Source organism: Aphis gossypii, chromosome 1, assembly GCF_020184175.1.
Source record: "Aphis gossypii isolate Hap1 chromosome 1, ASM2018417v2, whole genome shotgun sequence".
Taxonomy (NCBI): domain Eukaryota; kingdom Metazoa; phylum Arthropoda; class Insecta; order Hemiptera; family Aphididae; genus Aphis; species Aphis gossypii.
Window position 1 is genome coordinate 51,591,463 of NC_065530.1, and position 139,395 is coordinate 51,730,857.

General features: G+C 27.2%; 15 protein-coding genes and 1 non-coding gene across 33 annotated transcripts; 8 read left to right on the plus strand and 8 right to left on the minus strand.

Annotated features, from left to right (window-relative positions):
• Positions 1-1,615: 1,615 nt before the first annotated feature.
• Trnan-guu (transfer RNA asparagine (anticodon GUU)) lies at positions 1,616-1,688 on the plus strand. Its single transcript has one exon. It is a non-coding gene; the product is annotated as a tRNA-Asn (tRNA).
• A 625-nt stretch (positions 1,689-2,313) lies between these two features.
• LOC114131704 (heat shock protein 68-like) lies at positions 2,314-4,654 on the minus strand. Its single transcript, XM_027997003.2, has one exon. It carries the CDS (start codon positions 4,415-4,417, stop codon positions 2,498-2,500), a length of 1,920 nt encoding a protein of 639 aa, XP_027852804.1. The 5' UTR covers positions 4,418-4,654; the 3' UTR covers positions 2,314-2,497.
• Positions 4,655-7,308: 2,654 nt separating this feature from the next.
• Positions 7,309-10,695, minus strand: LOC114131714 (tRNA-dihydrouridine(20a/20b) synthase [NAD(P)+]-like). 3 transcript variants are annotated; one of them, XM_050206426.1, is made up of 7 exons: positions 10,459-10,695; positions 10,248-10,372; positions 9,999-10,120; positions 9,849-9,924; positions 9,611-9,790; positions 7,905-8,113; positions 7,309-7,809 (listed from the first exon to the last, which is right to left on the minus strand). In XM_050206426.1, the coding sequence occupies exons 2-7, from the start codon at positions 10,331-10,333 to the stop codon at positions 7,430-7,432; spliced, it is 1,053 nt and encodes a 350-aa protein (XP_050062383.1). In that variant the 5' UTR covers positions 10,334-10,372; positions 10,459-10,695; the 3' UTR covers positions 7,309-7,429. The 3 variants fall into 3 exon arrangements, with proteins under 3 accessions (XP_050062383.1, XP_027852810.1, XP_027852817.1); XM_027997009.2 differs by having other exon boundaries at positions 7,905-8,109; positions 9,607-9,790; positions 10,248-10,509; XM_027997016.2 differs by having other exon boundaries at positions 10,248-10,501.
• Positions 10,696-14,578: 3,883 nt separating this feature from the next.
• On the plus strand, positions 14,579-20,185 carry LOC126555911 (uncharacterized). Its single transcript, XM_050210943.1, has 11 exons — positions 14,579-14,711; positions 14,815-14,898; positions 14,957-15,019; positions 15,093-15,141; positions 15,230-15,392; positions 15,468-15,557; positions 15,665-15,867; positions 15,943-15,991; positions 16,088-16,227; positions 19,320-19,555; positions 20,097-20,185. The coding sequence occupies exons 1-11, from the start codon at positions 14,625-14,627 to the stop codon at positions 20,172-20,174; spliced, it is 1,242 nt and encodes a 413-aa protein (XP_050066900.1). The 5' UTR covers positions 14,579-14,624; the 3' UTR covers positions 20,175-20,185.
• A 303-nt stretch (positions 20,186-20,488) lies between these two features.
• On the plus strand, positions 20,489-38,428 carry LOC114131922 (uncharacterized). Of its 2 annotated transcripts, XM_050197276.1 has the most exons (12): positions 20,489-20,605; positions 22,011-22,211; positions 24,207-24,374; positions 26,450-26,694; positions 26,761-26,851; positions 26,948-27,067; positions 27,158-27,403; positions 35,812-36,056; positions 36,122-36,212; positions 36,322-36,438; positions 36,519-37,763; positions 37,868-38,428. In XM_050197276.1, the coding sequence occupies exons 1-12, from the start codon at positions 20,545-20,547 to the stop codon at positions 38,080-38,082; spliced, it is 3,045 nt and encodes a 1,014-aa protein (XP_050053233.1). In that variant the 5' UTR covers positions 20,489-20,544; the 3' UTR covers positions 38,083-38,428. The 2 variants fall into 2 exon arrangements, with proteins under 2 accessions (XP_050053233.1, XP_027853067.2); XM_027997266.2 differs by lacking the exons at positions 20,489-20,605; positions 22,011-22,211; positions 24,207-24,374; ... (2 more) ...; positions 26,948-27,067; positions 27,158-27,403 and adding exons at positions 30,309-30,418; positions 32,269-32,457; positions 35,302-35,469; positions 35,593-35,760.
• Positions 38,429-39,780: 1,352 nt separating this feature from the next.
• Positions 39,781-56,098, plus strand: LOC114131915 (uncharacterized). The gene is made up of 20 exons (XM_050206179.1): positions 39,781-40,065; positions 42,778-42,981; positions 43,473-43,751; positions 43,843-43,954; positions 44,043-44,322; positions 44,850-44,903; positions 44,968-45,082; positions 45,555-45,646; positions 45,717-45,816; positions 50,057-50,161; positions 50,854-51,048; positions 51,146-51,290; positions 52,347-52,480; positions 53,441-53,525; positions 53,599-53,697; positions 53,784-53,967; positions 54,066-54,119; positions 54,542-54,653; positions 54,715-54,842; positions 54,908-56,098. The coding sequence occupies exons 1-20, from the start codon at positions 39,869-39,871 to the stop codon at positions 55,090-55,092; spliced, it is 2,859 nt and encodes a 952-aa protein (XP_050062136.1). The 5' UTR covers positions 39,781-39,868; the 3' UTR covers positions 55,093-56,098.
• A 1,536-nt stretch (positions 56,099-57,634) lies between these two features.
• Positions 57,635-66,766, minus strand: LOC114131914 (pickpocket protein 11-like). The gene is made up of 10 exons (XM_027997259.2): positions 66,487-66,766; positions 61,872-62,121; positions 60,767-60,970; positions 59,990-60,268; positions 59,786-59,897; positions 59,417-59,696; positions 58,826-58,879; positions 58,638-58,752; positions 58,064-58,155; positions 57,635-57,971 (listed from the first exon to the last, which is right to left on the minus strand). The coding sequence occupies exons 2-10, from the start codon at positions 62,066-62,068 to the stop codon at positions 57,859-57,861; spliced, it is 1,446 nt and encodes a 481-aa protein (XP_027853060.1). The 5' UTR covers positions 62,069-62,121; positions 66,487-66,766; the 3' UTR covers positions 57,635-57,858.
• On the plus strand, positions 64,927-75,918 carry LOC114131913 (uncharacterized). Of its 2 annotated transcripts, none has more exons than XM_027997255.2 (3): positions 64,927-65,159; positions 67,454-68,863; positions 70,520-75,918. In XM_027997255.2, exons 2-3 carry the CDS (start codon positions 67,499-67,501, stop codon positions 71,444-71,446), a joined length of 2,292 nt encoding a protein of 763 aa, XP_027853056.1. In that variant the 5' UTR covers positions 64,927-65,159; positions 67,454-67,498; the 3' UTR covers positions 71,447-75,918. The 2 variants fall into 2 exon arrangements, with proteins under 2 accessions (XP_027853056.1, XP_027853059.1); XM_027997258.2 differs by lacking the exon at positions 64,927-65,159 and adding an exon at positions 65,166-65,419.
• Positions 73,239-78,244, minus strand: LOC114131924 (ninjurin-B-like). Its single transcript, XM_027997269.2, has 2 exons — positions 77,740-78,244; positions 73,239-73,415 (listed from the first exon to the last, which is right to left on the minus strand). The coding sequence occupies exons 1-2, from the start codon at positions 78,019-78,021 to the stop codon at positions 73,239-73,241; spliced, it is 459 nt and encodes a 152-aa protein (XP_027853070.1). The 5' UTR covers positions 78,022-78,244.
• Positions 78,245-78,971: 727 nt separating this feature from the next.
• On the minus strand, positions 78,972-90,490 carry LOC114131895 (ninjurin-A-like). Of its 7 annotated transcripts, XM_027997224.2 has the most exons (6): positions 89,967-90,411; positions 89,781-89,857; positions 85,517-85,749; positions 85,278-85,416; positions 80,633-80,809; positions 78,972-80,344 (listed from the first exon to the last, which is right to left on the minus strand). In XM_027997224.2, exons 4-6 carry the CDS (start codon positions 85,305-85,307, stop codon positions 80,117-80,119), a joined length of 435 nt encoding a protein of 144 aa, XP_027853025.1. In that variant the 5' UTR covers positions 85,308-85,416; positions 85,517-85,749; positions 89,781-89,857; positions 89,967-90,411; the 3' UTR covers positions 78,972-80,116. The 7 variants fall into 7 exon arrangements, with proteins under 7 accessions (XP_027853025.1, XP_027853026.1, XP_027853028.1 ...); XM_027997225.2 differs by lacking the exon at positions 89,781-89,857; XM_027997227.2 differs by lacking the exons at positions 89,781-89,857; positions 89,967-90,411 and adding an exon at positions 85,920-86,035.
• Positions 90,491-91,350: 860 nt separating this feature from the next.
• On the minus strand, positions 91,351-94,350 carry LOC114131894 (zinc finger Ran-binding domain-containing protein 2-like). Its single transcript, XM_027997222.2, has 3 exons — positions 94,142-94,350; positions 93,107-93,952; positions 91,351-92,763 (listed from the first exon to the last, which is right to left on the minus strand). The coding sequence occupies exon 2, from the start codon at positions 93,815-93,817 to the stop codon at positions 93,125-93,127; it is 693 nt and encodes a 230-aa protein (XP_027853023.1). The 5' UTR covers positions 93,818-93,952; positions 94,142-94,350; the 3' UTR covers positions 91,351-92,763; positions 93,107-93,124.
• Positions 94,351-95,682: 1,332 nt separating this feature from the next.
• Positions 95,683-100,290, plus strand: LOC114131890 (zinc finger protein 436-like). Its single transcript, XM_027997218.2, has 9 exons — positions 95,683-96,156; positions 96,741-96,902; positions 97,127-97,309; positions 97,382-97,528; positions 97,775-97,884; positions 97,983-98,281; positions 98,579-98,776; positions 98,855-99,072; positions 99,254-100,290. Exons 1-9 carry the CDS (start codon positions 96,013-96,015, stop codon positions 99,320-99,322), a joined length of 1,530 nt encoding a protein of 509 aa, XP_027853019.1. The 5' UTR covers positions 95,683-96,012; the 3' UTR covers positions 99,323-100,290.
• Positions 100,291-100,419: 129 nt separating this feature from the next.
• On the plus strand, positions 100,420-113,917 carry LOC114131897 (osmotic avoidance abnormal protein 3). Of its 7 annotated transcripts, none has more exons than XM_027997232.2 (13): positions 100,420-100,866; positions 106,802-106,889; positions 108,207-108,362; positions 108,472-108,757; positions 108,858-109,237; positions 109,360-109,764; positions 110,009-110,112; positions 110,212-110,443; positions 111,060-111,220; positions 111,322-111,419; positions 111,944-112,119; positions 112,352-112,469; positions 113,737-113,917. In XM_027997232.2, exons 2-13 carry the CDS (start codon positions 106,815-106,817, stop codon positions 113,847-113,849), a joined length of 2,304 nt encoding a protein of 767 aa, XP_027853033.1. In that variant the 5' UTR covers positions 100,420-100,866; positions 106,802-106,814; the 3' UTR covers positions 113,850-113,917. The 7 variants fall into 7 exon arrangements, 5 of the variants coding, with proteins under 5 accessions (XP_027853033.1, XP_050053897.1, XP_027853036.1 ...); XM_050197940.1 differs by lacking the exon at positions 100,420-100,866 and adding an exon at positions 102,331-102,638; XR_003593031.2 differs by lacking the exon at positions 100,420-100,866 and having other exon boundaries at positions 106,400-106,889; positions 111,944-112,141.
• On the minus strand, positions 113,617-118,146 carry LOC114131898 (juvenile hormone epoxide hydrolase 1). Its single transcript, XM_027997236.2, has 5 exons — positions 117,852-118,146; positions 116,033-116,574; positions 115,269-115,477; positions 114,226-114,457; positions 113,617-114,130 (listed from the first exon to the last, which is right to left on the minus strand). Exons 1-5 carry the CDS (start codon positions 118,044-118,046, stop codon positions 113,908-113,910), a joined length of 1,401 nt encoding a protein of 466 aa, XP_027853037.2. The 5' UTR covers positions 118,047-118,146; the 3' UTR covers positions 113,617-113,907.
• Positions 118,147-125,423: 7,277 nt separating this feature from the next.
• On the plus strand, positions 125,424-129,992 carry LOC126555846 (gastrula zinc finger protein XlCGF17.1-like). 2 transcript variants are annotated; one of them, XM_050210750.1, is made up of 2 exons: positions 125,424-125,588; positions 128,806-129,991. In XM_050210750.1, exon 2 carries the CDS (start codon positions 128,838-128,840, stop codon positions 129,762-129,764), a length of 927 nt encoding a protein of 308 aa, XP_050066707.1. In that variant the 5' UTR covers positions 125,424-125,588; positions 128,806-128,837; the 3' UTR covers positions 129,765-129,991. The 2 variants fall into 2 exon arrangements, with proteins under 2 accessions (XP_050066707.1, XP_050066708.1); XM_050210751.1 differs by lacking the exon at positions 125,424-125,588 and adding an exon at positions 126,817-126,963 and having other exon boundaries at positions 128,806-129,992.
• Positions 129,993-131,402: 1,410 nt separating this feature from the next.
• On the minus strand, positions 131,403-134,831 carry LOC126548918 (uncharacterized). Its single transcript, XM_050197004.1, has 4 exons — positions 134,606-134,831; positions 131,960-132,128; positions 131,826-131,900; positions 131,403-131,758 (listed from the first exon to the last, which is right to left on the minus strand). Exons 1-4 carry the CDS (start codon positions 134,762-134,764, stop codon positions 131,652-131,654), a joined length of 510 nt encoding a protein of 169 aa, XP_050052961.1. The 5' UTR covers positions 134,765-134,831; the 3' UTR covers positions 131,403-131,651.
• Between the last annotated feature and the right edge of the window lie 4,564 nt (positions 134,832-139,395).

The following is a 139,395-nucleotide window of genomic DNA, read 5'->3' on the forward strand; positions in this document are numbered from 1 at the left end:
AAAAAATATATCACTAAATATAAGAGGTGATATAAACCATAGAATATAAAAAATAAACTGTCTGTCTATGACCGTCTCCAATCATTATCGTTGTTCGTATAATGATATAATATTATTGAATTCAAATTTAACACATAACAGTGACCCCCACGGCCCCACTAGACACCTAACGAATAACATACAGCAAGAGCGATACCCACTTGTTAAAATTTTTCTTTTTTATATTACCTACACGATAATAACTTACTTGGTAAACGAATTGTCGATTCAGATTGTTATCGTTGTTTTGTATCGATTTAACGTCAAATTTAAAAACAGCGGTCTTTGCAAAATTCGGTTATTTTTCTATGCATTTCAATAACGACACCAAATTATATAAGTAATTATGTATTGCCTACGTTGTAATATTATTATATGTCATAGGTACTTATAATAATAAATTTTAGTATTAAATTCAAATACTCGATAGTCGATACCTACTCGATGTAAATGATATAATACTTGATAAATAAATAATTTAAATATATTTTTAGATTTAAATTTTGAACTATTGGATTTTGGATTTTTAATCACACTTAGCCATTAACCATAAATCGTAGGTGGCAGGTCTAAATGCTGTGCGATCAATGGTTCCAATAAAATAAAATACAATCAAGTAAAGTAGGAAAACTGAAATTTAAATTTACAATAAATAAAATTTAAATTTATAATAAATATAAATACAGCAGCGCTATCAAGTGACAAAAATAAACGCTGATAGCGAGTGGAAAATTACGATAAAGTATCTAAGCTATGATACGAAATCGATAGATAGCGCTGACATTATCGTTCATCGCATTAAAATGTATATTATCTCAGTCCGTGTTCTATAATTCTGTAATAAGTAATTGTATGTTTATAAATGTTGACGAAACTGACCATAGACGATATTATGTCAATACCAGATCTATTACTAGCTAATAACTCATTAGTTTAATTAGCTAATAAAGTTAATTTTGTCATGTATGAGCAACAAAATACAATTTTCGCAGCATTTGGGATCCTTCATTAGGTACCTACCACCTAATCAACATTTTTATTTTTTAGTGCATATTTTGGTTTTAAAGACCATAATATATTTTATTTTAAGAATATATTTAAAATAAAAAGTCATTGTGTGGTTTCATTGTTTTTATGTTTTTCATTGAGTTAATTGTTGAAAAATACTTGTATGTTTAAAATCTGATACAGTTGTTATAACATTAATTAATTAATTAATTAACACTTCAACACTTGTGTAAGTGTATCTAGCTATTTCCATAATTTTGTGGTCAACACTCACATATTGATGTCTATTGGTTAGGTAATTCATAATAGATTGAATCAACTTAAGAGCATATTATTATGTAGATTGTATAGGTACCTAGGTACTTATTATTATACCTACATAGGTAATAGATGCCCATAAAATGAAAATATTATACAATATGTATTAATATTGACGAGAAATTTGTTCATAGGAGGTAATTTTTAATTGTGTTTTGTTTAATTATTGTTTTTATAGATCAGATTATTCATCAATCTATATATAACTATATTGATTTAATTTCATTATTTTTTTACAATTTTCCAAGGAGCCTCCGTGGCGCAATGGCTAGCGCGTTCGGCTGTTAACCGAAAGGTTGGTGGTTCGAGCCCACCCGGGGGCGATTATTTTTTGCATTTTTAAAATATAAATTCAATTGTATTTGTGCTTGATAAGAAGAATACGAAAATACCGGTGTATAGCTCATATATTTTATCACATTATCTACATACTGCAGTAAGTTGGTCCCAATAGACTAATAAGACGTCATTACATTTAATTATTTAAATCTCCACGAAAGCCAACCAACAATAGTCAATAATTGAAAATTATTAAAATTTAGGCAAACACGATTATGATTTTAATTTTAATTTTTTAGATTCAACATTTTATGGACGGCAAGCTGTTTTAGCTGTTATATAAAGTGAGTTAAATTAATTATAATAGTAATACACCTAAAATCAAAATAGTAAAAATAGGTAACATATATAGTCATAAATATTAAATAGTTACATTATGACCTAGGTATATTAATATATTACCCATATTATTTCTCAATATTTTGTTTTTAGACAGATGCACATTTTAACATAATATGTATATGTGGTTGTGGTAGGTAGTAATATGAATATTTATACGATTCATATATATATTAAACTAAAATTGAATATTAATTATTATGTTGGCAATTGCTAGTTTTCAGTACAAATCAGATAGAGGTTTTTTAAAAAAAAAAAACGCAAAATGTATACAGATAATGAATAAATATTTATTGTGCCGAAAACATAATATTATGAAATACAATAGAAAGATAAATGTAAACTTATATCTACTTAACTTAAATCTATAGTGAATTCTATAAATAGTAGGAAACAAAATATAGGATTAAGTTCAAAATAGTATTTACGAATATCCGATTACATTGTAGCAGAATTAATCGACTTCTTCAACGGTTGGTCCTCTTGCTCCAGTAAAACCATTAGCACCAGGAGGCATGTTAGCTGCTCCACCTTGTCCTGCGCCATGTATCTTCAACATTAAAGTCGAGCAACTGTTTTGGATTTCTTTTAACTTGTCCTCGTATTCGTCTTTTTCCGCCAACTGATTTCTATCCAACCAATCGATGACCGCGTCGCATTCCTTTTTGCCCGTATTTTTCTCAGATTCGGTCAACTTGTCGCCAGCCTCATCCAATGCCTGCTTAACTCCAAATACATAACTCTCCAATTGGTTTCTGGCAGCGATTTTTGCTTTCTGTCGTTCGTCCTCTTCTTTATACTTTTCGGCCTCGCTGAGCATACGATCGATTTCGGCTTGAGACAAACGGCCCTTGTCATTTTTTATGACAATATTCTTTGAGCGCCCGGAGCTATTGTCTTTGGCCGAAACGTTCAAAATTCCATTGGCATCCATATCGAAAGTCACCTCGATTTTGGGTACTCCTCTGGGCGCTGGAGGTATACCTGTTAGATCAAACGTTCCTAGCAGATTGTTGTCCTTTGTCAAAGCCCTTTCTCCTTCGAACACCTGGATGGTGACGGCCGGTTGGTTATCCGCGTAAGTGGTGAAAGTTTGGGTTTGTTTGCATGGAATGGTAGAGTTGCGTTCGATGATTTTGGTCATAACACCGCCAGCGGTCTCGATGCCTAGCGACAACGGTGTGACGTCCACCAGCAATACATCTTGAATTGCAGAACTCTTGTCACCGCTAAGGATAGCCGCCTGCACCGCAGCGCCATATGCTACTGCCTCGTCGGGGTTGATGGACAGGTTGAGTGGCTTACCACAGAAGAAGTTTTGCAAGAGATTCTGAATCTTCGGAATTCTCGTCGAACCACCCACGAGTACCACATCATTTATGTCTCCTTTGTCTAACTTGGCATCCGCCAATGCTTTCTCCACTGGTTGTAAGGTCGACCGGAATAGATCGGCACACAGCTCCTCGAAACGTGCCCGGGACACTCGTGTATAGAAATCGATACCGTCTACCAAAGCGTCAATCTCCAAGGTCGCCTCTGAGCTGGACGACAAAGTTCTCTTGGCCCGTTCAGCAGCCGTCCTCAACCGTCTTAAAGCTTTCGGATTGGCACGCACATCCTTTTTGGTTTTCCTCTTGAACTCGTCGGCCAAATGTGACACCAGGCGGTTGTCGAAGTCTTCACCGCCCAAGTGTGTGTCGCCAGCCGTGGACTTAACTTCGAATATCGAACCTTCGTCAATCTGTAAGACTGAAACGTCGAAGGTGCCGCCACCCAGATCGAAGATCAACACGTTCCTTTCGCCTTTCAGGTTCTTATCTAAACCGTATGCCAGAGCTGCGGCTGTCGGTTCGTTGATAATCCGCATTACGTTCAACCCGGCTATGGCACCCGCGTCCTTTGTCGCTTGTCTCTGCGAATCGTTGAAGTACGCCGGCACCGTGATGACAGCGTCCGTCACTTTATGGCCTAAGTAAGCTTCCGAGATTTCCTTCATTTTCGTCAAAACCATCGAACTGATCTCTTCCGGCGCGAACACTTTACGCTCACCTTTGAATTCCACTTGGATCTTGGGCTTTCCACCGTCGTTAATCACTTTGAACGGCCAATGCTTAATGTCCGTTTGTGTCTTATCATCGTCATAACGACGGCCGATCAAACGTTTGGCATCGAATACCGTATTGACGGGATTCATCGCCACCTGGTTTTTGGCTCCATCACCGATTAACCGTTCGGTGTCCGTAAACGCCACATAACTTGGAGTGGTCCTGTTACCTTGATCGTTGGCGATAATCTCCACTTTTCCATGTTGCCAGACACCCACACAAGAATAAGTGGTGCCCAGATCGATACCGATCGCTGTTTTTCCACTCATTTCCGTTAATTTATTTACGCACAATTAATACGAAATTAAAAAGTAACTGTGTTTTAAGTGTATACTTTAACACCGCAATTTGATTTCAATAACGATTTAGAATCACTTATTCGACTGTGTTTTAAATTTCGCACTGAAAAATAAAACGAATGTAACACTGAAAGTCGCACAAGTTTTGAATATTACGAATCGCACTATTACCGCTCTCGAAATACAACTGACGCCGGCAAGCGCGCTGTAAGCGTTTATATAATCCGAGCGAACGATCGAGAAGGTTCGATATATTTCGCGAAGCACTGTTGTGAGGCATGAGCGCCGCCGCCCGCCGGCCGATACGACCCTCCATAGAACAGCTACAACACTGCCACCTGTAGGCTGCAAGCCTGCAACATACTGTAATTTTTATCATAGCTATTTACGTATACATGGTGTACTACAATGTTGACAATGTTGTAGATCATTCGCGAATTTTCTTCGCTTTTCTCGTTAATTCGTTTTTTTCATTGAGTTTGTTTACTTGTTACCTACTACCACCTATCTATAATAATTAATAATGGATACTTATTTGAATGTAACTTAATTTTCAATGGATAGAATAGACTAGATGGTTTATTGTTACTTGTTAGATATAATTATATATATTATTTATTATTTAGGTATTAGGTACATAATTTATGTTATACATATACAATGACTAATAAGTATAAAGTATAATAAAAATAATAAATAATAATGTAGGTATACAGATTATAAATATTCTTTAATACAAAATAAATAAATATCTTTAGTTTTTTTTATTTATGGTTAAATTGTATAGCCCCAATAAAAAATTGTGTGGCATACCATCTTTGAGTGAATATTATACAAAGAAGTGAGTTAAAGAAAAGCTAGAAATGCTATAAGACCTATCATGTCCACCTAAAAAACTTAAATTTTCTAAATGTTATAGAATTACTGGATAAAGGCAATTCTGCTAGAAAAGTTGAATATTAAATATTAAATTAGGCGAATATGAAAAATATAATAGTTAATATTTTAAACAAAATTATTTAAATAAATAGGTACATAAAAAATATTATTGATTGTGTATAATTGCATAAAGGTACCTATTAGTATCCAAATTCCAAACTGCGATTGATCACTCATTATGGAAAAATAGTTAATATAAATAAATATTAAGAATTATTAATAATACCTACTCACTAATGTTCATAAATAGTAAAAGCACTATTTTTAATATTTTAGTAGGAAAGTTAAGTTTTTGTACATCAAATCTTGATAAGTATTTCAATTTACTAAATTATCAAAAATTAGTAGGTAGGTATAAGGTATAGGTATATTACTTTAAGCTATAAAATTAATATTCCCACGTTCATTATTTCTGTACCTAGTCTATTTTATAATATACCTAGTGTTTAGTTAATAACAAATACTTTTTAACTGTAATATACCTTGTAAACATTGCTTGTTGTAGAAATAATAAATTATTATCATCATTATTATTATGTTACTTATAATAGTTATATTTAAATGTTATTAAGTTAGTACATTGACTTAATTAATTTTATATTCAACATTATTTTTATGCTTAATTATAAAATTATAAATATTAAATGTAATAATATATAGCAAGTTAGTCTTATTCTTCTTTTACACTAACTTATATTAATTTGTTTAATTACACAAAATTCAAAGCATTACAACTTTTTTATTCTTTTATATTTATTATTATTATTATTTAATATAAATCAAAACATTTTTTAAAAAATATTGTTATGTACTCTGTGATATAAATACATAATATTACATAGGTATAACATAATATAGTGTATTATGTATAATGATTAATGGGATCCACTGAGCAAATCTATACAATTTTTAATTGTTTTCTTTAATATCATTCATAATAATATCAAACTATAGTTTTCTCATGTATACACTATACACTCACACAAAAATATTATTTAAACATTTAATTTTTATAGACATGATGGTAATAAATATCAGTAAATAAAAAGTTGTAATAGCTCTTTTGGATTATTCAAATGTGTATTTAGGAGTTGCTGAAAGAAATTTTCCAGAATATGATGATAAATTATTTACTTATTAAATATTGATTTATACAATTATTAAATAATTTATAATCATTTTTTAAGTTATTTTAAGATGTTGAAGAAAAAACAAAAGCAATGAGTAATATTTACAAAAAATGTTATGTAGAACAAAATTTCAAGAAATAATTAAACAAAATGAGGCTTGTAGTCTAAACCGTTACCAATACCAGAAGAATTGCTAACTTCTTTGACTATAGCAGCTGATAAGGTATTTATTTAAATATTTTCTTCAACGCATTTTATTTTTATACTTTTATGTTATTAAACATATAACTTTAAGAAAATTATAAAATTTTAGAAGAATTAGTCAAGTATGATAATGCACTAGTTCAATTAATAAAAATGAGCAAGAATCATTTGGCTCATTTATTGGTAGTAATAAAAAGTAAAGATAAGCATTAAAAAATTATTAAAAAAAAAGTAAAGGTAGGTATGTTAAATGTTAAAAATCTGGATACCAATTAAATAAAAGCTGTTTGTTTTTTATTTTAAATTTTAAAACATTAAATGAATCATGGATAAAAAAAAAAATGTTCAAATGCCCTTATAAGAAGATATATTTAGATATTTTTTATTTAACTCATGTATCAATAATTTCGGTAAATTACAATCAGTGGAATCAAAATCAAATAATTTATAATAAAATAAATTATGTTACAACATTTTTTATTTTCACAATTTTCATTTATAATACTATTAGAAAATGTGTTAAATACATTAATAAGAAACCTACTATTAATTAATACAAAAAGTTTGCCAAAAAAATAAACAACACAATAGAATATTTTGTACATTTTATTTTTAAAAATATACATACAATGTAATACATATGTATTAAAAATATATATTTTGTGTAATTTAATAACTGTCTAATAATGTTTATAAAATAGGTATCAATTCAATCAAATAAATTGATTATACTGTCCACAATATCTTCTGGTTGAGAAGAAACTGATTCATTGATACCTACATTTTCATAATATGCACCACTTGTTCCACCAGGTTCTTTTCCTAATATTCTATTACTAGGGAGTACATTTGGTATATGTAATTGGTCTTCTAAGAATGATACTACATCTGATGCTTTTCGTAATTGATTGAAAGTATTTCTTGCAGCTTTAGTCAGCAGATTTTCACACATAAATACTAAATGATGATGAAACCACAAGTAATTGGTATGATTGATATTTAGCCAATTTTGAACAGCTGAAAGTGGTGTATTTTGATATCCAGCAAACAAACCAGGATTGTGTAATATACCTCTTGCACTCATCATTCCTATAATATACAAATAAATACATATTAGTTATTAAGAAATAATAATATAATATAATAACTACATTATTAAAATTTAAAATTATTTTATTACTTACCTTTACAACCAGTATATTCTTGCATTGTGATAGCATTTGATAAACTTTTAATATCACCATTTAAAATTACAGGAACACTAACAGATTCATTTATAAGTTTCAAGCATTCTTGATCAATGGCTTCATTTTTTTGTAGAACTGTTCGTCCGTGTACTGTAATAAAAGATACTCCAGCAGCTTCAATTTGTTGACAAAGATCTACACTCTTTCTGAAAAGAAATAAATAGTAATAAAAATAGATTTAAAAGTTGTATCATCAATTAATTTTGTAAAACACAAATATGTATAGCAAATAGTCTACACATATTGAATCCAATTTTATACCCTATACCTATTAGTATTAAAAAGATTGCTTTAATTTTTAATATGAAAAAAAAATATAATAAAAGCAATTAATTGTCCTCCTTTTCTTTTTTTATAAGCTTTACTGGAGTATAATTGTACATCAAACATTTTTCAAGTAGGTTAAATGCACCATAAATGTATGTAAGACATAAGATAAGACATGATAAATACATTTAAAAACATTAAATACATAATAGATAATTTAGAATATGTGTAGGTAACAGGGAATAAGATAGTTTTTGTCATTTTCATTATAAGGCTATCTTTAAAAAAATGTTCAACATAGGTTGTTATTACTAAAATAAAGATTTTTGATCATTATCTGTTATTTTATTAGCTGTGAGACATTTAAGAAGTTATAATGATAAATGATAACCAATGTATCCATATTTATTATAATTATTAGATTACATTGATGATAATATGTGGAGTTCAGGTAAAAGTTGACTTATTTCTTATTACGCAGTACTGTTATACTTTCCTAATGTATATTTATTTTGAAATTTTATAAAATATTATACTCAAGGACTTTTTATTTAAAATATTTTGATTCATATTTATTGTTATTTAATATACAATATCAAATATTATATTTTATTATTTTGTTTTAACTTATTTGAATTGAAAATAAAAATGAAAATACTTTGTAAAAAAAAATAATTCATGTGTAAAATTAAACTCATAAATCAATATCATTATGTTTCAAACAGAATAAGCACTAACGTTTTAATTATTTAAATTTTCAAAATGTTATAATATTTACCTACTTTTTATAAGGTAACATAACATTAAACAATTTATACTAATAAAGAATAAAAAAAAATATATATATAAAAACAGAAATGACAAGAGTTTATCATTTTTTAATAATTAATAATTTTTAATTATTTAAATAATTATTTTTATATGTGCATTCTTATAACCATGTAAGTTAAATATTCATAACATAAGTATGTTATGCATGAATCTTTAAAGGTCAATTACCACCCATAATTTACTAAAATGAACATATTTTTTTAATCCTAATAAGATTAGCTTACGAAGGATCCTAAATTAATTGTTTAAACTTTATGCATTAAAATTAAACAATATTCAAATTTTAATATTAAAAATGAATTTGTACATTTTGCCATGTTAACTTTAGATTTTATGAACAATTTTTTTCATTTATTTATCTTAAAAATCATAATTAGTTGTTGAATATTCAAAATGTATTTTATATTTTTTAAGTAAAATTTTTATAAATGAATGTCTAATACAGTAATAATTTAAAATCACGAGTTTCAATAATAAAAGTATATTTCAAGTATAACATATACTATTAATTATTATTATATCAACTTATTTGTTTTAATACCTGCCTATGATTATCGAGTAATCTTAATTTAACTGATATAGTCTTGTTAGCAGGTAAATGGTTGCGTAATTGACGTACACAATCTTTGATAATTTCTGGATTTTTCAGTAACTGTGCTCCATATCCATCATTTAAAGCCCATCTTTGTGGGCAGCCACAATTCAGATCAACTCCGTCACAATAACTAAATAAAATAAAAATATTTAATTTGATATAGAGAAAGAAAAAAAAATAAGGCTTACGGAATGATCAAATTAGAAGCATTTACAAAATCAGATGAATTATTGGCACCAAATTGTACAATAAGTGGTCTATCATCTGTATAACAAACAAAATAATTATTTTTATAAATAATAATTTAATTTAAATTTGATTACAACATTTAAACAAACCTGTATCAGTTTGAAATTCATGTGCTCTAGCCTTAGCTGACTTAACATAGGAATCAGCCATTATCATTGGTGTGAAACATAAATCACATTCATACATACGAATCAACTTCCGGAATTGTAGTCTAAAAAAATATAAAACAGTTAAATCTTTATAAATATGATATTAATGTTAAAAATTCATTAATATAAAATTATTTAAGTTTACAAGTTATGACACAGTATTTTAAACTAATGTCCACGTATGCTTACTTGCTATAACGGACCATTGGTGCACATACTTTAACAAACTTTTTACTTGGATCGTCAAATAAATCAATAACTGGATTATTAGACATACTTGAAATAATTTGTATTATTATTTTAGTTTCTAAATGCTAAAATTTAATATAAATAAAACGAATATCAAATTAATATTTAACTTAAACATGCAGGAAATAGAACGTTACAACTCTGAACTTACAAGTAACAACCACAATAGTAATGTTTATGAATTGTAATCAATTTTTACTTTTGTTATCAATTATAAAAATAATAACAAATAATAATAAGCGAGTTTTCTTGGAGGTAACGAAAGCAAACGGTTAGCGTTAGCTGATTATTTACTGATACGGTATGCAATATTATGCATACAGCATAGTTCGTTCATCGGCTCTAAAAGTCATAATACGGTCTTTTAAGACTGTGGCTAATTATCAAAACATATTTTAGTAAACAATTTACTGTATAGGTACCACGATTTAAGATAATATATTATCTTAAATCATGTTGTTAAGTGTTAACTATATTTTGCAGCTTTCAGTACCTCCACGAAAACGCGCTTAATGATATAGGCATACAGCTATATTCAAAGCAAAGTATTTAAGTTTAAACTTAAATATACTTTGATTTATAGACTATTTATCGCTTTATTAGGACAGGATAGATTTATCGCTTTATTAGGACAGGATAGATTAAATTTAACCTATTCTATGATATTAGAGTATTGCACTATTGCCGCTCAGTAATACAGAATCACATATTATTATCTATACCTATATTATACAGTTTACAGTAGGTAGGTACCAACTACTAGGTACATAGTATACAGTATATTCAGTATACTAATATTTAATTAAATAATTAGATACTTACAGCTGGCTACAACACAATTTAATTATTAGTAGGCAGATAAAATGTTTTAATAAAAATATTATATTCTTTCGAAATATTATACATTTATCATTACAGTTAGTCAAATTGTATGCAATTTCTACATGTGATCATTAATAAATATTAAATAATAGGTACCTATATTAATATAACACATTATATCATGATTTTATAAGCACAATTCTTAATTCTATATTACTATGTATATTATATTACTTATTACTTCATAAGGTAGTCATTAGTCGTTAACACGATCTTAGATTATATAGGTACCTATTATGATCGGTACTAAGTATTGAGCATTTATTTTTCTATGGCTAGAAAAATAAAAATTTTGAAATTCTAATGTCTAACCATATCTTTAATTTATACCACGGTTAAATCTATAAAAAATGGTCAATTTTTTAGGTATTATATATAAATAATTAACCACTTCTGACCAAAGACTTGGTAGTTGGTATTGTACAACTACCCTGGTTTTTGTTTTTTTTTTTTAATTGGATTTCCATAGCCTATTTCTTTATTGATTTACTTCTTTTATCGGTTAATAACTTTACATTTCTAGAAGAAAACGATCGTTTCATACTCGTACATATAATATCATTAATATCTGGGATTGTAACTTATTACTTACAATTCACAAAAACGATTTAATTTTGGATCATTGGTAAGTTAAAAGAACATTTAAAAATAAAACTTTATATTATATATTGGTACCTACATAAATAACACAATAATATTATTTTATCTCATCTATATAGTATTATATGTATAGATGTTTACCGTCGCCTGCACTTAGTCTCCATAGTAGGACATTTTAAAGTATCATTTGAAGGGATTCAAACAGAACGTTTTTCATGCTACAATTATTTTCATTTCAATGTAATTTTTCAATCTAATTATTAGATACGTGGCTACGGTGTGCTATTATACGTATATAACGTTCTTGAACTCTTCCGAATATTCTAATAGGTACTCTGATTCTGCCGACGTGTATAGAATATTCGAGAAACTTCGTGGATTTAGATCGTTTCTACATGCGCTACAGCATTCCTCTATCCGTGATAGAGTCAGCTTACATAAAGGCGATCCTGAAAACACTTTTGTCTAATCGCGTCCTTTAATTCTTCTTTGGAATAGTGCAGGGTGTAGATTTTAGATTTATCCTAATTTTTTGAAGTTTCTTCTTCAACAACTTTGTTAGTTATGACTTATGACGTAGGTTGACTTTAAATCTATTGATGGTTACCGTGGATTTGTTTTCTTACTTCGATGAGGAAAATTTTTTTACGACTTATGACTAGAAAGGGGCTATAATAAGGCACTTGTAAACCATTTTTCGATCCATAGTGACAAATTAGCACATATTCTACGTTTGTAAGATCTTTGAAAACAAATTTTTTCTTTTCACCATGTCGAGTCAAACCGTTAACAAGTCGAATTCGTTGCATTTGGTGTTAAAGATCTTTGATGATCTCAGTCACTTCATCAAACTTAGAAGTGTCAGGTATTTGTGTAAAAAAATCGCCAGGACGTCGGAGTGGTTATCGGTGGCTACGGTGAGTTATATATGGGGTGGCCAGATGTCATATTATAATATTACGAGATAGTAGGTACCCTGGTACCGTATTTCAAAAGTCTGTCCCTTTGTCTCGACATAAGGTTCCGAGATGCTAAATTGTCCCGTTTTTCAAAAGTTGTCTATTTTTATACATACAAAAATAATATGTAAAGAAAATTACGTAAAATTAAAAATATAATCTTCATCTATCCGTATTAAATATCAATTATGGAGTAAACGTTTATCGTATATTATTATGATTTATGAATTTGTAGAATAATATTGTTTTTGCGATTTGTATGTATCGAATTCAATTATTGGAGTATAAAGTTGTTTTTGGTTTTTGCCGTAATGGATCACAGCTCTCGTAGAAGATACGACGATCATGACGTCGTGAAAGACCGACGATAAGACGCAAACACAATATAATACATGTAAATTATTTGTATATAAGTATATGATTTCTTTCGTAATGTCAGTCTCTATGAAATATTTAAATTTTTTCAGTTAGCGCTCAGCATTTTGTGTGTAACACTTCTGTAGTATTGTCATTATATGCTTTTTGCTCTATACATCTGTGTAACTGTATTAATATAATAATATCCATCCATCGAGATAATAAGAATTCTTAAACTCGATGCATCCGCCATTTCACTATACATATGGTCCATACCTATAGTACTTACTGTATTATAAATAATAATATATAATGTACCTAATCTTAAAATATATAGTTATATATATAATGCAACGAGACGCTCGTTCTAGAACTTACCTGAATATTTTAACACGTCATGTTGTATATAGAATATTCGAGAACCTTCACGGATGAAAGTTGTTAGATGTTAGTTGCTACAAATTGATAATTATTAATTATTATTATTTTGCTGTTTCAGTTTATTTATAAAAAGATGTGATTATTTCTGAAATTCTAAGACACACTTAAATTATAGGGTTATAAATGTATAACTTAACCTAATCTATAGGAAATTAAACTTTTATCTTAACGATTCATAATGTATAATAAACATACTTGGTAGGTATTTGTTTACATGAACCATTCAATATTATATTTTATATTATGAGTGTCTTACGTTAAATGAATCACCCTGTTAAAATATTTTGTGTTCGATAAGAGTTTTATGATAAACAAAATGTTCTTGTCTATATACTGTAACTGTTTAGATTCAATCTTATCAATTTATATGATCATACGAAAGTTAAATATGAAATTGTATATATATAATAATTATACCTACATTATATATTATGTATATTATTTAGGAATGTACATATTGAATGTATAATTGTAAAATTTTATTAGTACATTAAAAATAATCAAATTTTTTGAAAAATTCAAAACACAACAAAATAATGATAGTGATAATCTAACTAAAATAGTTAATAATAATTATTAATACATTTATTTTAAAATGCGTGAAACATAGAAATCCTACTTTGTATACATATTATTATTAAAAATATTTTTGTAAAATTTAATTCATTATCTAACACAATGGTGTAAGTCATATTATTACATTAATATTTATTACTATAATTATTTATACTTTGGGTCATTGATTTTCAAACTATTTTTATAAACTCGGTGTAGGCACTATTAATTTTTTATAATAAAAAAATTAATTAGATTTTATTTTTATGTTTATAATATTGTTTATTTTTGCATCAAAATTGTTATGACCTTTAATTTAAACTATATGCTAAATATTTTTAGTCTATTGTTGTGTATTTCAATTTTCAACGTTGTTAATTTAAGTAGGTAATACCTTTAATTTATATCTAATTAGTTAATAAGTAATAGTTATTACTCAACAAGTTTAATAAGTATTTATAAGTATAATGATTGAGATATGCCAATATTCTTATGCGATTCGTAATTTACATATTTATAAGGGATGGAATATGAAAAGAGAAAACAAAAATATCTTGATAAATTGAAAAAAACATCATCAAAAGGATTATACAAATCCACAGGAGTCTTAGTGAGTTTATTTTAAAAATCATAAGTTGAAACATTGTTAATAATAAACTTATTAATTTTTATTTTATCCGATTTTAAACCCTAATACTTTATACATGTTATAGGATATTCAACACGATAATTCATTATGTTTTAATGAAAGTAATCAAAAATATGTAGAACCAAAATGCGAACCTAATGATTTGTTGGTAAGTTTTAATACAATATTATTGTTTTAAAATATTTTTAATTTATTTTACGAATTAGGCTAAAGTTGAATGTTACATTAGAGCAAATCCATCGTCTCATATTACTAAGAATCGTTTAACTGTAAGGTTCTAATTATTTAATTTTGACAATAATAATTAAAAAAATATCAACTTAAAATTTGAATTCATTTCAGGTCAAGAGAGGTTTAGACTACCGTATTTTAGCTTCGAATTTTCAAAATAGTAGTTATATATTTTATTTTAATCATAAATGAATGTATCTAACCTTGGTATGATAAATAATTATTGTTTCTAATTTTTAATAATTTAGATGTTATACAGAAGTCATATGATGTACAAGATTTAGAGAATGTAATTTCTTTCATAAAACCAAAGCGGAAGCTAGTGAACTATAAGCCAGATACTAAAATAAAATTTGGCCCTCCTGATGCTACTTCCACAGTAAAACACAATCAAGCACAATCTGAACCAATGTAATATATTATAAAAAAAAAATTATAAAAACCTAAAACTATTAAGTAGGTACTACATTGATTAATTTTTTCAAGTTCTCGAAAACAAATATTTAAGCCAGCTGCTGTTATTAAAAATACAAAATATGAAATGAGTGAAAAAATTCACCGTACTGAATATTCCAGGTGGGCTAAATTAATATTAAAACTATAATTTTAGTAACAAAAAATTTGTATAAATGATAATAATAATAATAATAATAATAATATGTTTACTTGATTAACGCTAAAAGTTCACTAACATCGACTTCATCAAAGATTATCAAAAGTAATATGAAAGGAACTACAAGTACGTTTATGGATTCAGGGATAAATAAAAACCAATGCATCGGTATAGAACAGAAAATAAATTTAACTTATTGTTTATACAAGGAGTTTGTTATTACGCATTGTGATGAAATTATAAGTATGAACAAGAATTTTTACCCAAATAGTGGTTTGTATAAATTGCCATAATTAAGTAGGTACCTAATTTTCATTTTTAAGCTCTCGGTATTGTGTTAATTTTTAGATTATAGCGTAAATTTAAAAAAGCAACTTCGGCGAGTTCAATTTAAACAGTGAGTTTTTGAGTTACATATTATTAAAACTAGAAAAATTAGAAATTGTATAATAGGTATGTTGTTTGTTATTTTTCATTATTTATGTATTTTTAGCCAGAATCAACAGAACACAAAAAATACAAAACTTATGGATTGTACAGACCCGGTTAATAATGATTTTAATAATATGTCATCGATTTCTAGTGGCAGTGATTTCATTTTTAAACCAGTTGTTGACTTATTTAAAAGCCCAGGTAATTAAAAAAAAAATGCATTTAATGTGAATAATAATAATTTTATTACGTATTATTATACATTATAAATCACTTATATAATTAGGACATAATAATATTGTACATTTTAAATAAAATGATATTGCTAATTCACAAAAAAACGAATTTTAGGTAAATATAAAATACAAGTAAATAAAATAATATGATTTTGAAGCAATGATAAGTCCAATAATCTTTGTATTTGAAGATCACGTCTAAACGGATACCTCAGTATATAGTATACAAGCTGAACCCATGCACTTCGTTGCCCGTTAAAATGCCAATTCTATAATATGATTCCAATTTTGATTAATTTGTTATTTAATATTCAGTTTAACGATGTTCAAAACTTAGATATTTTCATTGACCATTTTCACCCGTGGTGGATTGCGGACCCCACGAGGTGTGTACGTAAATTTATAATTTCTAACCCTTAGGTTTTTCAAAATTATATCATTTTTTTTTTATTGTGGTGGATAATATTATATAATAATGTGCCATATCGTGGTTTTTATATTGTTGCCTGTTGGTAAAACAATAAAACTTGGTATAACTTGTTATGTTAGTTTATTGCTGTGATTTTGAGATTTACGGTGGACATGGACTTATTTCACTATTTTTATTTTTAGATTCTTAACGAAGTGATGAATGTATTGATTTTACAATGATGTGTGTTTTTTTTTTTTTTTTTTTTTTGTGTCTGTGTACAGCATAACTAGTCGAAATAATGCTCCAATTTCAAACAATGGGGGTGGTTTCCGATGTAACATTATAACACGATGTTAACATTTTCCAACAGTTTTTAAAAAAATCGAGAAAAACAAAAAAAAAATGACGGAAAAACGGCAATTTTTACGCAAAACCAGTTTTCGACCAAATCGATTTTTTTTTATGGTTGTAATTCAAAAACTAATTACTGAAAATACTTGAAATTTTCACCAAATGTTAATGTCAGTGGTATCCGTATATAGTTAAATTTTCAAAAAATTTTGACTTTTTTGAGTTATTTATAGACCACTGAAATTTTCTATTTTTTTGAGAAATTTTTTTTAAAGTGTCGATAAAAAATTTTTGGATGACCAAAAAGTTTTGAAAATTTAATACAAGGTTCCTTATGAGTTGTTTTTAATGTTGCTAAAAAAAATTAAAAATCGTTAGTCACAATTTTTTTTTATAAGCGTTTTTAGTTCAAATTTTTACGAAATCTGTCGAAAACGCGAAAATTTGCAAGTAATTTTGAAGTTGAAAAATCATAAAATTTTTTTCTTTTATAACTAAGTTTTGAAAATTTGGTACAAGGTTCTCCATACATTTTTCTTCAAATATCTGTAAAAAAAACTCTACCGGATTCAGACAAAAAATTTTTATGAGTGTTTGAAATTTAAATTTTTACAAAAACCGCGTTAAATAACAGTTTAGCCTCAAACGATTTTTGATATTTGTTATTATTCAAAAACTATAAGTCGTAGATACTTGAAAATTTTACCAGTTATTAAGATTCGCGTTTTCTTTACGTGATTTAAATTTCAAAATATTTTGACTTTTTTTGAGCTATTTATAGACAACTGAAATTTTCAATTTTTCTGAAAAAATATTTTTGAAGTGTCGATAAAAATTTTTTGGCCCTATCAAAATACTTGAAAATTTAATACAAAGTTCCTCATATGTTATTCTTATAGTGATTACAAAATTATAAGAATACATAGGCACAATTTTTTTTTATTAGCATTTGAAGTTCAAATTTTGACGAAAATTCGTCAAAATTATGAATATTTGCGAAATATTTGAAGTTGAAAAATCATAAAATTTTTTGTGTTTATAACTAAGGATTAAAAATACAACACTAAGTTTTCCATAAGTTTACCTTCAAGTATCTATAGAGAAAACTCGAAGCATCATTATAGGAAAAATTTTAAGTGCGTTTGAATTTTAAATTTTAACGAAATAGCGTAACGATAACGATTTATCCTCAAATGATTTTAAATATTTGTTATTATTCAAAAAGTATAAGTCGTAGATACTTGAAAATTTTACCAGTTATTAAGATTCGCGTTTTCTTTACGTGATTTAATTTTCAAAATATTTTTTAATATAAGCTGGTTTTTTTAAACCACCTTTTTTACCAACCACTAGAAATTATATCCTAGGCTGACAAATCATCTTCGTTCAGAATCGTTTTTCGTATACAATGATAACTATCATTGGATTCAAATTTAACACTCCTATAATATATAATAATGATCCATACGGCACCTAATGTACAGCAGAGCGGTACTCACTTGCCCACTTTTTTTTTTGTTGTTATGGTTTTGACAAAATATAACAATAGATCTACAACTATTATATTCAATTTTAACTAATAGCGACCTTACAATAAAAAAAAATATAGTTTATGTTTTTGCTAAACAGTGACGTCATTGTTATTGTTTTTTAAATCCAGATTCCGTACTCTTCTGGTGGATTTTCCTAAAATTGTATTACATAAGAACCTTCTCCTGCGACTAATAAGAGCAAATCATCAGTGAAAAATGTTACAAAAACGAGGAAAACAAATAATAAAAATAATAATAAAAAATTGTTGCCATGGTTACTGAAAATAAAATAATAATAATGATAATAATCAGTACTTTTAATATTTTTTTGTGAACTTAAGAGGCCATAACTCTGAAACCACTTTTCGCACAGCGTACAAACTCACAGAAACTATCTACATGTCAATCATAATATGCCCTGAAATTTTTATCGAAATCGGTTTGGTGGATCTTGAGTTATAAAATGTATTCAAATGTACACTTATATATATATATATATATATATAATATATAATATAGTATATCAGTATAGCGTGTTTATTTAATCCTTTGAATATTAATGAGATACCTTTACAGTTATTTTAATGTAACTCGCAGCTTCATTAGTCATTGTGATCAAAGGAGTTGTACAGTGCAGTATGAAAATTAAAATTGAGCATACCCTAGTATTTAAGGCTTTAGGCATTTAAAATGTATATTAAGTATTAACTATTAAATAATAACAAATAACAAAGTTCACGAAAGAAATATTGTTTATTATAGACTCTTGTATCACAAAATCATCTCAAGATAGCTTCGTTTGTTCAACACAGGAAATATTATTTACTAATTCAGACGATTCCATAAATATTGACGAAGTTAAGCTAGAACTAAATGAAGAATACTTTTCTTCTCCAGAGATCTGCATAAATGAAAATACGAAAAATTCGTGTCAAATAAAAATAACTGATTATCAATCACGATCGACATTTCATACGGTTTTGGAGAAAGGCAATCAAGTATGTGCAAATAATTATTATAAACAAGGAAAAAAAATATATTATTCAGTCAATTAATATTTGATAATTCCTAGAACTCACGTATCGTTGCAGATTAAATAATTACGGTACATTCTTAAAATTGCCATATCTAATGTAGGAAGTAGATTTATCCATATAGATATACCTAATTGAAACTTGAAATATTAAGTAGCTTGTGAGTTACGTAATGTTGCAACCCACTGCAATAATGCTTATATTATTCATGTGATATAGTAAAATAATAATTTGTAAATTGATATAAATATATTTAAATTTTATGAGTATGACTATCATTTATTATAAATTTTCATAAAATTGATAATTTAAATAACTCAAAAAGTTATTGAATAATAATGTTTACGTAGTAAAAATACTTTAGAAATAAAATAAAATTTTATTGTAGAATATTTTATCTTTTTAATTTTGCAATAATGATTGTATTATGTATATTTTATGATAAAAATTACAAATACTGAAATATGTATATTTGTACCTAAATTCATTATTTTGTGTGTTTCAGAAATCAAAAAATATTATAAGGTCAAGTTCGATTAGTTCAGAAGATAGTTTTAAATATTACAGAAAAAAAATGTTTTAAAAATAACAAGTGTAATAGCAAATACCTATTAATTAATTAATTAATTTAGTGGAGAAATATGTATAATTTCATAAAGGTTTTTTATTTTTTTGTTTATGTTTATTATTATTTATTAATATTAAATAAAATATTGACTTAAACAATTTACCTTTAATGTTAATTTTTGTCTATATGACTATATCGTCTCTATCACTAATTTTCCAGTGTGCGTGCGCATTAAAGTTGATAAAGAAAATTTCTTGGTTTAAAATATAGACGTATATAATATATTATTAAATACGTTTAAGAAGGTTTGAACGTATTTTAGCATTCTAAGTTCAATTGTCGTAGGAGTTATTCATAAATCTGTTCACTGTTTAGTGTGCTCACTATGTTTGGATTTAATGTTATGCTTATTTGTTCTGTATACTTGTACTTGAACATACTCTTGGGTTAGTATATTGTATAAATTATTGCATACCTAGTAATTTAAATCATACAAATTTTTAAATTTTAAGATTTATAAGTAATGAGTAATAACTAAATAGGTTGTTCTGTATTCAATTTGTTTAAAAATTATTACTTTAAATCGATACCAAATAAATTAATGGATAAAATCAAATTAAAATTATCTATAATATTTGTTTTAAAGATTTTTTTTTTTATTATTTACTTATTAGCTAACAATTTTCATGTAAGAGCATAAAAAAAAAAAATAACAATATTCAAAATATTTTATAGTGCATAAATTGATGAAATTTGTTCTACAAAATAGTAATATTAATCTTCGACTTTTTAATTTTTTTAAATGTTTCGTTTTATTTAAAATTAAAATTTTTTTTATTATATTTTTTAGAAAATGATATCTAATTTATTTTATTAATTAATTTATTTTTACCACGATAATTAAAAAAAAATACAAAATAGGTAGTGAAACATTTTTAAAGGGATTAATAAAACAGAAAATTGAATAATATATAATTTGTTTGATTGGTATAACTATCGATTTGTATGTGATTTTTATTTTTGTGCAAGTTATTCATTTTTAATTCTAATTCTTCGCAGATAAGTAATAAAAAGTATAGCTCAAGAATACTGAATATTACAAGCTTTTTTAGTCAATTGTGTAGTAAATCATATATAGGTAATTTCTAAATAAAATTTCAGGTATAGTTCTTTCAGAAGAGAATGTTGATTGAGTTTTTAAAGTTTCATCTAAAATATTTTTTTTCTTTTTATTTGTCTTGTATTATGTACGAAATTTGGTACCTATTATTTTCATTTCTTTACCTATTTGCTGCAATTCGAAAAAAATCTAAGACCAACTATCTATTATATTTATAATAGATCATTTTTAAAATTTGTTAGTTTTTACATTTAATAATATTAATATTTTTTGTATAATTTTTATAATAATTTATTAATCAATAAATCTCATAAATGTTGAATAGTTTATTTTTTTTTAAATATTTAATATAAAATAAGTGTGCCTATCAAAATTTAAAAAATAACAAATTCATTTTAACAATCACCTAGAATAAACAGGTCCCAACACTTCAGATCCAACCCCCCTTCCTCGAGGAGGCCCTGCCATTTACTGTATTTTATATTTTTATTACGTAAAAACCAACTAAGATTATAGACATATTCATTATATTATGTGTTTATTATACTTATATCAGTTATAATGTAAGATAAATATAAAATTTGTATTCTACCTTTCTACTACTTATTGTAGCTTTGGGTGAATAGCTCGATTTTATTTCAACTTTTATAATTTCTAATGAAGTGAATAAATCTTCACGTTTTTTGTGTTCCTAAAGTAATAATAAACTTAAATTGTGTTTTTCTTTCTAGTGTTTGAATGTGAGTCTGCACCACCTAAAAATCAATGTGTTCAGAAGTTACCGATCTTAAATGGTCGTGTAAGATTACTATTATCAAATGGTGTAACTATAGCCAAAATAACTTGTTTTCAACCGTACGTTCTAGTAAATGGCAATGAGACGATGACCTGTATAGAAGGAAAGTGGGATAGTGAATTTCCAATATGTGCTAGTAAGTCGTCCCTTATATTTATTAATTATTATTAACGCATTATTTAACCATAAATCGTTTAAAACCTTATGTTACTTAAATAGAATATTAAAATAGTTTTATTCAATTAACTTAATTTTTATCTATTGAATAATGAGGTGATATAGCTATAATAGGTCTGTGAAGTATATTTTAAATTTTTGCGACTGTTAATTTAATATATTTTATTTTACTTTATTATTTTTTAAACTGTTGGTTTTATTCTGACATTTTATGACTTCTGACTATATATTTATCTGTGAAAATTACAATTTTTTTTCATTGTTTTATGATTAAAAATAGTTAATAAACTAAAGATAATTACATAATTGTTTTTACACTAATAAAGTTATAAAGAAATAGATGATAACTGATAAGTATCTAGATATTTTAGCATAACAAAAATTATAGAGAAAAAAACACCTCCTATCCACTCAAAAAGGTCTGGTTATAGCACTTCCCTGGAGTCTATAATAATTAATAATTTACACTTAATACATATTATTTTAAATTAGACTCATTCTTCAGTTAGCCTTATGAAAATGGTTTTGAGTATCTACATACGTAATTGAATATTAAATTTCGAATTTGAACGACTTATCAAGTATAGGCTGCGTAGAAAAATAAGTTACTATAATGGAGATGACAATATTATGTTTGTATTGACTATAATACACGACATAAATATTAACTAACTTAATACTTAACTGTAGGATGTATTATGAGTGAAGAAATGGAAACTGTGTATTAGCCTCAATTTCTAAGAATATTTTATAAACGTTATATTTATAAAACTTTTAGTAACTTATTACTTTTTTATTAGTATTGTATAGGTAGTTAAGTGTTGAACTAATTTTTACAAAAAATATTGCATAGACATAGGTATATTATATTATTTTAATATTAAACTGTATTAATTATTAAGTTATAAGTCGATACCAATTTAATAAAGGTATAAATATAACTATGAACGTTATACATCTTAATAATATTATATATCTAAATATTTTTAAAATGTAATTAGTGATTGAATTATTTTTTAATTACAACAAAATAACTAAAATTATATTATATTAAAGATACATTTTATCTTTAAATAAACAATTTTCACAATTACTTATTAAAAATACCTATAATATATATTTTTGATATCGTTTTGTTAGTGTAAGAACATCTTTTTTATGGAGAACCTAGTATTTATTTTCAAGTTTTTTTTTTTAACTAGAAAACCAAATTTTTTTCATCATAAATATATATATATATACAAAAAGTTGATTAGTATGTAGCCCCTGTACTGGTTGTACTGTAAAATAAAATTTGAGTGAACTTCGTCATTAGGAATAAGTTACTGTTATAATTACTAATACATACTGTTAAATTTGAATTCATTGTTAAAAATGAAAAACGGTTTTGAGCGGAGACGACCTATCAGGACATATTAAGGTATTTTATTATGTATTTATATTTAAAATTTATACTATAGTAATTTATTTTATTATCATAATAATATAGTAAGTTGAATACATTTTTTTGTATTATACATATTATCAATTATTATTATTTATAAAAAATTTCGAAAAAATAAAATTTTCGAATTACAACAAAATAATTTAAATTATTCTCTGTATAAATATTAAAATATTTGATTTCAATCAAATTTGATCTACAAATATGAAATATTGTTCAAATTGTTGATTGTTTAAGATTTTTGAGTTTTAGTAATAATTATCTATGAGAAACTTTGTAATTCATTTTACTTTTTGTACATTTTACAAAAATTTATTTTTAAAGATTGTTACCATGATTTATTTATGGGTGATGGTCACTCTTTTAGTTTTTGTAATCAATATTAAAATCTTTAGTTAAAATAATTTAAATTTTAAAAGTAATATTCTCTTTAATGATTTGTATCAGCACATAATATTTCACGTATTTTCGGTCTTAATAATTTGAAATGAACAAACATTTTTTTTTTAGAAGTTGATCCAATACATTTATCTTGCGATTTTGAATCAACAGAAGAAAGGTTTTGTGGATGGAGAAATTATATTTATAACGATATTGATTGGGTAGCCGATAAAATGTCCATTCTATCGAATAGCTACAGACGTCACGTAACACCGGGTTCATCTCAATATTTTACAAGTAAGTAAAAATACTGTTAAATTTTAAAACATAAAACGTTTTTGTGTATTGTATGTATTATGATAATTTTTCTATCTATTAGTAATAAATAGCCAATAGGTAACTAATTTAGAAAGTATTAACTACTACAATATACCCTATTTAAAATCTATAAATTACATTTTTTTTTTGATTTTAAAGTATATATTTGTGAATATTAACAAGTGACTTTATAAACATTGAACTATATTTCTATTTATTCCTAAATGTCTAAATTTCAAATTGTGTTTAATGTTTTATAATTGATTGTTAATTACGAAATAATTTGAGTAAGTATAATATTTTTAAATGAAAATCAATTTAAACTTATTTTAATGTGGAATAGTATACATTTTATATTTAAAAAGATAAAAAATGTTACTAATATTTCTACGAGTTGTAATAAAAAAATGTTTGATAATTTATTACGTAGATATTGTATCATTTTTAACGCTTATTTTATTGCTACAATAATTGAATTTTGATTTAAAAAATACATAACATTTAAAATTAATAATTATAAGAACAATATAATAAAAGTATAAAACACAAAATATTATGAAATTAAAAGCTTTCCCGTAATAATCTTAATTTTTATTACAATGGTTTCTGTAGCAATTATAAATATATGTCTCTAAATAATTTATAAAACTTCCAAAAATATAATTTACCATTTATATAACAATTTTTGTTTTTTAATTAGGCGAGACTGTACTAGCTTTCTAGTTATAACTAATTATGTATTTTATTCTTATTATTGGTTAGAAACTAAGTGCTACACACTGCTCTCTACCCCCCCCCCCCCTCAAGCGAAAAGACTTTAATAAACACCCTAATGGTCTTTTCGATAAAAACAAATGTAACGTAAAGATGTATATTAAATAATTATAATAACTAAACGAACTCCTATCGTGTCACGCCGCGCGCATGCAGTTACACCGTTAACGCCGTTATCATGTGCGAAGCCCTACGCGTGACGATAACCACTGCTAGCAACTGCCGTTAAATTAAAAAAGAAAACACTCGTTCTTTGCTCTGGTTAGATGGTCATCAAGTACGCCCATCCTTTTTTTCCAATATAGTGTTTCACACCAACATCATGGAGTAGAGCACCCATGATCGTTCCCACGGCGGATATGCCGAGTGGGCAACAATAATGAGTTACGTGATGTTTGTGTTAAATATATTATGTGTTTTTATGTTTGGCCGGTATGTGAGTATTCTAATTTTGCCTATATTATAAGTAAATTGTATATACTGAGCTACGATTGTAATGTGTACCCTCAACATCTATAAGCGTCGGAGCCCCCTCATGAGGTTGTTTAGAGATTATAAAAATATTACTATTATTATTATGATTAACATTATATGTCGCTAATATTATACAAATTATTTCTTTAAGTCCGAGTTTTATGCCGTTCGGCTTTCTTGGCACAAAATTAAATTTCTATAACCCCCAAAAAATGCTTTAGAATTATTTCTTCCTTTTTTCCCTCTCTTATATATAATCCACGATACTCCGGCTCAATAGGGCCTCGGTTCGTGGTTGGCGACTCTTTGTAAAAACTCAAGTGTCCGTCATTGGGGGGCTCCTAAAACAGCGAAGCCTCTCTCATATTTAAAAAAAAAATATATAATAAAATATGTTTTGTAAATTCTGATACATAAAATTAAAATAATAGCGGTATAGGTAATATTATATTTAAATCGGGCTTCCGCCCGCTATATTAATAAATAAAAATAAAAATAAATAAAATATGTATAATATATAAAGCAAATAAACTGTTTTATCAATATTCAAATTTCATTCAGTATTTTTGTATTTTTTCGATTCTTAATACTCGTAATAATAATAAAATGTACTCAAATATAATTATTAAGTGTTTACAAATTAAAAAATGTATTTTAAACATAGTTTAAAAGAAATGTATTTGATTGACTATTATTTAAAAAAAATGAGTATCACCACTATTTTGCACTTACGTGCACTTACGAATAATATGTACTTTAAAATGATTAATTTCAACTACAATTCTATATCCAAGTTTTTTAATTAGATTATTATATATCTTTGAATGCGGGAAATTATGGACCCACTACCGCCGGACGATTGATATCTCCATCACTTCTTCCAGTTGCAAGTAAACAAAGGTGTTTACAATTTTCATATAAAGTTACGTCAGGTGATTCACAAAATCGTCCAACATTGAAAGTAATTCTTGGTGGAATACCTCATTGGGAGACTCGCGAAGGTGAAGGACGAGCTATAATTGGATTATATCGGTTCAATGTTTCAAATAAAGTGAGTACCTATATTCAATTTATGTTTTTAAAAAGTATATTAGATTTTATTTTTCTTATTTTGTAGATTGTAATTGAAGGGAGTAGTTGTAGAGCAGCTATTGATAATTTGATGATTACAGAAGACGATAGTTGTACACAACGACCGTACAATGAAGGTAAATAAACATAAACATAATATTTATATATGTAGGTACTTTGAATTCGCAACGCACAACAATACTATCGTAATGTACCATTTTAACTGTTTACAGAGATCAATAGTTGTCATGATAATTGTGGAATAATATCGGATGGTGTTGGTTGTTCGTGTGATTGGTTATGTTATAAGAATAAGAATTGCTGCCCAGATATACAAATCAAGTGTCCATATAGTGAGTATTTCATTTCATTGATAAATGGTATTGTCATTATAATATATTTATAATTAATTGTTTATGTATATAAAATTAATTAATTAACAGTCAAACCAATGGACGATATTGTTAAATTATATTTGACCACTAGTATCACCACCACCACACCAAAAACGGTGACGACAGCAGCTAAAAATAACATTTTGAATTTATCCTGTGATTTCGAATCGTCAAATGAAACATTTTGTGGTTGGGAAAACGATATTTTGAATAACACTGATTGGCTGGCTGACAAAATATCATTCATTTTTAACAGTCGTCACGTAATTCCTGGATCTTCTAACTATTTCACAAGTAAATAAGAAAATAAATAATTTGAGATAAAATTAAAGTTATTTTTTTATTTGCAGATAATTACATATCTTTAGATACTGGAAATGATGAATTCACTAACACTGGGCGATTGTTATCTCCGTCACTTCTTCCAGTTAAAAATGATCAAAGATGTTTGATATTTACCTATAAAGTAACATCGGGAAAATCAAACGGTCCTCCTATTCTAAAAGTCACTTTTGGTGACATACCTCACTGGGAAACTCACAAAGGAGAAGGAAAAGCTATAATTGGGTTGTATAAATTTAATACTACTTCTAGAGTAAGTAGATTCAATTTTTATTTTTAAAAATATATATTTAAAATTTTTCTTTTTTATTTTGTAGATCGTAATTGAAGGAAAAAATTGTAAAGCAGCTATTGATAACATAGTAATTACAGAGGGTGATAGTTGTAATAAACAACCATACGTAGAAGGTAATTATAATATGGTATTTATAATTTACCGTTTTATAATTTAAATTTTGAATTGATTTCATATAAAATATATACGATGTTATACATTTGACCATTGATAGAGATCGACAGTTGTCATGATAATTGTGGAAAAATAAGCGACCTTAGGTGTTCTTGCGATTGGGAATGTTTTAATAATAATAACTGTTGCCCAGACATACAACTCAAATGCCCATATAGTATGTATTATTTTTTGTGTTCTTATTGTAATGTATTAATATTAATTATAATGTATAATGTATAAAAATAAAATTTATTAATTTACAGTCAACTCAACTACTCCTATATTGATCTCAATGATGACTTCAGAAAAAAATAAAGTCTTAAATGCAAAAATTATTCCCAAAAATGAATACAATGATACAACAACAACTAATATGCCTAATTTTATGAGTACTGACAAGTTATCGAACATGATGCCTTTTGATGAATTTTTTAAATTCAACATCAAACTAAATATTGTCGCTTATTCAAACACGTCTAATTTTTCCAATAAACACTTAACTTATATGGTTCAATCAAAAATATCTTAAATTAGATATCATGTGTCTGTAGGTGTTATACTATTCATTTTAAAGCTTTCTTATTACTTTATAAAGTTGCTTATTAAGAAATCAATCGATGTGAACGATCAAGCCTTCATTGTGATAAAACAATAAATATTAGGGTCTTGAAATATTGGTTATACAGGTATATAATTTACAAGAATAAGTTTTATATTTATTGGTTCTTTTTAACAAAAAAAAAAAAAAATAAAAATAATAAATGTATTAATTATATTGATTTTTTTATTTTTGTGTATTGAACTACTTGTTAATACTTTTAAATAATCTAATTATTGCATTTTTTTTTATAATACTTTTGTTCTATCGTAGATACACCTTTTATATTATTATATTAGTTATATATATATATATATAGGCATCAAAAATAATATTACTTCTGGTTTTTATTTACAGTTATTTTAAATCAGATAAAGACCATATTTAATTACACTTGTCAAGCATGTTATGTTATTGTTATTGATTATTGATTAAAACAAATAAAGTAAAGTAAAAAAAAAAAACATTATGTTCCTATAGAAACAAATACTGAATACGTTGACTGATTTTTCCCTCTAAAATATTTATGCTAGAAAACCGAAGTTATTTATTAAAATTATTAAACCTGTAGTATTTCCAAAATCGTTTTTATGAATGATCTTATAATAAGAGTATTTATTTATTTTTTTTTAAAGTCTCTTAAAAAATTCCTCTGATCCAAAACGTATTTTATTTTAGTATTTTACAATACCTGGTATTTTTAATATTTTGTCTAGAGCAGTAATAGTGTCATAGTATTTGATAAGCTTAAAAACAGGTATATTATATACTTTTAAACTGGTATAGATAAAGACTCTAGTATCATTAATGAATGGCTGCTTTCATCCATATTTTTTTTTAATGTAGTATAAGATTATATAATAATAGTAGTACATAAATATAAGGATTTAAATCGTGTCTAATAATTTATATTTTCTTCTAAAAAAAAATTATACAGCATTAGCTTACAATTAGAGTAGGTTTATAAATATATAATACAATACATTGACTATACAAATTCAATTTATGAATTATTTTAATGTTTAACTAGTTGATTAATGTCTCCTCAAGACCTTTCAGTTTCCGATAATGGAATTGGTACAGCCATACAGCAATGTAATTTTCTATTATAAAAAATTATTAAAAACGTTAATTTGTCTTGTATTCTATGAAGTATATAGGTGGTATTAAACAATACTTTAGTGATCGATCATCTTAAAAATTGATTTTTTTTTATTAAAAATATTCTTTATTTTAATTTTTAGTGGGTTTTTAGAATTTTATTAATATATAGATTCTAAGATATTTATGATATTTTATTCTATATAAATATAAACATACACTATATAAATTATAAGTTATTATAAACTGTTATCAACCACAGCAGGAAACAAGCATACACTTTGCATACGCCTTTTTGTAAAATTATATTTATTACAAGCCTGTAAAACTTTATAATATAAAATAACAACTAGTAAAAGCAATAAACAAACTTTGATTTGAACTACTTCCTGTAGGTGTAAAATTACGTGAGTCGCTATAGTTATCAGGGTAAAATTCGGGCCATGGTCCTAAAAATATTGAGAACCACTGCTATAGAATATATTGATGGTATAGCTAAACGTTCGACAATCAAATAATCCCGCCAAGCCAAAAAAAAGAGAAATTTGAGATTTTTTCATCGATCAACCGAGAAATGTGTTTTCGTGGTATGTAAATTCTAATTTAACGTAATATATAATCTATAGTTGACCTTTAATGTTATTTTTGTTTATCGCTGATGGTGTTCCGGTACGCGATAAAGAGGATGTCGTGGTGTACGTAGCACATACACGACAATTCTGAATTCAGTTATAGAGCGAATAGTTCACAAATCTACTCATGATGGTCGGATTCAGTGTTATATTTGTCTTTTCCGTTTACTTGTATCTGAGTAAAGGTTAGTATATAATTTTTAATAAATTTAATTTAAAAATAGGTTTTAATAATAAATTCTGTGTTAAATGTTAATAGTTATTCATATTTATATTTACATTTCACCATAAATATATAGTACACAATCACTAAAATCCCAATAATTTAAATATTAGGCAAATACACAAAACACAAGACAAGTATTATATTAGTTATAACTTATAATATTTAGTATTATATATTGTGTTGATCGGCTTTGAGTAAAATTACGAATAAATAAGTTACAGAGTAGGTATAGAAGATACTTATACCTACTTAAAAAAAATAGATTTTAATAAATAAACCTGACTCAGTAGTTTGAGTTTATTTTTGTTAAATTTATTTTAGTTTTAATTATATGACATTGTAGTGGGAAAAACTGTTAAAAGCAACATACAGTTTTTTTATTGTCCTAATATTAATAAAGAACATCTCAACACTAAAAACAAATTTTCTTAGGTTTAAAGTATATCATAATCTAAGAAATATGATGTGATTCTCACATTTTAATACTAATTATTCAATGTGATACAAGCATTTGAAAACATGCGCGTGACGTATGCTATATATATATATATATATAAAAATGTTTAGAATCTAGATAAATATGTTTTAATCGTTAAAGATGACATTTTTTTTTTTAATGTAACCCTAAGTGTTTTTTGGTGTTTATAACACTGATGTGATTATAATTTGGATATACTTATTAGTTTTTTTCATAGTACCTAGATATATGTATCAAATGTAATATGTATTATATTAAATTTCGTAAAATTTGGTTTGTGTGTGTATGAGTGACAACGCGCGGCAATACGACGGTAGTTGCGAACTCAATAATGTTCCTTAATTATAATTTATATTGTGTACACAATAACAAGATATATTTAATGTTAAATCATGCCATCGTCTTAAGCATATAAAATACTCATGATTATGGAAAAAACTTCCAAAATATTCAACTACTATCATAAGTTATTAAAATTATTGTATTAATCAAACTACTTTAAACTTTTACACGTAAAACATGGGCGTTTGTTCACTCGTCGGCTCTATGACATCACATGGCTATTCATTAACGAACATTTAGTTGAAGAATAATTTTTTTAACTTCAGATATTCACTAACAACTTTTCATTATTTTGACTACAGTATAGTACACTAATAAACTTAAAATACAAAAATAAGATTCAGTGTTGTGATGTCTTTTAAGTAAATGTTGAATATGTTTTATTACCAAAGACATACAATTAGTATTTAGTGCTTATATTATATTAATAAAAAACTTATCCAATAATTTGTTTTTTTTTTTAAAAAATTATACTAAAAATAAAGTTTTTAATATAATCAACTATCAAGTTAATCATATAGATACAATTTTTTAGACGTTGATTTTGGGATCTATATACAATATGTAGAGAGAAATAGAAAATGCGAGGTTCTTTCAAAAAAGACAAAAAAAAGATAAGAAACACATTTTTTTTAGAATCTTATACAAAGTAAAATGTTTGTGCCAGTTAAAGAAAAATAATAAATATCTATTTTATTCAATTATAAACGACATATTAGAATCTTGAATTTAGTCTTAATTTTGGATTTGTTTGCATATGATAGCTACTTTTTTTTTTTTTGAATTATTTGTATTAAATATTTTATTATTATTATAGATTTACGATTTTTGAAAATATTTAATAAAAAAATAAATTATTATTATTATTATACTTATATTATGCTATTTGTTAATATTGTAGCCTGAGGGAAGTCGGTTATTATACAACAATAATATATTACGTTTTGAACTTGACGAATAAAAAATAAAAACTATGTGGTTGATTCCAGTATTAGAATGTGATTCTTTATCAAGATATAGATGTCCGACCATACAACTGGAAAATGGTCGAGTAAAATTGCGGTCTTCCGGAAGGACAGCAAGGATTTCTTGCCTGTCACCGTTCAAGCTGGTTCGTGGTAACGAGATAGCGACTTGTGTTGGAGGACGATGGGATACCGAAAATCCAATTTGTGCCAGTAAGTTTGATTTGATTAATTCACTTGTAGTACATAGTAGTATTTAATGGCCAAGTTATGAAATCTAGGATATATAAATCAACAGAGCAAAAATATTCAAGACTAAACATTTAATACACTAACATAATATAATGAATATCGATGGTAACAAATATATTTTTATTATGTTACTTACCTAATAAATCTGTAAGCTCTTGAATAATATCGAGATAATAATAATATACGTCATACACTCGTCGTGTTGTCTCCGTCTTACACACGTATGACATAGATAAAACGCGTTTACGCAGACTAAGTAGAACTCGCTCAATTTTGGTTTTAGAGTAAATATACTTATTATAAAATTGAACTGTGACAATATTTCTGACGATAGATAAAACGCTGCGTTTTTTTCTATTACTCCCATATTCCCAATATAACGATCATTATATCGTTTAAAAATAGTGAAAATGTCAACATTAGTAAATTACCTTTAACTTTTCGAAAGTTAATTTTTTTTAAAAAAACGCAACGTCTTGCTCTTAGAAATATTGTCATAATTCAATTTTTTTATAGGTATATTTACTCTAGAACCCAAATTGAGCGAGTTCCACTCAGTCTGGTTAAACGCGTTTTGTCTATGTCGTACGTATGTAAAACGGAGACACCACAATGTCAGGCTGGTATGACGTCCTTTTATAGTCCATAATTTATATTTTTCTAAATACCATAACTGCAGCTTATCGAATGAAATTCAATATATATCACTTAATTGTAGTATAAACCCAGGCCACCCACTGGTGATTAAAATACGAAAAAGTTAAATGACCTCATCCATAGTGGAGGGAATCTATCACCATACTTGTGTAATGTATTATTGAATATCGGTAGTGGTATGTTGATAAGGAATTACTTTGTGGATGTGCGTAATAAATTCATAATTAATTTTATTATTTGTAAAATATTTCATTTTTTTTTTAAATTTGTGAAGGGTGATTTTTTAAAGACTGTGTAAAATCAATAATCGAATAGCGTAAAATCTGCGTACCGAATAATCCATAGAAGTATTTAGTTATTGAGTTATAAAATATAATATACTTCCCGGAAAACAATTATTTCCGTTTCTTATCTATAAATTAGACGACTGTGCAGTGTATAATATTATATTTATAGTTTATGTCATAATACTATATTAGTTGGGTTATACTGTTACATGCCAAACGATCTATAACTTACCAAGTACTTATTTTTATTTTGTAACAATAAAAAGTCTACAACTTAATGAAATCTGACACATGCCACCAAAATAATTTATTTAGTTGTGGTACCAAAGTAAATCAATAGACATTATTATTATTGCTTAAATCATCTAAAACTTAAAACCATATGTAAGGAGATTGGAAGAGAGTATGTCGAAACACTGCCTTTTATTAGTATATATGTATATATTGTTAAATGAGTATGGTGTATGAATTGAAAAACATTGGTTTTATTAAGTTATTCTAGATAAAATAATAATAATATTAACCGAAGATAACTCGATAGCACTAAGCACATGTATAGTTTATCAAACAAGTTAGGTACTTAACTTATATAAACAAAAAATATTTATATATACTAATATTTGTAACTAATGGCCATAGTTGCCGGTTATTTTATTAGATCAATAAAAAAAAAAAAAAAAAAAAAATATAATTTGTTGCTAACATTGTCCATAATTATTCTTATTTAAATCATCATTAACCAGATAAGTTGTTGGTATTACAAAAATAATCATACAACTATAGTTAGGATAATGTTTCAACAAAATAAATATTAGATTTTAAATGTTATGTTTCATAATGTCTCAGCACTATAATTTAAAGATTTATTACCTATATATTTTTTGACAATTTAATGAGTAGGTAAGTACTGGTAATCCTCGTAAATAGTTCGAATTCAATATAAAATATTATTGTACCTAATGTAAACATTTAAACAAATATTTCAATGATAATAAATTACAGAGGAAAGTGAATATAGTATTATATAAAAAACACATATGATATTATAATTCTTGAGTTATAATAATAAATACTTGCACACATATTAATATTTATAAAACAAATATAATAATATATAACATCTAACAATGTTTCTTAAATAAACTGTAAAATTCGTTATCACTGATAAATACATAAATGTAAAGTATCTATGAAAAACACATTATAATATTATTAATTTATTGTTAAGTTAAAATTTTAATAAATTACGGGCAAAGTATGAAGTCGGGCATTAATATTCAATAATGTTACATAATCACAACGGATAATTTGTTACAGATTATTTAACATTTGAATATTATTATTAAACAACATAACATGTAGTGGACTAAACTAAAAATCGTTTATTAATACGAGCATATTCGTGTCATATGATATGGATTCATGGTTTTTCTTTTATGAAAACATATATTTTATTTTCATTTTAATCGTTATGTAGGTAAAAGGTACCTAAAGGAAAACAAACCACATCATGTTGTTGTATACCTCTAATCTGTTTTATTTCACTTCCAAATGCAGTAAGAAAAATTAAAATGTTTGTTTTTTTTAGTATTACGATGAATATAATATAATTAACTTAATATTAACTTAATATTTATAAGTTCAACTAAGTAATACTTTCTTATAGTGCGAAATAATTACAGTTGGTTGTATTCGTCGTTTGAAATGTATTATAGTTGAATTAAATATTTAATATCAGATATACTTGCCAACTTCTATTGATTTGTAAAATAATTTATATTAATGTTTTTTTTAGACATTATAAATTTATAATTTATCATTCTATCAATATTTTTATAATATTTGTATTTTTACATAATAGGAGAAGGTTGTCATATTCAAGATCGAATACCTCATGGAAGATTGAATGTTCACTACGAAGGTGCTAAATTAGAAGTGGTATGTGATATTGGGTATATAGTAGATGGTCCAAGTTATGTTTATTGCAATGATGATTTGGAATGGAATGAAGAAGTAAAAGGGTGTAAAGGTGAGAAAACATGTACTTATATTCACGATGTACATTAATGTACAAATAAATATTAACGTATCTATTATAATATGTGAGTGTGTATATTACGTGTAATATTGCTTAATTTAATATTTTAAACAGAGGATGATCTAGTATATTTATCCTGTGACTTCGAATCGTCAGATGACAGATTTTGTGGTTGGAAAAACGATATTTTTAACGACATTGATTGGTTGGCTGATAAAATGTCATTCATTTTATTTGTTAGCAGGCGTCACGTACCGCCCGGATCTTCTGAATATTTTAAAAGTTAGTAGGAGTATAACTAAGTTAAACAAAATTTAAGTTTATTTTTATCAGGTAATTATATATCATTGGATGCTGGTAATTATGGTTCTACTACCACCGGGCGATTGTTATCTCCGCCAATCAGCTCAGTTAGAAATCAACAAAAGTGTTTAATATTTTCCTATAAAGTAATGTCAGGAAGTTCAAACAGTCCTCCTATTCTAAAAGTCACTTTTGGAGGTATACCTCATTGGGAAACTCACGAAGGAGAAGGAAGAGCTATAATTGGGTTGTTTAAATTTAATACTACTTCTAGAGTGAGTAGATTCAATTTTTGTTTTTAAAAATATATATTTAAAATTATTCTTTTTTTTATTTATAGATCGTCATTGAAGGAAAAAGTTGTAAAGCAGCCATTGATAACATAATTATTACAGGGGGCGATAGTTGTGATAAACAACCGTACGAAGAAGGTAAATATAATATGAAATTTACAATTTATCGATTTATAACTTAAATTTTAAATTGATCATATACAAATATACAATATTATACAATTGTGATAAATTTGACCATTAACAGAGATCGACAGTTGTCATGATAATTGTGGAAAAATAACCGATGGTAGGTGTTCGTGCGATTGGGAATGTTTTAATAATCAAAACTGTTGCTCAGACATTCAAACTAAATGTCCATACAGTGAGTACTTATTGGCTATTTCGTTACATCTGTGTCCTTATTTTAGTTTATTTATTAATGTAAAATTCATTAATTTACAGTAAAACCAATGGAAAGTATTTCAAAATTATATTTAAATAATACAACCACTACTAAACCAACCACGGTGACTACTACAGTAAAAAATAAAATATTAAATGTAACCGTTTTAAACATAACAACTTCTAGTCCTTTAACAAAAATTTACGGACACAATGATACAATAAAAATTGACGAAGTCACCACAGCAAGTAATGTTAAATCTTTAAACATAACATCTACATTTGCACCCGGGTCTATGACAAATTCTACAACGAATCCTATAACCGTATTAATTCCATCAACTACAACTTCCACTGAAGGTCCAAAAAGTGCGTTAGTTTCTAATTTTACGACACCTCGTTCTACTAACCTCAACATAACAACTACGAGTTTTATTCCTAAAATGTCAACGGTTCTTTCAAATATAGTGGTGAATAATCAAAGCAATTCCTCAAAAATAATTAATACACCGTCTACGACTTTAATCTCTAATATATCTAGTTCAACTACTGAATCTTTAATAAAAAATAAAAACATATCTATGACCACAATATTACCTAATATTTCTATCTCAACTTCCAGACCAGATAAGCTTAACCCTACCATAAAAGTGATTTCTATTCCTAATGTCCTAATCACTAAACCTGTGGTGGAAAATTCTCCTTTAATAACTTCAGCTTCTGTTAATTTATCTAACTCAACCATTAAACCACTTTTTTCGATAGTATCTACTATAAAAAAAATTAATTCATCTAGTACAGCCACTAAATATTTAATAGAAAACTCCACACCCACTACAGCATTAATAAATAATTCTACTAAGTTATCAATTAAATTAAGAGTACCAAACAATATTGAACAGTCCAGTAATAAATCTCTTATCAATCAACAGATTAAACAAAATACCACGATTTATGAAAGTAAAACAACGTTAAATAATTCAACGATTAGCTTACCGAGTACAGTCTCATTTTTAAACGACTCCATTGTTCCCAATAAAAAAATGATGGTTTTTGATACATCTCGTCCAAATCCTAGCCTAAAAAAATTTGAATATAATCAAATTTTAAACAATAAAAATGTCCTTAATATAACAACTGAGTCTTATAACTATTTGGATATGAGAACTACTAGTATACCCCTTAAAAATGAAAAACCAAGAATAGTTTTAAAAGTTCACGAGAAATCGGAATTAAACAATTTGGTTTATAATCATTCTACGCAAAACTTTGATAATCAATTGGCAGAACAGGCAAAACAAAATGGTGAGCTTATACGAAAACAATTTGATAAATAATTAATATGTTTTATGTATTATTATACAATTAGTTTTTAATTAAAATGTGTTTTTTATTTTTCATGTTGATAGAAAATGAGAAATCTTCTTATACATTTGATACCGTTACTATTATCAAATACATCGCTGCCCTAAGTGTCGTACTTCTTACTTTTAAGTTCACTCTGTCTTTTATATTGTTGCGTTTCAATAAGCCTTCTAATGATGAAATGGACGAGCGCTTCATTGGAACGGATACTGAAAGTTCTTGTAACATGGAACTAACGAATAGTCACAAAAGAAATTAATAACCTATGTCTTAAGTTTATTTATTAATTACTTTAATACATTATGATAAATTGTATCTCATATTATTTATGGTTAATATTTTGACTTATATGTGTGAATTAATTTTTATATGTACATAAAATGATTCAATGTAAAAATGGCAAATGTTTAATGTTTTGAATTGGTTGATGCATTTGTTTTTTGCTTTTGTTGTTATTATTTATTATGCTTTGTGGTTTATTACAACGGAGAAGTAAACTATTTCAACATTACTTAACAGGCTCACTCCAAGAAATAGATCTTAAGTTCCTCCAATTGAAACTATGTAAAACAAATTATTTATTAAATAAACATTATTTTTAATAATTCGTTTACGTTGTGTAACTTGTCGATGAGATTTATATGAGATCTTACAACATTTCTTTTAAGTCTTTCATTTGGTAGTCTAACTAATGCAATGATTCATTTTGATCCATGTTTTAAATGGTTGATGAGTTTTTTTGTTTTTGTGTATGTGTACAGAATAGCTTGTCGAAATAATGCTCCAATTTCAAACGTCAGCGGTTTTCGAAGGCAAAATGAATATCTTTGGTGCATTATAGAGGTCAAAAGTAAGAAATTTCCAACAGTTTTCAAAAAAATCGATTTTTTTATACTGCTGTAACTTGGTACTGTAAAAACCAATACCTGTAGAAACTTAAAATTTTCCCAAAATGCTTATGATTGTGGTGTCATCCATACACGGTTAAATTCAAAGTATTCTTCTATAATAATATATTGTAATATACATAATATAAATTAATACCTATTATTATTATTGTTATTATTAGGTACAATGTACAATAATATTATTTTAAATAACATTATTATAATAAGTAAAATTGGTTTAATCGTAAATTACGCTTATTTGAAAATACGAATACTAATGCTCAATACTTTACTTAGGTAGTATAATTGCATTTTCGTATTGTTTGATTACCCCGTTCTACCTTTTTGAAAATCTAACATACCTATTGATCCCTTAAGCTCTTATTTTAATAACTTCATTCAATTCAATTTCACTCAATGTTTTATCACCAAAAGCATTAACTATACAATGCATTTATAAATGCATATAATAAAGATAATTAATAACGAAATATCATAGACGTTGTTATATCAAATATATATTTTATATATTACATTAATATAATTCATTTTAAATTTATTCTTAATAATTTAAATGCAATTAATCGCAAACGAAAAACATAATGGCTAGACGCCTTATCTGCACGAGTCACGGCATAGTTACACAGGTCACTAAGACCGCAGCACTATATTGTCTACTATGGAGTGAGACAATCTTTAATAATCTGCGGCCTTCCGTGACACTATCCTAACCATCATCGGTGGCTGAAATGATGTGCCCTCTAGAGGAGTTAACACACACATTTACAGCATTGAATTGAATTGTCAATTAAATATTTAAATATTAAATCTATATAAATACGCAAAACTGTAAAAGTCATGGTGACCGCTGAACGAAAAACTTGCGTGCTAACAATGCCCTGCAATCGCGATAATAAATAATAAATGAACTATTCTTCATGATAATAATATAGTTGATATTCTAATCTTACTCGTATAATATTATAATTATTACTACTACTAAATTATTTAAAACAAATTCACACCATGGTAATTAACTAAATAGAACATTATATAAAACTTCCTAGCCATCTCTTCTCAATATCTAAACTGTTATTATTCTAACTTTTAGTGAACATATTGTTATAGTTGTTATCCAAGATTATCTAATTCTGTACAATGTACTGGAACGAGATGAATCCTCAAAGACGCAATATTTTGTTTAAGTTTGACAATTCAGACATTGAAAAAGACAGGGAGCGAATACTAATAAAAATTAAAACAAATCTATTTAATTTCGTTAATTTATTTTTTTCATCTTCCAACATACATGGTCTTAACCACTTGACTGACAAAAAAAGACATTACATCGAAAAGTATGTGTTCTGTTATTTTTCACATTATTTACACGTGTAATATCATTGTATTTATAATTAATTGTAAGATTATATTAAAAAAAGATTTTGTTTTAGATTTTAGGTATTATTTGTACCTATTACTTATAACCATTATTTCACATTTGCACAAAATCTGGTCTACATTTTTAAAAGGTATTGACGTATCTTTGTAGAGCTAAATTAATTTATCCTGATTTTCCGATAGTATCTTTTATATTATTATCATTTGAATGAATGAATACTAATAATACTATTGATTAACTGGTGTATAAAATATATATTTTACATAAATTACCAAGATCTCAAGTGTATCAAAATATTTTTTTCTATTTTGTCAGAACAGTTTATTAATATATAATTATAATAATAATTTAATTCAAGTTTTAAAAAACATATGAATTTTATTACAACGCTTATTTTACTAGCGTTATTTCACTATAGACATAATAATAAATAATAATAATACTGAAATAAAATATTTGTAGGTATAAAATCGAATAGACGATTAATTTATTATAATTAAATTAACTTTTTAGACGCTAATTGAATTCAGTTGAAAATACTTGTAGCAAAGGCTTGTATTATACAATAGGCAACTATTTTTATATAATTTACGTATAAAAAAGTAATTATTTGCATATTCATTTAGAACAGGGATGGCAAATCCATGGAACAAGATTTTTAACAAAATTTTTAATATGATATATCATATAATATTACAAGCTTAACCTGTGCACTTCGTTACCCGTTAAAATGCCAATTCTATAATTAGTAAAATTCGAATTTTGATGAATTTGTTATTTAAAATTCGGTTTAATGGTGATCAAAACTTAGACGTTTTCATTGACCATTTTGATTCTTAAAAAACTTTTGCAAGCACCACTTTAAAATGCAAATGTTGTAAAATGCTTTTTTATTACACACTAAATCTGTGGTAAGATTGTACGAATGTATCGTGTAAATTGCGAGCATTGATCTATCATTGTTCACGCTCTACGTTTATCAGTCAATGAGTTAGTCAAGTAAAAATATTAAAGTCATTTTGCTCGGCGTTGCCCGTGAGACTCCCTTATGATTATGCAAACAGTATATTATCAGGTAGGTATCCTCCCGTGGTGGATTGCAGATCCCGCGAGATGTGTACGTAAGTTTATAATTTCTAACCCTTAAGTTTCAAAGTAATATCAATTTTTTTTTTATTACAGTGAATAAAATACAATACTGTGCCATCTCGTGGTTTTATGTTGTTGCCTGTTAGTAAAACAATAAAACTTGGTATAATTTGTTATGTTAGTTTCTTGCTATGATTTTGAGATTTACGATGGACATTGACTTATTCGCTAATTCTTATTTTCGTTGTTATGGTTTTGACAAAATATAACAACTATTATATTCAACTTTAACTAATAGCGACCTTACAATAAACAAAAATATAGTTTATTTTCTAGCTGGATAGTGACGCCATTGTTGTTATTTTTTCACATCCAGATTCCGTGCTTTCTTTAAATTATATTACATAAGAACCTTCTCTTGTGACTTATAGGAGCGAATCATCAGTGAAAAATGTTACAAAAACGAGGAAAATAAAAAATAATAATAATAAATCACACCATGGCTACCGACAATAAAATAATAATAATAATCAGTACTTTTAATTTTTTTTTTGTTAACATTTTTACCATGGTTACTGAAAAAAATTTTTTTTGTCCACTTAAGAGGCCATAACTCCAAAACTACTTATTACACAGCATAAAAACTTCACAGAAACCATCTACATATCAATCTTAATATGCCCTATAATTTTTATCAATATCAATTTGGTAGATCTTGAGTTATAAAATTTATTCAAAATGTATACTTCTTTTTATATATTATATATATAGATAGATAAGTAATAGGTAAACATATTAAAAAACTTTTTTTTTCAATATTGAATATAACATTCAATATTATAACAATAACAATAATAACAATATAATATTTTTCATGGAACGCTCTAAAATAAAAGGTAATTTTTGGCACGTAGTGTCCAAAAGGTTTGCCACCTCTGTTATAGAATAACTAATATAATATTTATATCTAAAAATAGTTAAACTTACTACATTGAAATATTTAGATATATTTTTGGTGGTGTAATTTTAAAGACCCTGCAATCTATTTTATCCAGTTTAATACTTAAACTACCACCAATACCCCTTCTATAAAATCTCTTCACTGATGTGTTCATAATATACAAATAATAGTTAATTGGATCGAAAAGAAAGAATGTGATCACAAAAAAAATATTTGATATCTTGTGTCCAACTCTTTTATAATAAACACAATTTTTAATAATTACATTCTATACTTTATTCGGAATAAGAACAGGCTTCGGAGACGACCAGTTTACGTCGGCGGGGGTTAGATTTATTCTACCAATGCTGGCACTCAAAGCAAACCTTCGGAACAAAGTCACACCCACGAGCATGAGTCAGCTGTCGAAGCATATTCTTATTCCAAATAGTGTATACGTTCAAATATAATTTTAATGTAAAATATTATTATATTATCACCATGATACACAGTATATACATTATACATAATACATAAATGTAACACAAATCACTAACCACTAATAGTTTATTATTCTAGAAAGCCTATGTATATGTAGGTTTTCTAGTTTATCGTTTTAACTATTATTTTATGTGACAGATTAACTTGGGTCATTGCAATATGTTTGAGTATCTATGGTTCAGCAATTCTAGGTTCTTCCACATGGAATCGTTATCAAGAAAATCCAACTGTGATATCTATGGACAGAGAATACAAGGAATGGGCTACTGCACTTCCAGCAGTCACTTTATGTCCTACAAACAAAATTGATGACCAACTTTTTGATGAACTCGTACAGAAAAAGTAAGATTTAGTTAAAAATATGACTCATATAATAAAATCAAATGCTGTTATAGTTTAAAATAAATTTAGGTAATTTAAAAAATAGTTGTTAAAGAAAATGTTTAACTATAGTATTTTATTTTTAAAAACATTTCTTCAATTATTAAAAAGTATCTATCAATATTGATAAAGTTTTATAATATAAATCAAATTCCAGTAATATAATAAACAATAGTATAATATATACAAAATAATTAGTGTATTTATTTATTATAATTATTTATTGCTAACAAATTAACAAACTCTCGTCTAACAATAAATCAGGTTAAAAGATAATAATAATTTACATCAATAAATTTGTAGTCAATTTAAACATAATATTTTTATTTAACAAGCGTGGTGAAATAATGAAACTTTATGTTTTTGTTTTGTCTTATTATTTTTAAATCGTTTACATTACATATATGTATAAATAATAATAAAAAAAACTCATTAAACACCTACTGCTTTAGGTTTTCAAATTACACAGACGAGGAGAAAGAAGAATTACGAACGTTCCTGGTTTTGTTGGCGAACGCCACTTATGGTACGTTTAAAGAAGTGCCTGAGTATAATCGAATATCGCCAAATGAATACTTGGATTACATTATGTCGCTGAGTGCCAATGTATCGTACACAATCAGCAATAGTCACGTGGACATATTTTCGTCGATCGAATCGGTGCCAAGCGTAACCGAATTGGGCTTATGTTATTCGTTCAACGGGTATATCGCACCATACAACAATTACAAGTATATAAATAAAATCAGTTTCCACGAGTACAGGAGAAAATAGTATTATAAAAAACCTAGCGCGTTTAGAGAAACGTAATTTCTGTCGTAGATATTGGAAAAACCGCAACATCAGTGAGTTCCCGAAGATAGAAGTAATGTCGGGCACCCCGTTAGACGGGGATATTTTCGTTCAGATAACGTCCATGAATTTTGGTTACATGGTAAAGCGTTTTATTTTATTTTTACCTGCTTAGATTAGTCTATGATAATATAATAAAAATATTATACAGTAATACACTTCCATATTAGGGATTTGTGCACTCTCCTTACGAAGCGCCCGACATAGGATGCCGTATTTACTCGTCACCGGAGTATTTCGCCAAAACACTAGAAGTGACTGCGCTGAGTATATTCAGTACGCCTGAAATCAAATATCTCTCTCCCAGACAGAGGGGCTGCCGGTTCTTGGAAGAGAGCGATTTGGAAATAAGTCCGGAAATGTATACGTACAATATGTGCCGGAACCAGTGTCGAATGGACCAAGCGCGAAAATTATGCGGATGTGTTCCCTACTTTTATAGGCCGCTGAGTGAGTCACTTTGTAGTCTTTACTTGTTCCGTTTTAAACTACGTACGTTTTTATAATACATAGTTATATAGATACAATCGCATAATGCACGATAGTAAATATTTTGAGAAAACCTTTAGTGAAGGTAAAGGTGAATGTGAATTTAATAGGTACTGTGAGTGTCTATGACCACTATTGTGTTTTCATTTATTTTCTTAATCTAAATTTTTATATTACCTAATGATTAAAATAATTATAGGTATTATTATTATATTATACATTTAATTAATATATTATCGCGTTTACATATTAATTATATTTTATGGTTTGCACTATCGCAACATAAAACATTGGAAATAATTGGTGAAAAGCGCAATATATATTTAACAAAAATCAATATAGAAGATTAGGTATATTAAAATGAATATTAGAAATTGTTTGATCCGGGTAGAGTATAAAAATACCCAAATTAATCCACTATTTTTTCCACATTAAACCTAAAAATTAAAATTAAATACTTATACAATAATGTTGAGATTGAATTTCAGAAAAATATAAAATATGCAATGTCGAAGGAATGCATTGTTTGGATCAATATAAAGGTAAATTAGATTGGTTTACGATGGTACTTATATGATGAAAATATTTATTATTGAATTGTTGTAGAATTCCTTATAAAACTTCGGAATACAACAGGAGTTGATGAAAAAGTAAACTGTGGCTGTTTCCCACCTTGTGATGATGTTAATTATATCGTAGAAGGTGACGACACAATTGAATGGTAATTTACTTTTAGTTGTTTATGTTTAATAAATAACTAAAACCCGGAGTAGGTTAACTACTCCAATATGGAACACCACTTAAACACTCTCATTGCTCAACTTTATTCCTATACTCTTCCGGCCAATTTAGCCATACGCCTTAAATGCGAATAACCAGAGATTTTTTCAATGCTTATATCATAATTAACTAATAATAAAATAACTATTATTTTTCTTAAGTAATAACTAATAACTAATGTTCATAACGTGAAACTCCTAGTCAATGTTTCCTTTTTCACTGGCTTATATACATTACAATAATATCATGTAATAGTTATAATTTATCATTAAAATAAATGAATTTATATATAAAAAAAAAAGTGTAGCACAAAAATGTACTATTATTTGATTGGAAATATGATTACTTATAATTACATCTGTTAAACAGGATTAATTATTATATGTTAACGCAATAATCGTGATTTTTTCCAGGATCCTAGGAACTAATTTGAAGTGGGGACTTATCAAGTATCCTCGTATGCGTTTGAAGAGAAACATTCTTTTCGGTTTCACTGATGTTTTAGGTAGGTAATCGAAAAAAAAAATACAAATAACATAAAATTATAACATTTTTTATATACTTACACGTTTTAGTTTCGATTGGAGGCACCGCCGGTTTATTTTTTGGATGTTCGGTTTTAAGTTTCTTGGAGATAATTTATTTCTTCATATTTCGTCCGACATTGAAGTTCTTGTATAAGAAATAAGAAACATTATCATTACTATTACCAGGGTTGGAATTTTATAGCTTTTGCAGACTTCTAATAAAATGCTTAAAAATAGTAGAGTAAGCTAAAAATGTGTTTCTTGATACAGATAACTGAAATTAAAAATTTTATTTTGAATTTTTTTGCATATTTTGTGATTTTTTAATTTTTAATGCTTTTTTTGGACTTTTTGAGACTTTTTTTGCAAATCTGTCTTTTTTATAAAATTTCAAATTATATTTTAACAAAATGTGTTTTTAGATTTTTGTCAATCAAATTATCAAATAAATTCTAAATATATAGATTCAATAAATAGACAGAGTATACGCTGATGCAACACCGTACTGCAATTACAGCGATAATATTTTATATAATATAGTATAATATACTATTACGATGATTTCGAATTAGGTAGTTGGTTCTAATTTTTGTTATCTACTGAATTTGTTGGGTTTTTTTGTCGATTTCTTCTGTAAGATTTCCTTTTTTTGGCATATTTTGTTGTTTTTATTGCATATTTTTAGCTCATATTATAGCGCATATTTATGTAATTTTAAATGCTGTAAAATCTCAACCCTAATTTTTATTATTGTTAGTATTCCACTACTCATTCTCTTAATATTATTAATTTAATTTAACTACTTATCTCTATTTTAAGTAAATACAAAACAAATAATTATATAAGCAAGTTTAAGCTTAAATTATTACAATTGTATAGTTTCACATAGAATATCAATTGCTAACCAATATAAAATGAACCAATTGAAAATTGTGAACATCAAAAAGTTTCTCTGTAAGATAATCTGTAGCAATTTTATTTTATTTACGTAAGGTCAAATTTGAATTGTAATTAACATAATAAAAACTTAGTTTTTACAAATATTAACAGCTAACTTGTATTTTTATAATAGATAATAATGGTTATATATGGTTATAGTATTTATTATCAATATTCAATAGTTTGAATGGTACTTATTATGCTGTTTTAGCAATTATGAATTTAGATTGAAGTTAAAATATATGAGTGATATCTGTTGTGCTGATGTTTGTCAATATAATATGAAAATAAAAACATAAAATATTGGCTAGCTATCCTAAATAATCATGAATAGACATGATAACAATTGAACTCAATAGTCCGAGTGAGAATAATATAAATGTTATAATCTTTATATTATATTATATATATATAATAATTTTATATTTTATATTTAATTATAATTAACATTTCTATGATAAACGTAGGTTTAGAATTTAGATCATAGTATAATATAATGTGTTATAGTAATTAGCACAGATATATAAACTAATTAGATTGAAGTCTACAAATTAATGTTGAAGCCGGGAAAATGGCTGACTTTTCTTATCAAAAAGTCCATTATTTATATTATGATTGATTATGACGGATTTTAACTATTTATTATTATAAAATTATTATGTATAGTAAAAATTATTATATTGTGTGGTATGAATTATGTCAAAGAATTTTTAAGTTTAGTATTTTATTCTGTAGTATAGAGTTATATTTATAGTTCATTACTATGAACAATTTACTATTATAGGCTCCAAGTTTTGAAAATATCATGGGAGGCTCACTATTTTATAAACACTTTGTAATGCAGTTTTACATAAATCATTTCGTTTTAGAGTTCCACTATAGCAAACTAATGGAGGGCCCCCGAGCCCCTCTGTACACGACGCCCCTGTTTGCTATAATAATATAGGTTTTTAATGCAGACAATTGATAGAAGTTTCACTCGTACATATTATGTACCAATGTTTTCATATTACACAATTATTTAGTTACAATTGCATATGCACGTATTTTGTATAAATCCTATAGGTAGGTACCGTAAATTTCTGCAACTGATGCAATTTAACTGTTAGACCAGAGGTTTCCAATTAGCATTGAGCCACTGACCCCTAGCTACAACTTAAATTAGATGAGGGACCCCTTATTTGTGATAACTTACTTTTTAATTTTGTTTAATTATAAAAATGAAAAAAAACCAGTGTTACTCTACGTAGAACATAATGTAAATAATATATATATATATATATATATATATATATATATAATACATTTAATTTTTAATTATTTCACTAAAATAAAATAAAAATATCACTTTAGTACTATATAACCACGGACCCCCAAGGTTAGGTTTGGTTAGGGTTTGATCAACATTCAATACGCGTACCTTTAGGGGTCCGCGGACCACCAATTGGGAACCAATGTGTTAAACGATTAAAAATTGAAAGTTAATTTAATTTAATATATTCTGTGGTTTTGATGTTTAAATTATAACTTATAAAACAAAATGAATACCACTTTCTGTCAATTTTTATTTGTTAGTTTCTTACAATACATATATGTACTATTTTAATTCAATTAAATACAAAATTTAATAAATATTAATTTTAATATTTGCTTATAATATTATAATACATAATTAATACTTATTGTCATTTGTCATCTTCAGATTTCCAAATTTCAATACGTAATTTCAACTTAATCAGCTAGAAATATGTATACAAGAGGAATTTTGATAAGAAGATCGATAATTTTCTCGATTTCAATATTGTTGTTATAGGAAGTCGGCTATCTAGTTAGTTTATATATCTGTGATGGTGATTAGTAGTACTGAAATATTACCATTATTAGTATTAATAAAATATATTTTATAATAATAATAACAACAATCAACTATTATACAGTTGATGGGTTAATAAAAGAGCTGTCTGACTATGGTGGTGGGTATAAATATGGCGAGATGGCACCGTGACTTGTGCAGTAGAATGTTCGAGAATATTCTTGCGTAACGCTGAGACAGTAGCACTTATATACATATACCTATATGTTGCATGCCGCATGGTTTCATTGTATTGATCTAGAAAATTCTCGTGCGGTCGCCACAGTGATTAATTTTATATAAAAATGGACCCAATTACCTTTAATGTTTTGATATTTTTTTTTGAAAATTAATTTCAACGATAAGGTTTTCAGCTCGCTTATAATATTTGTTGGTTAATTTTATTATTTACAACGGAACTTCATAATAGCTTACCTAATATTTTAATATTATAATAGTTCTGTAAAATAATTGCAGTCTAAAATATTTCTATTTTTTCATCTCGACATAGATAGAAACCAAATATACGTGATACCTCAAAATTCGTATGGTTCATAAATGTTAACAGCAAAATGTAAAATCCTGATGACACGGCGTCCTGGGTAGGCTATTTGCTTACGTTATTGTTGAGGATATGAGACTACGATGATTTCTATATCACTAGTATGGTTTTATAATATAAAATACGCATTTCAACAATATATGTTACTTTTTTTGATAATATAAATATATACCGTTACACAAAGGATTTAGTGAACTATAATTTAATATAATAACTATAATCAAATGTTTAAAAAATATTAGGTTCCTTCAAATACTCAATAATACCTATGTAATTAAATTACTAAGTTGAAACTATAACTCAGTACAACAATTGCGAATTAAAATTTAAAAAGGTACTATAATCAAAATATTAATGGCTTGAAAATTGAAAAAAAACTATTATGAGGTTTTCCATAGTGTATTTTACCAGTATTATTTTTATTTATTTTTTAAATATTTAATAATGCAATGAATTTATTTTAACGCATTTTGGGATTAAAATTAAAATTAATTAAATGTGTAATAATTTAATACATTGTTTATCTATATTATAGATAGAAGTTTAGTCTAAACTGTTTACACCATTACTATACATTAGGAATAAAATATGTATTATTTATTGTCACTATAAAATTACAAAGATGAGTGTATTTAATTAATATATATTATATATATATATGGATTATGATTTATTATAATATGACTTGAGTTGCGGGTACAAATTACAAATAGATCAGATAAGTATTTGACGATGTGTAGTTTTTAATGTTTTTTTGTTCTACTCCGCTAGAATGTATACTTAAACTAAAAAACGCATTATATAATTATATATATAATATTGTTCCATGTATATTATGTATAATAAATACGATACGATAATTGATATAATATATGGAGCTGAAAGGATTATATTATATTTTTGCGTTATTATCCGATAAAAAGCATTGATAGGCTACTAACCCGATTCGCACTATCATTATACGAGTAATTAACTATAAAAAAACTTCGATACATCAGGGCAATAAATAAAAAAAATATAATAATAAATAAATATGTATCATTTTAACACCATCATGCGTAGAATATGGACGTATTTCCGCAACAGTACGGTACACGGCTTCAATTATATTGCCGACAAACGTCGTCATTGGACGGAGAGGTGAGTCAAAAACTATTGTAAAACATTACAGTATATTCTAATATATTTGTCAGAAAATTTTTTTTACTGCTTTACTATACTCGACAGTTTTACACTCAACTAACGCTACTCGTGATCATTATAAGCTTGAAATGAGTTGAAAACCCCAAAAAATATATGTATAAATTATGTTTAAATATATATGATATAAAAGTACAAAACATAATATATTATTAAGTAATACATATTAATTCAATTTATAGACACAATTTATATATCAGTAAAATATAACGAGATGATAGATCTAAATATGTAATATTTCCTATTACGTTATAGGAAAAATATAACGACATGCGCGTATAACTGAAAATTTGTTCTATAACTCGATGTATTTTACTCGCTGTACTCGATATCTCGTTTTACTCAATGTAAATATATATTTTATAGCATACAACGTCTCGTACTAAGCAATATTCGTTGTAGTGATTTCGACTGTGTTTATATTTATTTTAGTAACATATAACTTAACCTAATCTGTCTATCAGCTATACTGTAGATTAAATAAATTTTCTCAAAAAACAAACTGCATAATATTGTAATATAATAAAATAATTATAATTTACAGTATATTATTTTATAAAATATTGCTAGCCGTTATAAAAACTAATAAATAATTTTTAAACATATTTCGATAATATTTTATTATCCACTAGAGTATTTTGGGTTTTGACGTGCTTCATATCCTGTCTTGCTACGAGACAATATCTCCAAGCCACTTGGTACGCTTACAACAATAATGCCGTCAGCTTTGTCACCGACACCACGTATCTAGATTGGAACACGAGTTTCCTCTCGTTATCGGTTTGCGAACAAGAGTCACCAGACAAGTTGTACGACTTGGCTTCTAAGTGCGAATGTCATACTGAATTATGATATTATATAACAATATTTTTATTTTCTCATTTATCACAAATATTTAAAAAATGTTCGTAATAATAATTACAGGTTATACGGCACTGATCGAGATTTAAACATCGATTTTTTTTTACGGGACATCGCGTTCTATGACGGCGCATGTTATTCGTGCGTCACCCATTGTCAAAAGGGAACGTTAAACTGCACTATAAACTACGATCAAATCATACGTGAAGTAAATTTTAAAATATTAACAGATTACTACAATATATCTAAGACTTAATCAATGTGCCCAATAGTCAACATCATATTATAGTACTTATATGCAGTTGATAAAAATATCGTAATTTATACGTTTATAATAATATGTTGTAGATATCATAGCATATAAATTATATTTATTGAAAAAGATATAATAGGTATTATTGAAATTAATTAAAAAAAGTTTTTGAATTCAGTCAACCGTGGCTATTATTTTCTGTACGTAGGTATCTAATAGTATAAACAGTGTACTTTCGACTATAACTTCACGATATTACTTAATTTTATCTTACTCTTATATTTATTTTACGAAAAACTCGGTTTACAAAACACGTAATGTTAGTAGTTAGCATACGTAACTTGAAATTATGAAAAATGAATCGAAACGAAAACGGTATAACTTTTTGGTAGTAATGCTAATTATGAGGTTACCATAATAATAATATCACAATTTTAACTAATGTTTGTATTCTATTTTCGTTTCTAATAAAAAGTACTGAGAATTTTTTATTTTTATCTCCAAAAATATTAATTAGATCCAATTTTTACCAGAAACCTCTATGGTGTTGAAGTTGATAATCAACACATTTTTCTATTGTTTCTTTAGACACAAAAAAAAAAATTGAAAAACGTCATTGTAAAATCAATAAATTCGTTGTTCCCAAAAAAAATCTAAAAATTGCAGCCTCTAGTATTATTAAAATTAATTCAAATTTAATTAACCAGCTATATATAAATTATTTAAATTTGATTGTAAATATGAGACATCTGTGAAGTTAAGCAAATAGTTTCATACATATTTTAATCATATACAAGAAGTAAAAATTTAGAGGATGTTAAAAAAATACATGTTGTTAATTTATTATTATACAAATAATTAAGGATATATATCGTTCAGTTGTATGTAACGGATAGTCTAAATTAACAACTATGTTAAAAAAAGCTTCAATTTACATATGATCAAGCTCAGGCGTTACGCAGTGGTATTCGTTATTTGAGAGTTAAATTAATTTTTTTAACTCGTCTGTAGATTCGATCAGAATGTAAAGATCTAATTGGCAATTGTTATTGGAACGATGAGCCGTTCGAATGCTGCGATCAATTCTTACCAATAACGACTGAAAATGGTGTGTGTTTTATTATAAACTCTTTACACACAGTAAAGTGAGTAAAATAAAATATTAAGAACATACGAGTATATAACTATAAACTAAAACTAACTAGATATTATTAAATAAAACATTTAAAAAAGTTACAATGGTTGAAAGGGGAAAGTTTGATGTTTGCCAAAGAGAGTATAGTCTCTAGATTAGATCTCTCCTTACATATTTCGGATATTTAAACCTTGATAACCGATATTTCTCTTATAATGTTCAGTGATATTAGTTTATGAGTTTATATCGCCAAAAGCCCTAGCGTAAAATGTCCACGTATGTATACCCTTCTTTCTACATTGGTGATAAGTTTGATTTTTCCACAGATTTTATCTTCCCTTTCCATATAAAAGTAATATACATGCTACTGATTACAAGTAGTGTGACAAGTACGGGAAGTAAATTATTTCTATCGTGTGCGAGAGTTGCATTTTGGCCAAGACTAAAATTATCCTGCTAGAACCTTACATACCTTCTACATTTTGTCACGGTTTTGAAATTTCCAAAAAAGTCTTTATCGAATATCAATACTATTAACCTTTCACGGCATAAACTGTTTTTGCGATTCTCGGTATCTAGATTCGCCAAGCTGTTTTATAAAACAGCATCACAGGAGTCTAGTATTTTCAATTACAGATAAAATGAATCGATACATTCATGTATATTAGTTTGATTTTTATATTACATTGATTTACAAACTTATTTAACCACTGTGTAATAAAGAATTTACACTTCATAAAATATTTACTGTCTGATGAAAGTAATTTTCGCTTCAACCAATATCGAAGTTCAAACTTTCGATACAGGTATGAAAAAAAAACAATTTTAGAAACTTACCTATCTTGATATGAAATAAATTTAAATAAGTTATTTAGTGCAATTAGAGCATTTAATTATGTATTATGTATATATATTATTATACATTGTAGAACATCAAAAAATTGATTGTATATTGCGATTATGTTTAAAGGAAAGATGGAGAAAAATTAAAAATGATATCAAACCGACAATCAGGGCCTGGTAGCCTTTCTTTCACAGCTTACGAGTCCATAAAGGTATATTATTAATTAGGTATTCAAAACTACGAATTAATTTTTTGTTTTTTATAAACTGTATAATTATATACAGCTATTTATACACTCACCAGAAGATTTACCTTACGTAAACCATCCACAAGAAGAAAAATTTTTACTAAGTTGGGGTGTATCAATTGTGATTAAGTACCAGGTAAAGTATAATATCTTAAATTGTGACTAAACTTTAATAAATTTATATACAAAAATCTATTAAACCATAACAAAATACTATTATAGATTAAAGAGATTGAGAACGATCCGTTGTTAAAACAAGTAGATATCAAACAGAGGAATTGTCGTTTTCCGGATGAAAATAATTTAAAAGTTTACCAAGTGTACAGTAATTCCGCATGTATCGTAAATTGCAGAGCTGAAGCTCAGCTCAAAATGTGTAATTGTACGCCTCATTATTTAAAAATTCGTATGTATTTAAATAATCAAATAAACTATACTTTTTACTTGTCTATAAACTTATAAGTTATAAAATATAATTAATGTTTGCGTGTGTTTGGTTTATAGCAGGAACACCAGTTTGTGGGGTCGAAGGTCTTGGTTGTATAACTGAACATTCAGGTTTACATATTGTTTATAATAAATAATAATAATACTATTTAATATTAATACTTACTACTATTCAATGACAGACCATGTCGGCGGAATATTAGGACTTTTCCTGATTAGGCTGTTACTAATTATTATTTATCATTAAAGGCATTCTTACTTAATAAATGTTAAGAAAAATATAATAGATTATAATAATCTTGAAGAAATTATTGATATTGTTTAAAACAAAAATAATTTATAAGATAAAAAAAACTATCATTATATTATACATAAAGCTGTATATTTTTATATATATAATATGATTTAAGTGCGAAATATAAACTATTTTGTTATATTCCGATATATCCTATAGTAAGACACTGTTAAATTTAAATTGAAGATCAATTTCGACAACATATAACATTATTAAAATATAAAAAAATATGTTGTAGAATTATTCAGAGCACTAAAAACTCAAGATTTCAATAAGTTGGGTTTAGTGTGTGATTGTATCTCTAGTTGTACTGAACCAGAATATAACGTTTTGAGTAAAGAAGTTGAATCGTAAGTTCAAAATTTAACTATACTATATTTATATTACAATATATATAAATAATACTGTTAGCTTAACTACTGAAAACCAAGATGGTGAAGATTTAAAACATGATGGATCAAAAGTAATCATTGCATTAGACAGACTACCAAATGAAAGACTTAAAAGAAATGTTGTAAGATCTCGTATGGATCTCATCGGTAAGTTACACAACGTAAACGAATTATTCAAATGATTTATTTAATAAATAATTTGTTCTACATAGTTTCAATTGGAGGAACTTTAGGTCTATTTCTTGGAGTGAGCCTGTTAAGTATTGTTGAAATAGTTTACTTCTTCGTTGTTTGGACACATAAAAAACCACCAAGCGTAATAAATAATAATGTCAAAAGCAAAAAACAAATGCATCAACCAATTCAAAACGTTAATAATTTGCCATTTTTACATTGAATCATTTTATGTACATCTGATAAAAATTAATTCACACATATTAGTCAAAATATTAACTATTAACCTCAAATAATATGAAACAAAACTTATCATAATGTATTAAAATAATTAATAAATAAACTTAAAACATAGGTTATTCATTTCTTTTGCGACTATTTATCAGCTCCGTATTACAAGAACTTCCAGTATTCGTTCCAAAAAAGCGCTCGTCCATTTCATCATTAGAAAGTTTATTGAAACGCAACAAAATAAAGGACAGAATGAACTTAAAAGTAAGAAGTACGATAGTTAGGACAGAAATGTAGGTATTTGATAATACTAACGGTATCAAATGTGTAAGAAAATTTCTCATTTTCTATTAACATAAAAAATAAAAAACACGGTTTAAATAAAAACTAATAGTACAATAATATTTAACAGATATTAATTATTTACCAAAAATTTTTCATATAAACTCACCATTTTGTTTTGCGTGTTCTGCCAACTGATTATCAGAGTTTTGCGTAGAATGATTATAAACCAAATTGTTGAGTTCCGATTTTTCGTGGACTTTTAAAACTATTCTTGGTTTTTAGTTTTTTAAGGGTATACTAGTAGATAATTAGTAACTAGTAAGTAATATTTTCTCAAATTAAAATGTATATACCCAAGACTTAGTTGTTATATTAAAGATATCTTCATTGTTTAATATTCGATTATATTTAAACATTTTTAGGCTTGGATTTGCACAAAAGCTATCTAAAACGACCAATTTTTTTTAGTAAAAATAATAATTACAAATAGATATTAAGCACGAATATACTTTAAAATAAAATAATAACGGTTTATTATTGTTATTTTAGGGCTATTGCAGAAAATTATAGTCAATAGATTAGGTTAAGTCTGACCTATCATTTTATCATCATTAAAATATATAAATATTATAATAATAGTATAATTAGAGAATTTAAAATAATATAGTTCTTATTTTTATGAATTATTAAAGTATTAATGATTACTACCTAAATTGCATTGTATAAATTGTGTTACCTATGAAATATAATATTTCTGACTATTATCTGTGGTTGTTTAAAAAGATACTCTTGACCCACATAAAAATTATTATAGGTGCAAATGCACTCTAACGAATTTCCTAAATGGCGTCACTGCTGATATAATTTTAAAATGTTATAAGCAATCTAATATCCTTATCGCTGAAATTAATTTCTCCAAAAAAATCAAAATTTTAAAACATTTTAGTTGTATCTACCTTTATGTAAAAATTAATCACTGTGGCAAACGTAAGGGAATTTTTTAGATGAATTTGGAACCGTGTGGCGTGCAGTACAATATATTAATATATATTATATATTATGTGCAATGTGCTACTATCGCAGCACCACGCATATAGTCGTAAATTGAGGTTGGCTTAGGGATTAGCACCTCTCCCCCCAAATTTACCCCAGTGTTCAAAGTTTAATAAAAATAAAATAATAATAAATGTTTAAATAGTATAAAAGAAGGCTCATAAATACGTGCATATACCCATATATTATTATTAGACGATCTTTTTTCTATTTGCATTATAGGTACAATAATAGTAGGTAGTCATTTAGATTCCATACTAAAATTTTCAATAATTGTTATCCATATTTATTATTACCTAACCTAACCTTAACCTAATTTGTATTATTGTATGTATATTATGATGTGCTTATGACATATGATTTTCATTGAGTTAATCTACATTAATGTATTAATATAGGTATATTTAAATTTACATTAAATTATTATTTGTTGTAAGTTGAATATTCATTACTTATATAATATATTAATATTTTTATCGATTTATAAATCATTTACATGAATTGTATTTAAAAAATGTACTTTTGTAATATTTACACTTCCAATTAAAATAATTACATTTTTTTAAGGTACTTCTATTATAGATTTCATTATACAAAAAATTGAATAATATTATGTTTATACTTAATCATACAATACATCCATAGAAACTCTTGGAAATATCTCAGAAAAAATATCAAAGACTGAGTCATACAATATAAAATATGCGTATTTTATTGTATAGTTTTTATTGTATTGTTAGTACTTCAGTGTTAATTATGACTTACATAGTTGCAAATCGTATAAATATTAAATACATTATGAATATGATTATAAGAACATCAAAAACTGTAATATAGAATTGATATGTCACAGCCAAACGTTAAATTATATCTTATAATAAATAAATATCAGTGCACTTAGCTTGGATATCAATAAACTTTACAATGGAGTCATAGAAATCAAAATCTGTGCAATAACATTTTAGTTATTATAAGTTAATTATTAAACAATGACCTGTGTATACTGTATACCTATGTCCTACAGAATGATGTTATGATAACTATATGATGATACTCATCTTAACGTATATTCGTTTATATACCTTATAATATACATTCTATATTTTATTGATAAAAAATTCTATATAATGTTAATTATACATTTTTACTTCAATCTAATAACATAATGACTAAAACAACATATTAACTATCACTGATTAGCAATTTTCAATTGGTTTATTTTATATTGATTAGTTATTACTATTCTATGTGAAAACTGAAATCTCAAAATTATAATAACGTAAAAATAAACTTAACTAAAGTTAAAACTTTCCAAAATCTACTTATTTGTCTTGTATTTACAAATAATAGAGATAGGTAGTTAAAAACAATATGATTAATAGAATGTGTAGTGGAATACTATTACTAATAAAAATGTTTCTTATTTCTTATACAAGGACGTAAATGCTAGACGAAATATAAAGAAATAAATTATCTCCAAGAAACTTAAAACCGAACATCCAAGAAATAGTCCAGCAGTGCCTCCAATCGAAACTAAAAAGTGTAAGTATATATAAAGTATGTTATATTCCATATTTATAATAAATATAAAATTTTTGACTTTGTATTTTTTTTCGATTACCTACCTAAAACATCGGTGAAACCGAAAAGAACGTTTCTCTTCAAACGCATACGAGGATACTTGATAAGTCCCCACTTCAAATTAGTTCCTAGGAACCTGGAAAAATATCACGATTATTGCGTTAACTTATAATAATAAAGTCTGTTTAACAGATGTAATTATAAGTAATCACTAATCATATTTCCAATCAAATAACAGTACATTTTTGTGCTACACTTTTTTTTTTATATATAAATTCATTTATTTTAATGATAAATTATAACTATTACATGATATTATTGTAATATATATAAGCCAGTGAAAAAGGAAACATTGACTAGGAGTTTCACGTTATGTAGGTACACCACAGTTGTCCCTTTGGATAGAAATAATAATAGTTATTGTGTTATTAGTTAAGTATGATAAGCATTAAAAAAATCTTTGGCCATTCGAATTTAAGGCGTCTGGCTAAATTGGCCGAAAAAGTATTGGAATACATTTGAGCAATGAGGGAGTTTGAATGGTGCTCCATATTGGAGTAGTTAACCTACTTCGGGTTTTAGTTGCTTATTAGATATAAGTTGCTAAAATTAAATTACCATTGAATTGTGTTGTCACCTTCTACGATATAATTAACATCATCACAAGGTGGGAAACAGCCACAGTTTACTTTTTCATCAACGCTTGTTGTATTCCGAAGTTTTATAAGAAATTCTGCAAATATTCAATAATACATATTTTCATCATATACTAGTTCCTACGTAAACCAGTCTAATTAGTAATTTACCTTTATATTGATCCAAACAATGCATTCCTTCGACATCGCATATTTTATATTTTTCTAAAATTCAATCTCAACATTATTGTATAAGTATTTAATTTTTATTTTTAGATTTAATGTGGAAAAAATATTGAATTAATTTGGGTATTTTTATACTCTACCCGGATCAAAGAATTTTTGATATTCATTTTAATATACCTAATCTTTTATATTGATTTTTATTAAATATATATTGCGCTTTTCATCAATTCTTAGGTGTTCTCCAATGTTTTATGTTGGGATAGTGCAAACCATAAAATATAATTAATATGTAAACGCGATAATATATTAATTAGATGTAGTATAATATGATAATAATACCTATTATTATTTTAATCATTAGGTTATATAAATACTTAGATAAAGAAAATAAATGAAAATACAATAGTGGTCATAGACACTCACAGTACCTATTAAATTCACATTCACCTCTACCTTTACTAAAGGTTTTCTCAAAATCTTTACTATCGTGCATTATGCGATTGTATCTATATAACTATGTATTATAAAAACGTACGTAGTTTAAACGGAACAAGTAAAGACTACAAAGTCACTCACTCAGTGGTCTGTAAAAGTAGGGAACACATCCGCATAGTTTTCGCGCTTGGTCCATTCGACACTGGTTCCGGCACATATTGTACGTATACATTTCCGGACTTATTTCCAAATCGCTCTCTTCCAAGAACCGGCAGCCCCTCTGCCTGGGAGAGAGATATTTGATTTCAGGCGTACTGAATATACTCAGCGCAGTCACGTCCAGTGTTTTGTAGAAATTTTCCGGTGATGGAAAAATACGGCACGCCACATCGGGTGCTTCGTAAGGAGAGTGCACAAATCCCTATCATGGAGGTGTATAAATGACTATGTAATATTTATACATTATCATAGACTAATCTAAGCAGGTAAAAATAAAATAAAACATTTTACCATGTAACCAAAATTCATGGACGTTATTTGAACGAAAATATCCCCGTCTAACGGGGTGCCCGACATTACTTCTATCTTCGGAAACTCACTAATGTTGCGGTTTTTCCAATATCTACGACAGAAATTACGTTTCTCATATCGCGTGAGTTTTTTTAATAATTATATCATCTCCTAAACTCATGGAGATCTATTTTATGTATGTACTTGTAATCGTTGTATGGCGCAATATACCCATTGTACGAATAACATAAGCCTAATTCGGTTACGCTGGGCACCAATTCGATCGACGAAAATATATCCACGTGACTATTGCTGATTGTGTATGATACACTACCACTCAGTGACATAACGTAATCCAAATAGTCATTCGGCGATATCCTATCATATACAGGCACTTCTTTAAACGTACCGTAAGTGGCGTTCGCCAACAAAACCAGGAACGTTCGTAATTCTTCTTTCTCCTCGTCTGTGTAATTTGAAAACCTAAAGCAGTAGGTGTTTAATGAGTTTTTTTATTATTATTTATATATATATATGTGTAATGCAAACGATTTAAAAATAATAAGACAAAACAAAAACATAAAGTTTCATTATTTCACCATATTTGTTAAATAAAAATATTATGTTTGAATTGACTATACATTTATTGATATAAATTATTATTATCCTTTAAGCTGATTTAATTTAATGTTAAAGACGAGAATTTGTTTATTTGTTAACAATAATAATAAATTAATTCACTAATTATTTAATATTTTATATATATACTATTACATTACTGGAATTTGATTTGAATATACTATTATATTATAGTTACTATCTATACTCAATGGTATTATTTAATAATTAAATTAAAGTTACTAAAAATAAAATACTTTAGTTAAACATTTTCTTTTAGAAGTATATTAATTACATTAATTTTAAACCCAAATGGCTTTTTATATTTTATTATATAATTCATATTTTTGAACCAAACCTCACTTTTTCTGTACGAGTTCATCGAAAAGTTGATCATCAATTTTGTTTATAGGACATAAAGTGACTGCTGGAAGTGCAGTAGCCCATTCCTTGTATTCTCTGTCCATAGATATCACAGTTGGATTTTCTTGATAACGATTCCAAGTGGACGAACCTAATATTGCTGAACCATAAATACTCAAACATATTGCAATGACCCAAATTAATCTGTCACATAAAATAGTAGTTACAACTAACAAGAATAATCTATTAAGTACCTATGAATGATTTGTGAAACATATATACCGGCGGATCCCAAACTTCTCCCGTCTATTATTTGAATATTTCCAAACGGCTCCCGTCAAAAAAGGTTTAACGATCAGGTAAATTCCAAAACGGCTACCGTAGAAAAATATTAAAAATTAAATTAAAGTTCAAAGTCAGGTCAGTTCACCAACATTTTTAAAAACACCAAAGATTTCATTAGGAACATCATTGACAAATTTACTTCGAGGAAATATCACGTACTATGGATTAAATAAAAAAATAATATGACTAAAAAATTACCCAATGTACCTAGCTATGATTTTTTTTTTTATATTTCTACTTATACATACCTTTTTTCATTTTTTTAACGCTAAAATTTAATATTATTTTAATAAAAAATTCACAGTAATTAGTGAACGATTTTTGTATATAATTTTTATAATTTACTTAATTTACACCAACACATATTTAACCCGACCTCTTTTGAGACAGTTTTAAGTGTGTATGAAATAAAAATGAATTTGTGTTATAAAAAACCGGAGCCCTTTGGAATTATACCTGTTCGTAAAACATTTTTTGACGAGAGTCGTTTAGAAATTGATCTTTTTGTAAAATGAGAGCCTAATATGGACTACGATCATGGTTAGATCTATACAATTTTATATTATAAACCTCAAGGGTTAAATTCAGAGCAGATTTTGAGAAAATATGAAATAATGGTTAGAAGTAAATAGGTACAGATAATAACACCCAAAATCTAAAACAAAATGTATTTAAATTTTAAATAATATAATCGTACAATTAATTATAAATACAAAGATATTACACGGGTAAATAATGTAAAGAACAACATAATACATACTTTTCGATGTAATGTCTTCTTTTGTCAGTCAAGTGGTTAAGACCATGTATATTGGAAGATGAAAAAAACAAATTAACGAAATTGAATACATTTGTTTTAAGTTTTATTAGTATTCGGTCCTTGTCTTTTTTAATGTCTGAATTGTCAAACTTAAACAAAATATTACGTTTCTGAGGATTCAACTCGTTCCAGTACATTGTTCAGGATTTTGAAAATCACGTGCGGCCGGGCAACAACTATAGTATGTTCACTAAAAGTAAGAATAATAACAGTTCAAAGACTGAACAGAGATGGATAGGAGGTTTTTTATAATGTTCTATTTGGTTAATAACCATGATGTGATTTTTGTTTTGAATAATTTAGTCGATATAATAATAATAATAATAATATTATACGGGTAAGATTAGAGTTTCAACCATATTATCATGAAGAGTAGTTTATTTATTATTTATTATTTTGATTGCTGGGCGTTTTCAAGCACGCAAGTTTTTCGTTTAATCGGCACCATAACTTTTACAGTTTTACGTAAATATTTTTATAGATTTAATATCTAAATATTTAATTGACAAATATATTCAGTGCTGTTTTTGTATGTACTTCATTAATTGTACATATAGATACCTAAAAAAGAGGTTCAAGGTCTCTTTACCTTTACAACTTACCTATTAATTATGCATATTATATTACCATATACCATGTATGATGTAGAGATAGATAATAAATTAATTATATATAATGTATATCACTGCAATAATAAACGACAAGTATTGATGAACAATAATCATTATAAATATGACAAAATAAATACGTTTTATGATATTTTCGTTTTTAAATTCTTTTCATCATTTAAATTTATTATATAGGTAATTAATGTTTTTGGTGATAAAATATACTCAGTAGGTACCTATACTTTACATTATAAATGTTCTGTGATTTAAATTTATGAATACTTAATAATATTTTAAATATTTTAAATTTTTCAATAAGACGAAGACTGTTTTGTTTGACTATATACCTTACTACACTTTTTTAATATAAAAATTTAAAAAAAATCCCTATAGGTATACCTATTAGTATTTTTATTTTACCAATAATTTCGATTATTAGGTACCTATTCTATTTATTGCAACATGGTATTAATAATTACTACTAATTAGTAAAGACGTAAAGTGATAGTGTACATTTTTGGAAATAATATATTATTTCTTTGTTCGTCTAATAATCACTTTATGCCTTTACTAATTTAAATCGTGCTAATCGTGTTAATAATTATAAAAAATTAAAATCTATTTTTGTATTGATAACCTATAAATATTAATAAATCCAGTCAGTCATAATCATTTAAATCAGAAATTCTTGTTTTAATAAATAGGTACCTAATTAATAAAATAAATATGAGGAACTAACGATCAATTTCACATTAAATGTTTTTCTGCTTAAAAAAAGCACAATACACATAATATATATTATAGGTATATTATACGTTTTTATATAATCTAGTTATTAGTATATAGAATATACATAGATAGGTACCAAGCATTGATTTTATTATGTACTATATAAAATTATTAAAGACGAGACCATTTTCCTCCAAAAACGTCATACTGTTTTCCTCCACTGACCATTTTCCTCCATGTTATTTTTGACTAAAATTATGTCTATTTTCCTCCAATATTTTAGTCAGTGTTGTAGTGTTGCGTTCCGTATAATAAAAATAGAGTATGGCTAGGATCACATTTTGCCACCCCTTATTATTAACTAATTTATTATTTTATTTATTAATTGATGCATTTTTATTGACGTGAGTACTTTTATATTATAATTTTAATTCTCTTTTTAGCCACCTGCCAAATTCAGCGCGTACGGTGTATTATTATATTATAATTATACTTAAAATATTTGATTTGTTCTTTTATTTTTAATTTAACATTCTGATAATGAATGACGATTTTATTATTTTATTTATTGAAGGAAATGGACAGTGGAGGAAAACGGTATCTCGTTTTTGAAGGAAAATGACTACGGCCAAAATTAATGGTACCAAGGTAGTCTCCGTCTTACACACGCACGACAAAGACAAAACGCGTTTACTAGTCCGTGTAGAAAGTAGAACTCACTCAATTTTGGTGCTAGAGTAAATACTTATATACTATACCTATTATAAAATTTAATTGTGACAATATTGAATGAGTTCTAGTGTTCTACTCAGACTATGTAAACGCGTTTTATCTATGTCATACGTGTGTAAGACGGAGACAACACATGTGAGTGCGACGTCCTTTTAAAAACCACCCTACTGAACATTATAGTCAAACAGTAATAGACATGGACTGCAGTCTACAGCTCTTATTGTGATTTTGTAAACTAAAAAAGGAAACGAAGAAGTGTAACTATGTGAGGAATAGAAAATGTCTATTAACCGCAATCATTGGGCTTCTAAAAAATAAAAATGTATTAATACCTAATAAAATAAGATTGATGGATTGATGTTGAAACATTACTAATTACCAATTATACCCGATTACCCGAATATTCAGATGTCGAACAATGGAAGTTGGATTAAATATTTTTCACTTTCTCGGGAAGTCAGAATAAATGCATATTTTCAATTTTGGATATTATCATATTAATTCTAATTTCTATTAGAACAAATTTACTTTTAAAAGTAAATTTAAAAAAAAAATTAAATTAAATTAAAAAAAAAAAATAAAATTTTAATTTTTTTTTTTTTTTAAGTTTTTTTGAAACTTGAAAGTTTAGATGTACTATTTTGTGGTACAAAATGCACCTTGTATAATACCCATATATATGTTAATACTATCACAGAATAAAAGTCCCCACACGGCCACACACTGCGGTAAAATACTTTAAAATCGGCGGTGGCGGTAAAATTGTGTTCAGAGTTCGGACTCATTTTAATTTTTAACGCTACCGCCACCTCTACCGCTAGCAGTGTGTGGACTGTGGGCACCTTAAATTAATATTGATACTACCACAGTACCACGATATAGACACAGAACAATATAGAGGAGATTCTGGTTGCCATGTACCGCGGTCACGGTCACCAATTCTTAGTTTGTTTACATGACGCTAACAAGCCGGGCTCACGGACCACGAGTCCTCTGCCTCTGCCTCAGCAAATACTGTAAAATGTAAAAACTAAATACTAAATAGTGTGAATTTAAAATTAATAATTGTCATTTACGATTACGATTCGGATTTACAGTATTGAGTGTGTGGTCTCAGACAACAGTCAAAACCTACAAGTGGCAAGCGGCATTAGCGGACGTATGTTATCACTTATTTATTGCTAATTGTTATTAATTGCTACCAGCTACAGACCCGACTACGGTCTTCGATTTTACCATTAAAATATGGCCCAGAGTTGTAGATTGAGAACGGTGGTTAGAATACAAAAATATTAAAATTGTTTGTGTTTCGGATGTTCAAATTAAACATATAAATAAACTAACGCCCAGACCTAACGCCTACTTAAAGCTAAAATTATTATAATTGTTTTCAACTACTGTCCAAGAATACTTATCTCGGTAAGATTTTTGTTAAAAATTTAATAGTTTGCTTGTACAAGTATAATATTATTAGAACTATAATATTTTGGTTTATGTATTTTATAAGTAGTTTTGTTTTTGTAGCCTTCAATGTGTAAAAAAAAAAAACACTAATTCATCATGTATACAATTTTTGTTTATTGTTCGTTAGTAGGCTTGCCATTTGTTCCGATTTTAAAGTCATATGCTCATATCTCAGCCGATCTTTCAGTTTACCTATCCTAATTAATAGAAGTCTAGAGAAAATAACATTAAATATTATATTATTTAATAATAAAACATAGAATAGGTAATATATTGTACACTGTATCATATTATCATTATCTTATGTTATCTAAATGGCTTAATCTAACAGGCGTGGTTTTAGGTTTATCTGTGGCCATGCTATAAGTAGTTATATAAAATATAAATATAATTACCTATTGTCAGTTTGTTCATGTTTTAGAGTGTACGTATGTGTTTATACAGTTACTATATTATTATTTTTATTAAAATTTATAACAAAAATGTGTTAAAGATCATCTACTTTTAACAATGAATTACAGAATGAATATAAATAATAAATTTAAAAACTATACTTTGATATTACTAATAAATTTTAATGTATCTTTATATTAATTAACAAATGTTTAAATAAACAAGGATATTATATTTATTTTAATATGTGTTTCATCAAAAACAAAGTTATTCAATATTATGTCCTCCTGTCTAATGATTTCAAAATTTGGCAACTAATATCCACTCATTAGATACCTACTGTTTTCATTTAAAATATGAGAATGTCTGTTACTGTCTTTAAAATGAAATGGAAAACAGTTCCTAAGTTAGTTGTTTAACTTCATCTGATTAAATTAATCTAAAACAATAATGATTTTTCTAATAATTGATATATTATTTTGTAGAAATTATGGACTTAATAATGGGTAATTCTCAGTCTATATTATTTAATTATATTTTCATCAATCCCATACACATAAAAGCATATCGTACATATACTAATTAAATACTTTGTTTTACTAAAATTTGATTTTAAAATGTTTACTTACCTTATTTTTATAGATATCATTATTGTTTATCATTTGTAAAATAGATTATTTCGTTTAAACTGTATATGTGTCTGTGTACTTATTACTTGCAAATAATCAAAATAACTGTAGGTCTTGTGAAATGTCTTTGTGATCAATAATAAATAAGATCAGTAATAATTAATTAATAATTACTGACAGCATAATAAAACATATTTTATCACTAACATTCCTGTTTAACAACATTTTTGAGAAGTAGAGAATATCATACAGTAAACATTCTAAAATTAATCAGTATAAATTATAGCAGCATAGCGTTCGTTAAATTGACTAATAGTAAGTGTTCTAGGGTTAAATAACTGAATCAATAATAATTAATATTATATTATTTATTAATCTATTTATCTAGCTATTTATATAGTGATATTATTATTTACAAAGTTTTTTTTTAATAAGAGTATTTTCTATTGATCTTAAAGCAGTGGCGGCTAATAAGGTTCACATAAGGTGGTGCACATTAATTTTGTAAATTTTGTTATTTTTGTTATAGGTATATATCAAAATAATTTACCTACTTAATACTTAGGTATCTAAATTGAAACGAACAATGTGACATCGCGGAACATAACAATAGGTTTGGTGCACACATCAAAATATGTGCTTCAAACTACCATATATTACTAATTGATATTTCGAGACGTCTAGCTAATTCTTACATGGCCAACCGAAGCGCAAACAATTTGTGCTCTGCGAATTAATCATCATTTATAGACACACTTTTCACCATAAAAGTTGCAAAAACTTTTTTTTATTAATATATATATTTTTTAGTACAGACCATATGCATAATAATCAATATATATTATTATAGTAATCTAATAATTTTTTTGGACGGTTCACGTATTCCTGTGCACCATACCATGAGCCGCTACTGCCATAAAGACTAATAATATATATTATACTTAAATAGCTTTTACTTTTGTTTTAGGAAATACAAGTCAGTAAAATTATTTGTATTTTACTTAATTGAATCATGGAACGCAATGATGAAAAAGAACCATGCTCTACAAACATACTTAATAAAGAAATCTCAAATCAGAATAAAGATTTTAAAGATAATCAAGAAGTCATAGTAAAAAAAATAAAAAAACAAAATATTTACGTTGATGATGAAGAAGATGATATTGATATTGATGATGAAAATCAGATTATGCCTGCTAATATGTGTTTATTGGCAGAAAATACATTGTGTGATAAGAAAGAAGATGAATGGGTAATTGATGAAGATAGTGATCACTCTATCGATGAAGATTTAAGTATTTCATCTTCTAAGGTATCTAAGGAAGATAAGAAAACTAATTCAAAAACACCAGACTTGGATACACAAAAAATAAAAAACTCTACCTTTGGTTCTAAAATTAATGAACCAATTTCTAATGTGAAAGAAACTAAAGATGAATCATATTTATCATCTGCACAATTGCTTAAACAAGTACAACATTTAACTAACTCAACTTTAAACGACTTATATCGCCCATCATGTTCAACTAGTTTACCTGGTCCATCATGTTCTACCAACATACCTAAACCATCATGTTCAACTAACTTACCTGGTCCATCATGTTCTACCAGTATACCTGGTCCATCAAGTTCAACCAGCACACCTGGCCCATCTCATGATTTTTCTTCTGATAAATTACCTAGTTTATTTTACGGAGACTCAAATGATACTGTTTCGATTATGGAAAGAGAACTACAAGTACGCCTTTTATCTAATTTTTACGATAAATTATTTTTAAATGAACAAGATAATACTGAACTAAATCAAGATATTAAAATATCAAATTTAGAAGATTGTGACTATTCTAATCATTATTTATCAGAAAACACAAGTTTCAAAAATACTGATGAAAAACCAAAAACAGAAAATACTGAATGTTTTGTAGAAGATCCAGATATTGTTAACCCTGATATAATGTACAATATTGATCTTAATGAATATTATAATCAGTTGGATGCTTTAGCTTTAAAAGTTATTAAAACGCCTGATGACCCTACAGGATTAGTTGAATACAAACGATTGCCTCCTTTTCCTCAAATTGAACAAACACGGAGACAGTTCACAGCGGAGGAACGTTTTAAATTTGCTAATGGTATTCAAGAATGGGAATATCAAATTGATCGTGATGACTGGAATAAAATAATGGTAAAACGAGCTGTAGTTTTCACAGCCCATGCTGGATTTAGTATAGCAAACGAAGAGAGCTTATATGTTTTAGCAGATGTAGCTATTGACTATGTTAAAAAATTAGCTGTTATAATGAAAAAACATTTTGATATTCAATTAGATAGCCCACATCCAGAGAGTATTGATCCAATTGATAATAGTCTTCAAGAGGCAAGTATAATATTAATCTTATATTTAGGGAACTTATAATACTTACTAAAAGTATAATAAGTACTAATATTATAATAATATATTAATAAAACAGATAATTAGAATATATATTTAAAATGTTTCTTTACTCAAATAATTAAAATTAAATATATAATATTATTATGCAATACTTGTGATAAATTATCAAAGCAGAATAAACAAATGAATAATTAATCATAGAATGCTTAATGGTCACAGGCTTGATAGCCTTTCAGCCATTTAAATTATATTATACCTAATAAAATGTAAAAACTAATGAGTTTAATTTATAAAAATAAAAAACATAGATTGCAATAAATATTTATTTTCATTTATTATAATTTTTTAGTTTAGGTACTTAGTTCAATGGTCTTTGAAAATTTATATAATGTATTAAATATACAAAAGAAAATTAATTAAACATGAAAATAAAGATTCATAATATTTTATATTATATTGCTTTATTTTACAATAAATGTTAAAAGTATTCAATTTAATTGTTATAAAATCTAAACCTCTTACAATTATAATTGTGTTTTTAACAGTGGCGTAAATTGGCCTCAATTTCTGGTGGTGCAAAGGAATATTTTAATTTTTAACCCACCAATACTAACTTTGTTTGAAAATTCCTACCCAATAAACATTATATTTTTCTTTTTCTTACTAACTACCTAACTTACCTAACTTGCACTACCGTCTGTCACATTTTAAATGTGATGGTGCAATTGCTACGTTGGCACCACTAAATTTATGCCACTGACTGGTTGTTAATATTATTACCTGATACTTACAATGAAACCTTTAAATCAGAAATTTATGGGTAATGAAACTGTCCATTTTTCGAAGAGATCAATGATTTCAATATTTTATAAAATTCTTTAAAAATGAATTGTGATTTGGTAACTTAGGTTTCTTAAAACTTTTTCAATACTATGCTTATTATAATTTCATGCATTTAAAAGAAATTATTTATAATATAATATACATTAGTACAATGTAGTATTTGTGTTGTTGATAATATTAATCTTATATTATAATAATATTTTAGATAAGACAATTAATATTTAACTTCTATAATCTACTGAATCCATCAAAATATGTGACTGAATATTTATCCACTGTTTTGACTTATAAACATGTTGATATTCATTTGTTGAACGCTGGTATCTATAAATCAAGCCACTAACAAGTTAAATAAAAAGTTTTTTCATTAAATTAAAATTTAACAAATAATAATTGTTTAAAAATAACCTACCTTATACAACAATATTTTTTTGTGCTTAGCAACTTTTAATCTAAGTTGCTTTATTTTATAAAAATAATGTATAATGTGAATTATAGATAACTAATTATTTTAAATTTCTATTACACTGAATTAACTTAACTAGTTGGAAAGTTTTATTAACTTATAACTGGTCAGTGTTTAATTGAAGATCTTAATAAAGGTAGCAGAATAATCTAAAAATACTACCAATAAAAATCAAATATATTCTATTTTTTTCCAGATAACTAATTCAAATAATTTATCAGTTTTTTTTTTTGTTTTTTTTTATCCTCTTTAACATTTAAAACTTAAACTAATCTAATTAATTACTATTAATAATTTAAAATTAATTTAAGATTTATGGTTTGTTTCAGATTGGTGTAAAAGGTGGTGTAAAAGAACTAATTGAACATTATGAAAATGATGTTTTTGGTAGACGTAACAAGCTTGTAAAGAAATGTCAACATTTGAAAAAGCTTATTGATCGTCAAATTGTCAACATAATTAAAACTCAAAATGTCACTTCAGATAATATAGAAGAATATTCAACTAATGAAATAGAAGAAAATTTTCTATCAAAAGAAATGGACATAACAGAAGAAGTAAAAACTGAAATTGAGGCGGGAATTGAAGAAGTTATAATTGAAACTCAACTTCCTATAGATGAAAATAATATATTTACAGATACTGAAATTGAGCATATAGATTCTCTCTACGTTGACAATACAGATATTGAAGTAAAGATGGATACTGGTAAAAAGAATATCGAAAATATTAAAATCGGTGCATTTGACATTAAAGATAGAAAAATAAACAATTCAAGATCTTCTGGCCCTACTAAAGTAATAGAATTTGATCTTTTAAAACCATTAGATATACAATACGAGCATGTTGATGCAAAGGAAATACTTACTGATTTAGAATACTCTTTTGATTTAGAGAGTTTTCCTAACTCTCCAGAATCTAAAGAAAACCTTGGAACTTCAAAAAAGGAAGAAGAACCACCAAAAATGATGAAGCCATTTGTACCTATTGAAGATGGTCAATATATAGGGTATAAGCAATTAGTGAATCAATTTGATGAAGATTTTGATAATGATTCGGCTTCGCTCACAGACGACAATGTCCAAACAATATATGTCCATACAATATCTGATACTGATGAACCAATTTCTATGAATGATGATAATGCTGATAATTCTGCAGACAATACTGTTCAAGTTATTCCCGTGGTTAATGAAAATGATGATTCTGATTCGAACATTGATTATGATATAGTCTCTGTACATTCTTTTCTTTAAGATTTAAATTTAAATTTATGATGAAAAATCAAATTAATCAAATATCAACTTAACAGTAATATTATTTATATACTCATATATTTTAGCCTAGGAAAATATATTTAAAATTAAATTTTTAAGTAGGTATTAAGATAAACTTAAAAATACATAATTACTAGGGCCCAAAAATTATATGCATTAAAAATGTTAAAATATGCTGAAAAATATACTAAATTGAAATAAGTTTAATAGTATTAATTAATTAAAAAATTTTGAACTTGTATAACTCATTGGATCATTAAATTACTCATTGTTTTCTGAGTATTCATTCATCTAATTAAAAAATAAAAACATTTATACATTTTTATAATATTACCTAAAGAGTTAATGTTGACTATTTTAATCTTGAATATATTTTCTAATTTTATTCATGCCAGTTTTTAGTTAATATTTTCTTGAATCTAGGAAAATTTGTTTTGTATTCATCTGAATTGAAGATAAGTTAATTTTTTAAGTATAGGTACTAAGTTATTGCATAGGATTTCACATTAGTTTTTCGTTATCATTATGGTACCTATAGCAAATATTATTATCTTGCTTTAGTGAGCTTTGTCAAAAGAATATTGAAAAATTAGTCAAAATAACAATGAGTTTCATAAATGGGTAAAAATAATCTAAATGTCCTAAAGTTAATTAATTATACGAGCTATATACTGTATTAGCGATAACTAATTTTTTCAATATATTTAAAACTATATAAAATATAATTTTACATACCTTCTTATTAGGCAAAGATTTAAAATGTATCTCCAGCTACTTTTTAAACTAATAAAAGTAATTATGCAAATGCATATAATTCTGGGCCCTTATAATATTACATTAGAATATTAGAATAATAAATTAACGGTCAAAAAAATATGAGACTACATTACTACTTATGCAAAATTTAACTTGCAGAATTATATATTTTATAATCACCTAAATTAAATAATTTCTTATTAATAGTAATTTTTTTATGATACATTTTTAATGTATATTTTTTACATGATATTCACTTATTATCGTATATTTAATTTATCAACATTTTATGATAAAGTAATTATTAACTCTAACCATTTATGATTATCTACTTATTATTAAACAAGATAGTTAATATCAGGGGTTAGAAAAATTTTTTTTTAATTTTTATTTAACATTTTTAAAACATCTTTTCATACATTTTTTTTTTATTATTTTTAATAAATAAATGTATTGAGAATTATAATTATTATTCAAATAATCGTGTTTTTTAGAATTTCTAATGTTTTTCTTAGCTAGTAAAAATTAATTTTAATAATGAGAAACTTAACATTTTTACCTTTTACAGAATAATATGTTTTTTTTTAAAGTAGAATACCTTGAATAATCTGAATTATCCTACCAAAATAATCCTTTTTTTAAATTTTTGTTTGGTTATCATTTTTAACATAATTTTTTTTTACGTTTTCTACCCCTGATTTTATTTAATTATTCTGTATTTTATTTTATACTTATCTTACTGTAATTATTTTTAATCAATATATAATATAAAAATGCAATTTGATTTTCATTTATATATATTTTTTTTTAATTAAGCTTATTAGTTGAAATCCATTCCATATTGGCAAGTTGTGCCATAGAACATGGATGTTTCTTATCTAATAATTATACAACACAGTAAAGTTGTATAACACTATGAAGATCATGGATCGGATGCTACTGTAACTGCGTTGCAGTATAGATAAGATTTTGTTGTTGGTGTGCTGTTTTCTACCATTTTGTGTTAAGTTTAATGTTAAGTCGGCGCTACTGTAAATGCTGCGATGAATATGTTGATGACAGTTATAAGAAACACTCCAAGGACTACGTAATTGTTTAATTTGATGGTATCCATCTTGGTAACTTCGTTAGACATGCTACTACTGATGCAAGCCATGCGACCTTTGAATATGAGAATAGTTCCAACAAACACCTACGACGAGCAGTAAAACACGATAAAATAGTTTAAGTATACAAATAATTTATATAATGGTAAAATCATTTTACAGTTTTTAGTATTATTAACACATTTTTATTCAACAATTTTAATAATTTTGTTGTAATTTAAAAATCTTGGAACAGTATATTTTAGTATATTTACTTAAATCGGTGGTTTTCAAACTGGGTGCCGTGAGTATATTAGTATTCACTAAATGTGCCACGGTTTTTCCATAAATTACCGATTGCATTGAATTGTGATATAAGAAAATAAATTAATAATTAATTCAAAACAATTTTATTTATCTAAAAAAAGGGTCAGTGTGCCGTGAATTTTTTTTTGAAGTGTACAGTGTGCTGTGTATAATAAAAGATTGAAAACCACCGACTTAAATTATCTTTTTCTGTACTCATTAAAATTAAAAATTTAATAAGTATTTAGACTAATTTTAAGCTATTATAGGGATTTGAATGTTTTTAGTTTGTTTTTTTTATAAGTTGAAGGTTGTTTTACTTGAACTCAACTACTAGAGCCATCTTAATTTGTTTTTAAAGCAGTTTAAAAGTATCAAAGATACATAGACGTATTAAATATCTTTTATTCTTAAGAGTTATTTAATTTTAACAGCATTTATCAAAATTACGAACATTGCTAAGAATTATTTTGTAAATAAGAATTTTAAATTTTGATTTAAGTCAAGACTTTAAAATTAAAAACGAAGTTTCTCGTAAGTTGTTTTAACTATAAGTATAATTACATTTTTTTTTTAGTTCATTTGAAATTACAGCTAATAAACTTGATGATTCAAAATTTAGAAAACTGAGCTAAAAATTCAATTTGTAGAGATTATCGATTTAGGATTATTAGAAAGAGAATAAATGAATTACAGAGTTCCAAATTTTTATCACATGCATAGGTATTTATTATTACTTTTAAAATTGCAGGTATAATATTAGATACATCATATATATTTGAAAATAATAGTTATTTTATTTTGCTTAACATTTTTATCTATAATCTAATCCATATTTGTTATTTTAAGTATTAAAAATGATGTAACATTTATTTTTATTCATTTCTAATTGCTCGAAAATCCTATCATAAAAAATTTGGTACCTTTTAATCGTAAATAAGAACACCGCCGATCGATGCTAATTACATATACTTAGGTATGTTCTAAGTTTTTACTGAATATGAGTACATAAGTTCATATTTTATATATCTACTTCTAGTTTTATTTATACTAGCTAACCCCGTGGCCATTAAAAATTCCAATTCTATAACGTGATTCAAACTTTGTTTAATTTGTTATTTAATATTCGATATAACGGTGTTCAAAACTTCGACATTTTCATTGACTATTTTGAATCCCAAAAAATTTGTGCTTTAAAATGCGAATTTTGTAAAATGCTTTCTTATTGCACACTAGATTTGTAGTACGACTGGTACGAGTGTATTGTGTAAATTGCAAGCCTCGATCTATCATTGTTCAGGCTCTACATTTATCGGCCAGTGAGTTAGTCAGGTTATATTATAGCCATTGTAACGATTGTCGTGAGACAATATATGAGACTTATGATTATGCGAGCAGTATACTATCAGGCAGGCAATCTACTTAGTGGATTACGGACCCCGTGAGATGTTTACGTTAGTTTTTAATTTCTAACCTTAAAGTTTCTAAGTTATTTCAATTTTTTTTTTTTATTATGGTACATTGGTGAATAAGATACAATAATATGCCATCTCGTGGTTTTTATATAGTTGGTATAACAATCTGACTTATGTGTTTGATACATTCGTCACTTAACTATTACAACTAATTTTTATTTAAAACCAATAACAACAAAAAATAAAAATAAAACTTATTTTTACCAATTTTAACCTTTTAAAATCGAAATTTTAAAAATCCTTTCTTAGTGCACGGTAAAATTATAATATTAATTTATCCTCAAAATTTTAATTCGATATCTCAAATATATTCTGTTCTTCATTGATTATTATTAAAGTACTCTTTCTTTTATATTTAGAGATTTATTTGAATTTCTTTACAATCAATAAAATCGTGTCGTAAATTTAGTATGTATTACATTACATTATTGTTTTATCGAAGGGGCCAAAATACATAATATTATGTTCTCTTTCAATATTATCAAGAGTCTACTGTATAATTTTGGTAAAATTAAGCATTTAAATAGAAAATAACAATTTTTGTTAATTTTTTATTATTCAAATATTATTTTTAGCCATATTGAGGACTCTTGGACTCTCATTACTTCATATAATTATATAATATAATATTATGTGTTTATAATTTATATACTATAATATACAATGTCATTTTTAAAATACTTGGATTAATTTTTAGCAAAGGTTCCTAACCTTTTTTGACTCACGGCACCCTAAGTCATTTTCTAAAAATCCGGAGGCACCCTATAGAGTGTAGACTACTTCAGTTTTATTTAGCAATGCATAAGTATATATATCATTACCAATTAAACCGATATTAACATTAAAATAGATTGAACATCGTAATATTTCTACAAATTATATGAAACACAATAGGTTTTATAATTATTATAGTCTACTTTATTACTCATAGTGCTATATTTTTCAAGAAATCGTTTTTTCTTAAAATATAAATTTCAAAATAATAATTTTGTTAAAACCGTTTTTTGCCCTAGTTGGAATCTCTAGTATATTTGTACTATGAAGACATCACGATAAATCTATTTATATCTTGTCTTTTGTCGGTATTTTTAATTAAATAGTTATAAAATAGCAATTATAGCTAGGTAATTTGACTTTGTAATAAAATATTTATAGCAAAATAAACATAAATATATTATAAAATATCCTTAGAAATAGAGTATTACCTACCGCTCAAATGTTTTTTCCGTGTATAATATAATTTATTATTGAGTTTAAATCTAACACATTCATCACATTATAGTAACGTAGTCAGTACTCAATGACAGTCAATCGAAACGTATTGATACGTTACAGTAGAATAAGTTCTCCCCAGTTTTTTTCTTATAATATATAATACTAATTTTGTAAAAAAATATTTTAAGTAAACAATAGAATTGGTATTTTTTGATGAACTTTTATTTTAGATTCCGAGTTGAACGAAGAATCTACCCATTAGTTCTACAAAGATGATTTTTTTTGTTTTTTTCAATTAAGAATAATAAAATTTGATCTTAAACTTCAAATTATTCATTTTACCTATTATACACCTATAACCTATGATTAGTAATTGGTATAATTGGTACGATAGGTTAAATCAACTTTTGCCAAAAACATTACCTTTGTATCATTAGTTTGAGTAATTTTTGAACTAATTCTGAATTATCCTGCCAGGGTGTCAATAAATAATAGATTCGTGGTTAGACAAATTTAAAATAATCAAAATATTTTTAAAATTTCTTCGCATGGGTATAAAATAGAATATGTTTATTTTAAATCTCTACGAATTATAATTTTGAATTGTGAAAATATTACATAATACATTACTTTTGTTTAAATGTTCAATGTTATCAAAATTTGAGTTTTAAATGTTTATGAATAAAAACTCGAATTTATTTTAATCTCTTATTTTGAATATGACCTTTTATATCAAACTATTATGCAAATTAAAAAGATTCGTACAAAAATAAAAAACAATCAAATTCTTTAGAACTTTTTAAGGAAACAAAAAAAAACTATTTTAGAAATATTGAGTTCATACTTAAGTGTTACAACTAACATTAAATTAGATTTAAATAAATTATATACCACGATAAAAAAGTATGCAGTATATTAAATTATTAGCTGATTAATACGGTTAAATAATAGATTATGATTTTTGGAGCCTTCTTGTTTTTTGACTTGAACGATAATATAATTTTAAATTATTGTATGTATTATATAAATTAGATTTTATTTTTGTAATTAAATATTTTTAACTTTGAATCAATCTGTCTTATTATAAATTAAATGTTTGTTTTTGTTTCAAAAAATAAATTAAAACATTTTTTACTGTCAAAGACCAAAGGAATATATTATGTTAGGTTATTATTACATATTTTATTGTCTTATATTTTTATTTAATATTTATGATTATAAAAAAAGCAACATATTTACAATATTGAATATAGAACCACCTGGAATGTGGTTGTGCGAATTTCTTTGCCTAATTAAATTTAATATGCAGTATTAAAAACAATTGAAACCTCTTAAAATTGTTGTCTATACTGTATTACGTATGTAAGTACTAGATTTTCTCGCATTTATATAACATCGTAAATACATAACTTATAAATTATAGTATAGCTCCTACTTGTAATATGAGGCTGCATGCGATCAACACCAATAGTAGAACGAAATTTGTAGAATTTTCCCCGCGGAACTCCAATATATAGCGGAGTTGATTAGCATTGGCTGTGAGCAGCGCGATGTCCATCATGCCCTGTGCCATGTTCTTCTTGGTGTCATACGTGGCGTTGCTGATCTTACTGAACGACCTGGTCAACAGACGAGTGGCAGAACGTCTACTATTTTCGTTATTGCCGCCATCGTCCATCTCCAGACTTGTGTCTGTTGCATTAATCACGTCCGTCATTTTACAAAATCTGGTAGTATTGCGTCTACACTCTACGCGATGATGTGATGTAATATAACTTATTCGTATATTATTATAATATTGTAAATTATATAACTACGCTGCACTATTATTGTTGTTGTTGTTGTTATTAATTTATTATGGATCATCAATATACTATTACTAACTGCTATACTACGCTTTGAGATAAAAACAGGACGTGTGGTATACCACAAGAGATACACCATATTATGATGCCTGAGAATCGAATACGAACAATGGTGGTGGCGGTAAACAGTAATAATAATTTTTTTTCATCTCCTTATCGAAAATTTGAATAATTTATACAATAATTTCATTGATATACTTAACAGTACCTAATTATTATTACATGAAAATTTATCGAATTCTCCTCGAATTGTTATGTGACTTGTTTACATAACTGTATATTTTTATTTTTTTATTATTGCTGTAAGTATGTAGCTACATATTGACATATTGTATTATGGTCGTTATTATTGTTGAGTCGTCATTTATAATATACCTAAACATACTTAAAGTGTTAGATGGGCTCTTACGATTTAGCACATTTGGCTAATTTATTTAAAATGTTATGTATTTTTTTCTTATTGTTATAATATTATCATTATTTATTATTTTAACGATTAGATATTGAAAGTTAGTAAGAAAATGTATCAGAAAAAAACAGATTATTAATAGTTACATAATTTTGACTCAAAGCACATTTTATCTCTAATTATTTATGATTTACATTGGTTGGTCAAAAATTATGCTTGATGCACTTGGTTAATGGTTATACAATATAAGGGTCATTTTCCGGCACTCAAACTACTCCCTTTTAAATAGGTACTTGGCCACAATAATAAAAAAACTTAAATATACCTACATTTTAAATATATCTATTTATTTATAAATTATATTGGTATCAAGGATGAAAAGAAAACCAATGATTTATTTACATCAAAATATGTTGTATTTTTTAAACGTACAATGATATTATAAGTATTAATAGATATTTTACTTAAAATTTGGAAGGTGAAAAAGTGAATGAGGTACAACTGATTTTTGTTATGTCTGTTTTTTCAAATTTGTATTAGTAGGCGAAGAACTAACGTCAAATCCAAAACCTGATATGGTTACATTGATCGTAGTTATCAGGAAAACCATGATGACGGAAACGTCGTTTAAAATCAAACACTTTCGTTGGTCTTTTTCTTTCTTTATGTCCAGCCCTCCAACAACCAAGAATATCCCACCAACGAGCACCTATATTTAGAACAGAACACATAGTATACTATATCATATAGCCTGGTTATTTTTCGATCTGTATTTATATGCTCCCTAAATTCTAATAAGTAATACTCATATATTATACAGTATCTCATGTCGACGTTAAACATGACGTATACCTATATCGACCAGTGATCTACCCTTAATTCCTTTCCCTGCAACTCGTTTGCGTACAATGACACATACGTAAATATCGTCACAGATTGCAGTATATAAAAATTATTAACTATTTGATACCTTTTTTTTTTTTTGCTGGTTGAATCGACGACCGGGAGGGGACTGCTTTCGCATTACTTCCTCCCGGCTACTATTTGATACCTGTCTATCAATATAATCCTATACATTAAATATATCAAACAATCATTTGCGTAAATTTTATCATTTTGGATTTTCCGTACCTACTTATAGGTACTTATAAGTACAGTTTCAGTAGTATGGTTCAATATAGTGGTGACTATACCTAGTGTGTTACACGTAAATCATTATAGACTTATGTTTTTAATCACGTCTGTTTGAAGCAGGCAGTCCTATTGGCTCGTTATAGTAAAAAGGAAAATGTGTACGCAAATGCGTTTTAATTCGAGGGGTTTTTGTCACGGGTACCTTGTCAAAATATAATTGCGTAATCGAGTTATGTTTTTTTTTGCACAACGAGTTGTGTGCGTATATTTAATTACATTAAATTATAATAACGTTTGGTAGTTAACTACATATATAGTTCAACCGCAGTAATATAATAGTCTGTATTGGTGTAGGTACGTTGATTGTTATTTTTTATAATCGGTAGGTGTGTATACATAATTTGTCAATTGGAATTGATGGGCGGGACGGCCGGAGCGTTGAATGTTGATGTAGGTACGATGCTGGCTAGTCCGGAATCGAAAGCTCCTATTATTATGTTGATTGTGAACACCATAAACGTACACACGACCGGCACTTGGTTGATGAACAGCGATGACGTCTTATACTCGATCAAATGAAAACGACAGTCCCGAAGCAGGTTTAGTGATAGAAATATCATTCCCATGAACACCTATATAGTACGTGTAGTATTTCAGCACCAATAATGTCAATGGTGGTCAAAATGATATAATATAGCATATACATTATATATGTAGCTACCTATACTTGGAATTTATTTTTGATTTTAAGATTATTCTGTTAAAAATTAAAGTTAATTTGTTTTTGCGCGTCAAAAAACTTCAAGCATTAATGTAAATTGTATATATTTTTTATTATAAGTTAGGTCAGGTCTAACGAGCGTTTATATTACTTTCTATAATAATATCATGTTATATATTATATAGGTGCGCTAACTCACTTGTAAAAATATAGATGTAGCAATCAATACCAACAGAGGTTTGTAAAATTCGTGTTTTTCGCCCACTTGGAGAATGTATTTCAATTGGTTTGCGTTGGCCGTCAACAAAGCAATATCCAACATCCCCTGAGCAATGGTCTTTTTGGTCGCATACCTGTTGACGTCTAACGGCTTTGCCTGTAAAAAAAAAAGGAAATCCATCATATATATATATATATATAGGTTTATATTATTTATAATGTTCATATATTTTTCTGAAACTATTGGTATGTATTATTTTAAATTAAGACGTAAGTACCTATGTATATATTTTAAATTGGCTGAAAATTATACCCAAAGGATAGTTTATCAAATTGTAAATCTCCCATTCACTTTTCCTTATTGAAAAATATTAACAATTGTTAATGAAAATGTAATTATTAATGAGAGAAAAATTGGTGCTATATTATAATATGAATACAGAATAAGTCGTTTGTACATTCTGTCTCATGAGTGAGTTTTAAGTGATTTGTATATAGATAGGTACTAATTAAATTTAAAAAAACGGTACTTATTAAGTTTGTGTTTTTCAGACGTTTAATACAATTACTACACGCATTTCATATTTAAAGAAATATTATAGTGTTTGTAGATAGGTATAAACACCTATATAAGCATTATTATATTATGATTATTGATTATAATTAGTATAATCTAAAGATCTTATAACTTATGTATGTATATTTTTATAATGACTTAATTCATGCGTATTACTATTTACTTGGCTTACAATTATAATAAGTAGTATATTATATATTAACCTATATGTAGTAGGTACGTATAATCACATAAGGTTGCAATTATTAGTCAATTATATTAAATTCGACAACACTTGTCAACATCGACTTTCCCGATGTATAACAACTCGCTTATTGCGTACATTTAAAATTGTTTGAACCTTTACTTTTTCCCTTTCCCTCAGTTAGAGGCTTACAGCCTTATAGATAATTTTAAATTAGGATAATTTTCAACTTTAAATCTGGGTATACAAATAAAATATGTTGCTAATGTATTAGGTAGTTAATAATTATAAATAAATCAAATCAAATTAAAAAAATATATATCAAACTCCCATTGTAAACACCTTTGACAACCGAACAATTAGTTAAAGAAGTATTAAGAAGCAATCTTGTCTATCAATGTCAATCGTGTCTAGTGCCGAAATAGATCATACCAATAAATAAACTAATATAGCGAAAATTACAAAATTCAAAAAAAAATAAATACTGAAAACCATAATAGGTAATAATAATAATAACCATACGATATAAAGTTATTTCTAAAACTGTGTGTATGAACTATGAAATATGAATCCCGTAAAAATATTTACCAAACTTACCGAATTTTTTTAGAGAAAGCTTAATGTGTTAATAAATGTTCATAATAATTAATAATATTGATATTACAAAGTTAGTTAGTTTTACATTTTTAGTGATAATTAGGGCTCGGATTTTAGTATATGCTTCTTTTTTGTATATGAGATAGAATTATAGAAATCTAAGTTTTACACATAAATACGTTTTGCGTCATTCTTGCGATTCTAAATAGATAAACCAATTTACTTTTGCATTTTTTGGTTATTTCAGCAGTAATTTTTTTAAATGTTTATTAATAATACATATTTAAAAAATCTTATAATATGCTTAATACTGTTATAGCAATAATAGAAAATTAATTTAATAAGAAACGTAAAAATCCAGAATGCGGACTAAGTGGTTATATTGAATTAGAAATTATTGTTTTCGTTATCGGCTTATTGTTTATTAAATGTATATTAAACGAATAGATTGTCAATCTACGTATTATATAGCCGCCTAACATTACATATTTATACTATAAATTTAAGACTTTGTATTGTTATAATTTGAAACCTCTTTCTAGTATACATCCGATCATTTCAATGTACGAGAGATTCGTTTTCTATGTTAAATGTTAAATATTCTGTCGGAAAAAAAGAGTCAGTTTCACTATTTCAAATCTAGAGAAATACACGGTACCTAGTTAATTCTTTTTTAATTTAAATTAATTTTTAAATTTTTTTTATTCATTTCTATAACTAGTTCGTGTTAATTTTTGGTCATGTTTTTTTAGCTTTTTTAAAAAATAAATGTAGGTACTTCTTGTTTGCTTTTTTAAAACAATTGTGTGCTTTTTTAGTTGCTTATTATACTTTACAATCCGAACCCTATACTGATGATAAATTGATAAACATGTTTTAATAATTACATATAAAATTATAAAAATAAATTTGGAATTTCTACTTATAAGTAACGCAGAACATGTTTTCAGAGAGAGAATTTTTTCATATTATATTCCGAATTACCTATTTTTGTTCAGCTTTACACTATTATTCACACTTATTAAAATTTCATGTTCTTGTGGAGTTTTGATTTTAATAGTAACAAACGCACTTGCATAGTTACATCAACATGTCGGTTAGTAGCAGTTTTTAAAACATTACAAAATATATTTATTAAAGCCTAAGTACCTACTGATAATAATTAATAATATAAATTAAGCAATTTTCACATTGACTTTTAAAAGGCAGCGTATAATGACTATAATGCGATCTCTGTAGCTGCAAAATAATATTTTATAACTTTTATTTGTGACAAATTAAAAAAAAAAAAAAATATTATTATCAACCTGCAAATACTTAAATAATTCTAAAATTGGCAAATTAATTTAGTGTTTTTTTATAGATTAAGTTATTTTTAGGTGAATTTTGTAAACTTATATTAATATTAATAATATTATGTTGTTAGCAACTACAGTAAAAATTATATATTTTCCAATTATATTTTAGATTATAGGTACTGATTCAAATATCAGTCAGCAATTTTCCTCCGACATTCATGTGATGTAATTATGGTGTAATTATTACCTATTTTAAAATGGATTTATCTGGTTGCTGCACATTTTTTTCTGTGCCTTATAGACAAATTAATATTTATCTAATTTAAAATATGAATAAGTAGATACTTATAAATAAATATTAAAATATATTAAACACTAAAATTTAACTTATTCACAATTAAATTTGTGATAGTTACATATAAATGTCCATATGTAGTAGAATAGTTTTGGTATTATTAATTTATATCAATACCTATCGTATATTTATATTTTGTACAGCTAACTTATATTCCTAAGGTCATCGACCAAAATAAAACAATTTTTTATTTTCTCGTTCTAGATTTGTTGTCGATTTTATTGTACTTACTTAGGTACCTATATAATAGACTTACAACAAATTAAATATTATATTATATATTTATATTATATACTAGATAGGCACGCAATTCCTCATGCAAACACAAAGATATTATATTCCTTGACTTACAATTATAATAGATTATTATTTATTGCTGATCATATTCATTATAATACTCAACCATGCAGGCGGTAGCCTGAGGGGTGGCCGTTGCATAGGAACCAAACGAATTTATATAAACACAAGTTTAGACGTGTAGTGACTAATGAGTACCAAAGTTATTCTATACTTCCGACTCTCCGACTATGCATATATTGTTTAGAGTTAACAAAGACTATATAGGTAGTGATTGTTTTCTATTGCCCTTCAATTCAAATATTCAATTATTGTTATTTGTTACACACTTTTCGATTAAAGTCATGGACGATTAGAAATATCTTCCTATTAATAAGTAAAAAATAAATCGATTGTACGCGTATTTTCAATAACGTTAATATAAATAATATAATATACTGTTTGACGTTTGTAACCACTTCTATGGTCTATGAGTATAGTTTATATTCTATAATAACATTTTTTAAATTTTATTTATTATATTCATAGGTACCTATTATAGCAATTATAGTAAATGATTTTGACAAGCTATTATTATATTTTTAATTTTTACGAATTTTAGTCATATGTCATTTTCGTATTGTATTGTTACATTGTCCTCTGGTCAATTTGTTTTATGACCCATGATTATAACGACCTATATGGACGTATATCTTTAATTTTAAGAAGTTATTTTTTAAAGTTATGTTGTACTTGTTATAGTCACGATTATAAAGAACTTTATAATCGTAGCTATTGTATATTATTTAATCAATCATCATAATATATATTATAAATCAACTGGTAGTCGGTATAGATATAAGAGATATTTAATCATTTAATCAGTTCGTTTAAATTGTTCTTTATAACAGCGAGGAATGACATAAACATTTTAGTACATTACATCTTACACGTGAATAATAATATAATTATTATAATTATTATAATATTAACAAATGATGTTCTTAGGCAATTTAAGTTGAAAATTTTTTATAAAATTTCTATACCGTACCTACCGAAGAATTTGAACTAGGCCATAAATTAAATTAATTTGACCCAGAACTGGAGGTTCGTCTAACTACTGTAACTAAATCTAACAGCCACCATTGCAGCGCGCGTCGATATAGAATAGACTTTTCTATTATAAATGCTAATACTATCTCATTAACAAATATGTAATACAATGTCATTTGTCGACGCGTATGACTTAAAAATGACAGTTACCTATAAGACTTAACTAATGTAATAGTAATACTAATCGTGTAAAAAAAAAATATTTATATAGGTAGATGTGCTTACCGTCGTAAAATTCAAGTCGCCAACTGACATTTTTATGTATATTATATTATAGGAACTGGCGCGATGGCTGTAGTATAAATATACTTATTGCGTGCCCGTTTAGTTGTATAATGATCGATCTCGATATGATGTGCACCGCCTTAAATGTAGATAATATAATATTATATAGACTTCAACTGATGTATTACGATGTTAAATTAGACCTGCAGATAATTATAAATAATATAATATTGATATACCTATGTATGTATGTGCCCAGTAAATGGAAATATTGTACAGAGGAACGACGCGACGCGCGTGCACGCTTTTCGACGGAAGACTGTTGCGCCCCAAATCCGATGTACGCTAACGAACAGATCTATGTTATATTATTATATTATTGTAGTTACAGGAAGGTCGAAGGTAGGAACTGCGAGCGCACCGCAACGACTCGATTTTCCACGCGCCGTACTGTAGCTGTAGACGAATTTCCCTAAAAGAATACGAATCATTGTGAGTACGCGTGTAATATCGTTGTAGATTATTTATTAGTTTATGATTGCATTTCAGCAGCGTCTAAATTCACAATGTCGGTAGAAATTTCACGACAACGAATATTAATTTTATTATAATTTAGCAGTTATGTTACGTGATCTAGCTCACCGATTTTTTAACGCGAAATTTGAAAGACTGCAGCAGTTAATCGTGTTGCATATACCGGATATACCTACCTACCTATACGTAAATTCATTGGATCCATTTACTACTATTAGCCATGTGGTTGTACTGGTTATAGATATATAGGTACTCGTGGAAAACGCGATTTCCCGAGAGTTACGCTTTGACGTCGTTATACGGTTGGCGTGTCCAATCGTCACCGACTAGTGTACACCGTATTATTATATATAGGTATATAGATAGATAGATATTAATGTATTATTATAAAATAGCCTATAGATATGTATTGTGTACAGGGTGTCTCGCCGGGTGTTAGATATTATGGTTTGTCCAAATTGATGTATTTTTATGACTGATTAAAATTATGTTTTTTTTTTCACAAAATACGTTTATTATACTTATATTGATTATTGTTTTGACTAATATTATTTAAACGATTTCGGTTTCAGTTTTTGAAATTATATTTTTATTTACTATTAAACTACTGCAATAATTACATCATCGACCAGTAATTACTCAGCCCATGTTTAAAGGAGCTTATTACATAGTTTTCAATAATATTTTTACAATTATTTTTACAACATTGTTTCTACTTCACAGACCGCAATTAATAGGCGTCGAACATGAAGGCATGTAATGAAAATTGTGAAATATTAAATAATATAACAAACGGTATTTTAAATTATATTATATATTTTTTTTTTTTGAATGAATATATTTTTCTCTTTTTTTAGTTATTTTTTAAATCATAGTCCATGAGTATAGATATATTTTAAGTTTGGTTTTTAGACTTAAAGTCCACAATAATTGATAAACAATTTAATAAATAAGTATTTCATTATAAAAATAGGTTTATTTAGTTAAGAATTAAAAACATATTAGTCTATTTGTAAATACCTATTAAAATTGTAATGTTGTGCTTTCGCGGTGTCACGTGTTAACAACTAAGATAAAGTATTTACTATTTAAGTATTAAGTGCATTAACGACTGCAGCAGTGGGATATTGGTTAAAACTTAAAATGAATATTCATTAAATAGTTTTGATGTTAGGAAATTAAAAAAACCTGATCTCAAACAATTCGTTTTTAGCTATCATAGAGACATAATTTGTCGGTATCTGGTGGTCATAAATAAACAAAAGACACCCTGTATATAAATAGTTGTGAAATCGAAATTCTTTGCGCTACAATATCTAAAGGACGTTGCGGTACGCAGGGCGTGACGTTAGATAATGTATATTTGTGTATTAGTTGCTGATACCTACGATTTTTTAGACAATAAACTATAAAGTAGATATTTCCATTCTTATTACATAATTATAAGCTGAACTCTTAATCTTCGAGCAATGAAATTTTTCTGTAAAGGATTGTTTTATAAACGTTGATGTACCTATACTCGTACAAGGTTGGATACTTGGATACACAATCTATGGAACGAAACTATGATTTCCATCGGTAGTATGAAGTATGAACCTTCAGCTGTAGTTACATATATAAATCATTAGATAAAGGCATTGTATTTTTAAAAAATTAGATCATTGACTTATTATATACCTACTTATATAATAGAAGCAGCCTATAGAAGATATCTATAGTATAGGACCTATACTGGCTATACTAAATAGGTATCTAGATATAGTGACATTTTTGACAGCTTACATCTATAATAGTGTTTTTTATTTTTATTTTTATTTTTTTGCTTGTTTATTGTAAAATATACATGACCGTTTAGATTTTCCCATTTAAAATAACAATTTATAATATTTAAAAAAAAAACTAGGTGCATAATTATAATTTTAAAAATTAATACCTATACAATTCATAAAAATGAATATTAAATATTGAATAAAATGATGGACGTTGAGTAAAAATCGGTATATTTTACTGTCCCGGCTTGAACACAATATATTTATAATGGAATACTTTTTTTTTTAAATATGGACTGTTCCGTTAAAATTAGGACTTCTGGTCACACTACTCACACTATTCTAAGTGAAAATTGTTGATAGTAATAATAAATTAAATTGATATAATTAATATGTTATCTATTTCCAAATTTCCAATTTGACTTAAATACAATAGGTAGTTGAGACAAAATTTCGACGAAGTTAATACAGATAAGTCCCATAAAATGTTCAATCGAGTTGCTTAAAAAGTATATGCTCATTCATGTTTTATTGAATTATTTATATTTTATATGGGATTGTAAATCATCATAATATATGTATTAAATATATTACAGTGGCATATTAACGCGAGGAGATGAAGAAGATATATTATCTCCGCCTCGACCTTTTTTTTAGTTTATGTCACTGCGTTAACTTGTTGCCTATATGAAAATATTAAAAACATATTTAAGAAATTCTATGAAAGAGGTAGATATTCAATATTCCCTATTCAGTATTCACTAATGAATTCATATTTGTTGTATTTATTAATTGTTTAAATTTTGAGTATTATTTTAATTTTAGTCCAGATTAAGCAGATTGAATGGGCTTACAAAGCTTTACATTCATAATAACATAAGATTAAATGTTAAAGAAATTATTGACAAAATGGCTAAAAAACCTAGAAGGTTACAGTTTTTCTTGTAAATGATAAATAAATAAATAAATAAATGATTCATTATTTTATATGTTATATGTTATAAACTTATAAATAGTTATAATTATAAGGTTTATGCACCTACTATGACCATGTTATATAATTAGTACTCGAATTTTAAAGAATATGCATTTTTTTTTTTATACATGAGATATAGATATCATTTTTATACATAAATTCGTTTCACGTCATTCTTGATTCCAAATAAACCAATTCTTTTTTGCTTTTTTAAAATTATTCCAGTTGTGGATTTTTTATACGTTTATTTATTATTATGCTATTGTAATAAAAACAAATGAATTACCTAATAAGAAATGTTAAACCCAGAATGCGGACGAAATGCTTATATTAGATTATTATTGTTTTCGTTATCAGCTTGTTTATTATAAATGTATTAAACGTATAGATTGTCGATTTACATAATACTATAGCCTGCAGTACCTATACATATGGTCAGTATGCCTACAACCTCCATATCGATCGTTTCAAAATTTATAATTTAATGTTATAATTTCAACCTTTGGTATAATGGTATGAATTATGCACCGATCACTCCAGTGGATGTAGAGAGTTCTTTTTCTATGTATACAAATATTCTGCCGGACAATAGAGCCAGTTTCACTACTGAAAATCTAAGGAATACAATGTGGTAAATACTAAATAATTATTCTTTAAATTAAAAATTAATATTTCAAATTTTTTTATTCATTTTTATAACTAGTTCATGTTAATTTTTAGTCGTGCTTTTTTAAAAAATAAAATAAATATGCTTCTTTTTTGAATTTTTAAAACAATCATGTGATTTTTTTTATTATTATATTATTAATATTATTCATTATTATGCTTTAAAATTCGAGCCCTATATTATAGGTAATAAGTATGAAGTTACAATAAATTGATGGTATCTTTATGTATTTCGAGTGGAGGGAAAAAGACTATTTTAGTCATATCTCCCCCCCCTCAAATAAATCCTAAACAATAGCCACTGATGTATTATATTGCGAAGTGCTAGACTCGAAAATATAAATTAATTTTAATAAGATTAACGTTTCAATATACCTTACACCTAATTACAATTTAAATTTATATTTTTATGACCAAGCTAATTTTTTTTTATATTTATATTGTTAGAAAAAAAATTACGAGTAACCGATCACATCGCTTATTATAGTTTTTATTATCATAGCTAATAATATTTAAGCGTGTATCAAAAATTAAAAATGGCATCTCGCTCATACGTACCCTAAGGAATCATGGACGCTTTGTATAATATCGACATGAGCATTGGGAACGGAAACACGGAGTGTTCTCCCAAAAATCTACAATTTTAATAATAATATTATGTTCGACGTAGGTATCTATTTTATTGCTATACATAATAATACTCAATCTGTAAATATATATATATATAGACATAAAGACACTAACCAGTTGCTGTTGTTCCTTCAGATCCACTGCAGGCGACACATCCGAAGTTATCACCATAGTTTTCGGACGCTAGCTGGTCGGGGGTCGTAACTCGTAATATAGGTACTTATATTTTGAATAATTTAAATATATAAGTGTAATTTAAATTTATTTAATTTCATCATGTGGTACACGGATAGATATGTGAACACGGTTAATTAATAATCGGTCTAACTTTACACTTGTACAAAACTAGTGTTTATCAATATCAATATTGGAAAACGAATAAATAAAATGGGTTGTGACTCGCGGATCTTATAATATAATAAAATCACTGTAGCTGGTGTGGCGCCCACGCCCTTGCACGATCGGCGTATAGGTTCTGCCTACTAGTTAGGCCACCGAACGATAGAATCGAGTGTGGCAAATGTTAGTATTAAAACGCGACGCACAGTCGTGCCCATATAACGTTTTACAGGTACCTGAAAATTTTATTTTGTCATTATTTTTAAACGCACACTCGGTGTTTAATCGATACAGTTAATGTAATATGTAGGTAAATGTTTTAAGGTAACGTATATTTATATTATACTATACATTTATTCTAGTAATTTTACTTGCCGATAGTGCATAGCACGTCATGTACTGTCATATAGAATAATATATAAAAATATGAGTATAACATAATAATATAAATAAGTCACGGCAGTCGGCAGGGGCGTTTATTTGTTTGATTTGTGTACAATAGGTAGTCAATAATAGATGATAGGTATAAATAATTAAATAACAGACATGTCTGTGCACATAATATTATGCATATAACATAATATTACATTATTTAATAATTGCATACCTATTTCATTCAGCAATGTATTATTTGTTATCACTTAAATTGCGAATAAGTAGGTTAACTTACAGATATATAGTATTATTATAATATAACATGAATTACCAAATGTGAACACTCCCACACATCACATCTCCTTTAGTGTTAGTGATGCATTAGTTTAACTGTAACTTTTGAAATTTTTAAGTATACCTATACCTAGAGACTACATTTTTTCTGCCATTTAAGTATCCTGTATTCCTGTGTTAAGATTATGACAAATCAGTATTTTTTTGCAAATGAGAACTATAGGTAATTTCCAATTTTTCTTAAATAAATTATCAACCAGAGGCTTTTTTTTACAAAACTGTTTGTGTATAAATCAAAATCCCCATAAATAGTTTTTTGGTTATTGGTATGTAGATGTTTATGTACCAATAATACCTAACCATTATTAATCCAAGATAATAGCTGTAGAAGATATTGAAGATAGTGAAAATTAAAGAAGATTGTAGATAATTAACCTTAATCAATTAACATTTTTGTTTGAACATAATAAACTAATATTTATAATGATAATTAATATCTCATTTTATATTTTATTTCATGTAAAAAATAGATTGCTTACATGATTAAGGTATGTGTTATTAATTGGGTAATTTTTAATCTACCTGTCCAGAATTAAAATCACATAGGTAACTTTGTTTTCAATTCCAAGATTAGTTTTATCTGGTAGGTAATATAAATACATCTAGATAATGTAAAAAAAAAAAATCTAGACACCCATACTTACAAAGACAAAATGAATGATAAGTATTAAAATATAATAAAATTGATAAATTTATGTGAAATAAATTAAAGATTCTTGAACATAAAAATGCACATACTATACATTTTTATGATTATAAATTTATAAAAAAAACTAGCCAAGGGACAAGTCTTAAAAAAAAATTAATATAATAATATTGAATTTTTTTATTAACATTTACAGTTATATCATTTTATAATAATTTATGATGCAAAAAATTTGAATTATGATCATAAAAATGCAATAAGTTATATTATTTATGACAATTTTTTGTACACAGATAATAATTTTGTATTAAAAATGTTGATGGTTTAAATTTTATACTGTATGAGTAATATCAAGATTATACAATTTAAGACATATTTAACTAATATGAAAGTATTATTATTATTTCAGTCAATTTAATCTAAAAATTTTAAATTTTAAGTTTTAATTGTAAAAATACTTGCAAGTAATAATGTAATCATATTTAAAAATTACAATTATGAAAAAAAAATAATTCCAATAAAAATACAAAAATATTATTCAAATTGGTACATATTATATTATTGATACTTCAACTTAAGTCTATTTCCAATAATTAAACGAAATAATTAATAATCAATGCTTGATAATTAACTCACAAAATAAAGGTAGTCAGCAATCAAAAGTGTAAAGTTTATGTAAATATTTTAATAACAAATTAATTCTTGGAAGTCAATGCTTTAATTAAATAGAATTCAACGTATTTGTACTAAGTTAATACAATATTACATGTTATATTATTTAACTGGATAGAAATATTAATACTGACTGCAACAGATTAACACAAATTTTAATTAGTCAAAAATTGGTGAAAGTATTAAGATAAAAGTTTTTTAATTTTGTGAAACAAAGAAAATATATTATTACTAATATATCCCAAAACAAGGTAAATTGGAAATATTTAAAATGAAAAAAAGCTGTACAACTTATTTTAATGACATAACTTTAGTATTTTGGTTTTTTATGCTTACATTACATTAATTAATATAAGTAAAATAAAAACATGTAACGGTTAAAATATAAATTGATAGTGATCAAAATAAATAAAATATCAGAAATACATATGATCTAATTACTAAATTAGTTTGTGATATAGTTGATTTATTGGAAAATATTGATTGTAGACTGGTCAACAACGTTGTAAATAGCCATAACTTTAACTGTAAATCAAAAAATAACATAATATTATAACAAAAGCTGAATCAATACACAATTTCAAAAGCACCTATAAACCTTACAAAAACTTAAAACTGAGATTTGAAACAATTTATTTTGTACTGGGTTCTTGGTGGTATCAAGGAGAGTTGTGTAATATTATTAAGTTATTAATATTTTCAATTTGCAAGTTTGATTATTTAAATTGTTTTATATTTATAAACAATATTATGTTTATTATAAGTTTCAGATGCATAACGTCATATAATATAATATTTTATTAGAAAAATATGATGGTTTTTCATATACCAATGTTAAATTAAAAAAAAAAATATTATTGATACTTACAAAATATTTAAATCATAATTATTTTAATGGTGATCTTGATCTTGATCTATCTCTTTTGGCTTGGGCTGCTAAGTCATCCCATTCAGACAAATCATACTTTGAAAGATCTCCATCTTCATCATCATCATCATCGTCATCGTCGTCTTCATCATCATCATCATTTTCAATAATAGCATTTGACCATGTTTTATTTTTTCCTCTATCATTATTATCTTCTCTGCCATTTTGACTATTGGAATCTTCACTTATAGAACCACTACCTCGTTTTTGTTTTTTTTTCTTACGTCCAAACTCGTCATATTCGTCATCCGAATCTTCTCGTTTGACATATTCAACAACGCCTCTATCATTATAACCACCTCCATAACCAGTACGTTCCTCTGGGTCAGCAAATTTAGGCGCATTGCACATATTACATTGAGATCGACGTGCCCAATTCACATTGCCACACTTACTACATTGCCAGTCATCAGCAGAAAACAGACCTTTACTCTTTTCAGCAGCTGCTTTACCAATTTCAGCACCAGCTTTTTTCTTGATTGGTAAATCTTCACGTTCCTTATTACATCGGTTACAATGTGTGCGACGAGCAAAGTTTATGTTTGCACACTGAGCGTTTGGACAGATCCAATCACCGTCACTCATGCGAAATGCTTTACCAGCATCCAATGGCAAATCTTCTGTATTCGAGGACATATTATCACTAGACATTTGAATTAATCTGTCTTCACAAAATGTTACAAATTAGCCGTTACCAATAAATATTAGCTGCTGTTGTTGCTGCTGCACATCATAGTAATTATGGAAGTATAAAAATCGCCGGAATTATTTCTTGAGCATACCTACCTATTATTGTCGAAAACAAGATCTTGAGTAAATATACACATATATTCATAAATTACACAAAATTTATACTATAAATTCTCATACAGACGGAACATTAACAAAGTATATTATGTAATAATGGGTTGTAGTTATGAACATTAAGTGCTCGCGTACAAATTAAAATAATATAATTAAATTTCAGTTACGTACATTAATACAAACATACAGAGGATGATTTTAAATCAATCAAATGGCTACGATGTTGACGTATTATTTTGTTGAACAGTAACATTACAATATAATCGCTCTTAATTCTTAAGACCTAAAGTATCATACTCTTATGGTAAACATTAGACAATTTTACAAATATGAAAAAAAAAATCAGTGACTATAAAGTCGGTACTCGGTAGTGCACCAAAGTTCTGACGTTCCGGGTATATACTTATACATTCGAGTGGGAGGGGACAAGTATTGCGATAACAGCCGGACAGTGTGACCACATTACGACGGATTTGATAATTGATAAGTATTTTTTCAAAATCATATTTTCTTTATAGTAATTAACTAATGAATACTTAATAGACAATAGTTAATACATAGTATATACAAATATATTACCACAGAACAATATTAGTTATTACCTATGTGTCTATTTGAAATTCTTTCATATTTCATAGTCTCAAACTATAAATTATAATCTTTAGACATTAAGTCCTTACAGACATATCGTCGAATTAACGAGTTATCCTAGTTTCGGATTTCAAGTTGACGATTACTTTAATTTTTACCGTTGTTTTCTAAAAAAAAAACAGCAGAAGCTTACTAGTTGCTAGTAACAACTTGCTACTTGCTGGCATAGAACAATATTGCTATACAATGATCACCTACAAATTTTTCAAAAAAAAAAAAAACAATCTTTTTTATTGTAAATTATTTATTTATTTATATAATTTTTTTGATAACTTTTATGTATCTAAACCGTGACTTTACTTATTACTTGACTACTTATCAATATGAATAAACTCATAGATAATAGGTAATTAAAAATAGTTATATAATTATTAATTACACAAAAGTACAAAACTATAAAACAGATGTAACATTGTATCAAGTATTTACAAGTATTTATATACTCGATATTTTTACAAATCATATAATGTTAACATGTTCATTTTAATGACTTCAATTTTTAAATCACCATGGACATAGACCTTTTACTCTTAATACATAGTTAAGTAACTCAGAAATTACTAGTTCGAATTTTTTTTAGACAAATAAAAATTGAAAATATTAATTAAAAAAATCATTTGATCAACATGTTCTGATGATTTTAATGAGAAAAGTGTTAAGGGTTGAAGGGTGATTCCCATTTAAAAAACACACATTGACATAGCCTCAACTTAAGAGTTAATCGTAAAAATAATCCAAATATTTGAAAATATGGTCTTAGATATAATTAAAAGTTTTATCAGAATATTTAAAAAAAATACTGGAAAATGTAATACTTAAAGAAAGAATTAGGTATGGGAGAATGGTTGATGTAATAAAACAATTGTTATCATATTTTAAGATTGTGGTTGCATTCTGAAGTTGTATAGTATAATAGAATATAATATTATGTATAATTATTATAATTTATAATAATAAGCATTTTATAATGTAGGATACCAATTATTACCAGCCTACTAATAGAACTATAACATATTATTATATATTATTTATGACATTAATTTGTTGTTGTTAAGCGTACCGTGGCCGCCGGTATTATCAGTTGTTGCGTTTACAGCTTACTGGAATTGGGGTTACTGGTTAGCGCAAACGTGCAAAATATGTGTGCAATGGTGCTAGTGGTGCACTCGGTGGCCATTGATGGCAACAGCAGCAACAACAACAATAAGTAATAACAGACAACAGTCAACAACACGATCGTGTTCGTGAAGTGATCTTCACGCCAAAAACTGAAAAACAGCGACGCAAATGGCGGGGTTGTCGAATCTCCGCCTCGGGATAAATAGAAAGTGGATAGGATAAATTGAATTGCGCTTGAGACTCTCTTTTTTTTTTTTTTGAATTCCCGTAAGATGAGCATTTACAAAAAAGTTGACTTTTACGAGCTGTGCCGGCTTTGCATGTGCGTAGGCGGCAAGAAACACCATCTGTTCAAGAGTCGAGAGAGCAGCGAACGACAGCTACAGTTCAAACTGAAAAAGTGTATACCCCTCCAGGTGAGTAATGGCTTGCCGGATTAATTTACTGTAATATGTGAGACAACTGACACTGTTTTACAATTGATAAAATATGTTCGGTTGATATTTTCGGTCCGACCTTTATAAGTTGACTCAAACGTCTGTCTGTACTTCAGTTAACATTAGCTTATTTCAGCCCTTATGGCTAGATTTTTAATGTTTTCAAATGATTTTCATCTATTCTGCCTTCATGCTTGGTAACTTGGTGAATTTATGAATTTTTTAGATAGTAAATTTGAGTTATTCTTTCTTATATTTTCATTATTAAACTGTTTAATAAAATGTAAAATGTAAAATATTGTAATTGAATATATTTTTGAGAAATATACATAAAATGAATTCTTGAACTTGATTGGTATTATAAATTTAGATGTCTTAATACTATATTTAGTTGTAAAAATAATATCTTTTAAATAATTATTAGAAAAAAAATATCGAAAAAAATCATAGTAGGTATATCAATATGAACTTAGTTATCATTTTTAAAAAACAAGTTTCCAATTTCATAATTTAATAATGTATTGAGATCCAACAGAATTTAATCTTTTCATTCTTTTTTTTAGATCAAAGAAAGTGATAGCTTACCAAAAGGAATATGTGAAAACTGTATAGCAAAAATGGATGAATTATATGACTTTATAGATCAATGTGTTAATACTGAATCCATGTTAAAAAGTTACTGTGCAACTTTAAGTGTTTCTGATCAAGCAAAATGCCAAGGAAAAGTAAGTTGCTTTTATTTATATTTATTTTACAAGTGACGATTTTAAAATAGTTGTATAATACTGCCATGGACCTACCTTACTATTCATCACTTTTTGCACCATTTTTACATTTTATAGATAAATAATAATATAATTAAAAAAAATTTAATTTTTACAGTTTAACTAAAATATTAGTAATTTAAATTTCTTTTCACCACTTTTTTTTAATCAAAAATTTTTTTCAGGTTTATGTACGAGAATCTTTGGATAATAATTCTGCTAGTACAAAGAAAAATAGCAGTTCTGATCATTCTTCATCTGTGCTTACAATGCAAAGTCTGTCCAACCTTGTTCAATCTGGCTCAATACAAATAGTAAATGATGTAAACAATAGATATCAAGATTTTTGTAAATATGATAATATGCAGGTAATTATTGCTTTTAAGTTAAAAAATTAATAATTTTTTATTTAAGTTCATCAATTTGTTGTTTTACAATAGCAAGTTATAACCAGTACAACAAATGGAGTTGAATCCATGAAGTATAATTATACAATAGCCAATAATTCAAATCAATCCGTTCAAACAGATTCATCTAATGAAGAAAACGACGCTAGTGAAAATGTTCAAACCATTTACTCTGTTCCTGTAAGCATTATAGATTTAGCTATTTTGTAATTCATTATTGTTGTATAGTTGGGTAAATTAATTAATTAAAATTTTAAAGAAAGTATTTAGCATAATATTAATCAAACCCAACACCTACGGGTCGCAGTATATTTGCTACTTTTACTCAAAATTATTAAAAATGTCTGTTTAAAGTTTTTTAAAATATGTTTATTTAATTGATTATACCATGTATGATTTTAATAAAATGTTTTGTTATTTTTTCAGGATAATCCTAGTTCAGATAAAGAAGATTCTGAAATGAATATACACTCTTTAAATTATGTGACTCCATTAACCGTTGAACCAGAGATTAATTTTCAATTTATTAAATCAGAGTTAGTTATTATCAAGACAAAATTTTTAATTAATTAAAAATATTTTTAGTTTGTGTCACTTCTTATTCTATGTATTTTTAACGTTTTTGTTTTTAAAGTAACGATCAAGATTCTGACTTGGACAATAGTAAGTCTAATGATGTAAGACCATATATGAATGGGTTTTTACCAACGGATGGAGCTCTTGCAACGTGCACTGCGTGTGGGAAAGTATTAGAATCTGAGGAAGAAATTGTGATGCATAGTCAAGTATGTAAAGCTATGAACAATAGAAATGTTCATAATATGCCAACTAGAAGTACAAGAGATATGATGCCTCCAAGATTTCCTTGTGATGTTTGCGAAAAAAAATTTAAGAGAAAAGAGCATTTAATTCAACATAGGAAACTTCATACTGGTAAATATTATATCTAATAAATAAATATTTTCTTTAACTAGCTTTAATGAGTTTATTATGAAGTATTATCAATTCTTATTATAAAACCTGTAATATTAAAATTTGATGCTAATACTATTTTATAAATATTTTCTGTTTTATACATTTTTTTTATTCATAAACGTACAAAATGGGAATTGTAAATTAGTTTTTGATTTACTTATTATATTGTATATCTTTATTTCTTTATAATCATATAACCCATTATAAATTAATGAATTTTCTTCATAATTTAATATTTATATCTCAACTTTTAAGGGGAGCGTCCGTACAGCTGTGAGACATGCTCTAAATCATTTAGTCGTAAAGAACATCTTATGCGCCACATGTTGAGTCACACTGGTCAACGATTATATGGGTGTGATTTGTGTCATAAACATTTTAGTCGTAAAGATAATCTTCACAAGCATCGAACTACACATGGAGTGACTGGACCTCTTGTCTGTGAAGTTTGTGGTTGGTATTAAATTTTAGATTTTTTAGATAATTTGTCTGAAAACTAAACTTTAAAATTTCTAATGGTTATTTTATTAGGTAAATCATTTATTGTAAAACACTATTATGATATGCATATGGCAACACATAATGACATTGAGGATAGCCAGTTACCATATGTGTGTGACATATGTAAGAAACGATTTGCTACAAGTCAATTTTTAGTTACTCATCAGCTCAGGCATCGAACCAAAGGTTATACTAATAATATTAAATCAGATGAGTCCAGTTCTGTTATTGAAGAATTACAAAATAAAGTAAACATATTCTTTTATTAAAATTGATTTATTTTTGTATTTAATAAAATTAATTGATTTGTGTATATTTTTAATTTCATATGAAACTACTAAATAATTATATTATTTTATTTCCATGATATCAATCTCTATAATTGAAATTAAACAAATATTTATAATATAAAATATGATTTATTTACAGGTTGATCAACAAGAGAAACAAAGTCAACTATCTAATGTGCCAAATACAAATACATATCAAGTATCTTAGTATCTTACGAAGATAATATACAAATTTTATTTGTAAATAATTGAAAAAAGGTCTAAGCCCAAAATGTTCAGGTTTTCAGGGTGTAATTATGGGTTCCTACAAACACTAGTTTTAGATTTAAGTCATATTATTTTGTACTTGAATGTTACATTTTAATTACTGTCACACGACACCAAATTTTATGACTATTGAAAGAATGAATTAGATTTTAAGTTATTTTTGTGTAGAATAATTTTTATTTAATTTTTGGTGATTTTGCCAATTATTATTTTTACGGAAAATCAAAATATTAGTAAATTACGTTCACAATTATTTTTAGTGCCTTTAAATTTAAATTACATTACGCTGTCAAATCTAATCAATTTAAGTTGAGGACAGATCCTTAAAAAACATATCACAATGTAGATGGTTGAATGTTCCATACATATTTATGTAGTTGTGAAATCCTATTATATTTTTTTATGTTAATGATAGTAAAAATATGTACAAAATATACCAAAAAACTAAAGGAGATGTTATTTTGAAATCCATAAACAGACTGATATAATACTAAGACAAGTTTAGTTAATTGAATTGCTCATTAGAATTTAATAAATGTTGTTTTAGGTCTATTATGGTCTTAATTTTTACAATTTTTGACTAAAAAATTATATTTATTATGTATAATTCAACAATTTAAATTTATTTATAGTTAATTTTGAATATTTAGTAAAATATTGTTTGCCCACTTTAAAAGCCACAAAAATAATTCTAAAAAATTGAAAAATTTATTTTTAAATGTTCAGTTAGCCATTTAGTTAGATTTAATTTACATTTTAGTTAGTATTTTTTTTTTTTGAATTACATGTACCAATTACTGAATTATTTTTAAAAATTGAATTTGTTTTATTTTTATTAACTAATAATTTGATATAACCAGCCATATAATAGTAGATAATATTGTCTTTAAATAAAGAGTTTTATAATGATTTATGTGTTTAATTAGTTTTATTATTTAAATAATTCTATTATATAACGTCCAGTGATCAACTTACTATAGGTACTCGGGATTTATGATATGGTTCATAATGGATGTACATAATAAATTATTGTTATATATTTATTTTAAAAAGTCTTAATACCCGATGATACCGTCTCGGTATCATTGAAAATTGGTCGTATTAAGGTTTAATAAGTCGCGCCTGCCTAATTCGTTACCCCCTCCTAACTACCACCCCTTATTGTACAGTTTACCGTGGTTACCGCTCTTGTATGCACACCACTCGACACGACAACACCGCCGTGGATATTATTATTGCTATCATTATGTATGGTTATATCGTACCACCTGTAGTCCGACAAAAGCCTCGAATTAGAACCGACGCGTGTTCGCCGTCATCTGCAGGTCTCTCGAGGACGTCTTATACATTTTATTTTAGTACCTTTAGTCTTTACAACACGTCGCGGTCTCGCGTTCATTCGTGCAGTACTGTGGTCCATCATCTTTGTCCGGAACGGTGATCGAGTTGAAGTTGGAAATTAGTCATAAATTTACCCATTGTTGAGTATGTATTATTATATATATACGTATGTATAATATACATATTATTTTATAATCTCACCTCGTCCGTAGTGTAAATATGTATTGTAACAGTACCTATACCGTTAATAATATAATAGTTACTTTACATCGTTTTTGGTTTCGAAAATATGCGGCATCGAGATGATCACTGTTGATTTTGTCGGTTCAATTCGGATTTTTGGTGCCGTAACTGTCGTCGACGTGTTTGTTTTAGTCGTGAGATAAAATCTACCATAAATACGAAAGTAACATATGAGGTAAACTATAACTGCTGCTTATCTACATAATGGCTATGTAAAACTAGGTACGTATACTTTAAGTATACTGCGATGCTACATAAAAACAGTGTTTTTATTGAACTCAGAAGCGACGAACTTTTAGGTTTGGTACATCATACGTCGATGAATTTATTTATATTTTTCCGACCTGTTATTTCCGTACATATATATTCTATACATATATACACATATATGAGTATATAACGTTTTATGAATTGTGCAAATAAAAACATTTAAGGCACTTAAGGCTTAGTGATTTGGACGGCACCCCACTCTCTCTCCAAGGGGTTTATTTAGATAAGTTAATATTATTGTCTTATAGTACCTCGTACCTGTATAATAATGGTTTCACATCAAATATCAAATTTATGTTATACTTTCTTATAAGTTATTAATGTTGTTATACTCGAACTGTTTTTATAAAATGTATCATAAATATTAAATGTTCGTAGTTTATTATAATTTATTGTATTTTGTATTGCTGTATTGGTTTTCAATAAGAACATAGTTCCACAGACCACAATACGAGTATTTCGATACCCTCTTTTATATTTTCGAAAAAATCTAATTAGGTCTTTAATGCCGTTCTGGACTAATACTTCAAAATTCAATTATTTATCGCATTACGTATATTTTGTTTATCGGTACTTCATAATTATTATTTTTTATTGAAACACTGATGTTGTAGATATTACACGCATTTGTAATGTATATATAACACGCATAGATATGTTTATTGATATGCGTTTCCTTATTTCCTATAGTTAATTCCCTCAAAATCAAGAAAGTTTCGAAGAATTACCCTAGTTCAATAAAATAAAACCCTATTTGAATTCAAGTTTAATAGTTTAACACATCCATTAGGTACACTATTACAGTATTACACTAACCTCAATCGATGTCGCGCTGTAGTTATACACTCAAGACTCAAAACCTGGGTACTGTACAACAGAACGATAGATTTCCTAGTTTTGTTGTTGGATCTTAACCATTTCAACTCAATCTACAAAATATCGTATAGGCAACACATAATACTAATAATTAATGATTAGATGAAAAACAGTGATTTTTTGCGTACACAAAAATATGTAATTTTTATTTTTATATTTCGATATATTATAATAATATAGACAATATAGTATAATGTTCGTGTGGATTGAACGAATCTGGCCATTGCTGGCTATTGGTCACCTACCAATATTATTATTCGAGGTTCTCGAACGCATCATAAGTGTGTAAACTGCTGTGAAGTGTGTTAGACTTAAGGTCGCGGGCGTGTGACGACCATGACCGAATGGTACGGTCGACGCACGAGAACGACAGTCGACGATGTGCTGCAGTTGGATGGCATCGACGACGTAGATTTGGGAGAGTGATGCACTTGCAAAGTGGAATGCGACGGCGGGAACGATGTGAAAGCCAGCCACCTGTGTTCGGCTGACGGGATGCACTTACAATGGACCGCAGGGTCATAGAGGTAATACACGTTGGCTCGTCGATGTCCAAGGTAAAGACCTCTACTGACCTAACTGGTCGGATGGTCTCGTCTGGATGACTGTCGGTGACTGACGTCCGTCACAACACGTCCGTTTGAAAAATATAAGGCCGAGGAGAACGCGAAATCGATAACTTACCGCTCGCGATTTGTGCACTCTGTGTTTCCTTTTTTTTGTCCATCCATTCGAACGTCCGCCTGTAATAGGGTGCCATATTGCAAAGAATTGATATTATTATAATCGTCTTTCCATTCGATGATATCGAAGTTGGTGAAGTCGGTTTAGCTTTAGCATCAATTGCCTATCGCGACATGACCATGTCAATATAATCAGTTTTATAGAAGCAACCCCAATACCCCGTGGTTTGGTTTTTGCAAAATGAAAGTTGTTAATACGATCTCTGAGCGAAAAAAACAAATAATCGTATTATTCAAATTCGTATTAAAAGTATAGTATTTTTAGACTGATAAATTAACAAACATTAAAAAGGAAAAATATAGATAAACGCTCTGGTGTATATAGTAAGTGTTGAAACTCGAAAGTAAACTCTTCATTAAATATAAGTCACTGTATAATGGATGTATTGAATTTTAATTCAGAGAAAAATCATTTATTTTACGAAGCATATTATTATATAATATAATTAGAATATATGTTTATCGAAGTAAAAAATATAATACTATTTATTTATTTATTTTAAATAAATTATTTAGTTTTTGGGTGGTATGTGGCTTGGTATTCATGTTAAAACTTTTTTATTTGGGGAAGCCCCTCTTCTTAAATATTAAATCTAAGTATTTTGGATTTGTATCACAATTTATAATATCTATAAGATTGATTTTATTTGTTAAGAAGTTAAGTTCATAAGTCTAACTAATTATTTCGTAGTCGATAGTTACGTTGTACTAGTGTCAAGTGTGACCACTATAGACTCATATATTTAATGAGTGTCATGTCCCGTTTATTATTTTAAAATCAATTTTCTTATTTTATTTAGTTTAATAATGGAAATTTGATCTTCTCGTTTGTACGCTTACGACTGACTCCATTCTATAATATGATTTTGTTACAATTTGCAACTTACAAGTTACAAGTATTGTTAACTGTTAGACGTGTAGTATTTTATAAACTTTCTATTGTTTTACTATAATAATTATTATGAATTATAGGTATTCGTTCAATTATTAATATAGTGCTGCAGGCAAATGGGAATATCTAATAAATTGTTTTACTTTTTCAGAGTTATATTTCAATTTCTATAATAAACCACTGTTTTTATTTTAATAATAAAAAAAATTTAAATAATACTATAAATCATTATAATGACTCGTTTTCAAAGGTATTAATAACTATGTTCTTTTTTTTTGGTAAATGTGAAATGTGTCGCGTAATAGGTAAATTAAATTTTTCTTTTTTTATACTTGGGGCACAACTCGACACTCGTATCAAATAGTGTACGGTGTACACTCGACCTGCTCATATATACTTCATGAGACATAACTTGACATTTACCGTTCTTCGAAATTCAGTGTATGTGTGTATGGTGTGTGTCAGTATGCGAAATTGCAAAAACGACGGCACGCGCATTTTAAAGTACGAGGTTAGCCACGGGGTTGGAATTATAACACTGTCGACGTTCATGTGTAGACGACGGTCGTGTGTGTTAGTGGTGATTGCGTTTGACAGGTGTATAACAACGAGCCAACTTATACGCATACATATTACACTCGTAATAATGTTAGTACGATATTTTATTGATTATTTTCGCGAATCAAATAACGCTCTGTGTCGAAACCCACTTATCGTTATTATAATATTATATATATATACATATAATATGGACGACGGTCGGACCGTATGTGTGTGCTCGTTCACCTAATTCACCGACGGCGGGTGGGTGCGGTGTATATATAGACGTGCGTTTCAAGTTTGCATATTTACATACAATATCGTATATATAACTATATATACACATATAAGTATATTATTCTTTTGACTGGTTTTATTATTTTCACGTCGGGTAAAAGCCTTGAACCGGAAGCGCCGTACTCATCGAACAGTAGTTTTGTGTCTAATTACTCCGATTTTATTTACCGATTGCAACGCTGTATCAAACCCTCAAATTTCACGGACGCCGTATAGGAGTGACCTGCAGGATTAAAATTCTTAGGAGGAGGCTTGTAAACTTAAAATAACCCGTATGGGTCGTAGGTACCCATAAACTCCCACGCCCTACACACCATATTATTAGATAATAGTTTAGATTCCGCGGAGCAAAACGAATAATGCTGTAGTATTGTTTTTACAACGATAGGTTTTTTTTTTTTATATATTAATGTAATATTATTGCGAGTCAGGTAAATCAATCATAAAATTTTCCTCCATAAAATTGTATATGTATCTATATCAATAACCAGTATTTTATCATATCATTATTAATTTTAACATGCATTATATAATTTAAATAATTTAATAATTATACATTTATACCTGCAGCTCATACGAATTTATTTATATTTATAACGCGAGAACAAAAATAAAAATACACTGTTTCATAATCAAATATTTGTTTTGTGTTAAATTTTAGTCTTTGAGAGATAAGCACGTACTTGTTCTCCTGCGTGTTGTAACACTACTGAAGCGCTAAAACTCAGCGATGAAAGTTATTCTTATACGTTGATGACTTATTATAGGTCCTAATCGAATACTTTTTTTTCGTTAGAAAACCATATTTTTTTAAATTTATAATTCCTAATAAAGTCGTTTTTCCATACATTTTGTCATTTGATAAAATTTATATGAATTATTTATATTACATCATTAAGATAGATACGAAATAATTATACGTTTTATTTTTGGTGTATTCGTGTTCTATATTTTTCGAGTTTCTAATAACAAAATCGTTATGAAATTACATCGGTAATCTATTGTTTTTTATCAGTAGAATACGTACATATTGTACGTATACACTATTATCAATATACTATGTGGTCGGTGTGGGTGACGGAAAATTAAAATTAGAACACAATTTGATTATTTCGTTATGATAACTCAATATGAAAAACATTTCCATTGTGGTATTGTGTCACGAATTTACTTTATGAACATTGGAGTCATATATATATATTGTAGTTTTTATAACGAATTTGAATTGTATATAATATGTTATGGACGCACGTTAAAAAAAAATCGCATGTGAATCAGGCACAAATAATATTGCGGAGAAACATCCATTAAAATATGTTAAATAAAATATAATAATAGTCAACGACGAGATAACTGCAGTGTGGTATGTGGTTTTTTTTTTTTTTTTAAAAAAAACGAATATGTGTTGTATAGATGTTTAATATTTCAAAGGATTCGAATTCGCAAAACCTAATCAAAGTCATAATAAACTCAGGGTTGAAAAGGCCAATATGTTCAGGCCCAAGAACACTTGAGCTGCGTGACCTGCAGTTATATGATATAACATAGGTAACATTAAAAAAAAAAAAACAGTGTTTGATTATTTCTTTTATTATAGGTATATTATAATATACAATTCTGGTTATAGTGAAACAATGACCAAAACATAAACATAATTATTATTGGATTTTTTTCAGTTACTTAACTATTAAAGGTTTACAGTACAGCCATATGTTGCAGTCCAAGTGATGCAGTCGTAAAATATTTAATTTATTCGAAAATAACAAAACGATAATTCTTAAGTCACGTCGTTACTCGCCATATACAAATTTATATAATTTCAGCTGTAAAAATATGTTATATGCAAGAAAATATTTGGATAATATAAAACATGCATCATATAAAATTATTTATAAAATATTAAACGGTGGAGTTTTTGTAATTTTTATTCTTAAACGATACCTACGACATAATTTTAAACATACTTACTGTTTTTTTAATTTTATATTTATCAACATTTATAAATTACTTTCAAACAGCTGCAGTTACAACTTACAACCACTTAAAAATAGCTTATTTTTTATATTTACAATACGTACCGTAAATTCATTATGCACATTTTTTGATTTCGAGGGACTGGAGAAATGTATAACTATAATTAATAATTCATTATTGAACTACTATAACGGGCAATTATGAATTTTTGTTGCATGTACATTATAATAACGCGGCGCTGCAGTCAATGCGCAGCGATGACTTCGGAAAACGTAAAAGTCATTGCGAGGTGTCGGCCGATGAACACGAGAGAACGGGCGTTAAACAGTAAGGTGAGACCGTGGTCTAATTATTCTCATGTCTGACCTATAAAATATTGTAATGTATTTACAAAATATATATATATATATTATGTGCTATTAAGGCTGTAATGAGATTTCGTCAGCAATCATATACTCGACCGCACTATTATGTATAAAAACGATTGCCACGCACCACTGTGACCCATAAACCTAGTGAGCTAGCTATAGTAGCACGCCCTAAGTACCTAAGTATACAAATAGCAAACACGCTGGGCACGCAATTCGCACATCTAATACCCACCCAACTCTGCTCTTAACCCCGTCACCGTGCCGTTACATTAAAATACCAAGTGATTTTACGTGCGCCAAAATTTCGTTTTTCAATGCTGAAAACTGAAGTGATGTACGGTGGAGGTGGTGTGAGTGGGTGACCCACTGTTTTTTACGTTGTGTTGCCCTGTATACAGACAAAAATAGACCGTTGACCGGCTAACTGCGCGATTCGTAAGAAATCGTAATAGTATGTACATTATGTGTGGCGTGGTGAACGGCGAACTTTTATGGACCATATGATACACAAAATATATTATATTTCAGTATCTATCCACTTTTTATCACTTAATATATAAATATTTTAAATACATAAATATTATGTGACTGTATAATTGTATTTTAATATTTTTTTTGTGTTATTGGTAAAAAAATATGTATCCAATCACTCTATCCCTAAAAAAATTCTACCATGACGCCTAGGCGTCATAAAACACTGTTCACCACGCCATTGCCAGTGTACATAATAAGTATCGGCACATCGTTTATAAACATTAAAACATCAGTATGTATACATACACCGTGCTATATTGTACTGTAAAAAATCTTTGTGTCTAAAACTAAGTCTCATAAATATATGATTGTTTGCTTAATGCTTACCATGTTCCTGTAATATAATACTATCTGTTTCCGTATTGAGTAAAAAAAAATATCAGCTGATGATAGTCTATATTTTACCCTCTACAGTCTACATACTATATTATGTAATATATATGTATATATATAAATATATATATTACAACCAACAATATTATTATTTTGAAGTTTCGTTTACTGTGCAACAAAACCAAAATGATCGCTCGAATGTCAGTGCACTTCTAATATTTTTTTCGATTTTCGTAAATATATCGGACTCCTTGAAATCTGTCGTGATTGTAATATAATATGTACATAATAACCATAGGTAATCCATTATCTGATTATCGTATTATTTTTGTATAATTGAATCTATGTCGAGCATTAAAACACTATAAGCTTTTCTATAAGACTATTACAGACATTCGTAATGCGTTTCAGAACGTGGTGTTTATAGACTCGGAGAAATGCACTTGTTCGATTGTCAATCCCACGGATGGTTCGGCCCCGCCGAAAACGTTTACGTTCGACGGTGTATACGGGCCGGATTCAAACACAGAGCAGATATACAACGACATCGCTTATCCTTTTGTGGAAGTAAGTAATATGCGTGTATTGTAAAAGAAAATTAGCGAAAATCGTTTCGAATACCATAATTGTCTAATATTATTATATGCGCGTGTGCGTCACCCTTTGATATGTATAGGGCATACTAGAGGGTTACAACTGTACGGTGTTTGCGTACGGGCAGACTGGATGTGGTAAGAGTTTTTCGATGCAGGGCGTAGACTCGCCGCCGAATCAACGTGGTATCATACCTAGGGCCTTCGAACACGTCTTCGAGGCAATATCTGTTACGGACGACGTTAAGTTCTTGGTGCTCGCCTCGTATATTGAGATCTATAACGAGGAAGTGAGAGACCTGTTGAGTACGGACACCAAACGGAGACTTGAGTTGAAGGAGAATCCGGAGAGGGGAGTCTACGTACACGGTAAACATGTGTTATTACTTATTATGATATTATATATTATTTTGCATAATTCTATTCGCTGCTACGCATATATCAATCTTATGGATGTCTATTATTTTAGAGTTATCACATCATGCTGTGCATGACGTTATCGAATGTCAAAAGCTCATGGAACAGGGTTGGAGGAATAGAGCTACCGGAGCTACAATGATGAACGCCGACTCTTCCAGGAGCCATTCGATTTTCACCATATCCGTGGAAATGATGTCAACGTCGCAAGACGAGGATGACATTAAGTCGATAAAGCGCGGCAAGCTGAGTCTGGTTGACTTGGCGGGCAGTGAACGTCAAGCAAAAACCGGGGCCTCGGGAGATAGGCTTAGAGAAGCCACGAAAATCAATCTCTCTTTGTCGGCATTGGGAAACGTGATATCAGCACTGGTTGACGGAAAAGCAAAACACATACCATACAGAGATTCAAAACTCACACGACTGTTACAGGTAAAAAATAATTATAAATAATTAACAAGAAAGTGTAAATGTATTAGATCAAACGTAATGAATACTTGCCCTTTAATCATCTAATCATTTTTTTTTAAATAAGTATTTTCGTTATTATATAGGATTCTCTTGGTGGAAATACAAAAACGTTAATGGTAGCTTGTTTATCGCCCGCTGATAATAACTATGACGAGACCTTATCGACACTGAGGTACGCCAATCGTGCCAAGAACATTTATAATGAACCACACGTGAACGAAGATCCTAAAGACACGATGTTACGCCAGTATCAAGAACAGATAAAAAAACTCAAAGAACTGCTAGAAGCTTCCACTTCTCAATTGCCCACAAGTAACGGCCAAAATGATATTTCCGAAAAAGAAAAATTGCGACTGGAGTATCAAGATGAAATGGTCAAATTAAGGGAAAAATATCAAGAAGAATATAACTCAAAGTGTCAGATGCAAGCAGATTTAAAAACGTTGAAAGAGAAATACGACAAAAACTTGGCAAAGATCTCGAACCAAGTAAGTATCATCTAGAGGCCTAGGGTATAATAATGAAGTATTATATTTATTAATCATTTAGTATTATTTTAATTAAAGATTCAGTCAACACTGCTTTACGGTTTTACGTGATTTAATTTCACGCTATATACAATTGTAATGACTTCATTATATTATTATATATATTATATTCACTACAAATAATCATGGTACATGTGTGTATATGCCATATTAGTATTAAAATGTAGTTTTTCTTCATTTTTAGAACGACAATAATTGCAGAACTTCATCCCCGCAGCAGATTGTCGAAAAAGCGTTGAAGAGCAATCGTGTAGAATTAAACTCGTCACAACAGGAAATATTGAAAAGGTACAATTTATTGTCGCACACTGACGCATGCCATTATAATATTACAAAGCCACTATAAAGTATTATAGTTAAGTTCGTGGTATTGTATTTGATGTATAGGTTGAAGAAACTGCAAGAGAGTATGGTTGGCGGTGAGCGAGTCAATGACAAAGAGCTCCAGGAACGTCGATTACGCAAGAAAAAAGCAGCCGAAAGACGGTTGAACGCGTTGGCGAGGGCGTTGGCTACCGTCGAGACTGAAGATGGGCCGAACTTAGTATTGGGCGTGTACGACGATATACAGGAAGAGCTGAGAGCCAAGAATGAAGCGTTGAAGAAGTATAGACAAAAAGTAAATTGCATAATACGATTATATTATGGAATACATAGACGACAGTAAAGCAGGTTATGATCTAACCGGATGAATGGGGAGACTAAATTTTATAAGTATTGGGGATTTATCAATTCCGTCGAAACATAATGGTTTTTAAAAATAGGAAAAACCGAATACTCCTGTAACAACTGTATGTTTATACTATTTATATATTTTATTCATCTGCAATTTCTAAATAAAATATTTGAAACAATTCAGCCACAAGTTGCAGTACACGTCATTTGTGTTTTATTGATTTATTTATTAAAATAATTATTACAGTATAATTAATTTTGTTAAATTTGTTAATGTATAGGTATCTAATGTAGTCAAAATATCATGATTTATAAGTTACAACGTGATCATATAATAATATGTACTTTTAACAATGAATCAATTGCCAAAACGTTTATAGACAATAAATTTTATAATATTAACATGAAATATTTATTGAGGTGTATACTGTATAGTGTACATAAACCAAATTTCATAATAAAAACAGCAGAATAGTCATAAAAAAATATAATTATGCAATTTTACAATTCCTTAGTACTAAACCTATACTCGAGTGTATCTGTTACGGTTTGTTTTTCAGCTGAAAGCGTCGGACCGAGAGGTGGCGGACATCCAGAGCGAATTTGAAAACGAGCGGACGGATTATTTGGAAACAATCAGAAAACAAGAGCGACAGATCAAACTGCAAAGTCAAATTTTAGAAAAAATCGTGCCAACGCTATCGAAAGAATGCAATTACAGGTAAAGTATATACACCTCATAATATTATATGTTCCGTTGTATTGGTCGATGGATTGAGAATTAATACAACCATAATATAAATGGTGATATTTTTCTTTCAGCAACTTGGAGAGGTTGAAAGAAGATGCGGAATGGGAGGACGACACACAGAGTTGGATCCTACCGGAGCTGACTAGGATAAAACTGCCTCCTGCTTCGGGTAAACGCTGAGAAGGGACTTTTTAGATATTTTATTTTTATTTTTTAATCAGCGATTATTTCGGGATTTGGATGGGTAGGTGCGTCGTCTTCGGGTCGCAGGCAGTCCGTTAACTCGCTGACCGCTCCGGCTAGATTAGAAAACTCTGAAAATTTGTTGGCGATGTATACGTTTCATCCGCTACAGGTTAAATTTTGTGTTATATACGATCGCGTGATTTATATTCGGCTATATACACAGCGTGTGCGACTTTTGCGCTATTTTAAATAATTGTTTTTGTTTTTATTCAAACCTGACTCTTGATTTGTATTCGCTTATTATTGGCTCTTGAACACGGTATATTATATATTTGAACTCGACAACGGGATTTACTACACCGTTATATTTCGATTCTATATAGGTACAACTTATATTTTCGGCCGCGCTTATATTCTTATACGCTTTCCAATATTATTGCGGCTTATTATATTATTATATAGCACGTCGTTTTTTGCATAAATATTATACTAAATATAATATAATAGGCACGTTAACACAACCCGTCAACGGTTCGGCGGCGTTTAGCACGTTCGAAAACGGCCGGAGGAAGATGTCGTTGGGCATATTCAATACGCTCGCCGGTCTATCGTTTGACAAGTCTTCCAGTTCGGACAGCAGTCGGCGGTCGTCGTCACCAGATGTGCCCGTCATTTACGATCAGGTGAAACGGGCGCGCACGCACGGTAGTTAAGCCATGCTATCATTTTGACAAATTCACAATCACGTTTTGTTTGAACAATTTTTCAATTTTAATACATTGTATAGCGATTGTATATATCGGAAACTGCTATTCATGTTACGCGTGGCCTGCGATCACTGGCACTACGCCGCTGTATCAACAGTTAAAACCCGTATTTATTTAATATAACATAATGTTATTTTCACAATTTCAGAAGTATCAGAAATCGGCGGAAGACGATTTTGCAGGCAATTACTTTAAGCCGAAACGAGCTACCGAGTTGCTAATACAATCCCACGGAGAGTCTGGTAGACCGTTTCATAAATGGAAAGGTACCTAATTAGAAAAAGTTACAAATTTGGATTAAGATGAGGATGCTAGTTAATGGGGACGTATAAGCAGAATTTTATTTTTTCAGAGAATGGCAGGTCTAAACAAAACTTTTTTATTCGCTCTAACCATGTATAATATAAATACGTAATATTTTCATAATTTTTTATTAGTTATACTTAAGTTGGGCAAATTAGTCTTTTTTCAACTATAGATATTTTCAAATCTGATCTAACTGATCTAAAACAAATAGACGTATTGGTTTAAATGTAAACATTTAGATGTAAAAAAAAAAGAATCCATAAAAATATAACCTAGTATCTAATACAAATTAAAACATATTATCAAAAAAAGTTATTTATTTTATTACAACAAAAATAGATTAGTATTAAAAAATAATAAAAAAAATATTAAAAATATTAAAAATATTATATTTTAAATGTTATCCTACATAATATTAATTAAGTGAAATATTTTGGATGATTCCACTTAAAAATTACTTATAATGTTAACTAAAACTAAAACACAATGTTTACTTGGAATTACCTAATTTATTTCAATTAATTAATAATATTATACTTATAATTATACATAACATTTTAATTATAATATTTTTGATATTTTTGAATATAATAACATAATACCTACGTATAAATAGTTTTTTTTTTAAATATATTATAGTACCTAATTTAATTATTTTTAATTTTTATTACTAATATTTTCAATGATTTCTTTGTTTTACGTTCAAATGTTTCGACGCCTAAACGGCTACGTCCATTTTGTCCCTATTAGTTTTAAATCTAGCTTTAATGGACTCAAACACCATACCAGTGAAGTACACCACTACACCAGTCATAAATGATTGCTATATAATTATATTCTCATACATAGTTCTAATACAATTTTGTTATTTTTAATAACGAATAAATGTATTAAGATTATTTAAGATTATAAAATAGGTAATATAGTGTAGGTGTATAATAATGAATATCTATGTTTTCTTACTAATATAATTTGATGGGTATTTTAATTTTAATACTAGTTATAGGTAAGTATTTTTAAATTGTTAAAATAATTTGTTCATCTATAATTACATATATTTAAATAAATGTATGGTATATTATGTTTGATACAAGGATAAGACAGAAATAACCTGCAATACGTTTTTTTAACATAATCGTAATATTATGTCATTTTATTGAATAAATATTATTTATCATGCATATAATTATAGAAATAATAATAATAAAAAATGTTTTATTATTACAGGACACAGACGCGTATCGCCAGAAAATATAGTTAAAAAGCCGACGAAATTAGAATCTCTTCTACCAGTTATCGGCGATCGAAAATTACAAAAAAACACTTTGGATAGAATTTAAAAAAAAAGAGTTCCTAAATATGAAAATATCATGATGTACAAAAATAAAATAAATAATATTAAATTGGATTGATTCTTATGTTTTCCATCTCGTAAACTGTCGACCAAATGTCATCTGCCAACAGTCTAGGTTGTTCGAACGCTGCGAAATGTCCACCTTCCTTCATCTCTGTAGCTCTGACTAGATTTACGAATTTACGATTCAAAAGTTTCTTCAGTGATAACATCATCGGTATTTCGTTCGGAAAAATAGCACAAGCTGCTGGGACTTTAACTTTGGCCCTAATGTATATAACACAATACGAAATAAGAATTTATTAGTTTATAATACAAACATTTAGGTAATGTAAAATACATATGTACAGTGATGTACTTACAATGTGTGTGGAAGAGCACGATATTTGTTGCTGGCGTATTCCGAGTACAGCCGCATCGCCGTGGTCATGGAATTAGTCACCCAGTAAATCATGACATTGTCTAATAGTTCGTCTACTTTGAACTTAGACAGGCCGCCGTCTGGTAGAGATTTGTAATCCGTAGATGTCCAAGTGGAAAATTTTTCTAGAATATAAGCTGCTAAGCCGACCGGCGAATCGTTCAAAGCGACGCCTGCACGAATAATCATAGATAAGACATTTAGTTAAATTTTAGAGGAGAGCTCAAATTTTAATAGACTAAAAGTTCGTTTAAACACACATCTTATTAACGTTTTCAAATAGTTTTGTCATAAATATTAGGTACCTATCTATTAGTGCTGCAGTGAATTAATTACTAATATATTATTAATTATTATATTACTAAATAAAATGATTATATTATATAATATATTATATAATTATGGATACATATAAAACCATTGCAGGTTTTTTAAGAGATGTATAATCCATGCAAAACGATATGAATATTCGGCAACAATTTAATTGACAAACGTGTAGGTACTATTGTCTATAAATAATTATAAAATTAACGATTAAATGATTTTTTTTTAGGTATCTATTAATGAAATATCAAAAATGTTTTGAACTTTTTAATTTTTACTTTTTAAACTAAATAAATTTTATTAAATATGCACACTTAAATTGTCTCCTATATAATATATTAGGCAAATAATCCACACAAGGTACGTAATAAGGCAATAATAAGGAATTATTACTCAAATTGACTTCGATAATTTGAATATTATATCACTTTAAAAATAATCAATCATTCAAACATGGTGTGCTGTAAAATAATAATTGTCAAGTACGTATTGAATTGTTTGGGGATTGTTTATCTCTAAACTCCTTTCCCCAATGAGTTACGCTTAGCGACTATGCTCATGTTGATATACAACGACTAATACGGTAAATTATAATCATGTATAGTACGTTTTTACGTTTTTAAAGTGTCAATAATATCGTAGGCAAAATAAAAAACACACCGACTGTGTCGGGTTTGGTCATTTGCAAATGCATGTATCCAGATTCTTCGAGGAAATCAAAGAACATCTTGCTCAATGGATAAGTTCGGGATTTTTCAGCCTCGGAGCTAACGATTAACGAAGGCCAGTACGTTCCCAACGCCAATCGAACGTAATCACTCAGTGTCAAAGTAGTAACCGCACACATGTTTGAATGCATGCCGTAAACCCTATAAAATAAAATTAGTAATAATCAAATATATAAAAACGTAGATATTATGATCGAATAAAAAATGTAATTAAATTGAAAGAAATACATTTATTAATGAGTAAGAATGTAAAATATATTTATATTATGATTTATGCATGTGAATAAGTAATATAAAAATGTTAAAAAATAGTCTGCAGTCAAATTGGAAAGAAATGGTAATTATATGGATATTATAATTAATATGAAATTATTAAAAAAAAAAAAAAAATACTTAATATTAAACGTAACATAATTGTTCAGTAGAATACAATTATAAGTTAGATACCTACTTTTATTAACAACTTTATTTTTTTAATCGGTCTTAATACTTGAAAGTAAATAGTAATAGGTTACGAGTATAGTGAGAAACGATTATTATATTTTTATTATTATACTTGCCATAATTTGTCAATAAAATTATAAAATAATGTTAAGTTTAGAAATCTTTACTTTATATTTTTGGAAAACGATAAAAAGTGGCACTTAATCTTAATGATCTATGTACACTATACACAATGCAGGGCGAATCTCTCACCTGTCGGGAAAAATCTTCGAAATTGCTTCTGTTATGACCGATCCCCAATCGCCACCTTGAACGTAGAACTTTTCGTGGCCCAACCTCTCCATGAGCTTGACGAAAATTTGACCCATTTGCGCTGGACCCATGCCGGGCCGTGCGGCCGCGTCCGAAAACCCGTAACCTGGTAACGAGGGTGCTATCACTTCAAACACGAAATGGCGACCGGCGACCGGGGTGGTCAACATAGGAATGATTTTATAAAATTCGACGATGGAACCAGGCCATCCGTGCAACATAAGCAGAGGTATTGTCCTGGTCGAAGATCCTACAGGTGGCTTCGCGTGTATGAAATGCAAGTCCAGACCGAAAATGTTGGTCTTGAACTGCGGCAAAGTGTTCAAGTATGCTTGTCTAGCTGTCCAATCATATCGGTTCGACCAATGGTCAATGATTTTCGCCAAGTGATCGCTATTGAAGCCATACTCGAAATTCACACTTCGCAACGGCTTTACTAACGGTCTGGCGTTGGAGAGTCTGTGCTTCAAATCGGCGATGACCTACAGTAAACGCAAGTAGATTACATTTATTAAAAACAGCTCTGTGATGATTTCGTTGAGTTGCGGTTATATCAAATTATGTAGAAAAACGGTTTTAAGAAGTCATGTCTTATGATTAATCAGGACCGATGAGTTAAGGATAAAAAAACAAACTTCGTATGGAAAACACAAATGAAATAAAATAAGAAAAAAATCCTAAAATGAGACATAATGAAAATCATAAAATATATTTCAAGTAAAAAAAGTCAAGTATTTGTTGTAACGTTTGATTTAACTTAAAATGCTTTCAAAGTTTCTAATTTTGGTAATACACTAATTTAGTTGTAATAAAATGTAATCAATAAATATTTTTAACTTAGGTTTTTAATAATTAAATACAAAAGCGATTCAATTTATATTCTGCCAATATTTGATCTGGTCATAAGTCGAAGGTCAAGTTATGGAAGTGGCTGAAAATTATTTTTTTATCGTGTATACTAAAATTAATCATAAATTAATAATAACAGTTTAAAGTGTGTGTATATATATACTTAAATAAAAGTAAATAACTAAATAAGTAGGTAGGTATTAAATTTTTTAACTAATTGCCATAGTTTCAACAGAAGTGGATTTACTTTTGTGAACTATCATCTTAATATACAAAAGAAGAAAACTTTCGTAAAAAACCATCATAACATATCGAACTTTATTTTATTAAATATTTTAAATTCGGCACACAATAACATTATATTGTATAATATTATAGTATAGCTATCAAAAATAAAGTATTAAAGTATTTGAAAGTTTTATTAACTGCAAAATCTGTGTTCAACATAAATGCGAGTGGATAGTGAAATCCAGACATAAATTATGTGGATTAACGAATTTCCTACATCATTGGTTATTTATTAATTTCAAACTTAAGGGTAAAATTAGAGTCTACATTTTACAGCACGATTTAAGATAGTTATCCAAAATTGTGCTTCACAGTCACGCAACGCTTTATAAACTATTTATCCAATACATATATATTAATAGATTGTAAATCAAAATTAAATTATTTATAAATTTTAAAAGTTATAGTAATATAGATTATGTAATATTAGGATCAATAGGAATCCATTACTTACTTACGCATGATACTAGAATACATATTGTGGTTTATTATAATTTATAATATAGGTACCTAATTTTTTTTTTTTAATGATTTGTGTATATTATTCGGTTATAGTTAACCATTAATACCGTAAAATAATTACTTATAACGTATAGTATTGAAATTTCACGATCTCACGTACTTCGGTCGTGATGTTTATAAGGAACGGTCGGACTTCTTTGGCGTTCTCAGAGTTTTTCGTCTTACTGGGAACGGCTCCCCAACATACGTCCTCGGGCATTGTTTCCGGCTCCACGATAATATCGACGACATTTTTCTGATAAATGACCAGTGCAAATGCGACCAAAGCAGCCAAAAAGTATTTTAATTTTCCCATTTTTCCAGCGTAGATCGTATTGGTGTACGTGTTTCGTACGCTGCTGGCAGCACACTGCAGCGAAACGTGAACATACGCGACGAACAGCGCCGGTCGTTATGACGACTTCATACATTATAATATTATCAGTGCATAGTATAACTTATACTGTACAGAATGTTTCATCACATTTTTCCTCGTCGAAAACTTATTTTTTTCATTTAGTAATAGTTTTGAACTATAATTATGGACGATTATCATACTTTTAAAATATAAAAATAAAACAACTAAAATTGATACTTTTTTAATAAACATAGATTATCTTCAACTTGTTGAAATATTGAGCTAATATAATAATACGTACTGAAACATTTTAAAATATGAGTTAATAATAATTTCAATTAGGTATTCCAACAGTTACTTATATACATTTTTTGAGGTTTGATTGGGAGGCTACTACGCATAATATATTGAAATTGTTACTTGCGGTGAGCGACTGAGCGAGTATACCTATGTGGCTAAGTATGATGATTGTCGACAACAACAGTGAATCACTCTGTATATTAGACCATGCGTGTTCGGCTTACGCTGTTGCCGCTTTTAAGGCTGTTCAACAGGTTATAATAATAATAAAATAATAACACAACAGATAATTTAAGAGCGGATATATCTAATCGTGTAAGCAATAATAATAGTATATACGGAGCTATCTAATTGATCAGTTAAGTTGTTTTAGTAGTTTTTTGGGTTTTTAGTTAGTTTAAAGTATGAATTCATAACATGTAAAACACTAAATGTTTAGTAAAATACTTAGCTTTAGATGATAAAATTAAACTGTATAGTATATATGTATATATATTTAACACATTATGTGCAGTTATAGACTTATAGTTAAGCAATTTTAAAAACCTAAAAAAATATCATATACTTTTGTGAAGACAAGTGTTTTAGTTTAAACTATTTATATAAAAATAATTTTTTTTTTAACACATTAATTTAGTAAAACCATGCTATTAAAATTGGCCACTCCAAATATTCTATACACGTTATATTATTATGTATTCAAATTAAATAATTATAATATAATACATATATAAGCCAGGAAAAACAATAGGTATGAATGCTATATGATTAATCCAATGTATGCTATACTTATACTTATTAGTTATTAAGTTTGTAATGATTGTAAGTCTGTATATTACCTATCATAATTTTTAATTATATTTATGGTCTAGTAATTATAATCTACTGTATAGTTCTATACTCTTGAGTCTTGACTATGGATTTAATTATTATTGGTTAGAAAAGTATGTTAGCAACTCCATGACATACCTAAATAGGAACTTCCATAGTTACATGTCACATGCGTATGAAAATACATTTTAAAAATGAAATAAATATTAAATATTACCAGGAAAAAAAGTCCATAGGTATTAGGTATAAGTATAATTATAATTATAATTTTAAATTGTAATTATAATTTAAAGTAATAGTTATATACTTATATGTTGACTACTAAGTAATTCACTTATAAATTGAACTCGTTGAAGACTTGACAGTTTGATACTCATAATTTCTTCAAATTCAACGGTTTAATGATGATAGGTGAGTTTTTCTACTTTTATAAAAAACTAAATGCAACATTGATAATTTCTACTTGGACTAGGTCATAATCATAACCATTACATTTATTGAATAATTATGCTACTTAAAATATTGAAAAAAATATATCTTTGCGCTCAAATAATATGCATTTTATTTTGTTGAAAATTGCATTGTTTGATACATTTTAATGAAAGTAAAATGAAGAAAATATTTTTAAATTTGATTAAATAAAATATAATTAACATATTTATAATATGGTATAATGCTATATTATCTATAATAAATATTATTAATACTCCAATAAGATTAAAATAGAAGTACAATAGGTATATTAAATAAGGACTAGACATTTAGTCTATACATTTAATCTGTGCAAGACCATACCTAACCGGGGGGGGGGGGGGGTGAACTTCTCCAAAAAAAAAGTAGGTTTTTTTTGTGTTATATTATGAGGTTATTATAGGTATGCTATATTAACTTGCCTATACAATATTATAATACAATTAGAACAACATTTTTTAGCTTAATATCCTTCCCGAAATTAATTTCCAGTTACGTCCTTGAATCTGCGTGTAGTCATCTGGACATCTGGACATATAGCGATATAGGTACCTAAAGAATTTTCTGAAATCCTTTCCCAACGTTTTTTTTCGTCATACATTATTTTATAAGTAAACTTACATTATAAAATCTTTTTATAACCCCGAAAAATATTTTTTAGATATTGTCTTGTACCTAGTATCAACGACCTGTTATACTCTTATACTATAATAAGTCATGACATAAATAGTTAAGTATGTAGATTAAACCTATCTCATAGAAAATATTGTATTAAATAAAATTTGTACTGACCTCTGCTTATAATATAAAATGTATAATAAGTTTATTTTTTTTATCAAAAATAAAAGAAAACAATTTAATTAGGTACTAGCGGTACTGTAATTATTTATGTTATAGATTAAAGCAAAAAAAATTATTTTTCCTCATTAGATATAATATATTTCTAATGAAAATTATTAATTATATACCATTTATCACCAATAGGTAACAATATTTATTGCTACTCACATAAACATCTCCAAAACAATTTCTTTTATCACATAAATATACTTAATAGTTGCATCATTGTATATATATTTTATAATACAAGTCTAACTGATATTCACAAAAATAATAAATTGTACATTAATATTTATTTTTTGGCTACTGTTGAATTAAAACAACCTTTTTAAACAAAAAAAAATATTCCGTTAATACAAGTTTACCACCTGCATACATTTAATACACTCACCTGAAATTAAAATAAATCATATGATCAGTATGCGAATGTATGATAACTAGAGCCCGGATTTGTATGTTTTTGCATATTTTTTCCTTTTCACTTTTTATATGTTTGTTAATAATCTTCACGAATCACACTATTTGGAATTCACTGTTTCATTTTTATTTTATATATTTTTGCATATTTGACTGTTAATACATATTTCAATATTTGTCTATAAATGCACATTTGTTGCATTTTTCAATAAATGTGCTGTAGCGAAAAAAATTTGGCCGTTAGAACATGGAATTAGCGACACTGTTTAATCTTAATTTAAAATACGTATAATATGTAAAATATTTTATATACATTAGAAATAGTTGAGGTAATGCTATCGTATTAAAAGAAATTGTTCATCTGATGTAATCTAATCGTTATACCTTCATTATCGATGTAATACATTTAATTTTATAGTACCTATAGTTGTTGTATATAGTTCTAATAACTACCAAGGCCTAATTATTTTAAACTCTTTTAAATTTTCCTCAATAAATTTAGTTGTTTGTGAACGATCAATTGCGATATACAAGCATTTATTAACAGATAGACGGCATAGTTTTACCAAAGAAAAACTTGAGTATCATTTAATAACTAATTTTAAGAAAAATAAATAAAAGCACATTTTGAGTTGTATATTTTATTTTATTTTTAAACAGTAATATTTATATATTTATTTACACGTGTTCTTATTTATACATTTATATTTCATAATATTTTATTATCTTATATTTTTTTCATACCTACTTATTAGAACTTTGAATTTTTAAATATAAATTTTGTAAATATATTTTAAATTAATAAATTTTACTGTATATTTGTTGCATATTTTAATGATTTTTACTGCATATTATATGGTGAATTTTGATACTTTTTAGTGCTTATAAATCCGGACTCTAATGATAACATTTAAAGAATATATAAGAATTTTATAAGAATATATAATATGATTAATATGTACTTTAAGCAAACCAAATTTATTTTAATAACATATTTATTTATTCATTATTTATGTGTTTTATTTTTTAATTTTAATTATTATATAATAATAAGTTCCACGTTGAAAGCAAATTTCATTGTCATCATGATTCATGGTCACCCCAAAAACCGTTTGACGTAACCTGATGTGAGCTAGGAGTTATTATCGTATATGTATTTAGGTTTTGAATAGTCTGAACAGCTTGGACGTCGAGAACATATACTTACAAAAAAAATTAGGTGCCAAAGCATATAATCATATATGTATGTGGGGCAATCCTATATTTGACAAGCAGTGACAGGTCATGATTGGTGTTGCCGTCATGTATTGCACGCTCATGAATGATCACTGGTGTACTGTTATTATGAATCTCGGAGATATACGAGCACTAACTATATATAATATATAGCCACGGTAATATAAATCTAAATTTAAAAAATTGATTGAAATTGTTATAATGATAACAATATAACTTTTTCATTTGGTGTAAAATTTTTAGTGACCCCCATGTTTACGTACCACTGATGTAGACTGTAGTGAAAACTAAAAATAACAAGTTTATATAAACGTTTCCTTAAACTTTACTTTTAACTTCTTGTACCTAATAAAAATAAGCAAAAATGTAGATCAAATAAATGTTTAATAATGTGAAATTAGGAATTGGAATCTTGATAATAAAATAATAATTCCCAAAATAAATACAAATGAGTAGGTAGTAGTAAATGAACCATGAATTACTTTAATTTTTTTTTTTTTAATAAGTACTTTGCTTAATATACAACTATTTAAGAAAAAGTTTCAAAAACTCATAGTTGTTAACAATTTTATTTTGGTTATGAGTTTATTTGGAGCTTTTACTAACGTGACCAGAAAGTCTCGAATTAACAAATATTTTCAAGTTCGATAACAGTAACCACGTTTGATAATTTAGTTCGCATTTTTTTCACATTAAGTTCGAATTTCAAAACAAACCAAAAGTCAAGGGTTTAGTATAGTTTGATTCGAGATTAGAAAAGTTTATCTCATCACTATGGTTTTTACAGCAATTAAAATTGATTTTAAAAATGGGGCGAGACAAAACTTCAAATCAATTTTATTAATCGATCATTATCATAATATCATCTTTGATCATAACCACGAAGCAAGTGTAAATATTAATAGACAAATTATTGCTAATTCGTTAAAAAGAAAAGCAACAGACCAAGTTATAACACGACGACTTAAATTAATTCGGAATGAAGTGCAATCAAGTCGTGCGTTAGATTTGACATTAAACGATGCAAAATACAAACATCATGATTTCCTTAATCTCAAAATTGTATTACTTTATGTCTTTATGGTTTAATCGTCTATTCTCTTATTATTTTTAATATTATTTAATATTAGTTCTCATTTACTAAACCGTATAAAGAATAAAGATTAAAGGCCTTAAGTTCCACTGACTTGGCCGTATAGGGTCATGAGTTAAGTGCTCCACTGCTCCCCTTGATTCATGGATGATAAGCAGTGTAAAATTAGTACAATACTAGAAATATCACAATGTATTATGCATTTATACCCGTACAAAAATCGGCTAGTAACTAATTAATAAGTTTTCCTTAGGTAGTGTAAAATGTATAGAGCTTAATTGGTCTATCGACCCTAAAATGTATATAGAGAGCAATTGGCATATCGACCCTAAAATGTTTAGAGGGCAATAGTATATATGAAAAGGTAATTTTAAGCACAATTAGTAAATTCCCGGTCCTAAACCTCAATGAATTGATTGTAAAAAAAAAAAAAAAATTGGAAATAAAATATTTCACTACATTGGCTACCTGAAGAAATAATTTTAGATATGGCCAAATAGGTACTCAAGCTATGACGAAGAAGTGGAATTAAAAAATATTTATGAACAGAATTATTTCAATTGTGCAGTAGATATTAAACACAAAAATTACAAAGACTATTTAAAAAGCGAAAGCATTATGCTTAAAGACAATTTAACTTTTCTCAATACCTACCCGCATTATTGGTTTAAATTAATTTTTAAAGTTATTGTTTTAAATCTTAACTCGAGACATAGAATATTAAATATTAACTAAAATCTGATTGAAAAGTATTTATAAGAAAATCTGAAAATAATACACTTACTATTACTTCTTTAGAATAAAAAACGTACACCGTCGCGCTTTTTCTGGTGGACAAGCAAATAAATTGCCATTATGTAAAAACGCGGATGAGTAATGTCTGCATTTAAACATAATATTGATAATGTTTGAAATGAAAACACAATAAAGAAAAATATAACATACAAATGTTCGATATATAATAAAATAATAATAAACTCTATGGTTTAACGGCGTTTAAAACGTAGACATTTTCATTGACTAATTTGATTTTCAAGAGATTGTGCAAGCACCACTTTAAAATGGGAATTTTGTATTCTTAAAGCACACTAAATTTATGGTACGACTTTACGCAGTGGCGTAGATACGATTTTTTTCTGGGGGGGGGGAGTTTATATTATTTTTATGATACAAATTACGAGATATTAGTACTTTGTTTTTATTTTGTTCTAACCGTTATATAAAATATTTTGGTTTTAGGGGGGGGGGGGTGGAAACCCTTTACACCACCACCGTAAATACGCCACTGACTGTACGAATGTACCGTGTAAATTACAAGCATTGATCTATCATTGTTCGCGCCAATTTTTTTATTATACTATTACTATTATATGTTCATGGTTCACGTTCTACGTTTATCAGTCAATAAGTTAGTACAGTAATAATACCTATTATAGTCATTCTGCTCAGCGTAGCTCGTGACTCGTGAGACTCTCTTATGATTATGCGAGCAGTATATTATCAGGTAGGCAATCCATATGTGGTGGATTGCGGACCCCGCGAGATGTGTACGTTAGTTTATAATTTCTAACCCTTAAGTTTCAAAGTTATATCAATTTTTTTTTTAATACGGTGGATAAAATACAATAATGTGCCATCTTGTGGTTTTTATAATATATTGTTGCCAGTTGGTAAAACAATAAAACGTGGTATAACTTGTTATGTTAGTCTATTGCTGTGATTTTGAAATTTACGGTGGATATTGACTTATTTCGCTAATTCTTATTTATGTTGTTATGGTTTTGAAAAAAATTCAATAACAGGTCTATAACTATTATATTCAATTTTAACTAATAGCGACTTTACAATAAACAAAAATATAGTTTATTTTCTTGCTGGAAACTGGATAGTGACGTCATTGTTGTTGTTTTTTACATCCAGACTCCGTACTTTTCTGGTGAATTTTCCTAAAATTGTATTACATAAGAACCTTTTCCTGCGACCAATAGGAGCAAATCATCAGTGAAAAATGTTACAAAAACGGGGAAAATAAAAAATAATAATAATAATAATCAGTACTTTTAATTTTTTTTTTATTAAAATATTGTTATTATGGTTACAGAAAATGTAAAATATTATATTATTATACAATAATGTTGTATATTTTTTAAAAATATCCAATAATTTAGCATGTTATATTATAGTAAGGAAAAATTAAATTTTAAAATAAATAAGCACAGGTTTTTTATAGGTTTATGTCTTACTTACACATTATAATATTATCAAATAAATATATAATAACTTTTTCCGTGATATTTGGAAGGAAACATACGGTAAGTCTTACTGCTAACATAGTTCTCCTTTTCTTTCTAACTCTCTCTCTCTATATTTATATATTAATATTTAATATTCTTATGTTATAAAATATTATGTATAGATAATTACTGCTAAGTATACATTATTTGGCTGTACAATGTCAAATGTACTATTTTAAATCGTTATAGAAACATGTGAAGGCAATATATATAAATGTATGCAAAGAGAGAGACCTAACCTAACCCACGCTTTGTAAGAAATTTTGTAGAACAATGCTAACAATGCAGGGTTGCTATGTTTTTTTTTCGTTTTACGATCAATTTTGGGAATAATAGAGACTACACAGTTTAATGTTGTACATATATGTATATCATATAAAAAGGACTGTCCCTATTCAAAGACACGTCTTGGTGTTCAAGGTTAGCAGCTGCCTTCACATGTTTCTATAACGATTTCAAATTGTCAGTTTAAACTTGTACTGCCAAATTATTAATACCTAGCAGTAGTTGTCTGTACATACAATTTTATAGTAAAAGAATATTAAATATTAATAAGTATAATGTATACGTACGCATATATATGGATATATATAGGTGCGGACAGTGGCGGATTCAGGGGAGGAGCACGTGCCCCCTGTCAATTTTCTGTCGAATTTTTTTTTTATATTACTACGAGTATCATATAAATAAAAAATATAGTAAATAAGAATAATACTACCTACTTGTATAATCATAATTTACATTTAAACTGATAAAATGAGTTACAGACTTCAATTCGACCAATGAGGCAATAAAATATGAGAATCTATAAAAATATTTGTACTTATATAAGTTATATTAACGACTACATATATGTATAATAACTTATAACTTATTATGTATAAATTATTATTTTGGTATGTGATATTATGAATTCAATATTATATTAAATATATTACCAAATACCAATTTTGTTTAAAAATAAGAGTACCTATATATTATTAATTATGATTTAAGAACCATTATACAATTTATAAGTGCTCCATCCCCCCCTTATCAAAATATCCAATATCCACCCCTGTCTATGGCACGTAGTGGCGAGTTCTCAAAACTATTATTCTATTGTGCCAACCGCTTGCCTTTGGATAAGATTTAACAAAGCCACATTCGTTCATTGGTAACAATAACTGAATGGAAGGGAGAGCCGGACCTTACCACCCTACCTGTTGTCCGAAAATCAACTCTATTTCGAGTAAAACACGTGTACGAGGTAGACCCTAGCAGTTTCAATATTTTTATTTCACTTACTGACAGTTTTTCTTCTTTTAATATTTTTATTCATTTTTTTGTGCCTTATTTTTTGTGTTTAGTTTTTTTGTACTATCAAACACTATCATACACTATACACGGAACGGTAAGAATATGCTTTAATACAATATTATTTTATTTATACTTTTCAAATTATTAAAAACATATTCCTACATTTAATAGAGTAGTTAGTAGAATCGACGAGTTAAATTAAAAATTAACTTGATTATAAATCTAGCAGATTCTATAATATCAAATTTATAATTGTTTCATTTACTTTGCAATATTATTCAATTATTTTGCTTATTTATTTTAAATCATTTTATTATTATTTCTTAAATTGTTTTCCCTATTAATAATTGATTACAAATTTGGTGTTCTTCTCATGTTTAGTTTTTTGTTGATGAGAATTTTTACAAGAATTATTACCACTAAGTAAAATTTATAATACTGTATTTTATAGTATTAAATACATTTTTAATAGACATTTATAGACAATTATATTATATTAATAAGAAAATTAATAAATTAAGGTCATAAAGGTATGCAATATTTTAACAGAAACGCTTTGGGTTTCCATTACCTGAGTCGTATCTAGTATTATAGTTGGTATGGCCGGGTGCGATAAGGAGGGATAACCACTTTTTACGCAGCAGTTTGAAATGCTCTCTGGGTATCGTTTGCGGGTCACTATCGAGACAAAATCTATCTAATGTTTTGTCATGGCTATTGTTAATTTTGATATTTTTTGTAAAACGGTTGCTCCAGCGATACACGACTACGGATGGTTCTTCAGGACGACCATTTTAGTAAAACAATTGCGAACGATTATTGTTTATCAATGGACACCCAAAAATTCCACACGTTGACAATTTCACAAATAATACTTTGATAATGTGGAATTCTGACCGTATTACATTTAAGTATACAGTTATTACAGAACGAAAAAAATATAAATTTAAATGTTTGTATTGAGGATTTGGTTTTTGAATTTCAATTTTCAATTTTTTTACGTACTTTTTTATTTGTATTATTATTAATACTATACTACTTTATTATTATAATTACGTGTCTGTATATCTTAAACTGGATTCCGTTGATGGTCACAAAGTCACAAGACATATTCGAACGATAAACCGATCATAAAATTGATAATCGTCGGGTTCTGTAGAATGCAGACTGCGTCGCACAATACTTGACAACGCTTCACTAAATTTCGACAGGAGTCGTGACATTTTTTGTGTGCAAAATAATTCCTTTTGTTATACAGTGATCGTTCGCGATCGTGTTTCATCTAGTTGCGCATCGTTTTTTATTTACCTTTTTAAGTGAACTAAAAATACAGATTGCAAATTTAGTGGTCGAGAGCGTTAGCGTCAGAGTGTCACTGTTTCAAGCATCTAAGTAGATGTTGTAAAATAATTTGGGAATAGATTCTAAATATGTATATAATAATAATTTTCATATTAGGATGTTATATGTTTTTCTCCGGTGGCTTAATAAACATGTATCAATACATTGTATTGAAGTTATGGTTATGTAGGTACAGATATTATACATCGAGTAATAATAATAATTTAGTGCATTATATTATGGTATATTATTGTTATCCGCATTCGACAACGTCGTCATTTCCAGTAAAAAATAAAATAAATACTAACGCGTACCTGGTAGTATAATAGCGGTAAGTATCCTAGCCGAGGGAGTCCGGGGTTCGAATCCCCGCCGGGGAGACGCCAATAGATGCGTACCTATAGTGGGATAATGTCGGTGAGTGGACGTGGTTTCCACGGTTAAGGAAGAAGGAAAAAAAATATTTTCCCAATAACCGCGGCCGATTTTATTCTCTTAATGAAAACAAAAATAATCCGATATTAAAACGACGACTGCAATAGGTACACATAATCACAGTCATGCACGCGTCATATGGTGATAATAATTGTTGCAGGACGTGTTACGACGAAGACGAAGACGACGACGATGGACGCCGCCAGGAAGAACGACGGAGAAAAGGCCCCACGTCTTCAGTGCGACTTGTGCGATAAGTCGTTTGCGAGTGAGCATGGTCTGTTGAAACACGTTCTGGGCCACACGGGCCACAAACCGCTTTACATCTGCCAGACGTGTGGAAATTCGTTTACCTCGAACACCTCGTTGATGGCGCACCAGCGGACGCATCCGGTCGAAAAACCGCACCGGTGCGTCGCGTGCGGCAAATCGTTCGCCACCAAGAGCGAGCTGAAGATTCACGGCTGGCGGCAGCCGAACGACACGCCGTACAATTGCGGTACGTGCGGCGATTCGTTCGTGTCCAAGACGACGATGTCGGACCACCTGGCGACGCACGCTTTGAAGCCGTACACGTGCTCGGAGTGCGACTCGACGTTTGCATCGAGGTACTCGACGAAGGTGCACATGCGGCGGCACACGGGCGAGCGGCCGTACCCGTGCGGCATTTGCGACAAGTCGTTCAGGCAGCCGATCGCCCGGATCAGGCACTGGCGCACGCACACGGGCGAGCGGCCTTTCTCGTGCGACCTGTGTCCCAGGGCGTTCGCGACCGAGTCGACGCTGTCCAATCACCGGCGGACGCACACGGGCGAGCGGTCGTACTCGTGCGAATTGTGCGACAAGTCGTTCGCCGTCCAGAGCACGCTGTATAACCACTATTGGACGCACAAACGGAACACGTGCTACAAGTGCGGATTGACGTTCTGTGACTATAGGAAACTGGAGGAGCACCGGTTGTCGGCGCACCCAAGGGCTGTTGTAGCTGCAGATGCGGGTGACGACGATAGCGAGCGACGTACGGCGACCTCGACGACGACGACGACGACGACGACGACGACGACGACGACGACGACGACGACGACGACGACGACGACGACGACGACGACGACGACGTAATTATAGCAACGATAATTAATTATAGATATTAATTGAATGTTGATATTATTATAAATAAAAATAATATGACTTGTCGCAAAAATGTATTTAATTAAATTTGTTTTTCCTTTTCTCGTTGATTTTTCGTGTCACCCCCAAGATGGGTCCATGTCACCGTTGGTGACATGTCATCTTGGTTGAGAACTTCTGATTTAATACTTTAATTATTGGTTAGAAAAGTATGTTAGTAACTCCGTGACATACCTAAATAGGAACTTACGTGGTTACATGTCACGTCAAAAGTAGGTATGGAACTACCTATAGTTTACCTATAGTTTATAGTCATAAAAATGAAATATATATTAAATATTACCGAAGAAATATATGTCCTATATCATAATATTATAATTTAAATTTTAAAGTAATAGTCATATACTTATACGTTGCCTTTTAAGTAATTCACAAAAATTATACTTATAAATTGAACTCGTTTAAGATTTGACAGTTTGATACTCTGAATTTCTCCAAATTCGTTGTTTAATGATGATAGGTAAGTTTTTCTACTTTTATAACGCAACTGCATTATTAATACCTACTGATAATTTCTATTTGGACTAGGTCATAACCATAACCATGACACTTATTGAATCATAATGCTACTTAAAATATTAAAAAAAAATATATTTTTGCGCTCAAATAATTTGATTTTTTGCATCTTTTTTTGTTAAAAATTAAATTGTTTGATACATTTAAAAAAAAATAAAATGAAGCTAATATTTTTAAATTTAATCAAATAAAATATAATTAACTTATCTATATGCTATAATACTATATTATTAATACTCCAATAAGATTAAAATAGAAATACAATATATTAAATAAGAACTAAACATTTAGTCTATACATTTAATCTGTACAAGAACATACCTAACCGATGGGGGAAGGGTGAACTCCTCCTCAAAAAGGTTAGTTTTTTTTGTGTTATATTATGTGGTTATTATAGGTATGCTATATTAACTTGCCTATACAATATTATAATTAAATTAGAACAAAATTGTTTAGCTTAAAATCCCTCCCGAAATTAATTTCCAGTTACGTCCTTGAATCTGCGTGTAGTCATCTGGGCATATACCTAAAGAGTTATCTGAAATCCTTTCCCAACGTTTTTTTTCGTCATACATTATTTTATAAATAAACTTACATTATAAAATCTTTTTGTGACCCCGAGAAATATTTTTTAGATATTGTCTTGTATCTAGTATCAACGACCTGTTACACTCTTATACTATAATAAGACATGACATAAATAGTTAAGTATGTAGATTAAACATACGTCATAGAAAATATTGTATTAAATAAAATTTTTACTGACCTATGCTTATAATATAAAACGTATAATAAGTTTTTTTTTATTAAAAATAAACAAAAACAATTTAATTAGCTACTAGCGGTACTGCAATTATTTATGTTGTAGATTATAGCAAAAATAAATTATTCTTCCTCGTTAGGTATAATATATTTCCAATAAATATCATTAATTATATACCCTTTATCACCAACAGGCCTCAATATTTATTGCTACTCATATTGCTACTTATTACTACTCAAAAAACTATATATTACTACATTTAACATAAATAAATAAAATACAATAATAAATTTAAATATGAAGTATAAAATATATAATATTTATTTCATAATTAATGTTTTGTTGTAGATAATCTTACTTTTAATTGTATAATAGGTCAATTCACTCTAACATCAAAACCAACAGCACATTTTTAAAACTGGTGAATAAAAATTTGCTATGTCGTACGTGTATAAGACGGAGATAACACAGCGGGTACAACGTCCTCTTAACGAAGACAACGTTGATGTGCTTTGTGGGTTTCGTTTAATGTTGTTTTCTTATATCCAAACCCTATCTCCCATACCCAAGCTCGTTTTTGATGCCGATATTATTTTATTATTGTAATTTATTGCGATTATGTGAGCAGAGTTTGTCGTTACTTCTTCTAAACAATCGGTCGACGTATACAATATTAATAAATATAATATAATATAATTCTTAGTCTTAATTACTTTCAAGGATTGCAACCCGGTTCTTCAGTTTTTCTATCTTTCTTTTATATTTATCCTCGATATTTCCTAAACGATCTTCAGACAAAAAAAGTTATGTTTAATTTTATTTTTGGTAAGTATATTATTATTATTACTTGTTATAAACATAATTTGAGCGTTTAGGTTACTCAATCGTTGCACCTGAGAATTGTTGCTCTCGTTATTTTTTTGAAATAGTTCCAAAATATTATTAGGCACATTTTTATTAATGCATGGAAGTTCACTTCCGGTTTCAGCATCAAAAAACTCATCATCCGTTTTATCCTAACAATAGAAATAGGTAATATTACTTCTCAGTTTGTATTAGACAATGTATATTTATACATTATATACTATATTGTTATTAAACATTATATTTCCTTTTAATATTCTTGCTTACCTATCTTATTTTAAAAGTCCGGTGCTTTTATTTCTTAATAGATAAAAACATTACTATTGAAGATATTGAATATTGGAGAATATTATGTAAAATAATAACAATCGATTAACAACATTTGTTTGAAGTTTTGTCTTGACCCATTTTTAAAATCAATTTTGATTGACAAAAAAATAATAGTGACGAGATGAACTTTTCTAATTTCGAACCGAATTAAATTCTTGACTTTTGGCTCGGTTCGAAATTCGAACTTGATGTGAAAAAAATGTGAACTAAATTATCAAACGCAGTTACTGTTATCGAACTTAAAAATATTTGTCTATTCGAGACTTTCTGGTCACGATAATAAAAACTCCAAATAAACTCACAACAAAAATAAATATCACTAATAACTATGAGTTTTTGAAACTTTTTCTTAAAGTTATATATTACGCAAATTAGGTACTTATAAAAAAAAAAAAGTAGGTCAGCGCATTTTGGTGGTGGATGTTTGTCCATCGGTCCTTAGACAGGATAGTGTAATTTTACTGTAGGTATTCGATTTGAATCCAATATGATTGCATTCGATAAAAAACGATTCTGAGAGGACGAGGGGATATTTTTTATTTAATTTTATTCGTTTCTATAGTGATAAATAAAGCCGTAATTATTTTATATTACCTACATAATCGTGTAGTTGTACATTTCTTTTTCTTTAACCGCTTTTATTTCGAGTATCATTTCGAAAATTGAAAAATTACCTTTTTAAAGTACCAGCTCAAGAACATTACCTTTCAGAAAATATGCTACACCAATTGTAATTTTGAGCAAGTTTAGGGGGAGAAAAAGTGTTTACAGAATAAAAAAGAAATAAACATCATTGTAAAACCAATACATTTTTCGTCCTGCTCAGAATCTAAAAAAAAAAATAACTAAAATAATAATTAAATAATATAGATTTAAATGATTGAATCCCAAATATATACCCATTCTATTTATTGCACATTTCAATGGCCTAAGCCTATTTAGGTAAGTCAGGCTATTAGGCCGCCCTATACCTACACGGCGTTTCCTGCTTCGTTTCGTACGCCGCATAATCCGCGGCGTTTTTCTTCTAATTCAAAAGTCATTGTTTCTTATTGAAGTAGTTATACATGACGGAAGTAACATACCGTGTTTTAATCCAAGGCGGAAAATGCCGGTCGGCTTGCGTTTTAGCGGGCGAACGCCGAAGTAATAAAAACGCGGCGTATTAAGTCAGTCGTGTATAGCTACTCTGATAAAAGCCAACACATTTTCAATTCGACGGAAGACGCTATATTTTATTAATTCTACACTCGCCGTGGAATATGAACGTACCTGGTTGGCGGACCAAAACAGGTTCAACGCGCGCAGGTCGTTGATAATATATATTATATTGTATACATGGGTATGGTCGAATTGCACTTATTTTAGTCGAATTGCACTTGGGTTTAAAAAAGATAATGGTCGAACTGCACTTGGGTAAAAATCAGATAGTAGTAGAACTGTACTTGGGTTCAAAAAAAGTATTTCAACAAAATGATCATACATTTGAAGGTATTAAACATTTAGTAAACATTCATTTTCCTTTCCACTTACAGACTTAGGAGTTAAGACTGACAATGTTTTTAATCATTGGCGTAGATGAGTAGTTAAAAAACTGGGTTTTTGCTATACACATTCGACTCGTAACGAGTTTCCACATTTTTTATATTTTAACTCTTTTTTTGAACGAGTGCAGTTCGACTACTACTAAAATTTTATAACTCCAAGCATTAAATATAAATAAAAATTCCCAAAAATGCTTTAAAAACCAAAAAAGTTGAAAAAATTCAAAATAAAAGTTTCATTTTTAAATTCTTTGATTTATGAATCGAATTTTATACTTAGAAAGCATTGGCCTATGCTACCCACTAAAAATCGTATTTTGCGGAACGCAATTAGTATAGTGGTATAGTCGTATAGAAAACCCGGAACATAATTAGTATGTCTCAAATCGCAATTTTTGTATCGGGAACGCAATTCGTATGCAGCCCCAAATGCAATTCGACCATTTCTTTGTAGACAGTGGCGCCGAGTACAGGGGGCTCGGGGGCTGCAGCCCCCCATGAGTTTGCTATAGTGGAGCTCTAAAACGAAATTATCAATGTAAAACTTCAGTACAAGTGTAGTGAGCCCCCCATGATATTTTCAAAACTTGGCGCTTATGTTTGTAGGTAACTTATTACCTAACTAATAAGTGCAATTCGACTATCCCGGGTCGGCCAACTACGACAGGTCGTGGTGGGGAACTGGTCCGTCGCCAGCGGTACGAGGCACGTCTTTATTCTGAGCCGAGTATATTATATTATATTTTGCAGTTTACCTCTAAATCCTCCATTTTTTGCATTTTTCCGTCGTTAAATAAATTGCAGATTGTTGTTATAAAATTCAAGATATCATTATAATGTCTAACTATAATCGTCATTAAAACCATTATAAAGTCGATTGTAAAAAGGATTATTAATTCCTTTGATGAAGACATTTTGAAATATTATAAATTATAACATACTATGTTCGACAATTTAAAATAATAGATTTTAATAATATCTGTTATAAATAGAGCCATAGTGATAAATGTACGTATGTATAAAATATTAGTGTTATACGAGTATGCTTAATATTAAGCCAGATTAAATACAACAAAAAATTATTATTTTTTAATTTATTAAGTATTAAGTTTACATAAGTCATATATTTTTTAAAACAGCACAAAACATTATACTTTTGAAAATCTGTATTATGTATATTGTATATGTATAAATTCTGTATATATTTGATAAATAGGTACTTTTTACCATTTAGATGTAAAAATATCTTGCAGAATGAATAGGTACAAAATGTGTTATTTCATAAGAACTACTGTATTTTTATTAATAAACTAGCTTACCCCGTGCAAAGTGCCCATTAAAAATGCCAATTCTATAATATGATTTAAACATTGATTAATTTGTTATACTCGTATTTAATATTTGGTTGAACGGTGTTCAAAACTTAAACATTTTCATTGAACGTTTAGAATTTCGAAAAACTTTTATAAGCACCATTTTAAAAAGCGAATTTTATAAAATGCTTTCTTATTTTACACAAAATTTGTGGTACGAGTGTACCACATATAAATTGCCTTCCTCGATATATCTAGGTTCAGGCTTTACGTTTATCAGTCAGTGAGTTAGTCAGGTAATATTTTAGCACCAGAAGTTTTCAACGTTGTTGAGTCTACGGCTCCTTTTGATTTTGAAATAAAATATACGACTCAAAATACGATAAATTATAACATAATACTATATTATAATATTACAATTTTATTATTAGTTTCTACTACCAACGCGGCTCTCTTGAAAATAATCGACAAAGCCCCTGCAGGGGAGCCTTGATTGAAAATCACTATTAAGCTTGACGTTGCCTGAGAGATCTCTTATGATTATGCGAGCAACATATTATCAGGTAGGCAATCTACCGCAAGTGGATTGCGGACCCCGCGAGATGTGTACGTAACTTTATCATTTCTAACCCTTAAGTTTCAAAGTTATATTATATTTTGTTATTACTATGGTGGATAATATACGATAAAATACTATCTTGTGGTTTTTGTAGGTATAGGTAATTGTTGGAATAACAACTCGACTGATTTTATTTTTATTATTTTTAAACTTATTTTTATCGATTTCAACCCTTTAAAATCAAAATTTATTTTGTATATATATTATATTGCTGTAAATAATTAATTTTTCTGTTAGAAATACCATATGAAGAATTATTTTTCAAAAATACTACATTTGCTTAATATTTGTGATTTAAAAAACCTAAATTTATCAATAAAAATGGAAAAAACCTACTATTATTTAATATAATACAATTATATATTATAATATATTATGATTATATATATATATATATATATATAATTATGGGCCGTATATTGCAGACTTCACTATATCTATCATAATGACTAAGAGCGAGTAACAAAGTCAATATTTAACAATTAACCAAATCAACAAAATTATAGACTTATAAAAATCTACTACCTAATTTAAGTTAGTTATGTTTGTTTTGTTTTAGTTTATTTTAATTTCAAAATATATTTTTTATTTTTATTTTTTTTTTATATTTTCAAAATATTTTTTAATTTTTTTTTTTCAAAATTTTCAAAATTTTTTTTTTTTTTTTTTTTCAAAATACAATAAATTATTTTTAAAATATATTTTTTATTTTTTTTTTTCAAACTATATTATTTTCAAAATATATTTTTATTTTTCAAAATATAATAAATTATTTTCAAAATATATTTTTTATTTTTTTTTTGTTTCAAAATATAGTAAATTATTTTCAAAATTTAATTTAAATTTTTTATTTTTTATTTTTACTTATTAACTCATTTTTGAAATATATTTTTCCAAAAAACTTCTTTTTGAAATATTATTTTTCGAAAAAACATTATTTTGAAACATTATTTTTCCAAAAAACTCATTTTTAAATATTATTTTTCGAAAAACTCATTTTTGAAATATATTTTTCGAAAAAAGTTAATTTTGAAATATTTTTTTTCTAAAAAAGTTAATTTTGAAATATTTTTTTTCGAAAAACTTCTTTTTGAAATATTATTTTTCGAAAAAAGTTAATTTTGAAATATTATTTTTCGAAAAACTCATTTTTGAAATATTATTTTTCGAAAAAACATTATTTTGAAACATTATTTTTCGAAAAAACATAATTTTTAAATATTATTTTTCGAAAAAACTTCTTTTTGAAATAATATTTTTCGAAAAAGCTCATTTTTGAAATATATTTTTCCAAAAAACTCATTTTTAAATATTATTCTTCGAAAAAGCTCATTTTTGAAATATATTTTTCCAAAAAACTCATTTTTAAATATTATTCTTCGGAAAAGCTCATTTTTGAAATATTATTTTTCGAAAAAACATTATTTTGAAACATTATTTTTCGAAAAAAAATAATTTTTAAATATTATTTTTCGAAAAACTTCTTTTTGAAATATTATTTTTCGAAAAAAGTTAATTTTGAATTATTATTTTTCGAAAAAACATTATTTTGAAATATTATTTTTCGAAAAAACATTATTTTGAAACATTATTTTTCCAAAAAACCCATTTTTTAATATTATTTTTCCAAAAAACTTCTTTTTGAAATATTATTTTTCGAAAAAAGTTAATTTTGAAATATTATTTTTCGAAAAACTTCTTTTTTAAATATTATTTTTCCAAAAAACTTCTTTTTGAAATATTATTTTTCGAAAAAGCTCATTTTTGAAATATATTTTTCCAAAAAACATTATTTTGAAATAATATTTTCGAAAAAGCTCATTTTTGAAATATATTTTTCCAAATACTCATTTTTAAATATAATTTTTCCAAAAAACTTCTTTTTGAAATATTATTTTTCGAAAAAAGTTAATTTTGAAATATTATTTTTCCAAAAACTTCTTTTTGAAATATTATTTTTCGAAAAAAAGTTATTTTGAAATATTATTTTTCGAAAAAACTTCTTTTTTAAATATTATTTTTCCAAAAAACTTCTTTTTGAAATATTATTTTTCGAAAAAGCTCATTTTTGAAATATATTTTTCCAAAAAACATTATTTTGAAATAATATATTTCGAAAAAGCTCATTTTTGAAATATATTTTTCCAAATACTCATTTTTAAATATAATTTTTCCAAAAAACTTCTTTTTGAAATATTATTTTTCGAAAAAAGTTAATTTTGAAATATTATTTTTCCAAAAAACTTCTTTTTGAAATATTATTTTTCGAAAAAAGTTAATTTTGAATTATTATTTTTCGAAAAAACATTATTTTGAAACATTATTTTTCCAAAAAACCCATTTTTTAATATTATTTTTCCAAAAAACTTCTTTTTGAAATATTATTTTTCGAAAAAAGTTAATTTTGAAATATTATTTTTCGAAAAACTTCTTTTTGAAATATTATTTTTCGAAAAAAGTTAATTTTGAATGTTATTTTTCGAAAAAACATTATTTTGAAACATTATTTTTCCAAAAAACCCATTTTTGAAATATATTTTTCCAAAAACTCATTTTTAAATATAATTTTTCGAAAAAAGTTAATTTTGAATTATTATTTTTCGAAAAAACATTATTTTGAAACATTATTTTTCCAAAAAACCCATTTTTAAATATTATTTTTCCCAAAAACTTCTTTTTGAAATATTATTTTTCGAAAAAAGTTAATTTTGAAATATTATTTTTCGAAAAAACATTTTTTTGAAACATTATTTTTCCAAAAAACCCATTTTTTAATATTATTTTTCCAAAAACTTCTTTTTGAAATATTATTTTTCGAAAAAAGTTAATTTTGAAATATTATTTTTCCAAAAAACTTCTTTTTGAAATATTATTTTTCGAAAAAGCTCATTTTTGAAATATATTTTTCCAAAAAACATTATTTTGAAATAATATATTTCGAAAAAGCTCATTTTTGAAATATATTTTTCCAATAAACTCATTTTGAATTATTATTTTTCGAAAAAACATTATTTTGAAACATTATTTTTCCAAAAAACAAATTTTTAAATATTATTTTTCCAAAAAACTTCTTTTTGAAATATTATTTTTCGAAAAAAGTTAATTTTGAAATATTTATTTTTCGAAAAAAGTTAATTTTGAATTATTATTTTTCGAAAAAACATTATTTTGAAACATTATTTTTCCAAAAAACCCATTTTTTAATATTATTTTTCCAAAAAACTTCTTTTTGAAATATTATTTTTCGAAAAAAGTTAATTTTGAAATATTATTTTTCGAAAAAAGTTAATTTTGAATTATTATTTTTCGAAAAAACATTATTTTGAAACATTATTTTTCCAAAAAACCCATTTTTTAATATTATTTTTCCAAAAAACTTCTTTTTGAAATATTATTTTTCGAAAAAAGTTAATTTTGAAATATTATTTTTCGAAAAACTTCTTTTTGAAATATTATTTTTCCAAAAAACCCATTTTTTAATATTATTTTTCCAAAAAACTTCTTTTTGAAATATTATTTTTCGAAAAAGCTCATTTTTGAAATATTTTTCCAAAAAACATTATTTTGAAATAAATATTTCGAAAAAGCTCATTTTTGAAATATATTTTTCAAA

Bases quoted from the DNA above. Each gene is read 5' to 3' on its own strand.
- LOC114131915 (XM_050206179.1), top strand. From the start codon at position 39,869: ATGTACTGGAACGAGATGAATCCTCAAAGACGCAATATTTTGTTTAAG. The intron at 43,955-44,042 runs GTAAAGCGTTTT...CTTCCATATTAG, and splicing joins CCATGAATTTTGGTTACATG to GGATTTGTGCACTCTCCTTA. The intron at 54,120-54,541 runs GTTTACATATTG...AATATGTTGTAG, and splicing joins TTGTATAACTGAACATTCAG to AATTATTCAGAGCACTAAAA.
- LOC114131894 (XM_027997222.2), bottom strand. From the start codon at position 93,817: ATGTCTAGTGATAATATGTCCTCGAATACAGAAGATTTGCCATTGGAT.
- LOC114131922 (XM_050197276.1), top strand. From the start codon at position 20,545: ATGTTTGGATTTAATGTTATGCTTATTTGTTCTGTATACTTGTACTTG. The intron at 27,068-27,157 runs GTGAGTATTTCA...ATTAATTAACAG, and splicing joins ACAAATCAAGTGTCCATATA to TCAAACCAATGGACGATATT. The intron at 27,404-35,811 runs GTAAATAAGAAA...TATTTTTATCAG, and splicing joins ATCTTCTAACTATTTCACAA to GTAATTATATATCATTGGAT.
- LOC114131897 (XM_027997230.2), top strand. From the start codon at position 106,758: ATGAATTTTTGTTGCATGTACATTATAATAACGCGGCGCTGCAGTCAA. The intron at 109,238-109,359 runs GTAAAAAATAAT...GTTATTATATAG, and splicing joins AACTCACACGACTGTTACAG to GATTCTCTTGGTGGAAATAC. The intron at 111,221-111,321 runs GTAAAGTATATA...TTTTTCTTTCAG, and splicing joins TCGAAAGAATGCAATTACAG to CAACTTGGAGAGGTTGAAAG.
- LOC114131924 (XM_027997269.2), bottom strand. From the start codon at position 78,021: ATGACGGACGTGATTAATGCAACAGACACAAGTCTGGAGATGGACGAT. The intron at 73,416-77,739 runs GTAGGAGCTATA...TGCTCGTCGTAG, and splicing joins CATGCAGCCTCATATTACAA to GTGTTTGTTGGAACTATTCT.
- LOC114131898 (XM_027997236.2), bottom strand. From the start codon at position 118,046: ATGGGAAAATTAAAATACTTTTTGGCTGCTTTGGTCGCATTTGCACTG. The intron at 116,575-117,851 runs GTACGTGAGATC...CGTTTACTGTAG, and splicing joins TTATAAACATCACGACCGAA to GTCATCGCCGATTTGAAGCA. The intron at 115,478-116,032 runs GTGAGAGATTCG...TTTATTTTATAG, and splicing joins TCGAAGATTTTTCCCGACAG to GGTTTACGGCATGCATTCAA.
- LOC126548918 (XM_050197004.1), bottom strand. From the start codon at position 134,764: ATGTCTTCATCAAAGGAATTAATAATCCTTTTTACAATCGACTTTATA. The intron at 132,129-134,605 runs GTAAACTGCAAA...TTCTATTGTTAG, and splicing joins AAAAAATGGAGGATTTAGAG to GATAAAACGGATGATGAGTT. The intron at 131,901-131,959 runs GTAATAATAATA...TTTTGTCTGAAG, and splicing joins TCAAATTATGTTTATAACAA to ATCGTTTAGGAAATATCGAG.
- LOC114131704 (XM_027997003.2), bottom strand. From the start codon at position 4,417: ATGAGTGGAAAAACAGCGATCGGTATCGATCTGGGCACCACTTATTCT.
- LOC114131890 (XM_027997218.2), top strand. From the start codon at position 96,013: ATGAGCATTTACAAAAAAGTTGACTTTTACGAGCTGTGCCGGCTTTGC. The intron at 97,529-97,774 runs GTAAGCATTATA...TTATTTTTTCAG, and splicing joins AAACCATTTACTCTGTTCCT to GATAATCCTAGTTCAGATAA. The intron at 97,885-97,982 runs GTTAGTTATTAT...TTGTTTTTAAAG, and splicing joins TTTCAATTTATTAAATCAGA to TAACGATCAAGATTCTGACT.
- LOC114131714 (XM_050206426.1), bottom strand. From the start codon at position 10,333: ATGTCTAATAATCCAGTTATTGATTTATTTGACGATCCAAGTAAAAAG. The intron at 10,121-10,247 runs GTAAGCATACGT...ATATTTTTTTAG, and splicing joins CCAATGGTCCGTTATAGCAA to ACTACAATTCCGGAAGTTGA. The intron at 9,791-9,848 runs GTAAGCCTTATT...TATTTTATTTAG, and splicing joins GCTTCTAATTTGATCATTCC to TTATTGTGACGGAGTTGATC.
- LOC126555911 (XM_050210943.1), top strand. From the start codon at position 14,625: ATGGAATATGAAAAGAGAAAACAAAAATATCTTGATAAATTGAAAAAA. The intron at 14,899-14,956 runs GTAAGTTTTAAT...TTTACGAATTAG, and splicing joins GCGAACCTAATGATTTGTTG to GCTAAAGTTGAATGTTACAT. The intron at 15,558-15,664 runs GTGGGCTAAATT...TAACGCTAAAAG, and splicing joins CACCGTACTGAATATTCCAG to TTCACTAACATCGACTTCAT.
- LOC126555846 (XM_050210750.1), top strand. From the start codon at position 128,838: ATGGACGCCGCCAGGAAGAACGACGGAGAAAAGGCCCCACGTCTTCAG.
- LOC114131914 (XM_027997259.2), bottom strand. From the start codon at position 62,068: ATGTACTGGAACGAGTTGAATCCTCAGAAACGTAATATTTTGTTTAAG. The intron at 60,269-60,766 runs GTGAGGTTTGGT...CTACTGCTTTAG, and splicing joins GATGAACTCGTACAGAAAAA to GTTTTCAAATTACACAGACG. The intron at 57,972-58,063 runs GTAGGTAATCGA...TACACTTTTTAG, and splicing joins CGGTTTCACCGATGTTTTAG to TTTCGATTGGAGGCACTGCT.
- LOC114131895 (XM_027997223.2), bottom strand. From the start codon at position 90,023: ATGGTGATAACTTCGGATGTGTCGCCTGCAGTGGATCTGAAGGAACAA. The intron at 80,810-89,966 runs GTTAGTGTCTTT...TTTTTTTTACAG, and splicing joins TGAAGGAACAACAGCAACTG to GCAAAGCCGTTAGACGTCAA. The intron at 80,345-80,632 runs GTGAGTTAGCGC...CGTACTATATAG, and splicing joins CTACATCTATATTTTTACAA to GTGTTCATGGGAATGATATT.
- LOC114131913 (XM_027997255.2), top strand. From the start codon at position 67,499: ATGGAACGCAATGATGAAAAAGAACCATGCTCTACAAACATACTTAAT. The intron at 68,864-70,519 runs GCAAGTATAATA...GGTTTGTTTCAG, and splicing joins TTGATAATAGTCTTCAAGAG to ATTGGTGTAAAAGGTGGTGT.